The 142,865-nt window shown below is 43.1% G+C and overlaps 10 protein-coding genes and 1 pseudogene across 18 annotated transcripts in view; 6 read left to right on the top strand and 5 right to left on the bottom strand.

Annotated features, from left to right (window-relative positions):
- Positions 1-1,806, top strand: part of LOC121544879 — a 16,161-nt gene extending 14,355 nt beyond the window's left edge. For all 3 annotated transcript variants that reach the window (XM_041855098.2, XM_041855099.2, XM_041855100.2), the window contains one exon: positions 1-1,806. This exon is cut by the window's left edge and continues 116 nt beyond it. In XM_041855098.2, the coding sequence (XP_041711032.1) occupies positions 1-90 (90 nt within the window). In that variant the 3' untranslated portion in view covers positions 91-1,806.
- A 1,494-nt stretch (positions 1,807-3,300) lies between these two features.
- Positions 3,301-5,503, bottom strand: LOC121544878 (transmembrane protein 179). Its single transcript, XM_041855096.2, has 4 exons — positions 4,955-5,503; positions 3,990-4,127; positions 3,812-3,890; positions 3,301-3,641 (listed from the first exon to the last, which is right to left on the bottom strand). The coding sequence occupies exons 1-4, from the start codon at positions 5,254-5,256 to the stop codon at positions 3,459-3,461; spliced, it is 702 nt and encodes a 233-aa protein (XP_041711030.2). The 5' UTR covers positions 5,257-5,503; the 3' UTR covers positions 3,301-3,458.
- A 46,320-nt stretch (positions 5,504-51,823) lies between these two features.
- Positions 51,824-55,458, top strand: LOC121544875 (photoreceptor outer segment membrane glycoprotein 2-like). Of its 2 annotated transcripts, none has more exons than XM_041855095.1 (4): positions 51,824-51,968; positions 52,469-53,093; positions 53,264-53,510; positions 54,013-55,458. In XM_041855095.1, exons 2-4 carry the CDS (start codon positions 52,513-52,515, stop codon positions 54,277-54,279), a joined length of 1,095 nt encoding a protein of 364 aa, XP_041711029.1. In that variant the 5' UTR covers positions 51,824-51,968; positions 52,469-52,512; the 3' UTR covers positions 54,280-55,458. The 2 variants fall into 2 exon arrangements, with proteins under 2 accessions (XP_041711029.1, XP_041711028.1); XM_041855094.1 differs by having other exon boundaries at positions 52,418-53,093.
- Positions 55,459-57,238: 1,780 nt separating this feature from the next.
- LOC121544877 lies at positions 57,239-96,464 on the bottom strand (annotated as a pseudogene).
- Positions 96,465-96,773: 309 nt separating this feature from the next.
- On the top strand, positions 96,774-101,376 carry atxn3 (ataxin 3). Of its 4 annotated transcripts, none has more exons than XM_041855091.2 (11): positions 96,865-97,038; positions 97,427-97,591; positions 97,692-97,736; positions 98,340-98,425; positions 98,549-98,615; positions 98,733-98,820; positions 98,916-99,051; positions 99,219-99,388; positions 99,595-99,751; positions 99,878-99,933; positions 100,048-101,376. In XM_041855091.2, exons 1-11 carry the CDS (start codon positions 97,015-97,017, stop codon positions 100,098-100,100), a joined length of 1,047 nt encoding a protein of 348 aa, XP_041711025.1. In that variant the 5' UTR covers positions 96,865-97,014; the 3' UTR covers positions 100,101-101,376. The 4 variants fall into 4 exon arrangements, with proteins under 4 accessions (XP_041711026.1, XP_041711025.1, XP_041711024.1 ...); XM_041855090.2 differs by having other exon boundaries at positions 96,866-97,038; positions 99,219-99,403; XM_041855092.2 differs by lacking the exons at positions 99,878-99,933; positions 100,048-101,376 and having other exon boundaries at positions 96,774-97,038; positions 99,219-99,403; positions 99,595-99,755.
- A 193-nt stretch (positions 101,377-101,569) lies between these two features.
- On the top strand, positions 101,570-103,727 carry serpina10b (serpin peptidase inhibitor, clade A (alpha-1 antiproteinase, antitrypsin), member 10b). Its single transcript, XM_041855089.1, has 5 exons — positions 101,570-101,661; positions 101,940-102,583; positions 102,801-103,077; positions 103,179-103,326; positions 103,449-103,727. Exons 2-5 carry the CDS (start codon positions 101,989-101,991, stop codon positions 103,638-103,640), a joined length of 1,212 nt encoding a protein of 403 aa, XP_041711023.1. The 5' UTR covers positions 101,570-101,661; positions 101,940-101,988; the 3' UTR covers positions 103,641-103,727.
- Positions 103,728-103,814: 87 nt separating this feature from the next.
- On the top strand, positions 103,815-108,420 carry ddx24 (DEAD (Asp-Glu-Ala-Asp) box helicase 24). The gene is made up of 8 exons (XM_041855088.2): positions 103,815-104,105; positions 104,618-106,077; positions 106,234-106,387; positions 106,698-107,210; positions 107,360-107,435; positions 107,525-107,713; positions 107,836-107,965; positions 108,076-108,420. The coding sequence occupies exons 2-8, from the start codon at positions 104,622-104,624 to the stop codon at positions 108,306-108,308; spliced, it is 2,751 nt and encodes a 916-aa protein (XP_041711022.2). The 5' UTR covers positions 103,815-104,105; positions 104,618-104,621; the 3' UTR covers positions 108,309-108,420.
- Positions 108,421-109,841: 1,421 nt separating this feature from the next.
- Positions 109,842-112,043, bottom strand: LOC121544351 (ubiquitin thioesterase OTUB2-like). Of its 2 annotated transcripts, none has more exons than XM_041854281.1 (6): positions 111,752-112,043; positions 111,572-111,649; positions 111,108-111,226; positions 110,887-110,971; positions 110,557-110,748; positions 109,842-110,229 (listed from the first exon to the last, which is right to left on the bottom strand). In XM_041854281.1, exons 1-6 carry the CDS (start codon positions 111,752-111,754, stop codon positions 110,020-110,022), a joined length of 687 nt encoding a protein of 228 aa, XP_041710215.1. In that variant the 5' UTR covers positions 111,755-112,043; the 3' UTR covers positions 109,842-110,019. The 2 variants fall into 2 exon arrangements, with proteins under 2 accessions (XP_041710215.1, XP_041710214.1); XM_041854280.2 differs by having other exon boundaries at positions 111,959-112,022.
- A 317-nt stretch (positions 112,044-112,360) lies between these two features.
- Positions 112,361-121,043, bottom strand: si:ch1073-416d2.4 (coiled-coil domain-containing protein 42 homolog). Its single transcript, XM_041855085.1, has 9 exons — positions 120,750-121,043; positions 120,427-120,469; positions 120,143-120,319; positions 119,350-119,507; positions 119,174-119,256; positions 118,794-118,966; positions 113,265-113,375; positions 113,071-113,187; positions 112,361-112,871 (listed from the first exon to the last, which is right to left on the bottom strand). Exons 1-9 carry the CDS (start codon positions 120,848-120,850, stop codon positions 112,701-112,703), a joined length of 1,134 nt encoding a protein of 377 aa, XP_041711019.1. The 5' UTR covers positions 120,851-121,043; the 3' UTR covers positions 112,361-112,700.
- LOC121544869 (ankyrin repeat and SOCS box protein 2) lies at positions 118,887-127,211 on the top strand. Of its 2 annotated transcripts, none has more exons than XM_041855084.2 (9): positions 118,887-118,961; positions 123,164-123,389; positions 124,228-124,397; positions 124,536-124,691; positions 124,811-125,056; positions 125,253-125,424; positions 125,508-126,108; positions 126,228-126,381; positions 126,456-127,211. In XM_041855084.2, the coding sequence occupies exons 2-9, from the start codon at positions 123,256-123,258 to the stop codon at positions 126,617-126,619; spliced, it is 1,797 nt and encodes a 598-aa protein (XP_041711018.1). In that variant the 5' UTR covers positions 118,887-118,961; positions 123,164-123,255; the 3' UTR covers positions 126,620-127,211. The 2 variants fall into 2 exon arrangements, with proteins under 2 accessions (XP_041711018.1, XP_041711017.1); XM_041855083.2 differs by lacking the exon at positions 118,887-118,961 and adding an exon at positions 122,911-122,966.
- A 93-nt stretch (positions 127,212-127,304) lies between these two features.
- On the bottom strand, positions 127,305-129,239 carry LOC121544871 (protein FAM181A-like). The gene is made up of 2 exons (XM_041855087.2): positions 128,894-129,239; positions 127,305-128,680 (listed from the first exon to the last, which is right to left on the bottom strand). The coding sequence occupies exon 2, from the start codon at positions 128,598-128,600 to the stop codon at positions 127,767-127,769; it is 834 nt and encodes a 277-aa protein (XP_041711021.1). The 5' UTR covers positions 128,601-128,680; positions 128,894-129,239; the 3' UTR covers positions 127,305-127,766.
- Between the last annotated feature and the right edge of the window lie 13,626 nt (positions 129,240-142,865).

Below are 142,865 nucleotides of genomic sequence, written 5' to 3'. Positions count from 1 at the left end.
TGTGAGGAGCTGGAGGCCTCACTGGCTGTCTATCTGATACACATTAAACAGCTGCTGTGGGGCTGCTGGATCTGGCTAACCATGCAGTGACTGGGACCCACCAGAGGGGGAGACGTGGAGCACTGAATTCACTCTCCTCCTCATTATATGCCCCTTAAGGTGTCCTTACCCAGCCTGGTCCACAAGCACACCTCAGTCATACACACTGACTATCTATCTATGGTGTTGAGATGTGCACCCCTACTGCTACGGTCACACCCATATATGGAGAAATGTATAATCCCAGAGATACAGTATGTATCCTCCATGCCTGTACACTGTATGTACATAGGTGGTGGGTATGCTGTCATGTTTGTTTTGTCGATAAGACGTTTTGCACATCAGCAATGTTGACGCTCACTGGTTATGCTCACTTAATTGCTACAATAATTTACATTTTCCATTCTTGACGCAATCTATTGTATGTGAGTAAATGTTTCATGGAATGTAAAATCAATTGTATTTCTTTTATTACAATACTATGTCATTTTGTGTACTTAAAATATTACTACAGATATGAATGTGTATATACCGTATAGTAAGGACTATCACAATATTACGCCTTGATATTGAACATAATTGAATGTAGAAAATGTGAAAAACTGCTTTGAATTGGCAAAAAACACTCTTACTGTCTAAGATAAGGATTATGGATTGAGTCAAGCACAATGTGACCACCTTTTTAAAAAGGATAGCTGAAACAGACACAGGACTGCTTCAATTCACAGTGACAGGTTGAACTAGCAAATTGATTGACAAAGCCATCTTGCTTTTACAGCATAAATACTGCAGTCTGACCATTTTTAGGTCAGATCAATGCTGTGATCCCAGTTGGACAAAGACGACAACTTCAGCACAATAATATGAATGCTCTCTTTCCTGGGAATGTACTCAAATTCAATGACTGATTATGATTTTGACAGTGTACCTCTTGGTAAATGCTAAAATGCCACAAGTAATATCCTCTAAATGTTATTTATTTATTCTATACTGCATATCTGCATCTACTCAAATATCAAATACTTTTATTTTCTTTACAGTACATTTTGAAAGGGCTTTTGTTACATTTCTATTTGATTGATCCGATATTCAGGTTTGAATCTTCATGTCAAACGCTTTTAAAGCTGGGGATTATTTGGGGATTGAAACTAACTTTAAATTAGAGCAAATGTTTATGATACAAAGTAAATAAAAGGAATGTACATTAAATGTACGGTCCAATGGTCTACGGTAAGATGCAGCAACATTATGACACTAATTGAATCATCACTGTGGGACCTTCAGTAATTGGCACCATTCAAATATTGAAAATATTGAAATTGAGTCACTTCTTTAAATGGGTAAAGCTTTAAAGGGCAATGTGATGTTTATCATATACTGTACATGTCAATCTGAGCAATAAAACACAATACATTGTTTCCAATAATACATATTCTTTATACAGCTTTCAGGGAACACAACTATAGGAAAGAGTCAGTGTTGGAAAAATCTGAGCAATACGATGCAACCAATGTCTGAATGGAAGAGATACTGAGACTGAAGGTTTTCTCTGCACTCTCAAGGGGAACTACTGTCATTAGCAATACAAATACCTAGCAAGTAAACATGGCCTGTATCTGCACATTTTGGTTAGTAGCTGCATTTCACTGCTGACAATCTGTATGTGGTCACTTTGAAAGAAGTGCCTTTTAGAATGATTTCTTAGTTTATATCTTTTTTATTTAATTGAATTATTTTAAATAAAACTGTCATTGCATACCAAAGTCAGTGAGGGTGGTGACTAGCTTTTTATAGTTTAATATGCGTTTGGATTTGTTTGTGTGTGTGTGTGTGTGTGTGAGTGAGTGAGTGAGTGAGCATGTGTGCAATAAAATGATGATCCATCTTTCCACACTCACTGCAGGCTACATTTCCTCACGCACAACAACACAGAACTGGCCTTGGATAATGTGTCATCCCGTCTATGTTACAGATTTCTCACTCACTGTCAAAAAAAAAATTGCGTGAAGATTGTGTCAAATAAAAAAGGAGGGGCCAGCCTGAGCTTTTCTGATTATCAGGATGAACAGATAGACTGATTCAGCTACTTATGTGACTTTCAGGCATTTCATCCTGAGATCTGTTCCAGTCAGTTTAAGGAAAGTTCATTGACAAAGTTCTTACAAAGTACAGTTTTCCTTTTTGGAAAATAATGTTTGGTAATTGTAGATACTGTATAATAGACTGAAAATCACACATCATACTTTGTTGCTGCATGCATGCAAATAATTCACACATTACTTAAAGCCTATCATAAATGTATTAGATTGTTACTAAAAAATATATTGCCCAACACAAAAAAACTACAGCCTGCTCACACTGTCTACATACACACAGTACATGCAAAAAATGAAAACAAAGAAAATATGATTCAATTGAACCGTCCTTTAACCACCCTGTGTGAGTCATCATCTATGTGCAGCTAAATGGGAAATCATGGTCAAAATAAATCTCAATGCACCATCTCTATCGTCATTAAATGGCCTTGATTCTCTGAGCTCATTTACGCTCCAGCGTGTGCCTTGAAGGGGAAGACATGTCAGCAGTAACTCATTATCAAATATTAATATAGCAAGTGGACAAAATGGATTGAATCAGCTCCACAATACAGCCGGAACCTCTTTACACTACAGCGCTTTACTGTCAACAGCAGCGTTTTCAACGGGAAAATCAGGCAACATATATCTGAAGAGGAGTATGTCCAAGCAAGGCATAACCATGCACTCTAATCACAGTTAATGGATTTCATTTGATTATATATACACTGAGTGTACAAAACATTAAGAACACCTGCTCTTTCATGACATAGACTGACCAGGTGAATCAAGGTGAAAGCTATGATCCCTTATTGACTGATGTCACCTGTTAAATCCACTTCAATCAGTGTAGATGAAGGGGGGGATACAGGTTCAAGAAGGATTTTTAAGCCGTGAGACAATTGAGACATGGATTGTGTCTGTGTGCCATCCAGAGGGTGAATGGGCAAGACAAAATATTTAAGTATGGTTGTAGGTGCCAGGCGCACCGGTTTGTATCAAGAACTGCAACGCTAATGGGGTTTTCACGCTCAACAGTTTCCTGTGTGCATCAAGAATGGTCCACCATCCAAAGGACATCCAGCCAACTTAACACAACCATGGGAAGAATTGGAATTAACATGGGCCAGCATCCCTGTGGAACGCTTTCGACACCTTGTAGAGTCCATGCCCCGACAAATTGAGGCTGTTCTGAGGGCAAAGGGGGGTGCAACTCAATATTAGGAAGCTGTTCCTAATATGTTGTACACTCAGTGTAGATTGACAGGGGCTGGCTTATCTATTATGGCAGTTGGGGTAGGATAGGAGGATATGTGTCACTAATGTGCACGTGCCCTCTGGGTGTTAGATCATGCCACTCTTCAACTGGTTGGCATCGGAGCCCAGGCGGGACGAGTGTCCCAGCAGCAGCTCCTTCTCGTGGATAAGACTGTCCAGAAGGTCCTCCTGGCGGTAGTTGTGGTAGACCTTGAGGAAGGACATGACTGTGATGCCCAGCCACGTCAGCCACGCTGCCCACAGACCAAACTGCACAGCAGAGACGGGGGAGGGGGAATGTTTAACAGATATTACATAGCCTCACAGATTTCAACAAGAGCTAGGGGTTTCCAAGTTCATTGCACATTTTTTAATAAGTCCCCGGTACAGTCTAAGATATCAACACAGTGTATGACACTATACATACGTCTGACCCTTACCTGGGCAATGGCAAACTGGTCATAGAACGAGGAGTTGTCCAGTCCTAACTCCAGATCAGTGTCCTGCAGGTCCTCACAGCTGAGATACAAGACAAAGTTAGTTTAGGAAAAGAACTCTCCGGACTGTCCAAGAGCCATGTGAGACAGTGTGAGTTGAGGAAGGGGTCATGAGCCTCACCTGCTGGGCATGCTCCCCCCCTCTGTGATGGCGTCACACCACAGGTTGAAGCCCACACTGATGATGGTACTGGAGAGGAACACTGTGAACACCACCAAGGAGCTGATCACCAGATTCAGGAAGGCATTGAATAGGGAACTGCACTCACAGAGAGAGAGTGAAAGAGCAAGATAGAAAGCGAGAGAGAGAATGTAAGACACAGTTTCAATAATATAATTTTTCTGTCATTACCATCCCTGGCACACTTCCCTAGTGTATGTATTGGACTTGGTTAGATGATATCTGTGGAGATTGTGGTGTTTTTTAAGACTCTTGATCCAACCATCTTGTCAAATGCATGAGTGATACTGTAGGTTTTAATTTAACTGTGACTATGTTGCATTCTAATGGACAATATGACCAATATAAAGAGATTGGTGGTGTACCTGTATGCCAAGAATTCATTCATTCTTAGTTTTAGATACATGTTTTTTAAGTGGATGGATAGATTAACCTGTCCACCCTATGTCAGAAAAAAACAACGACAGACTAATGAAAACCTCTGCATTGCACAGTAGCAAAACTGTTTTATAAAGATTGCAGACGCCTAATCATTATATAAGGCCTATCCATAAATGCAGTTTCTGTGATTGCACCTCGGTTGAAAGGCAGAAAATGGCATTTCTTCCCTCGGCTGATTGAACATATTGATTATGGAGCGAAGCAGCGAAACATAAGGTTTTTGTTTTATGGGGCCTAGATCTGTAGACCTCAGAAAAAGCAAATGAATGAAAGGCTAACGGAATTGATTTTTGCTGTATTTAATCAAGCAGCATCACTGATCATTCGGGTGTGGAAGTGGATGGGCATGGGCTACTTGAATCACACCCCATCTCTTTTTCTCTATTTAAATCATTCAGATAGAAAAAACACGAAGAAAACATGCAAATGAAAACACAACAACCACAAGTGATTAGGACACTCACTCGTCGTGGCCTTTGAAAAGAAACAACAGCAGTCTCCATGACTGCACTGCGGACAGGATGAGAGATGCTATCCCGACAAAAGTGATGAAACTGCAGGAAGACTCCGGTCCCCACTCCTCAATGATAAAGCGCTGCTTTGAGACTGTAATGTTCTCATTCTGCCACATACCACGCGTGAAAAGCAAGCATTTTCCATGAAAATCCTCCGTGTTTTCGGAGAGAGCCACTACGGCAATAAAACCAAGCACAAACGCCAAAAAATAGAGGATGCATTGTCCGAAAATTAAATTATCGAGGGCCATTATCCCATCTCCTTTCTCTCACTGCGTTTGTTGCATCGGCGACTGCGCAGTAGAGACACTTGAGCGTGGACGCAGCATCAGCATCATTCCCGCTGGAGCTGCAGTCTTAATGGGCCCGATTCAGACAAAGCCTTGTTCCCATTAACCATAAGCACTCCTTTACATTGCAACGGATGTACATTGCAAAGGATGTCATTCATTTCAATGTGGACGTTGACAACGGAGTGGAATCGCAATGCCCCCTTGCCATTGAAGGCTCTGTTGCAAGACCACCACCGCATACTTACAATTTTTCAAAACTTTGTGTGGTCTTCAGTCCAGCCAGAGTCTGTAAAAAAAACAGGAAGTTAGCAAAACCACAGAAGAAGATAGAAATATGTGGTTTTTGGTAATGGCCTTATGGGATGGCTAGCAAGTTGTAAACAATTATCCATTCCTATAACTGAGTACTAGTAATGTTAAATAATGTTAATACACATTGGCTGTTAAGCCAATTCTATTATATGATTGTTGCCTCCCGTCTAAGTTTATTGTGATGGTAATTGTTTTTGATGATAACTATTAGGTGCGGGTCGCTAGCTACAGTGGTCTCTTCAACCTAGCCTAGCTTTTAGCTAGCTAGCTGCTCCGCAAACTAGCTTGACAATGCTATAAAGTTAGAGAAACACGTTTATTTTTTATTTATTTTTATTTAACCTATATTTAACCAGGTAAACCAGTTGAGAACAAGTTCTCATTTTAACTGCGACCTGGCCAAGATAAAGCAAAGCAGTGCGATAAAAACAACAACAACACAGAGTTACATATGGAATAAACAAAACGTACAGTCAATAACACAATAGAAAATCTATATACAGTGTGTGCAAATGTAGTAAGTTATGGAGGTAAGGCAATAAATAGGCCATAGTGCAAAATAATTACAATTTAGTATTAACACTGGAATGATAGATGTGCAGAAGATGATGTGCAAATAGAGATACTGGGGTGCAAATGAGCAAAATAAATAACAATGTAAATAACAATATGGGGATGAGGTAGTTGGGTGGGCTAATTACAGATGGGCTGTGTACAGGTACAGTGATCGGTAAGCTGCTCTGACAACTGATGCTTAAAGTTAGAGGGAGATAAGTGTCTCCAGCTTCAGAGATTTTTGCAGTTCGTTCCAGTAATTTGCAGCAGAGAACTGGAAGGAATGGCGGCTAAAGGAGGTGTTGGCTTTGGGGATGACCAGTGAGATATACCTGCTGGAACGCATACTACGGGTGGGAGTTGCTATGGTGACCAATGATCTAAGATAAGGCGGGGATTTGCCTAGAAGTGATTTATAGATGACCTGGACCAGTGGGTTTGGCAACGAATATGTAGTGAGGGCCAGCCAACGCGAGCTTACAGGTCACAATGGTGGGTAGTATATGGGGCTTTGGTGACAAAACGGATGGCACTGTGATAGACTACATCCAATTTGCTGAGTAGAGTGTTGGAAGCTATTTTGTAAATTACATCGCCGAAGTCAAGGATCGGTAGGATAGTCAGTTTTACGAGGACATGTTTAGCAGCATGAGTGAAGCAGGCTTTGTTGCGAAATAGGAAGCAGATTCTAGATTTAACATTGGATTGGAGATGCTTAATGTGAGTCTGGAAGGAGAGTTTACGGTCTAACCAGACACCTAGGTATTTGTAAGGTATAAGTTGAGGAAAAAGTAACTAAACAAAACATGTTTTATCACCTGAAACCATATGTTTCTCTTGTCTTGAATGAAAAGGTCATATTTTGCAATCTCCCAAAATAAATGTGATCTCTGATGAGAGGCTCTAGTGATCCTATGTTTAATGCTCCAAGGCATGCATAAAAATCGCTAAAGGCCTCTACAGAGAATATAGACTGGGCCGATTGCAGTGTTGCAATATAATTTTTTGTTACAAGAGGTGGCTCCTTGTAATACGCTCTGGCATTTGACACAGTTTTCTTCCACCTGGAGATTGAGACCAGTCACTTGGTTCCTTGACATGATCTATAGGCCATAGTGCATTTGCTAAATATTCTGACCCCTTGACTTTTTCCTCATTTTGTTACGTTACAGCCTTATTCAAAAATTGATTAAATTGTTTTTTTTCCCTCATCAATCTACACACAATACCCCATAATGTCAAAGCAAAAACATAATTTATTTAGGGGTATAATCTGGATCCAGACCGTTCTACAGGGGGAGCTGTGGGTTCTGTTTTAGACCTTCCTTTCTGACTTTATTTTTCTGTCTCTCACCCTCCTCTCTCTTTCGAGGCTCCGAGAGCCACACCTTGGCTGTATCTAGCCCTTCCACTCGCTCTCTCTCTCTTCTCCCTTTACACACCTTATGCATCTGTTTAAGCATGGATTAGAGTTTATCTGCGTCCAGACGTCCCTCAAAACCATACCTCTCCCTCCACCTGGTCACATAATGGAGGTTTCTCCTATCCCTGGACTTCATAAATCTTGTAATAATTCACTCAATAATTATTCTCCTTTGGACTTATTATTAGGTGCAACTTTTGAGCAAATATTATGATCAACTTTTGTAATTAACCATTTCAATTATTCAACCTGTAACCCAGAGTGTTTTAAGACCCCAGTTTCATGAAACGGATGGGACAACCATTCTTTCTCACGCAACCTATTTTAGTCCCTTTCTTTGGAATGTATTCTTAGATGTGACTTTTGAGCAAATATTAAGTCTCACACAAGATTATTGGTTAACACTATCGGCAACTTGGAGTTTGTACTTAGACAAATTACGGCCCCAATTTCATGACGTGGAGTTTGTACTTAGACTTTTTGATCTTACACCCGCCCCCCCCGTCTTATATTTATGTAGAATACTGGCACATTGGGTTTTCTCTAGATAAACGTCTAAAAACGGGCTACCGGGATGTCGATCCCTTTGTGGATTATTGACGGAACCTCACTACAGCAAATTTAAACTCCATAAATCCTTACTGCAGGTTACAGTTAAATTCCCCCAAAATCCAATGAATAAAGATTACTGACCTTATTTTTGCAGCTCAATTTTGGTTGGATATCGTCACCGTTTCTGTCGTTTCCAGGTTGTCACCGGCCTGTATTTGAACCCCCAATTTCAGAGGGCAGGACTTTGTCTATACGGATGTATCATCTGCCCGTGCACGGTTTTCGGTGTCCCCCGGAACGACAGAGGACGGGTATTGATATCCGGCTCGAAAGGACCAAGCTGTCACGAGAATTTTGTTATCTCAATGGTTGAAGTCAACTACTTCTTAAATCTCTGAATAATTCCCAAAAGGTTGTAAATCTCTTAGTTTAAATAAATTAAACAAAGACTCAATCCTGCAATGGTCAGCATATTTATTCATGAGAGCGCTCTGAAACAAAATGGTTGTACAATATATTTATACGCACACGTCAGAGGAAAAATCCCACCCCTCTTTAGGCGGCCTGTAGTTTTCCACTGGAAAACTGCTCTCCTGACCATCAGGTCACACACACACACACACACACACACACACACACACACACACACACACACACACACACACACACACACACACACAGACATACATGTTCTTATCATAGGCTGCATTCCTTAGTTATCGCCTCCTCACAATATCCTGCAAGCCTTTCACTCCCCTTTCCCTGTGTGTTTTGGGAACCAGTCTATACTCTTGCTGGGATATAAACACATTTGATGAATTCTCTAAGCTCTAGTCTACTAATTAGTCATACATTATTAGTTTAACTGAGGGTGTGACATTTTAGTAATATCTCACTCACACATTTCTTTATCAGAAACCCAAGAATCCACCCAAAAAGGTATTTTGTTTAGAAGCACTAATAACTAGTGACTACAGGCTATTGTGAAATAGTAGAACCTGCTGTAGCCAACTAGCTAGCCATGTGACCGCAACCAAAACATGACGTTCTATTTTTAGCTGATATGGGAATAAATATACAAGTAGCATATCAAACTGGGATGTTTTAGGTTACACCAGCAAGTATAAGAATATTTGCATAGGGCATATTTTTTGTGGGAAGCTAAAAAGGCTAGCTAGCTTGCTATGTTTTTAGCCAGGCTAAAGCCAGCTAGCCAGGCTGCCAGATAGCTACTGGCTGGCTACTACTAGCAAGGGAAGGTGATTCTTCCTTGTTGTTTACAAAATGAAAAGACAAAAATAAAATGTTGCTATCGCCCCCTTGTGAATGAGAATGGGACCGGCAAGGATATCATGTTACCAAAAGGTATCCGCTACTCCAAATTTCCCACTCCACCCACATGCACGCATGTAGATCAACTAGGTGGAGCTTGTAGTAACCGTAGGCAGTGTACTTCCAAGCAGTGTGCCTTTGCCTGTATCGCTTTATCAGAAGCACGTGATCAATGATGTCCGAAGCTTTGTTTCGTCAAACAGCCACCTGTATTGGTTGGTCATCACTAGTTGCCACAGCCACATTTTATCTTCTTAAAATGTGATTTTAAACCTAACCCTAACCCTAACCACACTGCTAACCGTATGCCTAACCCTAACCTTAAATTAAGACCAAAAGCAAATGTTTGCTTTCATGAATTTGTATGATATAGCCAATTTTGACTTTGTGTCTGTGGTAACTAGTGGAAACTGTATTGGTTTGGTAGAGACTAAAAGGCTGTGGGACGTCATCTATAACAATTTGGCTGCTCTAAATTATTTTGACCAGCTGGTGCCACTAGTGTACACTGTGTTGATCAAAGCCTCGAGTAATGAACCTATTTTCGACACAATTGGCAGGAAAACCTCAATGCTTCAGGAAGCTTTGTTTCTCCATCACTACAGTAGGCTCTCCTCCATCTGGTCTTGCGTTGTGAAACCCTATGCTCTCCGGCCAGTAGTGGAACAAGATTAGGAAATGTATGCCTTTCCTACACACGCCTTTCCCTTGCACGAGCTGAATACATTTCATTCAACCACTGAAAACACTCTGGCCAACAGATTATCTCATGGTTTTCATTCAATAGGGTTTTCAATACATTTATCTAAAGCCATCCTTTTAAATTTGGTGTACCTTCAATTGGAATTTTCTCGACAGACTCACTAGAATACAGTGGGGAAAAAAAGTATTTAGTCAGCCACCAATTGTGCAAGTTCTCCCACTTAAAAAGATGAGAGAGGCCTGTAATTTTCATCATAGGTACACGTCAACTATGACAGACAAATTGAGGAAAAAAAATCCAGAAAATCGCATTGTAGGATTTTTAATGAATTTATTTGCAAATTATGGTGGGAAATAAGTATTTGGTCACCTACAAACAAGCACGATTTCTGGCTCTCACAGACCTGTAACTTCTTCTTTAAGAGGCTCCTCTGTCCTCCACTCGTTACCTGTATTAATGGCACCTGTTTGAACTTGTTATCAGTATAAAAGACACCTGTCCACAACCTCAAACAGTCACACTCCAAACTCCACTATGGCCAAGACCAAAGAGCTGTCAAAGGACACCAGAAACAAAATTGTAGACCTGCACCAGGCTGGGAAGACTGAATCTGCAATAGGTAAGCAGCTTGGTTTGAAGAAATCAACTGTGGGAGCAATTATTAGGAAATGGAAGACATACAAGACCACTGATAATCTCCCTCGATCTGGGGCTCCACGCAAGATCTCACCCCGTGGGGTCAAAATGATCACAAGAACGGTGAGCAAAAATCCCAGAACCACACGGGGGGACCTAGTGAATGACCTGCAGAGAGCTGGGACCAAAGTAACAAAGCCTACCATCAGTAACACACTACGCCGCCAGGGACTCAAATCCTGCAGTGCCAGACGTGTCCCCTGCTTAAGCCAGTACATGTCCAGGCCCGTCTGAAGTTTGCTAGAGTGCATTTGGATGATCCAGAAGAGGATTGGGAGAATGTGATATGGTCAGATGAAACCAAAATATTACTTTTTGGTAAAAACTCAACTCGTCGTGTTTGGAGGATAAAGAATGCTGAGTTGCATCCAAAGAACACCATACCTACTGTGAAGCATGGGGGTGGAAACATCATGCTTTGGGGCTGTTTTTCTGCAAAGGGACCAGGACGACTGATCCGTGTAAAGGAAAGAATGAATGGGGCCATGTATCGTGAGATTTTGAGTGAAAACCTCCTTCCATCAGCAAGGGCATTGAAGATGAAATGTGGCTGGGTCTTTCAGCATGACAATGATCCCAAACACACCGCACGGGCAACGAAGGAGTGGCTTCGTAAGAAGCATTTCAAGGTCCTGGAGTGGCCTAGCCAGTCTCCAGATCTCAACCCCATAGAAAATCTTTGGAGGGAGTTGAAAGTCCGTGTTGCCCAGCGACAGCCCCAAAACATCACTACTCTAGAGGAGATCTGCATGGAGGAATGGGCCAAAATACCAGCAACAGTGTGTGAAAACCTTGTGAAGACTTACAGAAAACGTTTGACCTGTGTCATTGCCAACAAAGGGTATATAACAAAGTATTGAGAAACTTTTGTTATTGACCAAATACTTATTTTCCACAATAATTTGCAAATAAATTCATAAAAAATCCTACAATGTGATTTTCTGGATTATTTTTTCTCATTTTGTCTGTCATAGTTGACGTGTACCTATGATGAAAATTACAGGCCTCTCTCATCTTTTTAAGTGGGAGAACTTGCACAATTGGAGGCTGACTAAATACTTTTTTTCCCCACTGTATATGGAGAGAACGGCTCAGAATATTAGGGGTCGATGAAAGAAAGCTATGTATATACACGCATATTTGTCTCCTTTTCAGCACCAATTTGTAGATAAAAAAATACTCTGATCTTGTATGTTATTTAGATTTAGGAAAGTATTTATGAATAATAATTTTAAAAAACTGGTTTGGAGCAAGGGCGTAGGCATGGGTGGGCCTGAGTGGACACAGACCCACCCACTGGGGAGTCAGGCCCTGCCAGGCCCACCCAACCAGATTGAGCAAAAATAAAAAAGAATACATTATTATTTTAACAAATTCTGCAGGCCCACTCACCAACGAATTTCTGTCTACTCCCGTGGTTTGGAGAGCCTTTACACACAAAATATATTGGTGAATCAAAACGACTGTGGCCTGATTCATCCTGAAAGTTTCCAAATTCAATTGTTCAATCCATGAAATATTGGAAGGTGAGAAATGTGTACAATAGGGTTGAACAGTAGTCCTATAAATCTACCCTAATAATCCTGATTATCATGGAACTGTGATGACAACGGTCCAGTCGGAGTGAACCATGCGCCAGGCTCCAGGTTTAAACTGCTACTATATGGTCTGCGTTCTATAATGATTCAAATAGGCTATGTGTCCTAAATCAGTGGTTCCCAAACTGTGGGGCGTGCCCCCTATGGGAGGCGCGAGGGGTCCGGCTTTAAACTTAGTCCGGCTTTAAACTTACTCTTGAAAGTTGTAATAGTTTTTCACAAGGTGCAATTTCGAAATTGGGTAGTGCATAATCAGTTCCTCTTGTCATGTTAGTCATTACATACCTTAGAGAGCTACACTATAAATACAAAAGTATGTGGACACCACTTCAAATTAGTGGATTCGGCTATTTCAGCCACACTGTTGCTGACAGGTGTATAAAATCATGCACACAGCCATGCAATCTCTATAGACAAAAATTGGCAGTAGAATGGCCTTACTGAAGAGCTCATTGACTTTCAACGTGGCACCGTCATAGGATGCCACCTTTCCAACAAGTCAGTTTGTCAAATTTCTGCCCTGCTAGAGCTGCCACGGTCAACTGTAAGTGCTGTTATTGTGAAGTGGAAACGTCTAGGAGCAACAACAGCTCAGCTACGAAGTGGAAGGCCACAAAAGATCACAGAACCACCGAGTGCTGAAGCGCGTAGCGCATAAAAATCATCTGTCCTCGGTTGTAACACTCACTACCGAGTTCCAAACTGCCTCTGGAAGCTTCATGAAATTAGGTCACCATGCGCAATACCAAGCGTCGGCTGGAGTGGTGTAAAGCTCGCCGCCATTGGACTCTGGAGTGGCCTGCACAGAGCCCTGACCTTAACCCCATCGAACATCTTTGGGATGAATTGGAACGCCGACTGCGAGCCAGGCCTAATAGCCCAACATCAGTGCCCGACCTCACTAATGCTCTTGTGGCTGTTATAGCAGCAAAGGGGGGACCAACTTCATATTAATGCCCATGATTTTGGAATGAGCTGTTTGACAAGCAGGTGTCCACATACCTTTGGTCCTGTAGTGTATTTATAACTTGTCAGAAATGTCCAGATCAACTAGCCCATGTCAGCTAACATTTTTTTATTTAGGTTTTAAAGCCCATAGATGTTGTTGTAATTTTTTTGTCACTTAAATATCATATGAATACATGTTAGACATCGCAAAATGTATAGAATTGCAAGAAAATGTACTTTAAAACTGCAAAATGTTCTTTGCACCCCATGACAAAATGTGTAGCATTGCAGGAAATAAGCTTTAAACTTGCTAAATGTTCTCTACACCAACAAGAGGGGTGTGAACCGATTGTGTCATGAACAGTGCTTGTGCCCATAGAAATATACATTTTGCGTGCTCACGCTCACACATGATCAGCCAGCTTTAATATTGCAGATTGTGGCTTCTATCAATGTAATTGTCTGCATCAATTCTTTTGTAAATATACACTACCGGTCAAAAGTTTTAGAAGACCTACTCATTCAAGGGTAAAAAAAAAAAAAAAAGTACATTGTAGAATAATAGTGAAGACATCAAAACTATGAAATAACACATATGGAATCATGTAGTAAAGTAAAGTGGTAAACACTCTTGGCATTCTCTCAACCAGCTTCATGAGGTAGTCACCTGGAATGCATTTCAATTAACAGGTGTGCCTTGTTAAAAGTTAATTTATGGAATTTCTTTCCTTCTTAATGCGTTTGAGCCAATCAGTTGTGTTGTGACAAGGTGGGGGGGGTATACAGAAGATACAGTTGAAGTCGGAAGTTTACATACACTTAGGTTGGAGTCATTAAAACTAGTTTTTCAACCACTCCACAAATTTCTTGTTAACAAACTATAGTTTTGGCAAGTCGGTTAGGACATCTACTTTGTGCATGACACAAGTCATTATACCAACAATTGTTTACAGACAGATTATTTCACTTATAATTCACTGTATCACAATGCCAGTGGGTCAAAAGTTTACATACACTAAGTTGACGGTGCCTTTAAACAGCTTGGAAAATTCCAGAAAATGATGTCATGGCTTTAGAAGCTTCTGATAGGCTAATTGACATCATTTGAGTCAATTGGAGGTGTACCTGTGGATGTATTACCTTCAAACTCAGTGCCTCTTTGCTTGACATCATGGGGAAATCAAAAGAAATCAGCCAAGACCTCAGAAAGAAAATTGTAGACCTCCACAAGACTGGTTCATCCTTGGGAGCTATTTCCAAATGCCTGAAGGTACCACGTTCATCTGTACAAACAATAGTATGCAAGTATAAACACCATGGGACCATGCAGCCATCATACCACTCAGCAAAGGACATTGTGAAGATGCTGGAGGAAACGGGTACAAAATAATCTATATCCACAGTAAACCAAGTTCTATATCGACATAACCTGAAAGGCCGCTCGGCAAGGAAGAAGCCACTGCTCCAAAACCGCCATAAAAAAGACAGACTATGGTTTGCAACTGCACATGGGGACAAAGATCGTACTTTTTTGAGTAATGTCCTCTGGTCTGATGAAACAAAAATAGAACTGTTCGGCCATAATGACCATTGTTATGTTTGGAGGAAAAGGGGGGTGCTTGCAAGCCAAAGAACACCATCCCAAACGTGAAGAACGGGGGTGGCAGCATCATGCTGTGGGGGTGCTTTGCTGCAGGAGGGACTGGTGCACTTCACAAAATAGATGGCATCATGAGGAAGGACAATTATGTGGATATATTGAAGCAACATCTCAAGACATCAGTCAGGAAGTTAAAGCTTGGTCGCAAATGGGTCTTCCAAATGGACAATGACCCCAAGCATACTTCCAAAGTTGTGGCAAAATGGCTTAAGGACAACAAAGTCAAGGTATTGGAGTGGCCATCACAAAGCCCTGACCTCAATCCTATAGAACATTTGTGCAGAACTGAAAAAGCGTGTGCGAGCAAGGAGGCCTACAAACCTGACTCAGTTACACCAGCTCTGTCAGGAGGAATGGGCCAAAATTCACCCAACTTAATGTGGGAAGCTTGTGGAAGGCTACCCGAAACGTTTGACCTAAGTTAAACAATTTAAAGGCAATGCTACCAAATACTAATTGAGAGTATGTAAACTTCTGACCCACTGGGAATGTGATGAAAATAATGTGATGAAAGAAATAAAAGCTGAAATAAATCATTCTCTCTACTATTATTCTAACATTTCACATTCTTAAAATAAAGTGGTGATCCTAACTGACCTAAGACAGGGAATTCTTACTAGGATTAAATGTCAGGAATTGTGAAAAACTGAGTTTAAATGTATTTGGCTAAGGTGTATGTAAACTTCCGACTTCAACTGTATTTGGTAAAATACCAAGTCCATATTATGGCAAGAACAGCTCAAATAAGCAAAGAGAAACGACAGTCCATCATTACCTTAAGGCATGAAGGTCAGTCAATATGGAACATTTCAAGAACTTTGATGTGCAGTCGCTAAAACCATCAAGTGCTATGATGAAACTGGCTCTCATGAGGACCTCCACATGAATGGAAGACCCAGAGTTACCTCTGCTGCAGAGGATAAGTTCATTAGAGTTACCAGCCTCAGAAATTGCAGCCCAAATAAATGCCTCAGAGTTCATGTAACAGACACATCTCATTCTCAACAGCAACTGTTCAGGAGAAGACTGTGTGAATCAGGCCTTCATGGTCGAATCGCTGCAAAGAAACCACTACTAAAGGACACCAATAAGAAGAAGAGACTTGCTTGGGCCAAGAAACACGAGCAATGGACATTAGACCGGTGGAAATTTGTCCTTTGGTCTGGAGTCCAAATTGGAGATTTTTGGTTCCAACCGCCATGTCTTTGTGAGACGCAGTGTGGTGAACGGATGATCTCCGCATGTGTATTTCCCACCGTAAAGCATGGAGGAGGAGGTGTTATGGTGTGGGGTTGCTTTGCTGGTGACACTGTCTGTGATTTATTTCGAATTCAAGGCACACTTAACCAGCATGGCTACCACAGCATTCTGCAGCGATACGCCATCCCATCTGGTTTGGGCTTAGTGAGACTATCATTTGTTTATCAACAAGACAATGACCTATCACACCTCCAGGCTGTGTAAGGGCTATTTTACCAAGAAGGAGAGTGATGGAGTGCTGTATCAGATGACCTGGCCTCCACAATCCCCCGACCTCAACCAAATTGAGATTGTTTCGGATGAGTTGGACCGCAGAGTGAAGGAAAAGCAGCCAACAAGTGCTCAGCATATGTGGGAACTCCTTCAAGACTGTTGGAAAAGCATTCCAGGTGAAGCTGGTTGAGAGAATGCCAAGAGTGTGCAAAGCTGTCATCAAGGCAAAGGGTGGCTATTTGAAGAATCTCAAATATAAAATATATTTTAATTTGTTTAACACTTTTTTGGTTTCTACATGATTCCATATGTGTTATTTCAAAATGTAAGGAAACTAACATTAAAGTGACAGTTATAAATGTATGTGGGTATAACTGACGGTGGCTACCAATAGTGGCTAATATTTAACATGATACAAATTGTATAAAATACAGTGAAAAGTCTGGACATATAATTAAAACATTCTAGAAATCATAAATCAACTCGGCAGGTTTGGTGCTATACTATCATTTGCGCATTGCTACAGATGCCTTTGGCTTGGGTCTCCAAATGTCACCCCTGCAAGTTATAAGGCCAGCATTTCATAAACTTCCCTGTGGAAAAGGGGATATGTTGATATGCTTCAGTTTGCTGCCATATGACTGGTTTCACATTTGTCTCCAGCAATCATAAGGTAAAGTTGATCTAAAACAATTGTAATTTATATTTACAATCCCCTTATCCAAACGGTTTACTAATTTACCTAGCTCTTTTCAATAGCTCTTATCAATTTGTAAATTACAGTGCATGGAGAATGGTGTTATTTCTATCAAAAAAAGAAAGTAGATGTTGTTCCACTTGGAACCGACAGGTTGCTCGACCTTATTCATTGTTTCATCATGGGTAAAGGTGGTGGAATTATGAGGGAATTAAGTCAAAGTCAGAATAAGGATTATCTGTAGACACATCTCCGCCACACCTTCATTTATTAGATCAACACCCCAAACGAATAGCGGTTGAATAGCATGCTATTCTCATGCTTAAATTCAAGGTCAGAATACGCATACAGAGAAAAGTGCATACAAAAGGAATTATGTTCCATTTACGCGCGCTTAACTTGCGTCAGAATTCCCCCCAAGTAGCCTAAATTATCCCAAAAAAAGTTACCTACTCATCATTGATGTTAATTCACTTGATAATTATCGCTTTAATAATACTATTTTTTTCCATTGAAAGTAGGCCTAACCTACAAAAATGTAATATAAGGCCCTGTACAACTCAATTTGCATTAATTTGGCATGCATGGTTTCCTAGATGACTGGACCTCTAATAACATATTCAACCTAAGAAAGTGCCATTTGTCATGTGGTTTGGTTTGGTCACAGTAGCATTGCAGTCAAGGGAACAGTACATGCTGCACATTCACACTCATGTGCACCCACAAATGCATGCATGCACAGACACACACACACACATAAGAGTGATGGTTTCCTGATACGTGGTGACAGCTCTCAAGGAGGCGTAGGTAACTGTCAGACCCATTGGTCATGCTACAGTGAAGCCATCTGGTGTACAGTAAACCCAGGTACTTCTCCCTCCCCTTCGCTCCATCCCTCTCCTTCTCATCCACCCAGTCAGTTCCATGTCCCTGCCACAGACACTGCCCTCCAGTGGGCATGGTACCTGATAATCTGCCTGCTCTCTGGTCTTAACCACTGTCTTGCCTTTTCCTTCACTCCACAGAACATCAGGTAGGATGCCCATGAAACTACCCCCCAGCCTCAATTCGTTGTGGCATGGACTCTACAAGGTGACGAAAGCGTTCCACAGGCATGCTGGCCCATGTTGACTCTGATACTTCCCACAGTTGTGTTAAGTTGGCTGGATGTCCTTTGGGTGGTGGACTATTGTTGATACACATGGGAAGCTATTGAGCGTGAAAAACCCATCAGCGTTGCAGTTCCTGACAAACCGGTGCGCCTGCCTGGCACGTACTATACCCCGCATTTTTGTCTTGCCCATTCACCCTCTGAATGGCACACATACACAATCCATGTCTGAATTGTCTCAAGGCTTAAAAATCCTTCTTTAACCTGTCTCCTCCCCTTCATTTACACTGATTGAAGTGGATTTAACAAGTGACATCAATAAGGGATCATAGCATTCACCTGGATTCACCTGGTCAGTCTATGTCATGGAAAGAGCAATGTTTTGTACACTCAGTGTATATTTCCATATTATGGAAAGTAGCAGCAGTTGTATCTGTATCTGAGGTTATTTTATTTTATTGTGCTAAATATATTCAGTGGAATATTCTTTAGCAACCACCTAATGTATATTAATCTACACTGGAGGAAGGTTAAGGATGCTCGTTTTGAAGATGATGAGGACAGAGATTAAGTAGCAATAGAAAGTACATAATAGGGGTCAGAAAGAGGGCTCACATGGAGAAATGTTGCATTAGTAAGTATTCATCGCCAGAGCGTGCCTCCAGTCGCACACAGACAAATATTTATAAGAACGGTTTACAAACATCAGGCAGACATTTGTATCCATCATGTTTGGTTGGGCTTTTTAGTCTTGTCTGCGCTGCACATGATTTATGTGTCATTTTGTTGCAGTGCAGAGCCCAGCTTTCCACGATTGTTATCAGTTTTCAGTGTGAGTTATTGGATGAGTGTGGTCAGAAAATGGATTTCATTCCAAGACTGCGTGTCCTGATATGTTTTTGAGCATCATTATTTCCAGACAGGTTTTTGTCCCTTGAATATTTCCACTTTATTTGCGCTCATATCATGAATTACTATACAATGCTTTTTTTCTTTACGCTGTAAAATGTGGATTAAGATATTCTATTATATGAAAGGCTTTTTGGATTTCAAAAACATTAAACAGAGCAGACAATCCCAGTCATGATTGCTGAGGTGTAAACTAAAGCATCCAAAACACCAGCTGGCCCTGTGCCTCCGGCCCTTCCACCAACTGGGTATCAGAGTTGTCACACCTGGTGAGGTCATGCTGGGAGGCCCAACAACTCCAGAAGGTAACACACACGCAAACACACTAGCACACACACACCTCTCTGAATAATGCTGTGTGTGTGGGGGCCCTGATCGTGGACGGGAGACCCAAGGGAGACCCCAAGCAGAAGTGTGTCAAGCTGAAATGTGTGTTAAGTTATTCAACCCTCTCCACCTCCCAAATTGAGAGGGGGGAGGGATAATAACCTAAATGCAATCCCCGGGCACTGTGCAAATGTGAAGAGAAATGGGCAGCAGCAGTTAGCATTGGGAGGTCATCCATTTTTCATGAGTTGGAATAGCAGCAAGGCACACATCCTTTTTTAAAAAGGGGGAAAACTGACAACAGTTAGCTGACAACAGATATCATAGGACACCATTTGGTGCTTTTAGAAATAGTTATTCCAGAGTGTATCTTTATTCTTAGTCAGTCCAAATGACCTTGCATCTAGTCAGATCATTGAGACAATACATACAGTACGTGTCACAGAATCCACTGGGTTCAATAAGTAGGCTATTCAATCATTGAACCCTTATAAATAATTACTGAGAGATTGACTATTGATGAGCTGTTTCTGGTGTGTGTGGTAAAGAGGAGGGTGTGAAGAGATCAGACCAGCAGCCTATAGGAGGGGAAAGGTCGCCAAAGGAATCAGGACCTGTCACAACAAATCTGACCAGTCAGATGGTGAGGTGATGATGAGAGGTGACAGTAGAGGTTATGTGGTATAGCAGGGTCACTGGACCAGAGGCCATCCATGATATCCATGGTGATGATCACCACCGTGCTCAGATTGGAATATTTGTAGAGGTTAAAACACGTCATGTGTGTCATGACTTTCCCTCATGGGTTGAGGATCAAAGATGCCAGCTAGGGGCCAGTTTTATGACCGGTCGTAAATACCATGCAGACTTCCTCTTCCTTGCCATTAAGTATTGGGAGAAAGGACCACTTTGATAACACAGAGATTCTTCCCGCCAAAACTCCAACATCCAAAAGTGGATAATGAAACAATATTCATACTTCAAAGAATGTGGGAAATTAATATGTTGTGATGTCATTAAAGACGGTGGAACAACATAACTGTATCTCTGGGGGTGTACACTTCCTAGTTATGAGGTTTGCATCTAATTGTTGTATAAAATGAATGATTAAGTATAATAATACTTTTGTGAAGATAACAATGTGATTTTAGCATTCTAGATGAGATGATTGTTTACATATTGATTTGTTCTCAGTCAGTGGCCACGCCCAAATGAGCACAAACATGATGAAACGCCCCCTTTTCTACTCAGGTATAAAACCCTTCGTGACAAAATTCACCTCAGACCAGCAGACGTGAAGCTTGAGCTAAACGTTACAAAATGGTTTAAAACTACAACTCCATTACCAAAGGAAGACCAAGCAGATTACGGTATAAGCCGGATGTTGCAAATGGTTGAATTTCTACCAGACCAGGAAGCGTGAAGCTGAAGCTACATGTTACAAAATGGTTAGACCAGAAAGACCAGAAAACGTGAGACGTTAGTCCACACGTTTGAAATGGAGAAACTCTGAAACTCTCAACCTCTACACGAGGTGAAGAAGAAGACAATGCACTAGACCTTATCATCTCAGTCTGCAGCATGTATAGTCGTCTAGAGAACTTTCACTAAAGACACGAGTTGGGAAGGACAATCTCTCTCCGACAACTGCTGGTACATCTGAAGTATCTATTCTAACAGATCAACTCTACGAACTACAGGGTACGCTGAAGTATCCATTCTAACCACCACTACGACCAGAAACTCTACCAAGGACATTGGGATCTCTGGTGGGCAAACCAGAGTCCTACATCATCAACTCAACTATCGAGGACAGCTACACGTAAATACATGTTGCATTTCTAATCCGAATGAGCGGTTAGTGGGGTTTTAAGCATTTGTATTTCCGTGAGCGTAGTTTCCAAAGTAACCACGATAGTTTGAATCTCTGTCTCTCCCTTCCACTCTGACCCTCCTTCTACCCAAGCATTCATGCTATTGTTAGTCCAGTCCACTAGGGACCTGTTTTCATTGTATTACGTCATTAATCAATAACCTATGTGTATGTGTGTGTTTGTATTGTGTTAATATTTAGTTAGTTAGTATAGTATCTGAAGATTATGCCTTTGTTAAATGTTTTTCATGAAGAAATGGAATGTTGTTTATGGTAGTATCAAGAGGGAATGTTTTAGGTGTAATACCACATATCACCGACAGGAGGTGGGTTGTAGACAGGAAGTGTATTGTAAAACTGGCCAGAAGAGGGAGCCCATCTTGTTGCATTGGTTATAAATAGGGGTACACGAAGAAGATAGGACAGAGCAGACATTAGAATTGGAGGACACTGCTCTCCGGACCTCGCGAGTCTGTAATCTATGCTGTAACCTCGTGGTATGAATAAAAACTTCTAACACGATGCAGCATAACGGACTCTTTGTTGATGGCAATAATTGCCACCATTCATCATATACTACATAATGGCGAGCTTGCCAGGAGGGATGATGCAATCCTTCTTTGCTGCATTTGGAGTCGCCAGGCTAACTCAAGCTGACTTTGGTCTGGAGTCATGACCCGACTAGATACAGCTAAGTTGTTGGTTTTGTTACTGCTTATGTACACTGGAGGAGTGTACCCTTACGACCGTGTTTCGGGTGGCGTTGTTGCTGGTCGACTGGAGTCTGCTAAAATGTTATTTCATTGGTAACTATAGACAATGATAATTTAGAGTGATAAGTTTATATTTCATTGGTAACGGATGGCAATGAGGATTTAGAGCATACATTTATATTTCATTGGTAACTATGGGCAATGACAAATTTAGGAAAACGGTAGGAGACATTTATATTTCATTGGTAACTATGGACAATGATAAGGTTATATTTCATTGGTAACGGGTGACAATGGTTGGTTAATTTAGATATGCGCATTCTTTAGGGCACTGTACCATTTAAGACCTCCAGGGGGGCCATTTTAGATGTCGGGCCGGCAATCCGTTTACACGATAGAATGGGTGGACGGTGGGTTTCTTTTTTGTAAAGAGAGCTCGGATTCATGGGGTTTATCTGATTGTAATTATGATTTGACTCTCGTCCGACGGGGTGTTTGATTGGGTCTGATTTCTCGGTGTAATGGTCATTAGTCCCGGTAGCAAAAACGGTAGGATAAATATGTTTAAAATTGATAGGGCAGTGCAGGCTACTTAGGGCTGGGTAGGCCGCAGTTAGCTAGAGGCTAAGGCTAATGTCGGCTAAATGGGAGTGTGTTCCATGCTACATGGTACATCGTGGCTAAGGCTAAGGCTAATTGTGTTGTGTGCTACATGCTAACGTATCCTTAGAGATTCCATTGCGATGGATTAAAGTCTCTTAAATTTGTCTCTGTGTTTAAGTCAGGTTATATGTTTTGTGAGCGCTGTTAAATGTTGTTTGACTATAAGGGGAAAAGGGAAGTTACAGCTGGGCTGTTATTCTGTCTGTTTGGGGAGAGAGAATAGAAAATCTTCCTTCCACGGTGAGAAGGGATTTTTGAATGGTTGTGCGCATGCGTTTAATTTTTGCGATACTACCCTACAGAAAGGGGGAGTTTATGACACGAGATTAGGACACGTGTTGATTTTACGGGGCTAAAAACTACGAAATGAGGTTGGGCTAAGCCTACAAAACAAAATGGTGGCTTAAGGTCATAGGTCCCATTTGGCGTTACCCTGCAAGGGAAAATAGACAGAGGAGAAATTTTAGTACGATGATTCTAGTTTAAACTGCGATTGGTTAAAGATGAAACTTGTTTTGTAACCTATTGAATTTATAAATTAAATATATGTTGGCGAAGTATAATGAATTAAATTAAAGACGGATTAAAATAAAAATGTTTTTTGAGCGATCTATTTAATTCTGAGTTTAGTCTTAGAGTGAATAATGTAGAAACGAACGAATATTGAATGGTTGGAAATACTCAGTGATTGCAGTAACTGTTGAAATCTTGTCTGTTTCTATGTTTTTTTGAAATATGAGAGGAACATGGAACGAGAGGAGAGAGAGAGAGAAGGGGCTGACGTGTGCGTCACGTGACAAGGTGTGACGAGGCAGACGAGAGGATTAGATCAGGCTAGTACACAAAATCATCCTAACAAGATATGTGATGTTATGACGATTTTACATAGGCTTGGCAAATACTATTTCATTAAAAATGGCATTTTGGGAGCTCTGTGTATCACTGGGGTTTGATTACAGATGTGTTGGGAATCGAAGACTGACATTCTTCTGTAAATTTAAGATAATTAGAGCTGATAGAGCAAGGGGTTACAGGCTTTGTTTATGGGTATTTTAGTCTGAAGATGACTAACTTGCATTTACTTGCAGTTGATGGGTTGTGGTTAGATAGCCAACACTAATTGATAAATTGGTGATATAGGAATAAAAAATTGGTTTTAAATTATTCATAATTTTTAATTGAGTTTTTAATTGGTTTTTATTTTTAATTAAAGGGTTTTTGAATAAGGCATTTAATTGAATTTTTAATATTCATATTTGATTTTATTTGATTTTTTGGGAGGAAAAAAAAAAAAAAATCAAATTTTTTTTTTTTTTTGGGGGTTGTTAGGGTTATATTAATAATTTAAGGGGGGAAGCCTTAGGCTATACAGTCTAAAATAAGATAGTTCACAATAAAGGAATATGAAAGGGTTGATGTGTTAGGAGAAACTAATGGCAGAAGTTAGTACACCTTTCTCACATACGGATTCAGCAAAAAGACACCCACCTTATGAGAAGGAAGCTTTCAGTGATCATTTAGGAGGGTGATTATGGCATCAGAGATGAAGACGAATACAAGCAGAAACGACGATAAAGATGAATCCAAAACTCCAGAAGGAAGGAAAACCGAGATGTCTGGGAACTTAAAGAAGATGAGGATGATGAAGATGAGTGATGATGAAGAGGTTATGCATGGGTGGATATGACTCTGTGATCAGAAGGAAGTTGGCAAGAGAGAAACGAAGGAGACAAGAGATTCGAGTTCTGAGGAAGAAAGCGATGAAGATTTGGAGATTTAAGGGTGCTTTATGTTCAAGAGGATTTTATCCTACAATGACTGGCAAAGAAGAAATAGGAGATATAGACCGAGGCGTGTCAGGCCTGGAGGAAGAGACGACTTTGGGAGAGGTAAGGGAGCTAGAGGAACAGCTCGAGACGCTGAAGATACAGAAGAGACAAGGAGAAAACCTGCGGAGAACATTTTTAATCCCAAGAATTGGAGGAGAAGAAGAATACATTGAGGCAAAGATGCTGAAGAAAAGTAAGAAGATGATGGAAGACGATATTTGGAGGACAGAACTTAAAATATAAGCTTTTGAAGAATCCTGATATGTCAACAACAAAGAACAGGACGAAGAAACTCTGAGAAGTCAATCATACAACTGGTGGAGAAGAGAAGCTTGTGTGATGAAGAATCAGGGTGAACCAAATCAACAATCACTGTTACAGCTTCAACTGAACAATATCAAAGGCAATTATACCAGCCAAGGGGGGACCAGATGCTCCATATCGACCGCCAGTTTCTGGACAGACACAGAATTGGAGAGGGAGAAGAACAAAGAAGAAGGAGGAATATTTCAGCTACACTTTCAGCAACTTTCAGAAGATTGGTATAATTATGGACAGATTGGGTACTTTACCTGTTCATGCAACAAGTTAGGAGGAAGAACAGAGAACATTTTTAAGGAAGATACAGGGGCAATTCAAGATCACCTGTTAGTGTCTAGAGGAGATCCGGAAGGGGGGTGCATTGCTGAGAGCCTCGATTAGAGGAGAAGAGAAAATAGCTAACAGTTGAAACAACCGGCCATTAGAAGTGATAGTGAATAGGGGAAAAACTTATTTGGGTTTAGGCCTAAAGAGGTTAAACATCTCACTATGTAAAATTAATTAGGTTAGGATAGGGATTGGAAGTTGTAAAACAGTTTAATTACTCTTAAGGAATCAATTGAGCTCTGCTATAGAAGTCAAATAGGAATTAAAAGAGACAATATACCAATGACATTGTAGGAAGAGATGTATTGTTTAAATTGAAGTTTACAATAAGATGTACACTAGACGACTGGGTTTTTGGGAATCATTTGTTTAAAAAAAAAAAAGATAATATCATAGGAAGGATGATAATCTATTGTTCTGTCTATTAGACACTGTCTGGGAAAATAAAGTTAAAAGGGGTGACTGTTTATTCTGGGTGACATTCTTACACTAAGAGATTTCAGGCTAGGCTAAAAGGTGTTTAGTCGTTTTGCCAAGTCTGTGTGTAATGAGTCAGAAGCAGGTGGGGAACTTTCCCAATCACATATTCTACAAATTTGGTGGTAAGGGATTTTGTGAAAATCAGGGGAAAAGGTTTTAAATGTTATGAGAGAAAAGATTAGATTAAAATAAGTTAGGAGTAGATTAGGGTTGAAAGAACTCTGAGACAGTAAGCTAAGTTTCAAAGTTAGTAGTAAGACAGAGAGAGAACAGTGAGGAAGGACATTTTAAAGTTTAGTGGGAAGATAGGGTAGGAGTTTAGATCGGTTAGGAGCAGATGCATTGAGAAAGTATGTGTTGCTGAATGATAAGAGAAGATTGAGGGTGATTGAGTATCTATATTTACAGTTCCCAGCAGGGAGATCAAGGTAATTATGGGTGTATTTTGTGTAATCAAAAGTTTGAAAGTCAGGGATTTAGAGAAAGGACTGAGATTTGGGGAAAAAGTGACACTAGTGGTGATAGATGGAAGGACAAGCAAAGACAACTTTTATATTGGGGAAAAACTAGGAGTAACTAAGGACATTCACACTTCAGTCTATTATAACAACAGTGAGAAGCAAGTTAACTCTTTCAACATTGATAGGTATTAAAGTCATAAATATATCGCATTGGATTATAAGGGAACCAATACAGCACCAATTTTAGGGGGAAAATACTTATTAGGGTTTAGGATGGGGACGTTTCTCCCATATGGAGAGATAATTATGGAGAATAAGTATTGTTATCAGGACCAGGAGTAAAAGGAGGTATAGTTTAGAAGAGGGTTAGGAGTGACTGTTCACTTATGTTGCGTAATGTTACAGAGAAAGGTCAGGGAGAATATGTGTACTTATCTAGTGCAAGCATTAGAATTTGTTCGGTTAAGAATTATTGGTTAAAGGGCTATGTAATTCATAAAGTAACGCTTATAATGGAAGAGTTAAGGTTTGTAGCCTCCACAGTCACCAAAGGAGGTCAGGAAGAGTAGATTACAGTCACTCCAACAGTAGATAATACACAGAGGATAATGGGAACTTTTGCATTAGAAGTAATTAGGGTTGATACAGCAACTAAATCAACTACTTTAATGGTAACTTTGGAAGGTATTAATGATACGATGTAGGGAGTATGGCATCGACAACAACTGTTCTGAAATTAAAGGGGGTTAGCAAGAAGGACTCAGGGGTTTAGGTTACGGATGGAGAGTGCTGTCAATGATAGTACGTATAGGGTTAAAATAGGAGAACAGAGAGTAGTAGAGAGAATATAGATTCATCATGAAAGGACAGGATGAGATCTTTGATTTTGATGACAGAGGGGGGGGGGCATCTGATCAGTGCTGCTCGTTCCTCTGTTGTGAAAATTAGAGATAGATTAACTCATTCTGTAAGATCAGTGAGGAATCTTGAGGGTTGATGTCTGTTGGGGATGCCAGCCCAAGACGTGTTGGACGGTTGCGCAGCCTCTAGCGGGTCTGGGTCAGGGTTATGCTTTGTCATGACTGTGGTATCGGCAACAGTCATTGACAGATAAAATAATGTAGTTGTCAGAACAGTAGGGTTTAAGTGTTCTTGGGTAAAGGGAGTACCTTATGGGAATTGTTCAATGGGAAAGGAAAATCAGGTAACAACGGAACCCTGAAGTATTCAGGTGAAACAGTGAGGATAAAAGTTGTTGTGGTTCTAATAAAACATATGAGGTAAGGGGTATGTTTATGGGAATATCAGAGGGTGATGAGTATAGTATAACTTTGGATAAGTATGACTTTAAGGGTAGTAATGACAAATAATAGGTTATTTTTTTATATACCAGGTAGTAGAAAAGCAGGATTTTGATGGTTAAATGATTAGCTTTTGACTGACAATGTGACTATAGGAAGTTTAGAGATATTTGGTGGGTTTGTGATGATAGAGTACATTCTGACCCTATGGAGATTTGAGAGGATTTGGTTGCAAGATTAGTTAGGCCAGTAGGGGCAGTGATGGGTCAGATTTTAGTTTCAGCTTTGATAACACTGTGTGATGTTTGTACTGACTTTTGAGAAAGTTATGAGATTGAGATAGGTTGGAGAAGTGGTGCCTGGAGACAACACTCAGATGCCGGTGATGACTGTTCCTGATCTGGATAAAGATGGACAAGTGGAACTGATGGATAAATATCATTTTGGATTATTTGATGATTTTTCAAATTGTTTTTTCAATATTAGTATGATTTTTAGTATGATTTATGAATCAAAGGGGGGAATGGATAATGTGATTCATACATCATTTCATTGATATGTCATTTAAGGTTTAATTTGAAAATGTTGTTTTGCAAAGGATACTGTTTGGTCGTTTCTTTTCTTTTCATTCCAGAAGCATGTGGGGGAACATGGGAAGGGAGAATATGACTGGAGGAGATGAAATAAGGAGGGTGTGGCTGATTCCATCATCAACAAGTCCATTGGAGGAGGAGACTACGGAGGAGATGAAGTGTAGTGGTCTACATTCCAGTGTCTGCAATGAAATATAGACATATTTGATGTGTAATACATAATTGTGTCATATTCTTAGGTATTGATTTTAGTAGAATGATGTTTGATGTTATTGAATGCAGATGAGGATCTTAGATGCTTTTGTTTATTTCGATGGGGTTAGGGAAAGGACGGTTAGGCAGGGAGAGATTCCTTTTCAAGTCCTATGGGTTGACCAGCTTGAGAGTGGATGTTTCTGGATAGGATTTTGTTTGCAGGGGAAACATGTGTATTTAATGGCATCATAGTTTCAAATGTCTTTACATGATTTATGAGTTTATCTGGAGTACCGCGGTGGTTGCCTGGGGCAGAGGGACCGTGAGAGAATTTTACTGTCTTGATTGATGGATGGATTATGGCTGCCGGACAGTTTTTCGCTCTTACACTCCATAAAGATTTATTCATGATTCATAGTAATGTGTTCACACTTCATAAACAGTTTGTTCATAATTCATAGTAATGTGTTCACACTTCATAAACAGTTATTCATATGTCATAGAAAGGTATTTTACATTCTAGAGGAGAATGTTTTTGGGTTTAAGGTTAAAGATACTCAATAAGATAAGTTGTTACTAGTCATAATCCTATTCTGTTTGGTTTCGAGACGTTTAGTTCGTCTCGAAAGGGGGGAATATAGTATCTGAAGATTATGCCTTTGTTAAATGTTTTTCATGAAGAAATGGAATGTTGTTTATGGTAGTATCAAGAGGGAATGTTTTAGGTGTAATACCACATATCACCGACAGGAGGTGGGTTGTAGACAGGAAGTGTATTGTAAAACTGGCCAGAAGAGGGAGCCCATCTTGTTGCATTGGTTATAAATAGGGGTACACGAAGAAGATAGGACAGAGCAGACATTAGAATTGGAGGACACTGCTCTCCGGACCTCGCGAGTCTGTAATCTATGCTGTAACCTCGTGGTATGAATAAAAACTTCTAACACGATGCAGCATAACGGACTCTTTGTTGATGGCAATAATTGCCACCATTCATCATATACTACATAAGTAAATAAATAAGTAAGTGTATTGCTGATTCAACAATAATGTTAGGGTTCTTGCAGGTTCAAGGATTATGCAACGTTCAGAATGAGACTGATAAGAGGTAATTATTTAATAAGTGACTGTTATCGATATATAACATATATATCTTCTCAGAGTTTAATTCGGGAGATGGTAACTCATTAAACAACTTCTTCCATGGTGCCCCAAATTCCTAATGAGTTAATTGTTACATGTTTAGTTTAATCGAGTGACAATTAAACATAGTTAGTTGATTCGGTAAATAACAGTCATAAATATTACCAAATTGATTTGGTTCAACAAAGGAGACAATTCAAACATTTCCATATTAACCAAGATAAAGCAACGCTTCTCAGGTTAATTAAAGTTTAATTCCCAGATAGCCTATACAGTTATGATTAATCATTATCATTGATTAATCAATTCAATTTGCTTTTGTAAGCTCATTGGAACCAACCCCCACAGTACTGAACCAGTATTGACGGAAGTCCCGCCTTCACGGGAATCCCACGTGGCTTCAGCCTTAGGGATAACTGACCCTGGTGGTGAATGTACCCTCACATTTGAACTACTGATTACACTTATGATAATCCAGCCAATCTCAACTGATTGGATATCATTGTCTCATTCAATTTAATAAGTTAAATTGCCGAACATACCTTTTCAGGTTGATCATTTGGATAAGATCCACATTTATTTGGTTCAACAAAGGAGCCAATTTTTTACTTTTCCATATTAACCTAGATAAAGCAACACTTTCAGGTTAATTAAAGTTTAATTCCCAGATAGCCTATCCAGGTATGATTAATCATTATCATTGATTAATCAATTCAATTTGCTTTTGCAAATTAATTCACGTCCAACTCCCACATTACAAAAAAAAAAAAAAAAAATGTACTGATGCAGTATTGATGGTTCATAAACGTCTATAAATAGATTAAAATCGTTTTTGCAGCTTCCAACTACTCAAATCCCAAACTTTGATTATTATTTTATTTTTTAAATAAATAAATGTGCAAGCTATCAGAGTGGGTGGTCCCCACTCTCCCGCTAATTAGTGAACTCTCACCCATAAAAGGATTGATCGCTGACCTCAGCAGCGATACCAACCCTAACTATGCCATTAGCGGGAAAACAACAGAAATTGCGACAAACGCTCTCAAAAATCAACCATCGGGCGCAGGCCTTGTAAAGGTTATCTCCAGTTTAGCCCTGATGTCTTCCGAGCTGAGATTGGCATCGGTCCAATACCGCAGTGCACAGCAGAAGCACGAGCAAGAAACGGTAGACATGAAGGGACAGGTGGAGAGAACCGGGAAACTAATGACAAAATCAGAAAAGGGAAAACTGTTGCTAGCTGTGGAACTGCGTTTGAAAACGGAACAATTAAAAGTAATTGCAAAAATGTATGACGACGAAAGAGCACAAACTCTTCAACAAAATCGTCTTCTACAGGAACAAAATCGTCTTCTACAAGAACAACTTGATTTAGCAAAAACGAAATACGACGAAGTCCACACCAAACTAGATCAATCTGACGACTTATCTATAAACAGGAGTGCGCAATTTGATTACAATACATGCAGTTTTGATGAACATTACTCAAAGCAATAATGTTCTAGTCCAAATGCTGCACACCAAAGATGATCAGTTAATGAACACAATGACCAACTTGGATGACAAATTGGCGAAAATCATTGAAGTTACTGACCAAATGAATGATGTGAGAATTCAAGTGATGACGATGGAAATATTGATTTCTAAGCAAGCGGAGGAAATCTCATCACTGAATCTCGCGCTCCGTGCTCAAGCCCTCTACCTGCAAACCATGTCAGATAAGTATGAGGCCGAACGGAGCAAGTGCGACACTGACATATTTGAAATAAGTACTCTAAGCGCCCAAGTGGACTCTGCCATGCAGCAGAATACAACCCTTTGGTACCATCTGGAGGAATTCCTGAACAGTCACGCGCTACAGCGTGACTACCCAGTCAAGCAACCAAGCTCGCAACCGGAGCTCGGTACACAAAGGAGTGAAGACGACAGAAGGTTTCAGACTTTGCCTCTCGCAGATGTCCCTCAGTCTTCCCCTCTTGGCCATTCTGCACAGGGTAATATGGTGCCTCCTCGCCAACAAAGCCAAAGCTTCGCTTCTCCTCTTGGCCTTTCGGCCCACAATTCCCCACAAGATGAAGCCAACCCTCCCCGCGCACTTGGCACAGAACGCCTTGACAAACTCGTCAAAAACATCCACACCTTTGACCCTGTTCCAGGTAAGCCAAACGACACTGAGACGTTCCTAGTAGACATAGAGGACGCCTTTAATGGCTACCCGAATGCAACGGGTGCTGACAGGCTTTACTTGTTGAAGCAAACATCGAATAGACACGTGACAAGGTTCATTCATCTCCAACAGCAACACATGCAAAATGACTACGCTAAACTTGCCACAGCTTTGAAAATAGAATTCAGTGGTTCTGTGACTCGCAAACACGACAGCTCGCTGGCTAACACTGTCAAGCAAGCTCGGAATGAACACCCACAAGCTTACTTTCATAGGCTTCGTTCAGCTTACTTTGGCCTACTCACTGAAACAGGAATGGAAGAGCTGTTACCATTCAAACAAATATTTATTTCAAACATGTATCCCAACTTCATTACCTACTTGGGCCCTACAGCCCACGTTGGTTTGCCAATCTCAGAACTCAGAGAGCTTGCGAGCACAGCTTTTGAGGCATCAAAAGTGTGCAGTGCTAAGAGCCCTGACATCTCGATTTTGGAGTTTGAACAGGAGCACTGACTCCAGTTAGAGGGTGCATTATCAGGTATTGAAGCGTCAAGAGATGACGTACAACAACGGTTTCTACCACGAAACCACGATACCAATACCCAGCATGGTCTAAATAACTGTAAAGTACGTCGCCAGAGAAACGACTACCGCTACAATCGACCGGATCACTACGTTCCTGCACCCAATCCACCCAAAGTGTCAGAGCACAAGGGTAACAAGGGTGCAAAAGGGTTCAATGACGACCGAAGCATACGCCAATACTCGCTAAAAGCTCTGTTAAGAGAAATAAAGAAGTGGAAAGAATTTGATAAACAGCAAAAAGACAAGTCACTATGACTAGACATGGAATTGCGGGACAACAGGTCAGCCAGAATTAACACCCTTAGCAAGGACATTAACAATTAAATTACTCCCACTCTCACTCCAGACCCTATCCAGGGCCCGCTCGATCAAGACACAAGCCCACAAGCTTTGTCTATAGTCTCTGTTATAAATGTTGCAAAGAAAAAGGTCAAACACATCGCAAGAGCCAATTCCACTCAAAACCTAATAAGTCAATCTGTTTTTCACCATGAACAGAAATGATACATCACGTCATTGCGAACGACCACTCCACTTTGTGGGGAATATGACCACAAAAAGCGACTCAAAGAGCCCATACCTGGAAACAGTCCTGGAGGACTGCTTAACCTGTCATGCGCTAATTGATTCGGGCTCAACAATTTCGCTAATCTCTCAAACGTTGTTCAATGATCTCAAAAGGGCTTTGAACCCAGCTAAATGTTTGTTGAAAACGGAACAATGCGATATTTCACTTTGAGGTTTCACCCAGACAACCTCGCCTCTCACAATGCGACTCATGGTGAAACTACACTTCCAAGACGTATCGCTTGTTCACCCGGTGTATGTTACCAGCCTCGAAAGTGAACCCCTGCTACTCGGAGTAGACTTGACGGATCGGTTGATCCCACTGATGGATTGGAAGACCAAGCAAGTATGTTCACAGGCAACCGTGCCGTCTCCAATGACCCTACTGTCGTCTCCTACCGCTGACTGCGACACAGTCATCCACAAAGAGCATCTATCAAAAGAACCCCTTTCGAAAAATATGTCTCGAAACTTCTCTGTGCAGCATCTGACCCAAGGAGATATTACGATATCTCGTCACATTCAATCAGCAAACCTGATTGACCAGTCCTTTCATGATTTCAAACCAGCAGTCTCTGTGAATGAGCCACTTCCCTCCTCCTTGGAGTCATGCAATACTGTAGCTGAGATTAACTTCTCTTGTCCTACGGACACTTCTGCAAGCACTGCGGCCGTCTCAGGAATAAAAGCATCGACGTGCAGAGTGTTTTCCGCTTTGAGGGGGACTGAAACCCCTTACAATGAAACTAACGGCGTCAGCCCCACAACTGACCCGAATTCCCACTGGTGAAATACTGTGCCATATTGCAGAAAGATATCCTTGTCTCAGTTCGCAGGTACTGGAACAGTCGCCACACGCAGACGCTGTGGTGACTGACAGGCCATGACAGCCACTGAGCATTTTCAAACACAAACACCAGGAGATTTGGTTGAATGGTTACAGCCAATCTACTAACCATGCAGCTGCTGACAACTCGTACAAAGGGTCCGACCCAGACCCATGATGAGCCTCATCGAGGCCGGTGGGGGGGTCAAGACTACGAGCAACACTGTAAGAGACCGCCAGAGCAGGAAACAAATCTAGTTGTAAACTTCCCCATGAGAACAGAGAGGAGCGGACAAGCCCCTCGACAGGGATAACCTTAGAACACATCTGAGATATCACTGAGGTGTACCACACTGGTGGTTAAATAAGTTCAGTGGACTTTCCACTTCCAAAACAAATGGCAACGATAATCGTTCCTTGCCATGTGTAGTTCAACTACAGTGCAACTAGTAAAATGCTCTAATCAGGTATTCTGGTAGGATAGCATTTCAGAATACATCGGTAGGATAGCTGGTCCCCTTGAGTACCAGTAACAATACCAGCAACAGTCAGTCCAGCTACAATCAGTAAGAAGGTTAGAGATCTAACAAGTCAAATTGCTCTTGACAACAGCAACAGGGGAGTTAGTTGTCACTCAGATTGCAACACGTGGAAGGGAATCTCCCAAAACACTCTTCTGATGGTTAACACACATGCCACTAATAAATAGAACCCTCCATTCAGGAAGAAAGTTATTAGAAGTCATGAACCATGATCACACCACGTACGACTGGTTCAGTGCTTATACAGTACTTCCGTCGTGAGGTTAGCTCCTCCGTGGATAACATAGCTATGAAATAGACTCCTTCCTACCTATTGCCACTACAATTGTGTAAAACACATTGACTTGTAGTAAAACCACTACAGGTCCCCTTGGCATATAGCTTGAGGTCGGCACCGATTCTTACTGACCTCCAGTCATTGACATGGAAATTATCTGACGACGTCAGACTCGTTCTGAACAGGTTGCAGCCTACCAGGATACTTGGTTTTCTTTCCCTTGGCATGCGCGCTTGTGTAAGCATAAACGCACATGTACAACGGAACATTTAATGAGGATTTATGCTAGGATCACTTAAGGGTCCGAGCAACACACCAGCCTGGGTAAAGTTGAAAATGTACCCTGAGGCCTTTGATTCTACAGCTACCGACCTCACCAGTTTCTCCCCAGAAGTCCATAGGTCATCCCTGTAGACTGTCATGTATCATGTAGTTATCAACTTAGGATAGTGCCTAAGCAACACACCACTAAGTGGGAAAACCCTAGACATGACATTAGAGACAATGCCATGATAGAGTCATTTAGCCAAGACGTGGATGTATATATAGAATACAGTCCAATTAGATGATTAAGGTGAGGTAACTATATTTTGTGTCTCTTTTGTTTATGCTCTTATTCATTTTGTTTCATTTTCTCTGACACATTTTGTTTCATTTTCTCTGACACTTACGAAGTGATGCCATAAACAAGTTCCCCATACAACCATCAGTTAGTGCCACAGCGCCGCTCACTTGGGAAATAAATGTAATTATGTATTTCGTGAGTGTGTGTGTGTGCATTGTTAACATCTGCCTAAGTTACTTCCCAGATCTACCAGCCTGGACGACCAGATGACGGGTCCGGAACAGCGATGCCCAACCAGGACATCCCCTGGCCATTCTTGTGGTGGCATGCAGCTTGCAGAGATCCTCCCAAGGTAAATCACCAGAGGGGGACCGCAACGGCGATCCCCAACCAGGACATCCCCTGGCCATTCTTGTGGTGACCTGCAGCTTGCAGAGATCCTCCCAAGGTAAACCACCAGAGGGGGACCGCAACGATGATCAACAACCAGGACATCCCGGGGTCCTTTTTATGGTGGGTTGGAACTTGCATAATAATACCAAGATTGAACCACCAGAGGGGGACTGTCATAACTTGCCCTCATGGGTTGAGGATCAAAGATGCCGGCTAGGCAAAGGTTTGAAAACCCCTCTCCTGGGGGCCAGTTTTATGACCGGTTGTAAATACTGTGCAGACTTTCTCTTCCTTGCCATGAAGTATTGGGAGAAAGGACCCCTTTGTTAACACAGAGATTCTTCCCGCCAAAACTCCAACATCCAAAAGTGGATAATGAAACAATATTCATACTTCAAAGAATGTGGGAAATGGTCAGTGGCGAATTAAAGAACAATCATGTCAAATTCGTTACTATGTTGTGATGTCATTAAAGACGGTGGAACAACATAACTGTATCTCTGGGGGTGTACACTTCCCAGTTATGAGGTTTGCATCTAATTGTTGTATAAATTGAATGATTACATATAATAATACTTTTGTGAAGATAACAATGTGATTTTAGCATTCTAGATGAGATGATTGTTTACATATTGATTTGTTCTCAGTCAGTGGCCACGCCCAAATGAGCACAAACATGATGAAACGCCCCCTTTTCTACTCAGGTATAAAACCTAACCACCACTACGACCAGAAACTCTACCAAGGACATTGGGATCTCTGGTGGGCAAACCAGAGTCCTACATCATCAACTCAACTATCGAGGACAGCTACACATAAGTACATGTTTCATTTCTAATCCGAATGAGCGGTTAGTGGGGTTTTATGCATTTGTATTTCCGTGAGCGTAGTTTCCGAAGTAACCACGATACTTTGAATCTCTGTAGCACTATACAGTATTTTGACAATTTAGATCTTACACAGAGACACTGATTGTTCATCACTCTACAGTACTACAGTATAGATGGTTAATGTGTGTGATGTCATTATGCCCTCTTCACACATTTCCCCCTCTTCACCCTGGCTCCCTGTTGGCCCGCCACGCCCTGCTCCGCCCGCTGGTGGGGCAACTTCCCAGAACCCCTCTGACCCACCGGCTCCACTTTCTCTGCCAACAACAGAACAGCAGCAAACAGACACAATTAGGCCCTCATATCCTGAGTTGGGAAATGGAGTGGCGATGAAATATCCTGTGGCCATTAATCTTTCCCCAGGGGTTGAGGGTGACTGAAACCACAGGGCCAGGCACTGATTAAATGTTTCTAATAGAGGCCATTCATCTCCCTGTAAATCTCCTGCATGTGTCACCACCACACAACTAACTATCTTTATTCAGCCTGCCTCTCTCCATAGAGACATCAACATTTTAATAATGATGCACACAAGTTGATCAACAAGCTAAAATCTTACAGTAATGTCTTTGCATCTGCCTAGCAAAATGACAAAGATACTTTTCAATTGCTCATTTGTTGATGAACATCCCAACCTTGTTTCAGCATAACCAATCTGATCATGATGTCATAAAGGACATTAACATTCCAAATGTATGTTTTACATTAACGACCACATGTTAATGGTCATCCTGCACTCTGATTATCCATAGCTGCTGCTGTTTTAATGGAAGATGGTTCGATAATATGCTGCTTAGTATGACTTGTGTAGACACATTTGTCATCAATATCTTCCAATCTGCCAATTTATCAAACCCCAAACACTTTTGTTCTCTCTGTCTGCCACAGGTGGAGCCAGGGCCTAGATAGATTATCAGATCACCCACCAGACTGGAATACAGATTTGTGGCCATACAAAGAGGGAACATTTAATAAAACATGGAAAAAAACATCCAGGTACTAATATCTTTATAACATCAATATAAGCTGTTTTTTTGGTAATGTATTAGAAGTCAGTGTATTTTATGATGGGTACTAATTTAGCATTGTACAATATTAGCATTCAATATGCCAAAAAACATCAACCATTCACATAGACGGTCCATACACCATTCCCAAAGGTACTGTATAATCATCGTCTAGGTCATCATGAATTACATTTATGTAATAACATTTCACCTGCCAGGCTCCATATGGTTCACATGACTCCAACCAAACAATAAGATAATTACATCCCAATTAAACAATTACCAAATTCAATCTCAATTGAACAACTGCCTAATCGTATCAGTGTAGCAACATTACAGTACACATGCTGTACATCCACTGCTGACATCAAGATGTCTGTGAGACTGTGAGCTCCATCAACGCATTAGACAAAGAGATTTGACAGAGCCAAGAAAGCATTCTGCAACTTTTGTCAGAGTAACACAAAGTAAATGTAGAACCTGCAGCATCAAGGTGGTGAGGTTGACTTCAGTAGTTAAATCATGTAAGATTCTATTCATTACCAATTAAATGTAACATCTTTAAAAAACGTAAGCCAAAATATGATTTCACCATCTTTAAATGACATTACTGGTTCTGCATTAGGAAAGATGAGGAGGTTGTGACAGGGGCAAGGGAGGGGGGGAAGGGAAGGGAAGGGAAAGGATACATGCTGGGATGGGCACATTGGGGGTAGGTATGAGATCATTCAAATCAGAGACAAAATAAAAACCTCCAAGCTGGGACAACACTGCCCTCCATTGGCAAACCGGAGCACATTTCTCTCCATACTGACACCCTCCATGTAAGACCAGTGACCACATAGCAATAACCTGTACCTATTTGACCTCCCGCTTGTCTCCTCTCTGCTTGGTTGGAGACTCCTGGAAGCTGACCAGACTGTTGGAGTAGGGTCGCCCAGGAACGAGAGAGCCCCTCTTTTCTGTGGATGAATAAAAGTCATTTCCTGAGACACAAGAGGTAAGAAAATGGACCTAGAACAGATATCAGGGCCACCTCTTTTCTGAAACAAACTGAGCTTTAATTAAATGCCACATTTGGCCCCTGCTGTGTGTTAGTCTCTTAAGCCCTGGTCCCAGTGATGAGGCAGGGCATCAGTGTGGTGTGTGGGGCCGTGGTTCCCCCAGGCCACAGGAGGTTGGTAGCACCTTAATGGGTAATGGCTGGAGCGGAATTGGTGGAATGGTATCAAATACATCAAACACATGGTTTCTATGTGTTGATGCCATTCCATTTGCGCCGTTCCGGCCATTATTATGAGCCGTCCTCCCCTCAGCAGCCTTCACTGTCCCAGCCCAGCGGTGATCAGCAAGGCCCAGCAGAGCTCCATCTGCTCTGGGTATCACCAGTGGCAGATCCCTACCAGGGAGAGCAAGGGGTGGGGGTCATGGATGAGTAACTGTGACAAGGTTGAGAGTCCTGGTCTGACATTACAGTACACCACCTCCTCTCTGCACTTCATCCTTCATCACCCCCTGCCCCCCAGTACATGCACTTGAGTCCCACTCCGGGCACAGACTCCCCACTGAGTGACAGCAACAGGCCAGCAATGGCCACACACACACACACACAAGCACGCATTGCATGCACTCACGCGCACACACACACACACCCATGCACGTACACACACACACATTTACTCTGAAGAGAGGCACTCACTGTACAGTCTCTAGCCAGATGTGACAAACAACACAAGTTTCCTTCCTGGGCTGCTGCTGCTGCTGTTTCTAATGCTCCATCAATCTAATGTTCTAAAGGGCAACTCTCTTAATGTTCCCCGTCACAATGACAAAGGAAGAGGTTACTAGAGTCATTTATTCTTCAATATAAACTCATACACAAACACACACCATCTGTATTTATATCAATAAATAATTAGCATTTTTATATCGGCAAATCTGTGCAAAATTACGAACTATTAATTATTTGACCTTTGGTAGCTGTGACACTAAATGGGTTTTCTAAATGTAAGATATACTTGTGGGTTCCCAAGATATACTTACGGGCTCCCGAGTGGCGCAGCGGTCTAAGGCACTGCATCTCAGTGCTTGAGGCGTCACTACAGACCCCCTGGTTCGATTCCAGTCTGTATCACAACCGGCTGTGATTGGGAGTCCTATAGGGCGGCGCACAATTGGCCCAGCATCGTCTGGATTTGGCCGGTGTAGGCCGTCATTGTAAATAAGAATTTGTTCTTAACTGACTTGCCTAGTTAAATAAAGGTTAAATAAAAATGTTTTGATCCATTATAATATCATCATAAGATAAACTAAGATAAAATAGTGCACATGTGGAGTCTGAACTATGAAGCACACAAAATTATTGATTTGCATATAAACATACAGTAAAAAACAAACACACTACCTTTTGAGATGGTTTATACCTGCTCTATGGCAGGCAGTAGGCCACTGGATGACCTCCGGGTCTCCAGAGCTTGTTTCCACCAGCTGCCCAGCTTACAGTGCCCAGCCTATCCTCTGGGGTGCTCCTGAAGCATGCTGCCTCATCCTTGTGCGAGGCCTTCTCCCCTCCAGGTAACCTTTCTCTGGATGTCTCTGGGGCTGAGGAGGGGCTGAGCTGGGGGGTTGCGGCTGGGGCTGGGCTGGTCCTGCGGGACTCCAGGGATCTGTAGCTGTCTGGAGCGTACAGACCTTCGACGGGGGATGAGCAGGGAGGAGTCCTGGAGAGAGAAGGGCCTGATGTACCTCCCAGAGCCCCCACTGTCCTGTTCCCCCTCCAGGGTAGAGCCTCTCTCTGTATCTCAGCCACTGGGTCCTGCATTTCCCAGCTCCTCTATAGAACAGAACGTTTGGTGGAGCTAAGCGAGCAGGTCCTGGGTGGTCTCCGTGAGGGCACAGGATGTCAGGATCTCTGGTTGGTCAACTGCATCCTGGGAGTCCCGGAGAAACCCAGATGGCCATACTGTAGGTGGTCTGCATAGTATGTACAGTATGTAATTGGACAGTAGAGAGGTCTGTCACCTGTAAGGGCTCCAGCTCCAGGAAGCAGCGAGATGAGGCAGCAGCAGCCCCAGAGAAGGGGGAGCTCTGGGGGAGGAGGTTCTCTGATTTGTCCCCTCCAGGTATGACGCACCACACGTCAGTCACATTTAGTGAATGAATGATTTCCTCAGTCACTTCTTTGAAGTAGTCCATTTTATCTGGATTATCATGAACAACGGTAATTTAGTTGAAGGGCTAATTATTTAATTATCTCTCAGTCAAGTCATACAGTATATACAGCAGCTATTGTGAAAACACAGCCACAACACTGAGAGTGTAGTAACATTTGAAACACACCATAGTCAGGTGTCAGGAAGTTGTGACTCTCCACTTGGATCTCAGAAACAGAGGGCACTGATTGGTTGTCCTCATTACTATAGAACTGAGGATGGAGGTTTAGTCTGCTCAGACTATGCCTGACAAACAAATGATCACATAAAGAACATGTCCTGATCTTACTGTACTTTATAACACAATGCTGGCCACAAAAAATAGTGGAATAATGGACTAATCAGTCTGTTGAAATGATAAAGTAAACATAGCCATTGTGTAAATGTAAGGTTTGAGAGGGGTCACCTTCTGTCTAATGTTACATCTACAGGGGGAACGGCCTCCTCTTCCACAATGAAGACGTAGTCTCCTGGTATATCACAGGTCATGATCTCCTCCACTCCCTCTAATGGAAACATTACAAAAGAAACAAAAAAACACACACTTTCAAGAACTCAGATGACCAGAAAATGTTCTGTTGGGGTAATACTCAAAGAACTTTCTTTCAAAAAGAGCCGACAACTTAAATCTTGAGTATCAAACAGCTCCAGTTGGTGCGTCTGAACTCACACTCAGTGGAGAACACCAGCTCGTCCACATTCATGCTGTCTTTACTGAGGCTGTTGCTCAGTTGGTAGAGCATGGCGCTTGCAACGCCAGGGTTGTGAGTTCGATTCCCACGGGGGGCTAGTATGAAAAATGTATGCACTCACTAACTGTAAGTCGCTCTGGATAAGAGCATCTGCTAAATGACTACAATGTAAATGTACATGTAAATGTAAGGAGACAGGGTCTGTGGCGCCCTCTAGTGTCCAAGGCAGGTCAGGGCAGCCTGGGTGGAGTATGTCTGCTGGGGGGATGGGCTGTCATACCCTCCTCCATCACTAAGGAGGGAGGAGATCTGCTGCAGCATCACTGTGCTTCCATACACATATGGGACGCCCCATCTCAGAGGGGGCAGAGAGGAGGCAGAAGTGAAAGAGAACATCGATTCAGAGCTCTCCTTGGACTGGGATTGAGAGGAGAGGTGTGCCGGGGTCCGGTGTTTCTCCTGCATTGAGACAAAGAAATGCATATTTTAATAATCATCATTTCCCAAGTATTATTCCTCAGCACACTCACTCTCAGACAGAACCACCGTAATAAAGTACCTCAATAATAAGAGTACCTCAATAAAGTACCTCAGCAATAAGAGGCAGGTCATCATTAGGTGGCTCTGTGTCTCCCTGCTCTACCAGCCTGTCAGTCATCATATCCACTGGGGAGGTGCCAGGGAGGAGGTGCCTCAGGGCCTGAGTGGTCAGACTCAGCTTCCGACAGCTCCCTCTCCTCTCTTGGTACTCCCCTGGCCATGCCACCCCCTCACTGGGCCAGGGACAAGAAAAAAACAGGATATACCAACCACACAATGACATTGGGTATTGCTTGGGAACAACATTTGTGGGGTCATATTTTATTGACTGTACCTCACAGTTGGCTGGGGTTGTCTAAGTTCAATCATAGATTCCCTGAGGAGTCTGATCCAATCCTCTGGAGAGAGAGTGTTGCTGTTCTGAGACTGATTCTGCAGGGCAGAGAACGGACTAATTGGAACCCCTGCAATTCACAACATTTCAATGACTTTCAGAATACTTGATAGTGATGATGATATTTCTGAAATCAGTATCAGTCACAATCTGTACCTGGCTCTTTCACTGTCATAGGGATCCCTGTGGTCCTCCAACGCTGAGGAAGCCCCTCTACTCCACACTGACTCTCAGTCTCCTCCGACTGATTAGTACAATGGCCTACATCCTAATAAAGGTACAGTCTTTCAATAGAAAATTACTGACATAAACACACTGCATGTACTGTATATGCCTATATGTATTTACATGTCTATTATGATATGTGTTACAAAAGGGGTCACCTTCCATACTGCTTCCATGCAGCCTGAAGCCTCCACACATAGGCCAAGCCTCACATCCATTGAGGAAGTACCTGACCATGTCATCACTTCCTGTGTGACCTTTCTTTAGGAGGGCCCAGGCATCTGAGACATGGCTGAGGGGCAGAGAAAACTAGATTGAATATGAAAACCGTAAGCCATATAGAGAAACTGTATATGGTACAGTAGTCTATGCAGTATAGTATATCCTTGTGTATCTATACCTGTTCTGTAGGAGTACATCCACAGAGAGCTTAAGGTCGTGGGGGCTCTCTGTGGCTGGTCTGGTCCACTATAGATACTTCAGCGCCAAGTGGAGCTGCTTTCTCCTCAGCAGGCTGTGGATGATGCAGCGGTGCTGCCAGGAGAACCAGGGTGGTTCAGACCTGGGGCTCAGCAGCTGCTCCATTGAGCCCTACACAGATGTAATGACATACACTCTTAGAAAAAGAAGGTGCTATCTAGAACCTTAAAGGGTTCTTCGGCTGTCCCCATAGGAGAACCCTTTGAAGAAACCTTTTTGGTTCCAGGTAGAACCCTTTTGGGTTCCGTGTAGAACCCCTTCTACATGGAACCTGGAACCAAAAAGGGTTCTACTTCGAACCAAAAGGGTTTATTCTATGGGGACAGCCGAAGAACCCTTTGCGTGTAGCCATAGGACACTCTAACCCCCATTTTGGCTCTGTTGAACCATGCTAGAAGGCATGTATACTGAGTATACAAAACATTAAGAACACATGCTCTTTCCATGACAGACTGACCAGGTGAATCCAGGTGAAAGCTATGATCCCTTATTGATGTCACCTGTTAACTCCACTTCAATCAGCGTAGATGAAGGGGAGGAGACAGATTAAAGAAGGATTTTTAAGCTTTGAGACATGGATTGTGTATGTGTGCCATTCAGAGGCGCACCGGTTTGTGTCAAGAACTGCAACGCTGCTAGATTTTTCACGCTCATCAGTTTCTCGTGTGTATCAAGAATGGTCCACCACCCAAAGGACATCCAGTCAACTTGACACAACTGTGGGAAGCATTGGAGTCAACAGGGGCCAGCATCCCTGTGGAATACTTTCGACACCTTGTAAAGTCCATGCCCTGACGAATTGAGTCTGTTCTGAGGCCAAAAGGGGGGGTTCAACTCAATATTAGGAAGTGGCTCTTTCACTGTCATAGGGATGTTTTGTACACTCAATGTACACCAATGGACTAAATGGTACTGTGACACTGGTCACAGAGGTCAGAGTAACATACTGATAACTGTCCATGGTCGAGCAACCAGAAGGCCCGGATCTGCTGTGAGAAGCTGGGTGGGATGGTGAAGGCATGGCAAAAGGACTGCAGGAGGTCATTTTTGCACTGTAGAAAATTGGCCATGTCCAGGATGAAGTACATGAGCTGTGCACAGACTGTGTTAAGTGTAGTTTACATGATCAAGAATACTGTATATTAATTTCAGTTCACATGACAGTCATATTAACACAGTCATACCTTTGAGGACACTTTATGGATTCTCCATGGTTGGATACAATAGCCTGAACAGACATGTTGTCAATGCAAGGCACCAGAACCAGTTTCAGCAAAGCCTGCAGGTTAAGGGGCGGGTACCCCTGGTCGGTGCAGTCCTCAGAAGTCCATATGGGCCTGTGTTGTTTGTCCATCTGAGCCACCATACCCTGGATCAATGAATTCCACCTTTCCCTTCCCTCCTCCTCCAGACTAATCAAATAGAGGGAGAGGAAAAGGGAGATGTGGAGAATCGATCAAGAAAGAAAGATTAGGCAGTAAAGGAGGAAGACAGAAAGAGAGCGAGAGACAGACTGCCTATCAGTGATTTAAGAGTTACCCAGGAGTGTGGAGGCAAGCCCTGCGGTGGTTCTGGTCTATCTCTCTCCACATCTGAGAGATCCACTTTATTTCTTGAGCATCTGAGAGGAGGAGAGGAAGAGTCAGTGTATATGTAAATACTATAGACTAACCCTAATCCTAGACTGGTAATACATTGTACTTACAGCTAAAGCGCCAACCCTAACCGTATCAATAACCCTAACCCTAGCTATAACCCTAACCGTAACACTACAATACTACAACATACAACACTTGTTACACTGTACTTATAAGAATAGTTACACAGTAATAACAACTCTGTGATGTAAAGTGTGACCGGTTTGTAAAGTTTGACTGTGTGTGTAATATTAACGTATGCATCCTTACGAGGGTACTTGGGCAGGAGTCCGGTGATGCCCCACCATTGTACCAGCCGACCCAGCCAGATGTGCTGCTTCAGAGCTCTGCATTCCCGATTCCAGCAGTCCTGCCTCACTGCTGAGGAGCCACAGTCGACCCTGCAGACCACACATGGGATCCCCAAACCTACATACACACACACAAAGGAGAGACAGCCACCATTCAATCAGAAAACAGCTCTCTTTGTAGAAACGACAATTCCAATCCTCTTTTCACCATATGTCCCCATATTGTTACACCCGTCCCATATGTTAGAACTAGGTGTCTAGGTAAGCTCATTGTACTAAACAAACTAGCAAGTTGATATCATTTATACAACAATCTGATCATTGTGAGAGTCATGGTTGGAGTAGTACTGTACCATGCCTCCTCCCCCACTGGGCCAGAATCAGCAGGTTCCTCAGCCGCTGCAGCAGAAGGTGCACCCTGGTGAAGCAGCTGTGGTCCAGGAACATCCACAGGCCCTGGCAGCGGCTGAAGCCTGGAGACAGGGGAAGGGAGGGGAGGGGAGGGGAGGGGGCGACCCAGAGAGAGGTGACAGGAGAAGACCTCAGGAATACAGCCGTGAAAAGAGCTGGGATCAATAACCTTGGGGTCTGTTTGGGATGGCTGGTGCTGGTGTATATCTGCTTACATAGGGTGAGTAACTCCTTCTTTGAAACTTCAGCCATCGTCTGGACCCAGCTGCTAAAAGAAGCGAGGCTGTCCTCCACATCAGCATCTCCCACTGAGAGACAGACAGGTGAATGGAATGAGACAAATGAATGTCATGACATTATCAAATGCAGCATGAACTGACATGAAATGTAACTATTGATGATCATAGAAGAATTACAGTGTGTTGCAGTATCTAGCCATTCTAAAACACAGTAATTTAAGTGTGCTGCGTATTGTTTCATATTGCCAGTCCAGTGCTCTGACCTTCAGCTGAGAGGCTGTGTAGCCAGTGGAGGATGGCCCTCACGTTGTTGCTGGCCAAAGCCTGTGTCCACTGGTCCTGCTGTTATGTCCACTCACACCCTACAGTTGGAGGTCAACAGTGAATGTACCAAACACATACAGTAGGTCAATGTTGTAAAGGAGGACATGTTCTCAAATCCCTTTTCTGGTCAAATAAAAGTTCTGGATGAATAACTTTGTGTACGAATGCAATTAGCAGCTCCTGTTCAATGTACTGAGGCTGAAGTCATGCAGACAGTAATTTGCAGTCAATGGATTCTCTGTCGGGAGCGTTACTGAACATAATCCCTCATATCCATAGGTGGTTATAAACCTATTCCAAAGAAATGCGTTGAATACATCAACAATAAGTAATGTTGCTATATTGAACTACAAACCACAGGCATCAGAGGATAATTGGTACAGTTGAAGTCAGAAGTTTACATACACTTAGGTTGGAGTCATTAAAACTCATTTTTCAACCACTCCACACATTTCTTGTTAACAAACTATAGTTTTGGCAAGTCGGTTAGGACATCTACTTTGTGCATGACACTAGTAATTTTTCCAACAATTGTTTACAGACAGATTATTTCACTTATAATTCACTGTATCACAATTCCAGTGGGTCAGAAGTTTACATACACTAAGTTGACTGTGCCTTTAAACAGCTTGGAGAATTCCAGAAAATTATGTCATGGCTTTAGAAGCTTCTGATAGGCTAATTCACATAATTTGAGTCAATTGGAGGTGTACCTCTGGATGTATTGCAAGGCCTACCTTCAAACTCAGTGCCTCTTTGCTTGACATCATGTGAAAATCAAAGGAAATCAGCCAAGACCTCAGAAAAAAAATTGTAGACCTCCACAAGTCTGGTTCATCCTTGGGAGCAATTTCCAAATGCCTGTATGTACCACGTCCATCTGTACAAACAATAGTACGCAAGTGTAAACACCATGGGACCACGCAGCCGTCATACCGCACAGGAAGGAGACGCATTCTGTCTCCTAGAGATGAACGTACTTTGGTGCGAAAAGTGCAAATCAATCCCAGAACAACAGCAAAGGACCTTGTGAAGATGCTGGAGGAAACAGGTACAAAAGAATCTATATCCACAGTAAAAACGAGTCCTATATCGACATAACCTGAAAGGCCGCTTAGCAAGGAAGAAGCCACTGCTCCAAAACCGCCATAAAAAAGCCAGACTACGGTTTGCAACTGCACATGGGGACAAAGATCATACTTTTTGGAGAAATGTCCTCTGGTCTGATGAAAGAAAAAATAGAACTGTTTGGCCATAATGAACATCGTTATGTTTGGAGGAAAAAGGGGGTTGCTTGCAAGCCGAAGAACACCATCCCAACCGTGAAGCACGGGGGTGGCAGCATCATGCTGTGGGGGTGCTTTGCTGCAGGAGGGACTGGTGCACTTCACAAAATAGATGGCATCATGAGGAAGGAAAATGATGTGGATGTATTGAAGCAACATCTCAAGACATCAGTCAGGAAGTTAAAGCTTGGTCGCAAATGGGTCTTCCAAATGGACAATGACCCCAAGCATACTTCCAAAGTTGTGGCAAAATGGCTTAAGGACAACAAAGTCAAGGTATTGGAGTGGCCTTCACAAAGCCCTGACCTCAATCCTATAGAACATTTGTGGGCAGAACTGAAAAAGCGTGTGCGAGCAAGGAGGCCTACAAACCTGACTCAGTTACACCAGCTCTGTCAGGAGGAATGGGCCAAAATTCACCCAATTTATTGTGGGAAGCTTGTGGAAGGCTATCCGAAAACGTTTGACCCAAGTTAAACAATTTAAAGGCAATGCTACCAAATACTAATTGAGTGTATGTAAACTTCTGACCCACTGGGAATGTGATGAAATAAATAATAAATAAAAGCAGAAAACTCTCTACTATTATTCTGACATTACACATTCTTAAAATAAAGTGGTGATCCTAACTGACCTAAAACAGGGAATTTTTACTAGGATTAAATGTCAGAAACTGTGAAAAACTGAGTTTAAATGTATTTGGCTAAGGTGTATGTAAACTTCTGACTTCAACTGTATTTAGATCAAGTACAATACCGCATAACATGTATTTATACATCACTTTACAGAATTGAAGACCAATGTTATGGATATGGCTTTAAGAACGTAGTTAACTTGCAGTGCCGTAAAGCCTGAAGGGCTACTATTCATGCCTATGATATCCATGATCAGATCCAAGTACAACAGATACAGCGAAGTAATAGCCCATTTTACCACAGAACTAATATGTGATCAGAAGCTGTGGTCTCCAGCACTTACCTGCCACAGTATCCGGTGCTCCCTTTCCACTCAGGGATCAGGTCATCTCTCTCCCTGTGGATGTGCTGACTTGTCCAGTGTGTGTCCACAGTAGAACTCTCATCTTACACAAACTCCTTTGGGCCATGGTAATCTAGTAATCTTAATCTCACTCGAGATTGTCTGATTGGCTGTGTGGATGTGTATGGACGTGCCCGTGAGAGACAGAGAGGAAGAGAAAGTGACAGGAATAGGAGATAGTGTGTGAGGGGAGGGGAGGGGTAGGTGAAAGTGTTTTGTTGCAAATACAATTACACCATGAGGATAAAGAAGATAAGTTCCTTTCCTGAGGATGGCTCACCCCTCACAGTTTTGGGGGATTTCAACCTCCCTACGTCTACATTTGACTCATTTCTCTCTGCCTCCTTCTTTCCACTCCTCTCCTCTTTTGACCTCACCCTCTCACCGTCCCCCCCTACTCACAAGGCAGGCAATACGCTTGACCTCATCTTTACTAGATGCTGCTCTTCTACTAATCTCACTGCAACTCCCCTCCATGTCTCCGACCACTACTTTGTTTCCTTTTCTCTCTCGCTCTCCTCCAACACTACTCACTCTGCCCCTACACAGATGGTAATGCGCCGCCGCAACCTTCGCTCTCTCTCTCCACTACTCTCTCCTCTTCCATCCTATCATCTCTTCCCTCTGCTCAATCCTTCTCCCTCCAATCTCCTGATTCTGCCTCCTCAACCCTCCTCTCCTCCCTTTCTGCATCCTTTGACTCTCTGTGTCCCCTATCCTCCCGGCCGGCTCGGTCCTCCCCTCCAGCTCCGTGGCTTGATGACTCATTGCGAAGCTCACAGAACAGAGCTCCGGGCAGCGGAGCGGAAATGGAAGAAAACTAAACTCCCTGCCGACCTGGCATCTTTTCACTCCCTCCTCTCTACATTTTCTTCATCTGTTTCTGCTGCTAAGGCCACTTTCTACCACTCTAAATTCCAAGCATCTGCCTCTAACCCTAGGAAGCTCTTTGCCACATTCTCCTCCCTGCTGAATCCCCCCCTCCTCTCTCTCTGTGGATGACTTTGTCAACCACTTTGAAAAAAGAAGGTTGACGACATCCGATCCTCGTTTGTTAAGTCTAATGACACTGCTGGTCCTACTCACACTGCCCTACCCTATGCTTTGACTTCTTTCTCCCCTCTCTCTCCAGATAAAATCCTGCGACTTGTGACTGCAGGCCGCCCAACAACCTGCCCGCTTGACCCCATCCCCTCCTCTCTTCTCCAGACCATCTCCGGTGACCTTCTCCCCTACCTCACCTCGCTGATCAACTCATCCTTGACCGCTGGCTATGTCCCTTCCGTCTTCAAGAGAGCGAGAGTTGCACCCCTTCTCAAAAAACCAACACTCGATCCCACTGATGTCAACAACTACAGACCAGTATCCCTTCTTTCTTTTCTTTCCAAAACTATTGAGCGTGCCGTCTTTAGCCAACTCTCTTGCTATCTCTCTCAGAATGACCTTCTTGATCCAAACCAGTCAGGTTTCAGGACTGGTCATTCAACTGAGACTGCTCTTCTCTGTGTCACGGAGGCTCTCCGCACTGCTAAAGCTAACTCTCTCTCCTCTGCTCTTGTCCTTCTAGACCTGTCTGCTGCCTTTGATACTGTGAACCATCAGATCCTCCTCTCCACCCTCTCCGAGCTGGGCATCTCCGGCGCGGCTCACTCCTGGATTGCGTCCTACCTGACCAGTCGCTCCTACCAAGTGGCGTGGCGAGAAGCTGTCTCCGCACCACGTGCTCTCACCACTGGTGTCCCCCAGGGCTCAGTTCTAGGCCCTCTCCTATTCTCCCTATACACCAAGTCACTTGGCTCTGTCATATCCTCACATGGCCTCTCCTATCATTGCTACGCTGACGATACACAACTAATCTTCTCCTTTCCCCCTTCTGATAACCAGGTGGGCGAATCGCATCTCTGCATGTCTGGCAGACATATCAGTATGGATGACGGATCACCACCTCAAGCTGAACCCTGGCAAGACGGAGCTGCTCTTCCTCCCGGAGAAGGACTGCCCGTTCCATGATCTCGCCATCACGGTTGACAACTCCGTTGTGTCCTCCTCCCAGAGTGCGAAGAGCCTTGGCGTGACCCTGGACAACACCCTGTCGTTCTCCGCTAACATCAAGGCGGTGACCCGATCCTGCAGGTTCATGCTCTACAACATTCGGAGAGTACGACCCTGCCTTACACAGGAAGCGGCACAGGTCCTAATCCAGGCACTTGTCATCTCCCGTCTGGATTACTGCAACTCGCTGTTGGCTGGCCTCCCTGCCTGTGCCATTAAACCCCTACAACTCATCCAGAATGCCGCAGCCCGTCTGGTGTTCAACCTTCCCAAGTTCTCTCACGTCACCCCCCTCCTCCGCACACTCCACTGGCTTCCAGTTGAAGCTCGCATCCGTTACAAGACCATGGTGCTTGCCTATGGAGCAGTGAGGGGGAACGGCACCTCCGTACCTTCAGCCTCTGATCAGTCCCTACACCCAAACGAGGGCATTGCGTTCATCCACCTCTGGCCTGCTGGCTCCCTTCCTCTGCGGAAGTTCCCGCTCAGCCCAGTCAAAACTGTTCGCTGCTCTGGCACCCCAATGGTGGAACAAGCTCCCTCACGACGCCAGGACAGCGGAGTCACTCACCACCTTCCGGAGACATTTGAAACCCCACCTCTTTAAGGAATACCTGGGATAGGATAAAGTAATCCTTCTACCCCCAAAAAAAAAAAAAAAAAAAAAAAAAAAAATTTGTAAAGTGGTTATCCCACTGGCTATAGGGTGAATGCACCAATTTGTAAGTCGCTCTGGATAAGAGCGTCTGCTAAATGACGTAAATGTGCCCTTGAGCAAGGCACTTAACCCTAATTGCTCCTGTAAGTCGCTCTGGATAAGAGCGTCTGCTAAATGACTAAAATGTAAATGTAAAATGTAATTGTATTAAGGTATTTGGAGCTTTTGATTCTCAGTGTTAACTGTTTCTTGGCCCATTTACTTTCCCCCCTGAAGCATACATAGTGTCACCAAAGCACTAGAGGGTAGCACAATCTTTAGTCACTTGATCACATTAAGGCATATTATCAAACAATCTGACTCATTTTCAGTATTTTCTTATGAGTTTAATATTGTCCTCTTTGATATTGTGGGAATAACACTTGTCATCACAAACTGATTTAGCCTTGATGTGTTGCCTTACTTGGCCTCAACCTGTTTCAGGAATGGAGACTCACAGACCCAGAGGAGGGCTCACTGGACACAATACTAGAAGCACACACATACATACACACACTGCCCTGTAAACCCCAACTTTTCTTATGTTATTTTTTTTCATAATCTCTGCCACTATATGAGTTTACAAGTGACCTTGTTTCCCTTGCTTCAGTGAAGGCTCCGTTTAACAAAAATAATAGCAGAGCACTGTGTAGTGTAAATGGAATAGGCTATTAATATTTTAGTATTTGAGAAAATAAAAAAATATTTGTCCGTCCAGACACACACACACACACACACACACACACACACACAGACACACACACACACACACACACACACACACACACACACACACACACACACACACACACAGGACCCATGGCCAATACAACTCTTTGTGGTGCTGAAGTCAGTCAGATTTGTGCAGGTGGCAGAAGGTACATATAAATCCTATAGGCCTGATTAGAGGGGATTATTAGGAGGGTCAGGGGGCTTGGCCAGCGGACTCACTCTGATGCTGATGCAGGCGGGTGTCTGTCTACTCCTTCTGTGCCACTACGGCTTGCGTCTCTTCAGGCCAAGTCTTAGGATGTCTGTCAATGAAGAGCAAAACAAACCCCTAAACAGAGATGGGAGACAGATCAGATGGACACTGTGAATGCTGCTAAGAGAAGGTAGGTCCCACTGAATGCTGCTGTTCAGATCTTTTGGTCTATGGTCTTCAATGTAATGTGTTTTTGTTGAATTTTCTAGTCTAGTCTTTTAGTTTATTCCATTATATTTCTTCAGATTAAATGCTTAGCAAATTATTGTGGTAATGCACACTGTCTTGTGTTGATGGTTGGTTCAGCAGAGGTGACATAGTCCAGAGGTGTGCATTATCCAATTTGGTCATTTTTTATATTTGTGTAAAAGCTACTGTATGAGAAAATGTTCATGCAGTGATTCAGATCATATTCATTATTATGTTTGATCATACCTCATGGTGCAGGACTGCCAACACTTATAAATAGGAGACCCCTACTCAAGAAATTGATTATAATCACTGAACTAAGCTGCTTATGTGAGGGCATGTGGAAACCTCCCATCCACAACCCTGGCCCCTCCCTTTATCCCTCCATAGCCCCTTGTGCCTCTTACTCCTTCCCCTACCTCTATCCTCTCCCCTATCCAGCATCCTACCAGGATATTGGATAAAACTAATCAAACAAATCTAAGATGGCCGTGCTGAAAGTCAAATTCACCAAGACCAACAGGGACAAGCTTGCCCAGGTGCTGTGGATCCTCAACTGGGTTTCCGTGGTGACGGGGATGATTCTGTTTAGCCTGGGGCTCTTCCTAAAGGTGGAGATCAACAAGCGCTGGGAGCTTATGGCAGAGAGGGACCTCCACTACGTCCCCAACATGCTCATCGCCACAGGCCTCATCGCCTGTGGCATCAATTTCCTGGGCGGGAAGATCTGCTACGACTGTGCGGACACCACTAAGTTCCTGCGTTGGAAGCTACTGATGCTGCCCTACATCATCTGCACCTTCTTCTTCACCTTCTGCATCCTGGTGGGGGCTCTCATGTGCTACGGCATGCGCAGTGAGCTGGAGGAGGCTCTGGACCTGGGTCTGCAGGACGCCATGCGCTATTATAAGGACACGGACACACCAGGCCGCTGCTTCCTGAAGCGCACTGTGGACCTGCTGCAGATCCAGTTCCAGTGCTGCGGCAACTTCGGCTTCAGAGACTGGTTCCAGATCCAGTGGATCAGCAACCGCTACCTGGACATGTCCCGCAGGGAGGTTGTGGAGTAAGTACAGACTAGAATAGTAATACCCTACCTGCCAGATCAGACACAGAGCTGAGCTCTGGGCCCATGTATACTATGATCTTAGGGTTCTTGAATTTTTTAGGCTCTAGATGCCCCAAGTGATCAACCCTCTGTCTCGGTCTCTCCCTTTTCCCTCTCTACGTCTCCAGCCGGCTGAGGAGTAACGTGGAAGGGAAATACCTGATGGACGGGGTTCCCTTCAGCTGCTGTAACATTAACTCACCACGGCCCTGCATCCAGCACCAGATCACCAACAGCTCAGCCCACTTCAACTATGAATACCAGACAGAGGAGCTCAACTTGTGGAGGAAAGGCTGCCGCCAGGCCCTGCTGGAGTACTACACCCACATCATGCAGTCCATCGGCCTCACCTTCCTCATCATCTGGCTGTTTGAGGTAGGCATATGGGTGTCCTTACAAACAGACTGATGTGGTTTGAATAGAAGTAAGCATGGTGCCTGGGACTTTTATCTGACATACAACCACTCCCGTTATTTAGACTCAGCAAACCACTAATCATAAATAACTCAAGCTACATTGCAGTATTCTGTCTATGACACCTTGTCCTTGCAGGGAAGTGATCAGGGCTTCTGGTCTAACTCCCATGCCCTTTATCCTCCCTTAGCGTGATAATAGTATTGTTCATTCACTTTGCATGCTCCCTAATCCCACACTAAATCTCTTTTGTGACATTGGCTCCGGGTTATCCATGCTCAGCTTTGTGTGGACACACCCTTTGTCCTCTACTGGGTCACATGGAACTGTCCCAAAATACACATCCCAAACCTCAGCTACTTCTGGGACGCACATGTTTTACTCTGGTCCACTATAAATGATAAACAAAAGTTATATTACATAGTCTAGGGATTTCCTCAGTAATGTTTGTTTCCTGTTGTAGCTGTCGGTGCTGACGGGGGTGCGTTACCTCCAGACATCCCTGGAGAACGTGCTGAGACAGGGAGACCCAGACTCAGAGTCCGACGGCTGGCTCCTGGAGAACAGCTTTGTGGAGACAGCCAGATCCAACTTCAACATCATAAAGAGCTTGGGGAAGTGCAACCAGATTGACACAGCCAACAATGGCGACCCCAACATCGATGTCCCCTCCACAGCCTACTATGGACCAGACAACCTGCCCCCAAAACAGATACCTGTGGCCAGTTGACCCCTGCTCAGACACTTACCTTAAATAGTCCACTCCACAGAGCCCTCAAAAGGTGAGGGACCAGGCACAGTTTGTCTAAAGGACAGGAACTGCCCTTCAAGCAATAAAAGCTACATAAAAGCTTGCCTGAAAGAAACATGGAATTGTGGCGGCATAGGACTGAGCAATGTGGCAAACCGAGCAATGTTCGTGAAAGGGAGAACTGCCATTACAGGGGGGAGTTAGTGATATGACAGTATGCAAATGTGTTTGCAAAAGAGACATCCCATAGCAGATTGGTACAGAACACTATCATAATATATAACATGGAAATGTATAACAGAGATTGTTTAGCAAGAGCATACAAACAAAATCAATGTGTCATCAATTCTATGCCATCATCACCTTGTTACCTTCTTTTCATATACCCATAATCAAATTAATTTAAGAGTGAAAGCCAAACTGTGTTATTCTGCCTTCAACTTCATTGACAAGCGTCTACAGAACTGCATTTAGGTCAAACATATTATTCTCTCAATAGATCTAGAGACTTTTCAACTGAAATAGCACAGATATAAAATTGTCATTTTGCACATAAAACAAAGCAAACAGTCAGTCACTTCCCAACTTCCTAACTACATTGAATGTGCCTCAGCCTGAACGTAATGATAGGGACATTGGTCTAGATGAAAATATGCAGACCTTTTCCCACAGTAATGGGACAAGCTTGTAGAAAAACATGGCAATTAAATGTGTACTGAGTCTTGATAAAATACCTATATAGGCTTTTATAAATATTCACTCTAGTTTTCTACAGCTATAGACCAATGCAACTCAGCATGTCTTACTCACTGTTATAACCAAGCCTTCAAGAAATCTTACAAATATGACAACAGGGGAAGGATGCATGTGAGTTAGAGGCGTTTGTGGGATAGACAGATGGAAATCCTAAGGGAAAGAGTAAATATCAGCTTATAAATGCTAAATCATTTTGGAACTTATACAGTTATCAAGGTTTTGCTGATAGTTGCTCACTGGATTTGTTCAGTAGCAGATTGTTTCTCTCAAGAGTGTTAATGACTGGTAAGACACATTCTGTAGGAGAAATGTGTAGACCAAGCACACAAGTGTTGACACTTAAAATAAATATCACTGCTGCCATTTTTCTACTGTACTCAGAAATAAAACACCAAGTCTTTCTTTTCTTTCCATGAGATGTGATGAACTTGTACAATAAAGTAGTCCTATGCAGCAAGTTTGTATGCATATTAGTGAGTGACGACCAAGATTGAGATTTCTAAGCAATAGCAGAATTGTCCTAAGGACCCCCACTGCCTCTGATTACCCCTAATCTGTGTCCGAATGGGATTTCACATTTACATCTCACCTCCAATCGGTGGATACACACATCCTATTATAGGCAGACACACACAAGACTACTTAAGGCTCTCAGTCTAAACTACTGAGCACTACAGATACTAACAATCAACACAATATGCTATCTTGAATGAGGTATGAAAGAGGCAGCTACCTTATTTCAGTCTTTAAGCAAAACTATACAGGTTCTCTGTCAGCCTTGATTCGCTGTGGAATGAAACAGTGAGAGGAAAGTCATTTTAGCAAGTCTGATATATTATACAGCACAGGTGCTGAGCAACGATCAACAGTATTATAGCTGCAGTATAAATACTTCCAACAGTCAAGTGCTGCCAGGAAGAGTAGTTATTAGAGCTTAGTAGTAAAGTGCTCATTATACATTTAGGTAATTATTGTAGGAAACATGAGTTAAGGGCACTGAATAATAGGGAAATGGGATTTGATGTCAATGTGCAAGTCAATGACCTGACGGTGTTGATAAGACATAAGTACTTTTTTTTTGTGATCAACTCTCCTTTCAGACACTAAAGAGTAAGTGGAAACTGATGAACAATCACAGTATTTCTGTTCTTATTCCCAGTCAGACACAGAGGGCACAATAACTCATCTAGACAATAGTATCTTTATTCAGACAGCCTGGATATCATACAGCAATGCCAAGCAATGCAAATGCGGAAAAACAAAACCATACAGTATATGCACAAAACAACTTCATTTTCCTGAAAAGTTTGATGTACAAATATCAAGTGTATTATTATAGCGATGATTATTTTTCATGTATTCTCCCATAAAATATACATAATTGTCTTAAATACTAATGTAGTAGTGATGTGCTCTTATTTACTTGTTAGATTAGTCATGTGTACAGAATATATTTAGTGTTGCTGGTTTGAAGCTTTTTGTCCCAGTTAGCTACAGTATGATCTATTTGAATATCATTTTCACAGTTAAGACAGAAAAGCATCTAATGACTGTATCAGGTTGGCAAAATAGGGAATTTCAGCAAAGACTTAAGATATCTTCTGATGCCATGTATAGAAGACTTAATGTACATGAATTGAAAATGTTTTGTCATTATAATTCTAAAGTGCTTTTAGACATACATTGAATTGCTACTATATTTGATAATGTTTTCAGAGGCAAATTAAACAAGTATTATGTGCACCAAGAGCCAATGTTCAAAAGCATTCAGATTACAAGCAGCAATGTTCACAGTAAAATAGTGAACATTTGAACATGTTTAACCACATGCCCACCCTGTCCCCACAGGAGCACTTGGCCCCAACCCACCTGAGGAACATGCCCACTCCGGCCCCACAGGTGGCAGCGTGAGCGGTGCAGGCGCCCACCTTCTCCTCGTCCAGCTGGTTCTGACAGCAGGTGCTCTGGGAGCACAGGATGGTCCCACAGAACAGGCACAGGGTGGGGTGCTTCCTCTCATCATCTGTGGAGTTAGGACACCTGGACACGAGGGCAGAGAGAGAGAGAGGACTCAGTCTCCACTGGAACACACCAACTATCCCATCATTCAGTTTATGATAATCCAAGTCAGTGGTGTCTACTTACTGAAAGTGACTGGCTTGATTGAGGAGCGCGCTGTAATCCGCAGGAAGCTCAATTAACCGATTCCTTTTCCTGGGATACCTGCAATATTCATGTTATCAAAGATTCAGTAATTCATACTGGATAAAAGGGAAGAATGGAATAAAATCCCAAATATTTTCCATTCAGTGGCAAAGATATTTTGAGTTTACCTGATAGTCTGCATTTCCCCTTTTAGGGCTTTGGTTACAGCTGGGTGGCCTCACCATCTGAGAGACAGAGGCCATCAGTTAAATATCACATATAGTACAATTAGCTACCACACTAGAAATCTGATAATAAGAACATCAGTTAAAGATGTATAAATGCCCCATTCATTCCAATGTACTTTGGTTGTGACTAACAGGTTATTGGGATAACCTCTGTAATCAAGGAGAGACAGTTCCATGGTGCTCTTGGAAGAGCTGGAACACATTGGTGGGTAATGCCAGATAAATACACAGCGCCTCCACCTGGCCTTGAGAGGTAACTGCAGCAGAGACAGCATAAGTGGTTCAGTAAAACCCTCAAAGAAACATGTATTCAATCCCCATACACACCACAACAGTCAGAGCCCTGAGCTACCTACCTGTAGTACTGGAGAGCTCCTCTGGAGGGGGCACCCCTGTAACACAATTGAAGAAGAGGGCAGCGCAGCGCAGGAAGGGCGTGACCCCTCTCCTCATCCTGTCTGCCACAGAGCTCCCAGACACTTCTGACAGCCTGGACCTTCATCTTGGACAGGAGGTGGAACACAGATTTGCCATGCTCTGAGCCGATCTCTGAGAGAGTAGAGAAACAGAAAATGTCATATACCAAGACTCAATACAAAACCATCCAAGTGATCAATATTTGCAACCAAAAAGTAATATCTAGCACACTCACTGCGAGCCTTGAGGCTGAAGTCAAAGGTGACCCCCTCCACAGGGCTGGCTCCCAGCTGCGTCTTCTCCTCCAACAGCCCCTGACCTATAAGGTGCAGGGCCTGAGGGGAGCACACACTTTTACAGGTGGTTCATATAAAAAGGAGAGGAGGGGGACACACACACACAGAGCGACAGAGTGAGAGACAGAGTGAGAGACAGAGTGAGAGAGAGACACAGAGAGAGAGAGAGAGTGAGAGAGAGACACAGAGAGAGAGAAAGGTACCCTCTGGATCATGGCCTCTGTCCAGTAGGTGGCCCGGTCCTCCACAGCTCTCTGCAGGACTTGTCTGAGGATGTGGACGAGGATGTCACAGCAGAGCAGACGCACTATGCTGGAGAAGGCTGGGCAAAAAGGAGGGGGGACGGGGGGACGCAGGGCTGGGCATGGACAGAGACAGGGAGAGACCGTGTTGAATCATAAGTAAATAGGGAATCACCTACAGGGATTGGCTCATAATAACACTGTGTTCCATTCTTTTAAAGTACGATAATCAGTTCCATCTCACCTTTGTCACTGCCCTCCTGAGTTCTTCTCTTCTTCTGAGCATCTTCTGCCTGGAGCACAGAGAGGTGAGGTCACAAGCTTACACATTTGCAAATGCCAGCAGCCAAGGCAAAAAACTGCTTTGGAAAAACAAATATAATGTGTGTGTACAATCGTACCTTGCTATGCTGAGATTTAGAATAGTGAATTCTGACAGGCACTCCTTTTTCACTTCATACAAGCCGTGGCCTGACACACCTGGCTTCCTAAATAGGAGGATCAACAAGTCAGTGAAAAAGCTCCTCAAACTTAATTATCTTTTGAAAAAAATGTTATTATTTGTATCATTATGGTCAAGATGACCTTAGTGTTACACTTACTTGAAGGTGGCCACTTTTGGGATGACCGTTTCCAGGTCAGTTTCATGGATCTCCTACAAACAAACAAAGACAGTACATTGTTGCAGTATAAAAGGGTGGAAGGAGTGGTAACAGTATTGGTGCTTTAGAGGTGTAGTATAGGTCCACGTTCTCACGTTCTCCGGCAGGCCCTTGACCAGGCTGCTATGAGCCATGGGCTCGATGCACAGCAGATGGATCACTTCCCTCATCGTCACATCCTCTTTGGTCACCTGACTGATCCCTGGGACATCAAATCAAATCAAATTTTATTGGTCACATGCGCCGAATACAACAGGTGCAGACATTACAGTGAAATGCTTACTTACAGCCCTTAACCAACAGTGCATTTATTTTAAACAAAAAAAGTAAAAATAAAACAACAATAACAAAAAAAAGTGTTGAGAAAAAAAAGAGCAGAAGTAAAATAAAGTGACAGTAGGGAGGCTATATATACAGGGGGGTACCGTTGCAGAGTCAATGTGCGGGGCACCGGCTAGTTGAGGTAGTTGAGGTAATATGTACATGTGGGTAGAGTTAAAGTGACTATGCATAAATACTTAACAGAGTAGCAGCAGCGTAAAAAGGATGGGGTGGGGGGGCAGTGCAAATAGTCCGGGTAGCCATGATTAGCTGTTCAGGAGTCTTATGGCTTGGGGGTAGAAGCTGTTGAGAAGTCTTTTGGACCTAGACTTGGCACTCCGGTACCGCTTGCCGTGCGACATACCGCTCCCCTGGGGACATGACATACAGAATGAGACCCCCTCCTCTCGGTTAGAGGTGCGAGCCAGCAACCGGAGGATTGCCTGTTCAAATCCGAACTGGTGGGAAGTGAGCTATCAAATCCTAGATGCCATTGCCTGCCGTTGTTCCCTTGAGCAAGGCACTTAACCCCCACAACAACAGCTCCCCGGGCACGCAGTGCGGCAGCCTCCCGCATCTCTCCAAAACCTGTATATGTATGTGTGTCTTTCGGATGGGTTGGGTTTAAAGCAGAAGTCAAATTTCGGTTGGACCTTGTGTGCAATTGACTCAACATAATCGATAACTGCTATATCATCTAGCCAACGTGATGTCACTATACACAGTCAACTTACTAACTATACACTAGGAGTTCTCCAGCACGGGAGAGACATTTACTTTAGTAGAGATGTTGTTTAGAATGCAGCTTAGGGATGCACCAACAATGATGATGAGGTAGAACATCTCTTCTGTTAACCGATTCCACTGTTTCAGCAGTTCCTGTACAGAAGGATTGGTATTTTATTAACCATTTTACCTAAATGTAATAATTATTTATTTGAACCAATAGTCATTGGTCTCTCTTACTTGGTCTTTGCTTGAGTGGCTTCCATTGAACACATCAAAGAGCTCAAATCTTTGCAAGATCAGCATGATGAAGTGGCTGGGGTCCATTTTGGAAGCAGCAATCTGAAAAAAGTTTTGAGAGGAGACTTAAATCATGTATTGGTAGTCAGGAGACTCCATAGAATAAAAAGCAGGTGAGTGCAGGACAATGTTGCTGCTGTTAAACACTAACCTGTAGCACTAACCTGTAGTCCTCCTGAGTGGCGCAGTGGTCTAAGGCACTGCATCGCTGTGCCACTAGAGATCCTGGTTCGAATCCAGGCTCTGTCGCAGCTGGCCGGGAGACCCGTGGGGCGGCGCACAATTGGCCCAGCGTCGTCCAGGGTAGGGGAGGGAATGGCCGGCAGGGATGTAGCTCAGTTGGTAGAGCATGGCATTTGCAATGCCAGGGTTGTGGGTTCGATTCCAGTATAAAAAAAACATATATATAAATAAATATGTAAGTCGCTCTGGATAAGAGTGTCTGCTAAATGACTGTAATGTAAATGATGACATCCTTGTCAAACATCTCATCCCTGCATTTTACATCCTGATAATAGTACACCTGCAAATTACAAATAACCATACACTGAAACACTAACTGACATGACAGCGATCACAAAATGTGAAATCAATCCCTGAAAAGTTATGGGTTTAGCAACAGTTGACGCCACAAGCCCATCAAAACCATCCTGGCTGACGAGCGAGAGGCCGTTCCTGCGCCACATCTCAGCTGAGACCTGGGCAGCCAGCACCACACAGCACAGGGGGTGCTCCGCAAACCAGGTGAAGTCACAGCTCTCCTGTAACACAGACGGCCCAACAGCAGTTGGAAGAAGATAGTCTGCAGTGCACAAGCAAAACAACACAGCACATGCTGACTGACGATACGAAGCTGATTCTTACTGACTTACTACAGATCAAACACAAAAAACAGACTGAATGATTTAAAGTGAGTTTTCACTTGTCACAGATACTTACTGGATCCACATATTCGTGGAGGCGTTTGACTGCCCCTGTACTACACAGCTGTACATACAGGCCTAGAGAGCATAAGGAACAGGCTGACAGCATAAGCAACATGCATGCTGTTTCACCAACATAACACCATCTTAATTTCCACAACTACTGTCCCAACACATAGCGCAATGTCCAAATTGGACAGTATGGTTCTCCTTACCACCGAGCGCCGTGGAGATGGGCAGTTGTATGCTGACAGGCTCCTGGGACACCTTGTAGGGGCGTACATGGAGGATGTGTTTGCACATGTAGTAGTCTATGGACTCGCTGTGAAAGGGTTGGTTATTGCAGCGCATCAGCGCCCTGTGGCACTCCTTGAAGGAGGAGAACTGTCTCCTGAAGGCATGGGCAGATATCCCAGTCAAGTACATAGCAACATACACTTCCACATTTAGCCATTCAGCCCAGTCAAAGCTATTCGCTGCTCTGGCACCCCAATGGTGGAACAAGCTCCCCCACGACGCCAGGACAGCGGAGTCACTGACCACCTTCCGGAGACACTTGAAACCATACCTCTTTAAGGAATACCTGGAATAGTATAACAGTAATCCTTCTACCCCCCCATAAAGAAAATACATTTAAAAAAGGGTGGTTGTTCCACTGGCTATCCTAAGTTGAATGCACCAATTTGTAAGTCGCTCTGGATAAGAGCGTCTGCTAAATGACTTAAATGTAAAATTAGAGATTTTGAGGTTGTTGGGGATTTTTTTTTAAAGCATTGCGTGAGGACTTACATCAGATGAACACCAGTCATGGAACATGACAAGGATGTGTCGTAGCTGTCTCTGGATAGAAAACCCAGCCTCCCATTCAGGCTCGATCTCGATGTGCTGACCAAACTGCCTCTTCACCTCCTCCATACCCTACCAAAAAACATTGGGATATAACACATATCTGGTGATATTCCATGATGGAGGCAAAGACTGCAAGTCATTACAAAAGCCCTAATGCCAGACAGTTACCCCAGAGTGTAAAGCCACTGAGTAGAGATCTTTCCCTTTCAAGACTATTCAACACGTATCTAGATACAGTGCCTATAGAAAGTCTACACCCCCTTGAACCTTTTTCACATTTTGTTGCGTTACAAAGTGGGATTGAAAAATATATTTAATTTGGGTGGGGGTTTGGGGGGAGCGGGGTTTCACAAAATACTCCATAATGTCAAAGTGAAAAGAAAATGCTTTTTATTTTATTTGTTTTAATGAATAAAACATTTATAACTCAAATATAGTTGTTGAATAAGTATTCACCCCCTTTGTTTAGGCAAGCCTAAAATAGTTCAGAAGTCAAATTTGGCTTAACAAATCACACAAGTTAAATGGATTCACTCTGTGTGAAATAATAGGGGTTGACATGATTTTTGAATGACTACTCCTTCCTCTGTCCCCATACATACATCTGTAAGGTCCCTGAGCCAAGTACTGAGTTTCAATGACAGATTCAACTACAAAGACCAGGGAGCTTTTCAAAAGCCTCATAAAGAAGGGAAGTGACTGGTAGATGGGCATGGTCAAGTTAATAATTATGCTGTGGATGATGTATTAAACCACCCAGACACATCAATGATGCAGTTGTCCTTCTGAACTGAGCTGGAGGACAGGAAGGAAACTGCTTAGGGATGTCACCATGAGGCCACTGGTGTTTTAAAACAGCTACAGAGTTCAATGGCTGTGATGGAGAAAACTGAGGATGGATCAACAACATTGTAGTGACTCCACAATAATGACAGAAATTACTGAGTGAAAAGAAGAACAAAAATATACAGAATTAAAATATTCCAAAACATGCATATGTATGCAACAAAGTAATACTGCAAAAACACAGGGCAAGAAATACACTTTTTGGCCTAAATGCAAAGCCTTATGTTTGGGGAAAATCCACCACAACACATCACTGAGTAACTGCCTGCCTCCGTATTTTCAAGCATGGTGGTGGCTGCATCATGGTATGGGTATGCTTGACATCAGCAAACACTGGGGAGTTTTTCAGGATGAAAAGAAACGGGATGGAGCTAAGCACAGGCAAAATGTGAGGAAAACCTGCTTCAGTCTGCTTTACACCAGACACTGAGAGAGGAATTCACCTTTCAGCAGGACAATAACCTACAACACAAAGCCAAATCTTAGTGCTCAGTGCTTATTACTTTTTGAGGTCGGTTCAGTTTGTTTGATTATTTAAAAAATATATATATATATTTTGTTGTTTTGTTTTTTAAACATTAAAAGCACTATGCATTATATGGGTTGAATGCTGTAACACAGAATAAAACAATTAATAAATAAAAGTCCCACGATGGTAGTGACTGCCCATTACTGTTGATCACTTATATAACCATCATTTATTTACATTCCTTTACTTTAATAAAATATTACATTTGTTTTATATGACTATTATTTCATTCAAAGTTATCATTACATTTACATTTACATTTACGTCATTTAGCAGACGCTCTTATCCAGAACGACTTACAAATAGGTGCATTCACCTTATAGCCAGTGGGATAACCACTTTACAATGTTTTTTTTTGTTGTTTTTTTTAATTATTATAATATATATATTTTTTTGGGGTGGGTTGGAGAAAAGGGGGGGGGTGGGGGTAGAAGGATTACTTTATCCTATCCGCTGTCCTGGCGTCGTGAGGGAGCTTGTTCCACCATTGGGGTGCCAGAGCAGCGAACAGTTTTGACTGGGCTGAGCGGGAACTATGCTTCCACAGAGGTAGGGGAGCCAGCAGGCCAGAGGTGGATGAACGCAGTGCCCTCGTTTGGGTGTAGGGACTGATCAGAGCCTGAAGGTACGGAGGTGCCGTTCCCCTCACAGCTCCGTAGGCAAGCACCATGGTCTTGTAGCAGATGCGAGCTTCAACTGGAAGCCAGTGGAGTGTGCGGAGGAGCGGGGGTGACGTGAGAGAACTTGGGAAGGTTGAACACCAGACGGGCTGCGGCATTCTGGATGAGTTGTAGGGGTTTAATGGCACAGGCAGGGAGCCCAGCCAACAGCGAGTTGCAGTAATCCAGACGGGAGATGACAAGTGCCTGGATTAGGACCTGTGCCGCTTCCTGTGTAAGGCAGGGTCGTACTCTCCGAATGTTGTAGAGCATGAACCTACAGGATCGGGTCACCGCCTTGATGTTAGCGGAGAACGACAGGGTGTTGAGCCCAGTTGAGCTCTTCGCACTCTGGGAGGAGGACAACGGAGTTGTCAACCGTGATGGCGAGATCATGGAACGGGCAGTCCTTCCCCGGGAGGAAGAGCAGCTCCGTCTTGCCGAGGTTCAGCTTGAGGTGGTGATCCGTCATCCATACTGATATGTCTGCCAGACATGCAGAGATGCGATTCGCCACCTGGTTATCAGAAGGGGGAAAGGAGAAGATTAGTTGTGTGTCGTCAGCGTAGCAATGATAGGAGAGGCCATGTGAGGATATGACAGTGCCAAGTGACTTGGTGTATAGCGAGAATAGGAGAGGGCCTAGAACTGAGCCCTGGGGGACACCAGTGGTGAGAGCACGTGGTGCGGAGACAGCTTCTCGCCACGCCACTTGGTAGGAGCGACCGGTCAGGTAGGACGCAATCCAAGAGTGAGCCGCGCCAGAGATGCCCAGCTCGGAGAGGGTGGAGAGGAGGATCTGATGGTTCACAGTATCAAAGACAGCAGACAGGTCTAGAAGGACAAGAGCAGAGGAGAGAGAGTTAGCTTTAGCAGTGCGGAGAGCCTCCGTGACACAGAGAAGAGCAGTCTCAGTTGAATGACCAGTCTTGAAACCTGACTGGTTTGGATCAAGAAGGTCATTCTGAGAGAGATAGCAAGAGAGTTGGCTAAAGACGGCACGCTCAATAGTTTTGGAGAGAAAATAAAGAAGGGATACTGGTCTGTAGTTGTTGACATCAGAGGGATCGAGTGTTGGTTTTTTGAGAAGGGGTGCAACTCTCGCTCTCTTGAAGACGGAAGGGACATAGCCAGCGGTCAAGGATGAGTTGATCAGCGAGGTGAGGTAAGGGAGAAGGTCACCGGAGATGGTCTGGAGAAGAGAGGAGGGGATAGGGTCAAGCGGGCAGGTTGTTGGGCGGCCTGCCGTCACAAGTCGCAAGATTTTATCTGGAGAGAGAGGGGAGAAAGAAGTCAAAGCATAGGGTAGGGCAGTGTGAGCAGGACCAGCAGTGTCATTTGACTTAACAAACGAGGATCGGATGTCGTCAACCTTCTTTTCAAAATGGTTGACAAAGTCATCCACAGAGAGGGAGAAGAGGGGGGGCGGGGGGGATTCAGCAGGGAGGAGAATGTGGCAAAGAGCTTCCTAGGGTTAGAGGCGGATGCTTGGAATTTAGAGTGGTAGAAAGTGGCCTTAGCAGCAGAAACAGATGAAGAGAATGTAGAGAGGAGGGAGTGAAAAAATGCCAGGTCCGCAGGGAGTCTAGTTTTCTTCCATTTCCGCTCGGCTGCCCGGAGCCCTGTTCTGTGAGCTCGCAATGAGTCATCAAGCCATGGAGCTGGAGGGGAGGACCGAGCCGGCCGGTAGGATAGGGGACAAAGAGAGTCAAAGGATGCAGAAAGGGAGGAGAGGAGGGTTGAGGAGGCAGAATCAGGAGATTGGAGGGAGAAGGATTGAGCAGAGGGAAGAGATGATAGGATGGAAGAGGAGAGAGTAGCGGGAGAGAGAGAGCGAAGGTTGCGACGGCGCATTACCATCTGTGTAGGGGCAGAGTGAGTAGTGTTGGAGGAGAGGGAGAGAGAAAAGGATACAAAGTAGTGGTCGGAGACTTGGAGGGGAGTTGCAGTGAGATTAGTAGAAGAACAGCATCTAGTGAAGATGAGGTCAAGCGTATTGCCTGCCTTGTGAGTAGGGGGGGACGGTGAGAGGGTGAGGTCAAAAGAGGAGAGGAGTGGAAAGAAGGAGGCAGAGAGAAATGAGTCAAATGTAGACGTAGGGAGGTTGAAATCCCCCAGAACTGTGAGGGGTGAGCCATCCTCAGGAAAGGAACATCAAGGCGTCAAGCTCATTGATGAACTCTCCAAGGGAACCTGGAGGGCGATAGATGACAAGGATATTAAGCTTAAATGGGCTAGTGACTGTGACAGCATGGAATTCAAATGAGGAGATAGACAGATGGGTCAGGGGGAAAAATTGAGAATGTCCACTTGGGAGAGATGAGGATTCCTGTGCCACCACCCCGCTGACCAGATGCTCTCGGGGTATGCGAGAACACATGGTCAGACGAGGAGAGAGCAGCAGGAGTAGCAGTGTTTTCAGTGGTAATCCATGTTTCCGTCAGCGCCAAGAAGTCGAGGGACTGGAGGGTAGCATAGGCTGAGATGAACTCTGCCTTGTTGGCAGCAGAACGGCAGTTCCAGAGACTGCCTGAGACCTGGAACTCCACGTGGGTCGTGCGTGCAGGGACCACCAGGTTAGAGAGGCAGCAGCCACGCGGTGTGAGGTGTTTGTGTAGCCTGTGCGGAGAGGAGAGAACAGGGATAGGCAGAGGCATAGTTGACAGGCTGCAGCAGATGGCTACAATAATGCAGAGGAGATCGGAATGAAATGAACTAAACATCTGGGAAAGGAGAGTGCGGGGCCTCCCTCACCACAACTCCCAAATATAACTCTCCCAACTTCCACCTCAGAAACTATAATTGTTGTAAACTACAGTGGTTCAATGTTTTCTAGGAATAGACTAACTTAGTTTATTCAGCTAGCTAACTAGGTGCAGTATTATTCCGTGAAAAACGTCCGGGCACCTCGTCATAAGACGCCACAGCCAGCTAGCATGCCGGTCTCCAACAACACAGTTTAGCGCCAATACTCAGCCACAACAAACCACCAGTGTATCAACACGCAAGCAGATCGTTCGTGTCCGTGTCTAACGTTGTGGGTTAGTCCCGACAGCTTGAGCGAGTCCGTCGTCAACTTATTCAGCCAGTTAGTTAGCTAGGATAGTTAGCAAACTAGCTAGCCATTGCTTTCAGACAAAGAAGAACCCCTCCTTTCACGGCACGAACACAAAGAGAGCCAAACTAACGTTAACTAGTCACCCATGTCCCGAATTCCTTGAACGACTCGGGCTATCAATATGTAAAGAACAAAACACAAGTGTAGGTTATGACTTACCCCCTGAACGAAATGGAATTCAAATAATTGAACCAATGTTGGTCAATTAGTCCTTTAAAAAATTAAAAATATAGGAATTTCGGCTAATCGCTCAGCACTACCAAATCTACAGTGGAGTTGCTTACCCAGAAGACAGTGAATGCTCCTGAGTGGCCAAGTTACAGTTTTGCCACATTTTTGTCAAGACTTTAATATTCCTATCTAGCCATGATCCCCAACACCTTGACAGAGCTTGAAGAAGTTTGAAAATAATAAATGTGCAAATATTGCACAATACAGGTGTGCAAAGCTCTTATGAGATTTACCCAAGAAAACTCAAAGCTGTAAATGCTGCCAAAGGTGTTTTTCTAACATATATTGACTCAGGGTGGTGAATACTTATCTAATCAAGTTATATTAGTATTTTAATTCTTCTTCCACTTTGACAGAGTATTTTGTGTAGATCGTTGACAAAAAATGACAATTAAATTCATTTTAATCTCACTTTTAACAATAAAATGTGATGAAATCCAAGGGGGGTGTAGACTTTCTATAGGCACTGTACAGTGGGGAAAAAATGTATTTAGTCAGCCACCAATTGTGCAAGTTCTCCCACTTAAAAAGATGAGAGAGGCTTGTAATTTTCATCATAGGTACACGTCAACTATGACAGACAAATTGAGGGAAAAAAATCCAGAAAATCACATTGTAGGATTTTTTATGAATTTATTTGCAAATTATGGTGGAAAATTAGTATTTGGTCACCTACAAACAAGCAAGATTTCTGGCTCTCACAGAACTGTAACTTCTTCTTTAAGAGGCTCCTCTGTCCTCCACTCGTTACCTGTATTAATGGCACCTGTTTGAACTTGTTATCAGTATAAAAGACACCTGTCCACAACCTCAAACAGTCACACTCCAAACTCCACTATGGCCAAGACCAAAGAGCTGTCAAAGGACACCAGAAACAAAATTGTAGACCTGCACCAGGCTGGGAAGACTGAATCTGCAATAGGTAAGCAGCTTGGTTTGAAGAAATCAACTGTGGGATCAATTATTAGGAAATGGAAGACATACAAGACCACTGATAATCTCCCTCGATCTGGGGCTCCACGCAAGATCTCACCCCGTGGGGTCAAAATGATCACAAGAACGGTGAGCAAAAATCCCAGATCCACACAGGGGGACCTAGTGAATGACCTGCAGAGAGCTGGGACCAAAGTAACAAAGCCTACCATCAGTAACACACTACGCCGCCAGGGACTCAAATCCTGCAGTACAAGACGTGTCCCCCTGCTTGAGCCAGTACATGTCCAGGCCCGTCTGATGTTTGCTAGAGTGCATTTGGATGATCCAGAAGAGGATTGGGAGAATGTCATATGGTCAGATGAAACCAAAATAGAACTTTTTGGTAAAAACTCAACTCGTCGTGTTTGGAGGACAAAGAATGCTGAGTTGCATCCAAAGAACACCATTCCTACTGTGAATCATGGGGGTGGAAACATCATGCTTTGGGGCTGTTTTTCTGCAAAGGGACCAGGACGACTGATCCGTGTAAAGGAAAGGATGAATGGGGCCATGTATCGTGAGATTTTGAGTGAAAACCTCCTTCCATCAGCAAGGGCATTGAAGATGAAACGTGGCTGGGTCTTTCAGCATGACAATGATCCCAAACACACCGCCCGGGCAACGAAGGAGTGGCTTCGTAAGAAGCATTTCAAGGTCCTGGAGTGGCCTAGCCAGTCTCCAGATCTCAACCCCATAGAAAATCTTTGGAGGGAGTTGAAAGTCTGTGTTGCCCAGCGACAGCCCCAAAACATCACTGCTCTAGAGGAGATCTGCATGGAGGAATGGGCCAAAATACCAGCAACAGTGTGTGAAAACCTTGTGAAGACTTACAGAAAACATTTGACCTGTGTCATTGCCAACAAAGGGTATATAACAAAGTATTGAGTAACTTTTGTTATTTTTCCACCATAATTTGCAAATAAATTCATTAAAAATCCTACAATGTGATTTTCTGGAATTTTTTTCCTCATTTTGTCTGTCATAGTTGACGTGTACCTATGATGAAAATTACAGGCCTCTCTCATCTTTTTAAGTGGGAGAACTTGCACAATTGGTGGCTGACTAAATACTTTTTTCCCCCACTGTACATGGGCTCCGATACCATACAGAAACGCTACTTTTATTTTGAAACGTTTCGGTGCAATTCAGTTTGATTAGAGAACGAATGTTTGTAATGCGGTGATTCGTAACGTTTGAATCGATTTTCTGACCGATGCATGCTACATTTGGATCGGTTTGGGGTATGCCGACCGATGCACTTGTATGTTAAACATTTGAATCGGGGACCGATGCTCATTGGTGAATCGTTACATCCCTACGACTGAGTGTACCTGCATGCAGTTGAGGAGCCCCAGGAAGACACTGTACCCCTCCAGGAACTGGGTCCTTAGCTCCTCAGTCCACACCGAGGGCTTGCTGATCAGAATGTAACTGTGGAAGAAGGACACATTCATAATATAGCTGCAAGCAGCAATGAATGGGGTTCACAGGATGACAGAAAGGACAAGATCAGTTGTATAACAAAGCAAGCACTCTATCATGTAGGAACTATCATCCTTTATATGCAATCAGTGAAAGCATTACCATGTTTATGTTTCAATACCACAAGGATGACGCATGTGAAGTTTAGTCTAATGCTGTAAATTGGTAGTGTGGCCGACTTTGAATGCAGCAACTTATCATTCTCAAGTTCATTACAGCCTAATTCACTGAGTGTACAAAAAGTTAGGAACATGACAGACTGACCAGGTGAAAGCTATGACCTGTTAAATCCACTTAAATCAGTGTAGAAGAAGGAGAGGAGACAGGTTAAATAAGGATTTTTAAGCATTGAGAAAATCTAGACATCGATTGTGTATGTGTGCCATTCAGAGGGTGAATGGGCAAGACAAAATATTTAAGTGCCTTTGAACGGGGTATGGTAGTAGGTGCCAGGCGCACCGGTTTGAGTGTGTCAAGAACTGCAATGCCATTTGGATTTTCACACTCAACATTTTCCCGTGTGTATCAAGAATGCTCCACCACCCAAAGGACATCCAACCAACTTGACACAACTGTGGGAAGCATTGGACTCAACATGGGCCAGCATCCCTGTGGAAAACTTTCTACATCTTGTAAAGTCCATACCCCGACGAATTGAGACTGTTCTGGGGGGGAAAGGGGGTGCAACTCAATATTAGGAAGGTGTTCCTAATGTTTTGTACACTCAGTGTATACCAAATCTGGAGTTAATCTGATTTAATGTTCATGAGAAGATTTTGTAAGTATTTTTTTCATTAGCATATGTGCTAACATGCATATTTAGGTAAAGTCCGGCGATATTTAAATGCCGCAACAATTTTTTCTCAAAACCATTAGACTGATGTAATGAGTCTAAATACAAAATCTGGAGTGAATCTGACATATGGTTCTTGGGGAGAAGATGATTGCAGATGATTTTGGGCATTAGTGTTACATATGCAAATAATTAGTTGTTAATAGTTTCCTTGTTTTTTGAGATATCAACACCGATAGAATAATTCAGTGTGGCTCATCTTAGGGACGTCCATGACAGCGATGACAAGTTTCAAGTTGATAGGCCACTGTGGAGTGGATTTACAGTGGTATAAATGGGCACATAAAATCTCATTTTTAATTTGACAATAACTCAGACATCTTTTGACCAATCCCTTAGCTTTTCTCAAACTAAATTAAGACATGTACCATGGGCCTACATTTCAAATTGGTGTCATTAGGTCTTATGGTTCATGAGAAGAAGCGTTTGTGCTAATATGCATCTACTAGTATATTTTGGCCATCTTTGAACGCATCAACGTTATTTCCTCAAACTCTTTAGGGACTATTGTGATGAGACTAAAGACCAAATTAGGAGTGAATTGGACTTTTAGTCCATGAGAAGATTTTTTAAAATTATTTTAAGCATTAGCGATACATAGTCAAAGAAAGTGAATTGTTAATGGTTACCACATTTTTGAAGATATCAATGCCAATCTTAACATGTTTCATTGTGGTAATGTCTTTGATGACCCGAAAAAGTTAAGGCCAATGTGAAGTGGATTTACAAAGGATTTAAATGGACACGTAAAATCTATTCTCAGCTTTTCAGACTAAGTTAAGAGATGGACCATGGTCCAACATATAGAATTTGGTGTTATTTGCTTATGGTTCACGAGAAAACGTTTTTCAAAGGTTTTCCAAAATGTCCAAGATGGAAGAAAATCTATCCTGACGGACATTATGGGTCCTTGAGACAAATTTGTTCAGCATGAGGAAAGTCACCTACATACAAAAGTTTCAAGTCTCTACAGTCGTGGTCAAAAGTTTTGAGAATGACACAAGTATTGGTCTTCACAAAGTTCGCTGCTTCAGTGTTATGAGATATTTTTGTCAGATGTTACTATGGTATACTGAAGTATAATTACAAGCATTCCATAAGTGTCAAAGGCTTTTATTGACAATTACATTAAGTTTATGCAAAGAGTCAATATTTGCAGTGTTGACCCTTCTTTTTCAAGACCTCTGTAATCTGCCCTGGTATGCTGTCAATTAACTTCTGGGCCACATCCTGACTGATGGCAGCCCATTCTTGCATAATCAATGCTTGGAGTTTGTCAGAATTTGTGGGTTTTTGTTTGTCCACCTGCCTCTTGAGGATCGACCACAAGTTCTCAATGGGATTAAGGTCTGGGAAGTTTCCTGGCCATGGACCCAAAATGTCAATGTTTTGTTCCCAAGCCACTTAGTTATCACTTTTGCCTTATGGCAAGGTGCTCCATCATGCTGGAAAAAGGCATTGGTCGTCACCAAACTGTTCTTGGATGGTTGGGAGAAATTGCTCTCGGAGGATGTGTTGGTACCATTCTTTATTCATGGCTGTGTTCTTAGGCAAAATTGTGAGTGAGCCCACTCCCTTGGCTGAGAAGCAACCCCACACATGAATGGTCTCAGGATGCTTTACTGTTGGCATGACACAGGACTGATGGTAGCGCTCACCTTGTCTTCTCCGGACAAGGTGTTTTCCGGATGCCCCAAACAATCGGAAAGGGGATTCATCAGAGAAAATGACTTTACCCCAGTCCTCAGCAGTCCAATCCCTGTACCTTTTGCAGAATATCAGTCTGTCCCTGATGTTTTTCCTGGAGAGAAGTGGCTTCTTTGCTGCCCTTCTTGACACCAGGCCATCCTCCAAAAGTCTTCGCCTCACTGTGCGTGCAGATGCTCTCACACCTGCCTGCTGCCATTACTGAGCAAGCTCTGCACTGGTGGTGCCCCGATCCCGCAGCTGAATCAACTTTAGGAGACGGTCCTGGCGCTTGCTGGACTTTCTTGATGCCTTCTTCACAACAATTGAACCTCTCTCCTTGAAGTTCTTGATGATCCGATAAATGGTTGATTTAGGTGCAATCTTACTAGCAGCAATATCCTTGCCTGTGAAGCCATTTTTGTGCAAAGCAATGATGATGGCACGTGTTTCATCACAGGTAACCATGGTTAACAGAGGAAGAACAATGATTTCAAGCACCACCCTCCTTTTAAAGCTTCCAGTCTGTTATTCTAACTCAATCAGCATGACAGAGTGATCTCCAGCCTTGTCCTCATCAACACTCTCACCTGTGTTAACGAGAGAATCACTGACATGATGGCAGCTGGTCCTTTTGTGGCAGGGCTGAAATGCAGTGGAACTGTTTTTGGGGGATTAAGTTCATTTTCATGGTAAAGAGGGACTTTGCAATTAATTGCAATTCATCTGATCACTCTTCATGACATTCTGGAGTATATGCAAATTGCCATCATCAAAACTGAGGCAGCAGACTTTGTGAAAATTAGGATTTGTGTCATTCTCAAAACTTTTGACCACGACTGTAGGTGAAACGGGGCTGTGGATTTGAGGGTTTGAGTGAGACCGCTTATAACAGTGCCACCTATAAGCCAATCGGTGCCATTCTAGTTGACCAAGTTATTAATGACCTCTAGTATATGTGTGCCAAAAAAATAAAATAAAGGTTACCAAGCTGTGCTTGAGTTATTTGACCATGTCAAGAAGGGGAAGGAAATCTAAGCATAATAATAGGTTTGAACACGTAATTATAGATACGCCTCAGGCAGCTACAACAAGAGACATATCCCTAATGTCTGAGATGAGACTGAGTAGTATGTCACACCCACCTCAGGTTGTGGAAGATCACCTGGATCCGGAAGAACTTGTTTGAGTTGTATCCCTGGAAGTGGAAAGAATGGTTGGCATCCAGGTGCTCCCAGAGCAGCTCCATGATAGTGTCAACATTTTATTTTTTACATTTTTAGTCATTTAGCAGACGCTCTTATCCAGAGCGACTTACAGTTTAGTGAGTGCATACATTTTCATACTGCCCCCCCGTGGGAATCGAACCCACAACCCTGGCTATGCTCTACCAACTGAGCTACACGTGACAATCACCTTGATCACATTCCGTTCCTCAATCAGCTGCCTGGCCTGAACACAGAGAAGAGGATACAGTGGTGTAAGCTGAGCCTGGCTGACAAAGAAAAAACAATCTTCACATTACAATCGATCGCCATAGCTCTCACCAGAGTGGGTACGGTGAAGATCTGCACAGATAGAGCTGTGATGGATATGCTCCTCTCATGGTCATCAAGGATGAAGTCCTTCTGCAGTTGCTTGTAATGCTGAAAGACAGAGAGAGGGCAGCGGGGTGGGACATGTACAGTTAAGGTTAGCTACATAACTGTAATGTACATTTTGTGGATAAAAAAAAAAGCATCAGTGTACGTTTAACTTCTGACACACCTTGGTGAACTCCATGGCAAAGAGCCTCTTGTACTCAGTCTCCATCAGCAGGCTACAGAAGATCAACTCATGGATGATCTTACGGGCTGGATGAAAAAAGAGAATGGGTTTGAATGTGATGGACTGGAGGCAAAACAGGGGTGCATCTTAAAGCAGAGAAAGATTGATCCATGCTCCCAGGTCTACTTGCCTTTGTACAACCTGGCGTCGTGCAGCATGAGTCGGCAAATGAGGCTGGGCCGGTCCCCCTCTTAGCTGGGCTACAGAGCGACGTTGCAGAACACCTGCCTGAACCTCAATGAGTAGCCAATGATCTTCTGAAACCAGGTGCCCAGCCGCATGGCGAAGCTCTGGTGGGCCATGACCGCTGAGTGGAGGATCTCCACACGCAGGGGCTGCAGGGAAATGTGCTCCGAATGGGACTACAACACAGAGTACAGCAGGGGTTAGAGGTCAGGTGCTGCAGGTGAGTAGTAGAAGTTTGAATTCATAAAAGGCTATGATTTACCCGGATGAGGTCCTTGGCTTGTTGGCAAGACCGAAGCTTCCCTCGCTTCACTGCCCGGCGACCCTGCATTCAAAAGACAATTATACATTTCAAATGCACATAATAATAACAACCAGAGTTCCACACTGTTTTATTTGTAATTGTCCTATCTAGATGCCTGAATTGAAACTAATGAAGTGTGCCAGATGGCAGAGAATGCATGTAGACAGTACCTCTTTGTCGATGAGGGCTGTGTGAGTGTGTGCCTCACTTTGCTCACACTGAACCGAGCGTTGCAGGGTGTAGATCACGTGACCGTACGAGTGGTGCTCATCGTTGTACAGCACACAGTATTATGTGTCCTCCTTGCCAGGTCGCAGTTGTAAATGAGAACCTGTTCTCAACTGGCTTACCTGGTTAAATAAAGGTGAAATAAAAAAAAATAAAAAAATGAGAAATCACATTGAATGTCATTCTGGATTAAAAACTATAATGTAATATAGTTGGTTATCTATCATTAGTAGTACCTGGGCTGGAGCTCTGCAGCTAGCTCGTAGCTCTCCTCCTACACCAGCAAGTCCGTAACGTAGCACAGCAGAACCCGGAAGAGCTTCTGGGCACGCTCACGTAAACCAGGCTCCAACACACACTCATCCTACAGAGATTTTTTTTTTAAACATGCATTATCATTCACATATGGTAAGGTGCTGATCAGTGTTTCCTCTGCGTTCATTTAAGTGTGGCGCTGCGCCACGGCAGAATTATTGCCGCCACACCAAAATAAACATCCTATTTCTACCAAACATAGTTTCAATAAAGTTCTGTAAAGCACATTCGCTTTTCTTGGTAAACAGATAATCTGCCTGGGTTCAACATAGTTCTGAAGGTTATTTAGCTCTGTGAGCCTTCAGTGTGTTGGGACCTCAGGCTGTGTGCTCTAGTGAGAGGATAAACACCTTTAACCTGACCCTCCTCTCCAGGCAGATCTTGCAAGCGCCAGAGGCTGCTGTGCTGCAAGAGTGGCCCTCTTACAAGCAACATGTGCTAGTTGTAGCATTCAAAGTATGGTATGAGTGTGACAATCTTTTGAAGTAACTTTTTCCTGTTGAACTACCACTGTTGGCTCTTCTTTAATGTTGTACATCTTTCGTTTTTCATGTATTTCAGGGGATGGACCAGCTGACGGCAATGACAAAGCTGGCCTCACAGTTAGATGAGTGGGGGCAGTCTACCCCTGCCTTAGCCAGCAGGCAGCAATCGCACTGACTATACCAGTGTCTTCCGTTAATTGTGTGAGGGACTTCTCTGCAATGAAACAGGACCATTTAAATGTGAAAGTAGATTATCTTTGTCCCGCTCCCTTCTCTTATTATTATCTCTGTTATTGCAGGTCAAAACAGACTTGAGGAACAGACTGCAGGGAGAGCATCTAGCCGCCTGCATGCGGCTCTCCATCAACCCCCCCCTCCCCCCCATCAAGGAGCTCAATTACAGGAGGGCAATGGAAATCTTTCTCCAAAAGCCCAGAAGAATAAAGTGCTCTGACAAAGGCTATAAACTGTCAGAACTAGGTTTTTGGCAGAACCTGGAAAGAGATTTCCAACGCCCTCCTTTTGTGATGAACATGAATTAGTGGGCTCTAATTCATGTTCAGTCAAATGTTCCTCTTAATTTTGACAAGATAAACTTTTTTATTTCATAAAGAAAGTCTCTGCTGTGTTTCTTTAGATAGAGGGATGCAAACTAGTCACCTTTCGGCAAAATTCGCCGTTTTTTTGGGGGGGCTATGGATCAATAGTGGCTGTAAGCGAACAAGTGATGCACGTTTGTTGCAATACTGGCATTAGCGGGCGCTCTGGAAAGAGAGCAGAAAGGCAGTTTGCCAGTTACAGCAGCGCGTCAGAGGATAACAAAGAGGTAGGTGAGAAGCCTGACAACGGAGAAGTAACCGAAAAACAACTGGCATTTGGAAAGTTTGAGGTGAGGGAGCAAGTGTGGTGGAACAACAATTGTTAGCATTGTTAAGTATCTTGCAAGCTGGGTCGAATTATCCGTTAGCTAGTTAACTACTATCTATTAACTAATGTTTTCCCTCTACAGTATGTGGTTAATTTTCAGAATGAGACAATTAGGCGTTGCTTGTTAAACAAGTGGATTCAGGGATGAAGTGTAGCTGGAGCTGGGCCTGGTTTAAGCTGGATGCCACTATAGAGGTGAAAGGAACACCACACACTTTCCCTCTTTCTCACTTTATCAATATGGTGGATAAAAAGGGGTATGCCAGGTGTACTCTGCCTGAAAGAGATCAATTATGCCAACAAAGGGTCTCATGCTCTGCTGCTGGCACATTGTAGCATAGATATAGATATATATATATATAGCCTTGTGCACTTGATCGATGTCTACTATAGTGGTCACTATAATCGTAGCCACTATAACAGAGATAAAAATAGAATGCCTGTTTGTTTCATTATATTTCTACTTTAAGATGTTTTTTTTTTCTTCCCAAGTACAATATTTAGATGTGTTTATTTTTTATTTAACTAGGCAAGTCAGTTAAGAACAAATTCTTATTTACAATGACGGCCTACCCCGGACAACGCTGGGCCAATTGTGCGCAGCCCCATGGGACTCCCAATCACGGCGGGTTGTGATACAGGCTGGAATCGAACCAGGGTCTGTAGTGACCCCTGTAGCACTGAGATCCAGCACCTTAGACCGCTGTGCCACTCGTGTGTGTGGTCACAAGCGTTCTATTATAAAGGCTGTCATGCTAACTGCAATATTAATGTATTGTTTTTCTCTGGACTTGAGTGTCATTTTCAGTAAAGTCTAGGCAACAAATAACATTGGAGTTAGGTTCCCATTAACCACTTTTCATTTTACACACAGAGACTGATCATGTAGATCATATTCTTTGTTGTTTAATTAGTTAAAACCTACATTCTGGGTTGAAGGTTCACCTTCCAACAGGACAATGACCCTAAGCACACAGCCAAGACAACGCAGGAGTGGCTTCGGGACAAGTCTCTGAATGTCCCGTGTAGCTCAGTTGGTAGAGCATGGTGTTTGCAACGCCAGGGTTGTGGGTTCGATTCCCACGGGGGGCCAGTATGAAAATGTATGTACTAACTGTAAGTCGCTCTGGATAAGAGCGTCTGCTAAATTATGTAAATTAAAAAATGAGTGGCCCAGCCAGAGCCCGGACTTGAACCCGATCAAACATCTCTGGTAAGACCTGAAAATAGCTGTGCAGCGATGCTCCCCATCCAACTTGAGAGGATCTGCAGAGAAGAATGGGAGAAACTCCCCAAATACAGGTGTGCCAAGCTTGTAGCGTCATACCCAAGAAGACTCTAGGCTGTAATCGCTGCTTCAACAAAGTACTGAGTAAAGGGTCTGAATACCTATGTAAACGTTTTATATTTTTTAAATATAAATTTGCACACAAAAAAATAATTGTTTTTGCTTTGTCATTATGGGGTATTGTGTGTAGATTGATGAGGGGGGAAAAACTATTTTATAATAAGGCTGTAACATATCAATGTGGAATAAGTCAAGGGGTCTGAATACTTTCCTAATGCACTGTAACTGCTTTATAGTAGCTTCAAGGCTACATTAAGAACAAGGCAAAAATATTTTAACATATAAAACCACAATAAGCAGTGTACTGTTTATTCTAGACAACATGTCACACTACCATGTCAAAAAAGGGGATGGGATCTATCACTCATATTTTATTTGTCACTTGCTTCGTAAACAACGTGTGTAGACTAAGTGAAATGCTTACTTACGGGCCCTTGACAATGCAGAGAAAAAGAAATACAGAAATAATAGAAAAGTAAAACACGTAATAATAAAAGTAATAATAAATACACAATGAGTAATGATAACTTGGCTACCAGTACCGAGTCAATGTGCAGGGGCACGAGGTAATTGAGGTAGATATGTACATATAACTAGGAATAAAGTGACAGATAAACAGTAGCAGCAGTATGTGATGATTCAAAAAAAGCAGTCTTATGGCTCGTTGGGAGTAGAAGCTCTTCAGGGTCATTGCCGTGCGGTAGCAGAGAGAACAGTCTATGACTTGGGTGTCTGGAGACTTTGACAATTTTAAGTACCTTCCTTTGACCTCCTGGTATAGAGGTCCTGGATGGCAGGGAGCTCGGCCACAGTGATGTACTGGGCCGTACGCACTACCCTCTGTAGCGCCTTGCAGTCGGATGCCAAGCAGTTGCCATACCAAGCGGTGATGCAGCCAGTCAAGATTCTCTCTATGGCGCAGCTGTAAAACTTGAGAAATCTTTTCAGCCTCCTGAGGGGGAAGAGGCGTTGTTGTGCCCTCCTCACGACTGTGATGGTGTGTGTGGACCATGATAGATCCTTAGTGATTTGGACATCAAGGAACTTGAAGCTCTCAACCCACTCCACTACAGCCCTATCAATGTGAATGGGGGCTTGCTAGGTCCTCCATTTCCTGTTGTCCACGATCAGCTCCTTTGTCTTGCTGACGTTGAGGTTGTTGTCCTGGCACCACACTGCCAGGGCTTTGACCTCCACCCTATAGGCTGTCTCATCATCATCGGTGATCAGGCCTACTTACCACCATCGGCAAACTTAATGATGGTGTTGGAGTCGTGCGTGGCCATGCAGGCATGGGTGAACAGGGACTACAGGAGGGGACTAAACACACACCCCTGAGGGGCCCGCGTGTTGAGGGTCAGCATGGCGGATGTGTAATTGCCTACCCTCATCACCAGGGGGCAGCCCGTCAGGAAGTTCAGGATCCAGTTGCGGAGGGAGGTGTTTAGTACTAGGGTTCTTAGCTTATTGATGAGCTTGGAGGGCACTATGGTGTGGAACGCTGAGCTGTAGACAATGAACAGCATTCTCACGTAGGTGTTCCTCTTATCCAGTGGGAAACGACAATGTGGAGTGCAATTACATTAAGTTTATGCAAAGAGTCAATATTTGCAGTGTTGACCCTTCTTTTTCAAGACCTCTGCAATCCGCCCTGGCATGCTGTCAATTAACTTCTGGCATGCTGTCAATTAACTCCATTCTTGCATAATCAATGTTTGGAGTTTGTCAGAATTTGTGGGTTTTTGTTTGTCCACCTGCCTCTTGAGGATCGACCACAAGTTCTCAATGGGATTAAGGTCTGGGGAGTTTCCTGGCCATGGACCCAAAATGTCGATGTTTTGTTCCCCGAGCTACTTAGTTATCACTTTTGCCTTATGGCAAGGTGCTCCATCATGCTGGAAAAGGCATTGTTCTTCACCAAACTGTTCTTGGATGGTTGGGAGAAGTTGCTCTCGGAGGATGTGTTGGTACCATTCTTTATTCATGGGTGTGTTCTTAGGCGAAATTGTGAGTGAGCCCACTCCCTTGGCTGAGAAGCAACCCCACACATGAATGGTCTCAGGATGCTTTACTGTTGGCATGACACAGGACTGATGGTAGCGCTCACCTTATCTTCTCCGGAAAAACTTTTTTCCGGATGCCCCAATCGGAAAGGGGATTCATCAGAGAAAATTACTTTACTCCAGTCCTCAGCAGTCCAATCCCTGTACCTTTTGCAGAATATCAGTCTGTCCCTTATGTTTTTCCTGGAGAGAAGTGGCTTCCTCGCTGCCCTACTTGACACCAGGCCATCCTCCAAAAGTCTTCGCCTCACTGTGCGTGCAGATGCTCTCACACCTGCCTGCTGCCATTCCTGAGCAAGCTCTGCACTGGTGGTGCCCCGATCCCGCAGCTGAATCAACTTTAGGAGACTATCTTGGCCGCCCTAAAGCCTTCTTCACAACAATTGAACCTCTCTCCTTGAGGTTCTTGATGATCCGATAAATGGTTGATTTAGGTGCAATCTTACTAGCAGCAATATACTTGCCTGTGAAGCCCTTTTTGTGCAAAGCAATGATGACGGCACGTGTTTCCTTGCAGGTAACAATGGTTAACAGAGGAAGAACAATGATTTCAAGCACCACCCTCCTTTTAAAGCTTCCAGTCTGTTATTCTAACTCAATCAGCATGACAGAGTGATCTCCAGCCTTGTCCTCGTCAACACTCCCACCTGTGTTAACGAGAGAATCACTGACATGATGTCAGCTGGTCCTTTTGTGGCAGGGCTGAAATGCAGTGTAAATGTTTTTTGGGGATTAAGTTCATTTTCATGGCAAAGAGGGACTTGGCAATTAATTGCAATTCATCTGATCACTCTCCATAACATTCTGGAGTATATGCAAATTGCCATCATAAAAACTGAGGCAGCAGACTTTGTTAAAATTAATATTTGTGTCATTCTCAAAACTTTTGACCACGACTGTACAGAAGATAGCCCTATTTTGTAAAAGACCAAGTCCATATGATGGCAAGAACAGCTCAAATAAGCAAAGAGAAACAACAGTCCATCATTACTTTAAGACATGAAGGTCAGTAAAATACCGAACATTTCAAGAACTTTGAAAGTTTCTAAAAAGTGCATTCGCAAAAACCATGAAGCACTATGATGAAACTGGCTCTCATGAGGACCGCCACAGGAATGGAAGACTCAAGAGTTACCTCTGCTGCAGAGGATAAGTTAATTAGAGTTACCAGCCTCAGAAATTGCAGCCCAAATAAATACACTTGCTTGGGCCAAGAAACACGAGCAATGGACATTAGACCAGTGGAAATGTATCCTTTGGTCTGGAGTCCAAATTGGAAATATTTGGTTCCAACCGCCGTGTCCTTGTGAGACGCGGTGTGGGTGAACAGATGATCTCCGCATGTGTATTTCCCACCGTATAGCATGGAGGAGGAGGTGTTATGGTGTGGGGGTGCTTTGCTGGTGACACGGTCTGTGATTTAGTTAGAATTCAAGGCACACTTAACCAGCATGGCTACCACAGCATTCTGCAGCGATACGCAATCCCATCTGGTTTGGGTTTAGTGGGACAATCATTTGTTTTTGAACAGGACAATGACCCAACACACCTCCAGGCTGTGTAAGGGCTATTTTACCAAGATTGAGTGCTGCATCAGATGACCTGGCCTCCACAATCCCCCAACCTCAACCCAATTGAGATGGTTTGGGATGAGTCGGACCGCAGAGTGAAGGAAAAGCAGCCAACAATGCCTCAGCATACGTGGGAACTCCTTCAAGACTGTTGGAAAAGCATTACAGGTGAAGCTGGTTGAGAGAATGCCAAGAGTGTGCAAAGCTGTCATCAAGGCAAAGGGTGGCTATTTGAAGAATCTCAAATATAAAATATATTTTGATTTGTTTAACACTTTTTTGGTTACTACATGATTCCATATGTGTTAGTTCATATTTTGATGTCTTCACTATTATTCTACAATGTAGAAAATAGTCAAAATAAAGAAAAACCCTTGAATGAGTAGGTGTGTCCAAACTTTTGACTGGTACTGTATGTGTGACATTTGATTTGATTTAGAATGGACCATTATCATGCACCTGTATCAAAACAGGGGCAGCGGGGAAAAATACATGTCATCTATGCACTTAAACAGCGAATGGAGGACGCTTTTCCCCATGGTTTATTTTCATGCCAGCCAGGCTATACTCCTGTTGTAAATATTAGCAATGTGCTTAATATTAGGAAAGTTGAGAAATAAATATAGTAGGCCTAATTTGCATTGATGTCAGAGTGATTAGAGGGACAATAGAGTGCTGAGTCCCAGGCAGTTAGCAAGTTTGGTAGGCTACTAATGACCAGCAGCAGCTGCAGAGCTTGGAGAAGCCTATTTACCGTGACTACACAGTCATGTGGAATTTGACTGCCTTCATGACTCGTGACTGCCGGTGTGGCGGTAACTCATGTAATTGTGATATTTCAGTTTTTTCTTTCTTTTTTTTGTTGTTGAAATTAGCAGAAATTTCTACAAACCAGTTTTGCTTTGTCATTATGGGGTATTGTGTGTAGATTGACGAGGGGAAAAAACATTTTAATCAATTTTAGAATAAGGCTGTAACCTAACAAAATGTGGAAAAAGTCAAGGGGTCTGAATACTTTCCGAAGGCACTGTATACGCCTTTATCATTTCTGAGTCTCTGGGATTAGGGGCTGGTCCGGGGTGAGCAGTACGTCACACGCTCCCAACTCCTTTATGTAGAAATCTTCATCCAAATCGAGGTTAGTGATTGGTTTTCTGATGTCCAGAAGCTCTTTTCAGTCAAAGGAAACGATGGCGGAAACATTTTCTACAAAAAATGTTACGATAGCAGAATTGGTCAGGAGCCCATAAAACGGCTGCTATCCATTGCAACGCCATTCTCTGCTAGATATCCCCCGCCTGAGAGCTTCCTTGTTTGAAACCCAGACAGTGTTGCCATGTGATGTGTCACTGCTCATTCAAAACATGTTCAGATCCAGACAGTAAAACAAAAAGCAGCCTACAGGGCAGCGGCCAGCCTTCAATGGAGGCACCTGCTGTTTACAGAAAAACGCAATGAGCCACAGGGGCCTTTTGTGTTGGCTCACCGCTCCTGATCTTATCAGAGGAAGGCACAGTAATCTCACACTGGGTAAGTAAAGACAGACAACACCTGGGCTGGGCTTTATTCAAGACAGCAGGCCCCGGTTGCATAAAACATATTTTATTTCCCTTAAGGAATAATTTCCCGTTACCTAAGGGAATTGTTTAAGGGTGTTGCATAGAATCCTTCAAACCTTGTCCTTAGGTAAGGGCATACTTAAGGGGTTTTACAGTAGTTTGAAGGCATGTATGGTAGAAAGAGTCTCTGGTTACCATGGAGACATTTACATTACATTTTAGTCATTTAGCAGACGCTCTTATCCAGAGCGACTTACAGTTAGTCACATTATTATTATACTTTTATTTCTATTTTTTTTTTCATACCCCCTGTGGGAATCGAACCCACAACCCTGGCGTTGCAAACGCCATGCTCTATTAACTGAGCTACATCCCTGCCGGCCATTCCCTCCCCTACCCTGGACGACGCTGGGTAGGGGAGGGAATGGCGCCGCCCCATGGGTCTCCCGGTCGCGGCCGGCTACGACAGAGCCTGGATTCGAACCAGGATCTCTAGTGGCACAGCTAGCACTGCGATGCCTTAGACCACTGCGCCACTCGGGAGCGCCACTCGGGAGACACCATACAGTATTTGTGCAAACATGCTGACAGCATGGAAATCTTAACACTATGAGCATAAGTGCCTATTGCCTAAGCCTTGAAAACTACATCTTTATAATAGCCTACCACATAATGATGCTCTTCAGAGAGTTTGATGCCTATGGCTACTGTATATCCCACCATATAGTGAGTGATAGGGGCTCAGAAGTCTATTTAAATGATCTTGGTTGAAACTATATTAAATAAAATGAATACATACAGGACATATCTTCTTTGTAAGGACTCACCTTAAGATCTTGATGGATGAAGGGATTGTAGGCAGAGTCTGATAGTTAGCTATGTCTGCGTTATCTTCAATATTTAGTCTATGGCATAGTGTTATGGACAGGCTGGCTGGGATGGTCACATTGGTGGTCACCATATTGCCCTAAACAACTAGGTTACCCAGCACTTCCCTGTTGTCCTCATAGCCCAGTGATGAGCATGTTGGTCCTCGAGTTGCAACACATGGACCTGGAAGGAAGTTGACAGGATGAATGAATTCATCATAAAACTAAATATTCCTCTCAGTCATCAAACATAGAATTGAGAATTTCCATTTAAAATCCTACAGTCATGAAATAAGAAGGGAGAGATGATTAATGAAAGAGGTGGCATGCAAAATCAAAGGCAGCAAATGGTAAATCCTGGAACAAATGATGTACACATACAGTCATATAAGTTTTCCGCATGTGGAGATCCCAAAATATAACTTCTACATTCAAGACAGGATAAACAAATTGATTTAGAAGATAATAAAATGTTTATTTCAGTTACTTTTTTCTCAACTTGTTTCTATGAATTACCTTCTAGCCATGGATTACCTTTCATTGTTTAGCTAAGCAGCTAGCTAGTTATACACCTAGCTAACTGGTTGATGTTTTCCTTTTGCAACCAGGGCAGAGGAAAGCAACGTTCACCTCCACAAATGCTGTTTACATTGATATCCATACTGAATGAAGCACTTAAGGGACCTCATGGGCACCCTTAACTTTTTCACTTAACTTAAGGGGAAATTTTGCCTTAAAATATTTTGTGCGCCTAACTTAAAGTTAAGGAAACTTTAAGGGAAAAGATAAGGGGGAAATTGACCTACTGTAAGATGTTTTATGCAACCGGGCCCAGGTCCTAAGTAATCAGTACTAAACCACTTTTGTTGCATGACTGTTCCCTACACTGTTCAATGACTTGAATGCCCCTCCATTTAGGCCTATTCCTAATTGTTTGTTATTAAGTTTATCAGCAAAAGCCATTCCACGTTGATATGGAAACATTGTTAATTAATGATAATATTACATAAGTGGACCAAATGATATAATCACTAGACTGGCTTTTTCTCATCCCCTTATTTTCTATAAAGCCTCTCTGCAACCACCCTCCCTCTGCCTCTATCATTCCAGCTGTAATTTGTTTTGTGACGCAGGCTGCCCAAGCGTCACTTTCCCAGACACGTGCATTCTCCAACTCAAGACAGGAAAAGAAGCAAACTGAGGTCATCAACATGGAATGGAAAAGAAGATGCGGGTCGTGTTTGGAACAGCAGGGCCCAGTCTTCCAGGCCTCCCAATCCCCACAGTCACAGAAGCCCCCGCCTGACGAAGCATGCATCTGGAAAAATCATACAAACATCATTGAGGATCAGTGATGGACACGGACAGCAGGAGAGACTTAGATGTTATCAACATGTTATTACCACTTAAAACACTTATATTAACACTAAACCCTTCCAAAACAACAACATTTAAAGGAAAAATGGGAACCTACTTTATAACGATGGCCCTTATGCACACTGTCCTGGAAGCAGTCCATGCATAGTACGCATGTGGAATCTATTGCACAGTCCCTGCAATTAGGCCCAAGGGAGGTTAGATTCGTAATTTAATTACACACACACACACACACACATCAACAGTTGGCTCAAAGACATGCACACACACAGTCACACACTAAAACCTGATACAGAGACCACTTATTAACTATTAATTACAGCCAGTTAGGCTAAGTACTGTGGTGTTGTAGTGTGAGGTGATAAAAAGGTAAGCCTATTAGCTAATATTAGAACTGCATCTTTAGCGAATCATGCCTAAACTATTTTGATGTATTTACATACATCTTTGAAGTGCATTATTAATAGAGTTAAGAATAAAAACTAACCTTCAGAGCTTAAGGGCTAGATTCAATCAGACTGACATCCACATAGCGTTGTTTTGGCAGGCGGTATCGGAGGTGGAACTGTGTTAATGCAGTCAAATCCACAAGCGTCTCGACGCGTTACCATAGCAACGAAACAACACCAGACTATAATGCGACAAATCCCATGCAGCCACGTTATAAGTTCAAACATTCGAATTAGACTGATAGGCATAAATCCCCCCCATCCAAATTAAAAAGGAAAGGTTCACCCATTTTGAATGTTATATTGTTTTTGTGCATCGCTGAGTGATGTCCTATCGATTCCCTGGGTCATTTCATATTTTCACGTGTATTTGAGTCATTGCCGTTCAAGCAGGCAGAAATCCGGCCGGTATGACGTAGCACCGTAATAAAGTCGCTCTCACTACACTGGAAGTTAATAGGAATACGACTTTTAGATCATGAAAACGTCTATCATACATGTCAGATTTCAATACTGGCCGATGTCATAACTCGGGAGGATGTCTTCTCTCGAATGAGCCATTGATCATATTTTTGCAATATTCCTACCTTGAGAAATGTGTAATTTAGTACAGGGTGCATTGCATGGTGCCGTTGCCAGATATATTATAGAAAGGAGATTAGCAATTCAATTAATGAAGGAACGGAAAACGCACCACCCAGCAGACTGTCGACCAATCGCGTTGTGATGTTTCGTCACGCGGTTGCTAAGCTAATCGTCACGCAATCCCTTCTCAAAGTCAGTGTATATGTCGAGAAATGTGCCTATTTTCCTCGAAAGTGTATAATGTCACGATTCCAAAGCTTTACGATATTACAGATAGCAAGATAATTATCTCACAGCTAGGAAAAGATTTGTAATGTTGTACTTTTTGTTAACGAAATTGATAGTGCAGTTTCTTCAGGCGATTTTACAGCTAACGAGCTACTTTACATGCTGATAGTCTTTGGTATTATTATGTGTAGCTACGTTTGCTAGCTAGCCAGCCAGCCCCTAGAGAGCACTGCATTGTGGATTTTGTAGTCGACATGAGCTGCAACAGATTTTCACATGATTTTATAACACCAAAATGAAACGTTTGTTCACAAAAAATATTGTTCTCACATTTGTGTTATTTAGCATGGTAAATTAAAGGAATTAGTGATTTTGGGTGGATTTTTCCTTTAACATGAAAACATGCATTAGCCTAACATCAATGGTTTGACATTAGAGAGTCATTATTTCTAACATCAATAAAGCCTACACTTTCTAGCGCCGTTTTTGAGTGCCGTTTTGAAGGGAGTGGTTTTTGACACACAAGAGCAGCCGCTCACCGATATGTCAGCTCATACCGTAGTTACACCTCCAACACCGTCAAAACACCTACTATGCGGATGTCGGCCAACGTTGGTTAACACACGATCTGATTGAACCTAGGCCTAAAGCTAATCTGGTGGCTAAAAAGGTTGTCACCTTACAGTACGTTCTAGGGCCGGGACGAAACCAGTATTGCGATACTCGTTAGTATCGTGGTAAGGAAACAAAACACAAATCAGATTTAACTTTAGGAAAACAGCCTTAATGTTGGAAACAAACATCAATAGTGTCATCTAGAGTCACACATGTATTTTCCAAGCTATAGCACACAACATATTAAATACACAAGGTTTTTAAAGGACCAAAGAGTGTGGTCTGCTTAGTGTTTTCATTTTTGCCATATATTGCGACACTGGTATCGTCACAGCCCTAGTACGTTCATAAGGTCAACAGATTCTTCATATTTCTGTTTCTTGACATGCCATAACCTTACTGACTGAGTTGGTTCAGGAGTTATGAAACCTCTGTCTGATAAGCAGGTGTCTTAATGAGCATAGATGCATGACAATCAGTAGGCTGGTTCTGACCTGCAGGAGTAGACAGTCTCCCCCTCCTTGGAGGCACAGCCCTGCTGGAGCTTCTCCATGCCTGCCTGAGGGTCCTCCTCGAACAGGAAACATTCCAAGGGCTGGAGGAGACGGGTCTGCATCACCTCCTCCTCCTCCTGGGGGTTGGACTCCACCTACAGGCAGTAGATCTGTGGCACCTGCTCCACCACGTACCGGAGCATCTCTGCCCCGCTGTCCGCAGCATCCTGCCATCTCTTCAGGACATAGGGGGAGGGAGGAGAGCAACATCTGGGTTAGGTACAAACCACACAATCCTGACTCTTTCCACTTAAGGCAGCAAAACATTTAAATAAATAAATATTATTATACACACACACACATATACACACATATATATATATACATATATATATATATATATATATATATACACATATATATATATATTGTGACGTCACGAGAGGCTACACAGCTTTCAGCGGGATTGCTCAAGTAGTGCAAGGAGACAAGGTTCAAACAAAACAAGGATTTTATTATAGGTCTTGGGAAATTAACGAAAATATAACCAAATTCTGTTCTCTTGTGGCTCTTTAAGGATTAACAGTTCAGGGATGTCTCTTCCACATCCAAAATCATAATTCTCACTCGCTCAGATAACTTTTCCCCAGCCTTACTGTAGTCCACGTTGCAGCTAGTGGCCAACCCAGCAAAAAGTCCTTCCAAATGTCTCTCACGTATTTCCACAGGTGCATATATCCAAAGGTGAGTATTTCCCAAAGGTAAGTATCTCCAAATCCTTATATTCCTCATGGAAGTGGACGTGCAGCACTCTTGTCCTCCAGAGAGCCCAGGTTGGAGACTGTGTCTCTTCCCTTCCCAAACCTTCAGCTCATCAGCTCCTCATTTGTTTCAGCTGCGTGGGAAGATTGGCCATAGAGGGGTGGAGTTCCCGACCATACCAGCAGATGGAGCCATAGCTGTCTGAATTTGCAGCCACCTCAGGGGGATGTAACGTCCCTCCAGGACACAGCCTCTCGTGACATCACACATCCCCCTCCTCGGGACCGACGTCCTCGTCGGGGTAAAGGCAGCGAAGAAGGCATCACGCCGGGAGAGGGCGTCCGCATTGCCGTGGTGCTTGCCAGCCTGCTCTCTCTTCAACTCCTCCACCTCTAGGACCAGGGACTCAGCCTCCTGTTGTCTCTCCCTGAGTTTCTTACTGAACGCATCAGCCTTGGTTTTAGCAGAGTTTAGCTTCTGTTGAGCAGCTTTCAGTTCCTTCTCTCTCTCTGCCTCCGCATTCTTCATCTTGTTCTCCAACACCTTGTACTTCTCCTCTGCCTTCTTCTGGACCTCCTTACTACTGCGCAGGGTCTCCTCACACTCCTCGATGGTCCTGCGCAGCCTCTCCAGCTCCTCCTGTTGCTTATGGAAGGAGCTCTGTTGGAGTTTAGCCTGGAGGATATCTAACTCTTCTGTCTTCATGTCTAACTGTTGCTTTAACAAACGATACCTCTCAGCGGTCCCCTTCCAGACCAGACAGTTCTTTGTCCAGATTCTGTAGCTCCGTCTCTGTGTCGGTCTGGGCACCTGCCATCCCTATCAGAGCCCGGGCGGGAGTGAGTAATTCGGAGGATTGCACCGGAGCCTTCCCAGGATGAGTCTTGCCTCTCCGTTTCCGAGGTACTCGGGTTATCCTCTCCTGAGACTCTCTCCAGAGTGGGTAAAAGGCTGGGCAGTCTCGTCCAATTAGGACAGGGACGGGGAGGGAATCAACCACCCCCGCCGTCGTGTGTATGGTTCCCCGTGTGCTGGTCATTGTAAGTTCAGTAATGGGGTATTCTCTGGTGTCCCCATGGACACAGGAAACTGGGAGGACTTTCCCCGGGGTCAGACACGTTGGGCCCACCAAATCCTTACGCACCAGGGTGGCCCGGCTACCAGAATCCAGTAAGGCCTCCACATCATGGTGATTCACAGTTACCGGGCAGGTGGGGGGGTCGATCGGGGCCGCCATCTACGACTCCCAAGAGCGAGGCAAAACGGTGTGTGGGTGCTGAGCTGGAGGACTCCGCAGTGGGCATAGGTTCATCGGCTGGTTTCCCACACAGCCAGGAGATATGTCCCATCTCCCCACACCGGTAACACTGTCGAGTTTCCCCCTCCTGGTGTACTCTTCTTGGACCCGCCTGGTTTCTGGCTCCCCCTGGAGCCGGGATAAGTCCTGACGTGGCTGGGTTCGAGACCTTGGGGTCCTTTGGACGGGTTCTTCCCATTTGTGGTGGGGCCGCCCTCCTGGGGTCTTTTCGGGAAGCATTCAGCATCTCCGCTGTGGCCTGGTACTTTTCCACAGCTTCCACGGTCAGATCAGCCGTGGTCAAGGCCTGTTGACTGATGAACCGTTTTGCCTCATAAGGCAGGGCGCGTGAGGTAACGATCCACCACAACGGCCTCCACCACCGCCGCTGCTGTATTCCTCTGCGGATCCAGCCATTTCCTTGCGATTCGGACAAGTTCATGCATCTGCGCCCGAGGAGGTTGGTCTGGTTGGAAGGTCCAGCTGTGAAAGCGCTGGGCCATACCAAACTTTGTGAGTCCATATCTGCTGAGGATCTCAGACTTCAGGGCATCATAGTCAGTAACCTGGTCAGGGCCCAGGTCCCGGACAGCATTCAGCGATTCCCCGGTTAGAAAGGGGCTAACAGACCAACCCACTGTTGCTTGGGCCAGGCTTCCCTAGTGGCCGTGGCCTCAAATGCATGCAGGTATGCCTCAATGTCATCGGTAGCTCATTTCTTAGATATAAAGTCACTTGCCTTTATTGGGCGGGTATTTTGGACCACCCTCTGTCTCTGCAACTGCAATTCCTCTGCCTTCAGAAGGTTGGCTTTCTTTTGCTCCTCCAAGAGAGCCACGTTTGCTTGCATCTGGGCTTGCTGGCCAGCAACAAGGGCTTTCAATATGTCCTCCATTTCAGTCGGCGGGGAGCCTACGGCCAACTTGGAAAACTGGGTGATCAAACCTTCGGTATCCTCCTCTGACATGCACTATTAACGCTTGAGCGTGCCCGTATTCTCCACCATCTGTGACGTCACGAGAGGCTACACAGCTTTCAGCGGGATTGCTCAAGTAGTGCAAGGAGACAAGGTTCAAACAAAACAAGGATTTTATTATAGGTCTTGGGAAATTAACGAAAATATAACCAAATTCTGTTCTCTTGTGGCTCTTTAAGGATTAACAGTTCAGGGATGTCTCTTCCACATCCAAAATCATAATTCTCACTCGCTCAGATAACTTTTCCCCAGCCTTACTGTAGTCCACGTTGCAGCTAGTGGCCAACCCAGCAAAAAGTCCTTCCAAATGTCTCTCACGTATTTCCACAGGTGCATATATCCAAAGGTGAGTATTTCCCAAAGGTAAGTATCTCCAAATCCTTATATTCCTCATGGAAGTGGACGTGCAGCACTCTTGTCCTCCAGAGAGCCCAGGTTGGAGACTGTGTCTCTTCCCCTCCCAAACCTTCAGCTCATCAGCTCCTCATTTGTTTCAGCTGCGTGGGAAGATTGGCCATAGAGGGTGGAGTTCCCGACCATACCAGCAGATGGAGCCATAGCTGTCTGGGTTTGCAGCCACCTCAGGGGATGTAACGTCCCTCCAGGACACAGCCTCTCGTGACATCACATATATATATATATATATATATATATATATATATATATATATATATATATATATATATACACATACACACACACACACACACACACACACACACAGTACCAGTCAAAGGTTTGGACACACCTACTCATTTTTACTATTTTCTACATTGTAGAATAATAGTGAAAACATCAAAACTATGAAATTACACATATGGAATCATGTAATAACCTAAAAAAGTGTTAAATCAAAATATATCTTATATTTGAGACTCTTCAAATAGCCACCCTTTGCCTTGATGACAGCTTTGCACACTCTTGGCATTCTTTCAACCAGCTTCACCTGGAATACTTTTCCAACAGTCTTGAAGGAGTTCCCACATATGCTAAGCACTCATCCCAAACCATCTCAATTGGGTTGAGGTCGGGGGATTGTGGAGGCCAGGTCATCTGCTGATGCACTCCATCACTCTCCTTCTTGGTCAAATAGCCCTTACACAGCCTGGAGGTGTGTTGGGTCATTGTCCTGTTCAAAAACAAATGATAGTCCCACTAAGCCCAAACCAGATGGGATGGCGTATTGCTGCAGAATGCTGTGGTAGCCATGCTGGTTAAGTGTGCCTTGAATTCTAAATAAATCACAGACAGTGTCACCAGCAAAGCACCCCCACACCATAACACCTCCTCCTCCATGCTTTACGGTGGGAAATACACATGCGGAGATCATCCGTTCAACCACACCGCATCTCACAAAGACACGGCGGTTGGAACCAAATATTTCCAATTTGGACTCCAGACCAAACGACACATTTCCACCGGTCTAATGTCCATTGCTCGTGTTTCTTGTCCCAAGCAAGTCTCTTCTTCTTATTGGTGTCCTTTAGTAGTGGTTTCTTTGCAGCAATTCGACCATGAAGGCCTGATTCACACAGTCCCTTCTGAACAGTTGATGTTGAGATGTGTCTGTGACTTTAACTCTGTGAAGCATTTATTTGGGCTACAATTTCTGAGGCTGGTAACTCTAACGAACTTATCCTATGCAGCAGAGGTAACTCTGAGTCTTCCATTCCTGTGGTGGTCTTCATGAGAGCCAGTTTCATCATAGCGCTTGATGGTTTTTGCGACTGCACTTTAAGAAACTTTCAAAGTTCTTGAAATTGTTCATATTGACTGACCTTCATGTCTTAAAGTAATGATGGACTGTCGTTTCTCTTTGCTTATTTGAGCTGTTCTTGACATAAAAGACCTAGTCCATTTTACCAAATAGGGCTATCTTCTGTATACCCCCCTACCTTGTCACAACACAACTGATTGGCTCAAACGCATTAAGAAGGAAAGAAATTCCACAAATTAACTTTTAACAAGGCACACCTGTTAATTGAAATGCATTACAGGTGACCACCTCATGAAGCTGGGTGAGAGAATGCCAAGAGTGTGCAAAGCTGTCATCAAGGCAAAGGGTGTCTATTTGAAGAATCTCAAATATAAAATATATTTTGATATTTTTAACACTTCTTTGGTTACTACATGATTCCATGTGTCATTTCATAGTGTTGATGTCTTCACTATTATTATACAATGTAAAAAATAGTAAAAATAAAGAAAAACCCTTGAATGAGTAGGTGTCCAAACTTTTGAATGGTAGTGTGTGTGTGTGTGTGTGTGTGTATGTATATATATATATATATATATATATATATATATATACACATACATACATACATACACACACACACACACACATATTTATTTATTTATTACATACTGAGTGTACAAAACATTAAGGACAGCTGCCAATATTGAACTGCCTCAATTCGTCGGGGCAAGGTGTCGAAAGCATTCCACAGGGATGCTGGCCCATGTTGACTCCAAATGCTACCCACAGTTGTGTCAAGTTGGCTGGATGTCCTTTGGGTGGTGGACCATTCTTGATGCACACAGGAAACTGTTGAGCTTGAAAAACCCAGCAGCGTTGCAGTTCTTGACACAAACCAGTGTGCCTGGCACCTACTACCATACCTCGTTCAAAGACACTTAAATATTTTGTCTTGCCCATTCAGCCTCTTAATGGCACACATACACAATCCATGTCTCAATTGTCTCAAGGCTTTAAAATCCTTATTTAAACCCTCTCCTCCCCTTCATCTACACTGATTTAAGTGGATTTAGCAAGTGATATCAATAAGGGATCATAGTGTATTTCACGCTAACAGGCACACACACACACACCGGGAGACTCACGCTAGCTAAGTTACATTGGTGCAGAAGCAAACCTCGACATCATGCACCCAAAAACCACACTCAAGCAGATAACTATAACATTAGTTAACGTTAGCTAGCTAGCTACAGTAACACAGATCCTGACAACAAATATTCTCAATTGCTGTGTGACAACGTACCTAACTAGCAATAAGAACATCTTCACTAGCTAGCTGTGTGAACACAATTCAATTACCAGACATACATATATATATACACAAACGTATGTGGACACCCCTTCAAATGAGTGGATTAGGCTATTTCAGCCACATCCGTTGCTGACAGGTGTATAAAAATTGTGCACACAGCCATGCAACCTCCATAGACAAACATTGGCAGTAGACTGGCTTTACTTTCAACGTGGCATCGTCATAGGATGCCACCTTTCCAACAAGTCAGTTCGTCAAATTTCTGCCCTGCTAGAGCTGCCCCAGTCAACTGTAAGTGCTGTTATTGTGAAGTGGAAACCTCTAAGAGTAACAACAGTTCAGCCGCGAATTGTTAGGCCACACAAGCTCACAAAACGGGACCACCAAGTGCTGAAGCGCGTTGTGCATAAAAATGTCTGTCCTCGGTTGCAACAGTTACTACCGAGTTCCAAACTGCCTCTCGGAGCAATGTCAGCACAATAACTGTTCGTCTGGAGCTTCATGAAATGGATTTCCATGGCTGAGCAGCCGCACACAAGCCTAAGATCACCTTGCGCAGTGCCAAGCGTCGGCTGGACTGGTGTAAAGCTTGCCACCATTGGACTCCGGAGCAGTGAAACGCGTTCTCTGGAGTGATGAATCACGCATCACCATCTGGCAGTCCGACGGACAAATCTGGGTTTGGCGGATGCCAGGAGAACGCTACCTGCCCCAATGCATAGTGCAAACTGTAAAGGTTGGTGGAGGAGGAATAATGGTCTGGGGCTGTGTAATGATGTCATTTCATAGTATTGTGAGGACCGAGGTAGAGTTACGAGATAATTGGTTTGGGGCCATGAAGTCTACATTCCTTATGTCAAAGGAGATTAGTGATGTTTATGGTAGTATGATTGATGGAAAGGATATAATGACCTGGGGCAAAGGGTAATAACAACAGAGAAAGGGAGTGCCTATGATGGTTGCCAGATGTATGTGAAAGGAAGGATAACCAAGAGTATAAAGGAGTCGAGATTTGTGTGTAGGGGCAGTTCAAATGACAAAGGGCAGAGCTATGTCCGTTTGTTAGATGAACTCACGGCTCGTGATCCAATAAATACTTGGTATAAAATCTCCACAGAATGTCTAAGTAAATTCTTGCATCTTGAACTTCTCAATACCAGAAACTCATCATAACAGGCTGTTTTTCATGGCTAGGCCTCTTAGTTCCGGTGAAGGGAAATATTAACGCTACAGCATACAATGACATTCTAGACGATTCTGTGCTTCCAACTTTTTGGCAACAGTTCGGGAAAGGCCCTTTCCTGTTTCAGCATGATAATGACCCCGTGCACAAAGCGAGGTCCATACAGAAATGGTTTGTCGAGATTGGTGTGGAAGAACTTGACTGGCCTGCACAGAGCCCTGACCTCAACCCCATCGAACACCTTTGGGATGAATTGGAACGCAGACTGTGAGCCAGGCCTAATCGCCCAACATCAGTGCCCGACCTCACTAATGTTCTTGTGGCAGAATGGAAGCAAGTCCCCACAGAAATGTTCCAACATCTAGTGGAAAGCCTTCCTAGAAGAGTGGAGACTGTTATAGCAGCAAAGGGGGGGGACCAAATCCATATTAATGCCCATTATTTTGGAATGAGATGTTCGATGAGCAGGTGTCTAATAAAAAGCATGAGCTGGCGCACACCCAGAGAAAATGATTTAGTGTAGAGGTGCTGACTAACGGTGAATAAACTGTAAGCTATAAAACCAAAGAGTCGCACACTCCATATGTATAACCTCCCAGTAATGTATTGGGTAAAAACACACCAACGTTTCAGCATCACTGTGCCTTCTTCAGGGTGCAGGTGTCCACATACTTTTGGTCATGTAGCGTATCTTTACTAACTAGCTATCTAACGTGACGCCCACCAAAATAGTTATTGCAACATTAGTTAACTAGCAAATGTGGCCAGCAGTTAGCTAGCAAGCTAGCGAGGGGTGCGTAGAGCGCCCACCAAGTAAAACACCTTTCAAATATGAGTGTGAAACCATATCTTCAGTAAATTATGAAATGGAACGTGACAATTAAATACGCGTGTAATCCTTCATATATACAGTCATTGGTGTAATCTATACAAATTTCATTTAGAGCATAAATATACCATACCTTACTGAGGTCCTGTCCGTTTAACGTTCTTCCACCTTCCACCATATTCCATATGCCGTAAAACTGTTGTTGCCAGGGAGACGTTCTGGCTCTGGAGTTCTTTTTGGTCCTCGACCTGGCCAGAGATACTTTTGAGGAGATGGGAAACGCCATTGGAATCATATTAACGCCAATTGTGAACGTTGCCCATGTGTCATCTATGTGGTGCAGTTTGGGCGATTCTGGGACAAGGAGAGCACTCCTTCAAGGAGTGAATGGGAGTCAATTGGGTGCTAGCTCAAAAACCCAACATTAGCATGAATTTCGTGAACAAGAAGTACAACATTACAAATATTTCCCGAGATGTGAGATAATTAACTTATTTTCTGTAATATCGTATAGCATTAGAATCGTGACATTACATAATTTCGAGGAAAATAGGCAGGTTTATCGACTAATAACCTGACTCTGAGAAGGGGATTGCATGACGATTAGTTTAGCAACCGCGTGACGCAGTATGACAACGTGAACGCTATTGAAAGACAGTCTTTTGAATGGGGTCTTATCTCCATTCATTGCCTTTCTCTAATATCTCTGACCTCGCCTCAAACATTTTTATTTAAATAAATGCTAACTAGATATAATACACAGGTAGTATTAATTTATCTGATTTTACACTAAGACGTGTCTTGTTATATATATTCGTGTTACTTCATAGCTATCTGTATCGCAACAATCTATCTCGCTAGTGTAAACAATAACAAACGAATACTGAGAGCTGATTGGCTGTTCCGTCCTGAACACAGCATGGTCGAAGGTCAGAGTGTAATGTTTAGCAGTACATTTAAACATGGAGTCTATCTTTCATGAGAAAGTAAGCTTGTCTGTTTTCTTTCGATTATTAAGTTCACATAATGTGTATTCTGCTCGTTTTAAACTAGCTTGCTAGCTAAATTGCGCAAAAGTACATCTGAAGTAGCTGGAGGGATTTGCCTTATTACCAGACCGATTGCTATTGATAGCTAGCTAGCTGATAAGTTATATTTGTCCCAGTTTCTAGTTAACATATGTTGTCAAATGTGAAGATCGTGTAACCTACCTATATAACTAGCCAACTAACGTTACCGACTTTTAACTGGTAATAATGTGCGAATTATTTGTACGTTGTAGCTAGCTAACTAGCCAGCTAAGTAGCTGCTGTTGACACATTTTCTAGCAGTGCCTGGTACAAGTTTGATTTATGCATGTATTCTTATTTACAGCAAGAGGGCTCCCTGTGTGCTCAGCATTGTCTTAACAACCTTCTGCAAGGCGAGTATTTTACCCCCGTTGACCTATCGTCCATTGCCCATCAACTGGATGAGGAGGAAAGGATGAGGATGGCGGAGGGTGGTATGGGTAGTGAGGAGTACAGAACGTTTTTACAGGTAAGGGAGGGGTCTTGGACTTGTTATGATACATAATGCAGTTGTTTATTATTGGCTTTTAGAATGTGAGCTAATGCTCTTAATTTTTATGTATTTGCAGCAACCATCTGGTAACATGGATGACAGTGGTTTCTTTTCTATACAAGTGAGTAAGAAAGCCAACTCATGCATTATAAGTTGAAATATATGAAAAATGTATCTGATAAGTAATGTATCCTGATCCTTATGATAACACTATATAAAAAGAAAGTCGCAAACGGTTCTGCATTCAGTGCCTTCTTCAGGGTTACATAATGAATGCTTGAACCAGGGGTGTGGTGTTCAACGTTTAATTCAACGGAAACGGTACTGTACTGAACGACCAGTTGAAGAATTATGGTGGCCCAGAGGAAGATTGTGCATGGTGTTCTGCACGACGTTTTGCAATTTCAAATGGTTTCACACCCATATTGATCAAGCCACACCCATCAAATGGGAGCAAATGTACCACAAAGGCTGTTGAAGAACGGTGCCCACCGTTTTGGGGAAACGTGTTGTTCAGTACAAACTGTCACTCAACATAGCAAACGCTGAACCGAACTGAACGTACCCCAGGTTATGTAAATAAACAGTGGAATTAGTGCAACCAATGAACACATAATAATCATAATAATTGGGGTTGAGGGATGAAAAAGTAGAACTATAAAACAAATAAACAGCATATCAAGATTACCTCATGATAACACTATTCTGTGATTTTCTCCATCAGGTTATCAGCAATGCGTTATCAGTGTGGGGTTTGGAGCTGACCCTCTTCAACAGTCGAGAGTACCAGAGGCTTATGATAAACCCAATGTAAAAATCACACTGGATGTGATACAAATCTTCAAGTTCCTGCCTTGAAATTTTACTTACAAATGTATTGGATGGTCTATATCCTCTTGGCACATCAATTGAAATAATGTCCTCATGTTTCAGAAATGAAAAGGCATTTATATGCAACTACAAGGAGCACTGGTTTACAATACGAAAACTTGGGCAACAGGTATAAATTGTGATTTTAAAAAACTTGTATAATTTATATAATTTAATAATTTATATAACTTCAGCCGTCTGGGACAGATGATATAGCCTCTTGATTTAACCCTATATGTCATTGCAGTGGTTTAATTTGAATTCATTATTGACTGGACCAGAGCTGATATCAGACACATACTTAGCTCTCTTCCTTGCACAGTTACAACAAGAAGGTAAAACAACCTGACATATGTGATTTTGTTTAAATTTTTGTGCTGTTGATTTCTCAGATTTGCTAGTTGGTCAAAGAAGGCCTGTCTTTTTGCAGGGTATTCCATATTTGTGATCCGAGGAAATCTCCCAGAGTGTGAAGCAGAGCAGATACTGGGGATCATGAAGGTGCAGCAGCAAGAGAGACCAAAGCTGATTGGAGAGGACAAGGCTCAGTCGAGTAGTGGCATGGGGTAAGAGAGAAAGAGTAGGCCTACAGAGAGTAGGCTCCAGATCACAAATGACCACCATTCACCCATACTGTCAGATTGATGTAACATCTCGAACTTAAACATCTAGAGTCATTTGTATTTTCTAAGGGGAGAGAATGAACCCCCACAATGCTTTTCACCCTGAGCAGCAGATCATCAGGGCAGGGTAGTGTGCTGGAGACAGGCCCTGGCATGGAAGAGGGTGTGGTGGAAGAGGATGAGGAGGAGCTGAGGAAGGCCCTGGCCCTGAGTAGACAGGACATGGAGGTGGAAGATGAAGAGGCTGACCTTCGCAGGGCCATACAGCTCAGCATGCAGGGTAAGGCTGTATTGGGTAAGCAACAGTTAAAAATCACCCAGAATATCACACACTAAATCGATTCATGATACATTTCCTGATTTAGAACTGTATAAATGAACAGACTACTAACACAGTCATTATGCATTTTGCACCATGTGTGACAATATGATTTTTAAAAAAGTATCTTGACACTGATATCTGTCATTTTGTCTTTGTCTGCCTAGGGCCAGTAATGAGCGATAATTCAATGCCGAAAGGGGGGCTTATTGCCAAGACAACATCGTCAGACCAGGCACCAGGGAGTACTGCAGTAGGAACACCTCAGAGTGAGAAACTCTCAGCCGAGGAACTGCGAAGGAGGAGACAAGCCTACTTTGACAGGTGAGTGCTGTACCCTCTGGAATATTCTTCTGTTTGTGTCCATGTGTGCATGGCTGTGTGTGTGGTTATAAAAAATACCTAGACTGGGCAACGCTAACCTGTAAATCCACTCTGTTTACCATGTAGACAGTCCCAACAGCTGGCTAAGCCCACTTCACCTCAACAACCTACAGAAAGCACAGGTATGGGGGAAATGAGTACATACAGTAATATTTTGAGTACTACCCTTTGAATTGAGCTAATAGGTTGAGACTCAAACCCAAAAAGTGAATGCTCCCTTGTCTAATCTTTTCCAGGATCCGGGAAGATTGCCACAGAGGAGGATGCACAAGCCAAACGCAGCCAGTAAGGTGGAGGGAGGTCCAGCAGAAGCCTACGTTGACTACTACCTGCCTTGGCTGGTACCCCCATCACGGGGAAACCTCATCCCCTTCTCTAACCCTTCCAATGAGTGAACATTATTGCCGGCCAGAAGGTTTACACAGCTCTCTTGGCTAGTTCGCTGACAAGTTGTAGAGAAGAGAATAACAACAAAGAATAAAGTGCGAGTCTCATCTAACACAAGTGACGCTGAGGCCAGGAAGAGGGCCTCAAGTCTGTGACGGCCTTTCTACCACAGCGCCTTCTTTGTCTAATTTGTGTGTTGTTGTTTTTTATTCCTACGCTTGTAATTTACCTCTGGGAGGGGTCTTAATGGCGCCTACTGTGCCGAGGTGTGTTTGGTGGGGGGTAGATGGGCACAATGGTGAGGTGTGTTACAGACAGGAAACCAGGAATTACCTAGGATAATCCTCTAGCCTTCAGTATGGGAGTGCTACATGGGACCACTGGTTCGATTGAGGTAGAGGTTTGATAGAGACCATCATGTAGAGGTTTGATAGAGACCATCATAGTCTCTTACCTTCTCTTTCACTTGGGTCTTGTAAGAGGTCACCATTTCCCCCAAAAAACGAATTAAAGAATAGATTGGTATCCAGTAGTGAGGTGAATTCATTTTTAGCTGTATTAGTGCATAATGAAAAGAAACATGTTATATAAACAGCAATATGTTGTGTGGGTTATTTTAAAGGACTGATCCGACTTGCCACAGCTATTTTATTAAGCACCCAGGCCACCACCATGGTTCACAAACTGATTTGGTTTTTTGAAGATGTATAGATAAACACTTTTAATACAGTAATAAAGTGAACAATGTCATTTATAATTATTGTGTTTACATGGAATTTGCCAGTTCGGATGTGCCAATTCAAAGCATGTATTTCACGACACCCCCCCTAAAAAATGTTTTTGCCTCTACAGAAATAGAACTACAGTACAGTAATATCCCATGTAGAGTTTGAGATGTGCTCAAAGTTAACTTCTCAGCTAATTTCATGATTTCATTCTCTTCTTGATTCTTGAAAGTGTTCTTGTTTTATTAGAGAACAAAATTGTTACTACAGTTGTGATCCCGCAATGCTTTGTGTTTTTTATGATTGCATAATTTTCACTTCTTTACATTCTTCAATAGGCACTAAACAATCAGATGTTTGTTATACTCCACATCCCCATGTTATTACATCATTCTCATTCCTTTGCTGTATCTAAAACATTTCTTTCCAGGAATAAAATTATATTTGCTCTTACTGAAGTCTATGGAATCTTGCTTCATTGATCTATAACCATGGCTGAATTGTTTAATTAAATCCTTGTCCTAATTTGTTTGAGTTTAATCATTCCCACTTTTGAACGTGTATACTTTAATTGTTAGTACCAAATTCATTTTTAAATCAACCAAAATAACAGACTTTAACAGTTTGAGTAACCCTAGCCCATAGTTAATAGATAACCCTAAAGGCACACTTGCACTTTGTCTCCCCAAATAGTAAATGGAGGGTTTTGACATATCTTGCTGATACCCAAGCTGAAAGGTAGGTCTGTTATTGAGAAGTATATAACTATTTGTAATAATATATGTATATACAGTAGGTCTATTAGATAAGATACACAGTGTTGCTTTGTTGAAATGTGACAATCTTATTTGAGAGTTGTGATTTTGAAAACCCCTAAATAGCGAACAAAATTGGCTGACATTTCTTTTGAAATTACTCAATTGAAATTGTTTCTGTCTCAGTTTACTTTGTGTATGATTCCTGATACAATGCATTAGTAATTGATACCAAACCTATCTCTTGCAATTTGCCCATAGGACTTATAAGTACTATTGCAGGTTGGATCACATAAGTCACCAAAGAACTATGATGATGAAGGTGGAACTCCTTTTCCTCCTGACCTATGTCTGCACCCTCACCCCTGTCTACCAAACTCAAGAGCGGAGCCCCAACATCACAGACCTGACCTTCAAGAACATGGACTTTGCTATGAATCTCTACAGGAAGATTGCTGGTTACCATGATAATAACATATTTTTCTCACCCCTGAGCATATCCACAGCTTTTGCCACCCTCTCCATGGCAGCACAGGGTCCCACACGAGACCAGATACTGAAGGGGCTCAACCTGGCCCACCTAGATCGGGACAACCAGCCAGATATAATTCCAGAACTCTTCCAACAACTCCAAGGGAACATCACACAAGATGGATCATTGAAACTTGACCAGAGCACCGCCCTCTTCGTCCGGCTAACGTTTGAGGTAGAGAGAGACTACAGTGACCAGATCAAGAAATTCTTCAACGCTGACATCAAAAATGTTGACTTTGCAGATAGAAAAGCTAGCGTTGCCCTGATCAATGACTACATCATGAGAAAGACTGGTAACAAAGTCAAGGAGGTGGTCTCTAACTTGGATCCACTTACCAAACTCATGCTCATCAACACCATTTTTTTTCAGGGTGAGCAGCTATGTCATGAATTCTCTGATTTAAGCAGTTCTACCATATCACTTAAAAAACATTACATTTTACTAGTTAGTACGTTTAGTTTAGACTTGGGTCTACCATAATTGCATCCCATCAGTATATCTTATTCAAAGTTAAATTGCATTGCCTAAAATACCACATTAACACATTTTCTTCCCAATAAATATGCTTTGTCATATTTTGAATTTAGGTGAATGGCAGATGCCCTTCAACCCCAATCACACAGAAAATGAACGTTTCTTTATTGACAACTACAACATTGTCCAGGTGCCCATGATGTTTAGTATGGAGGATAAGTTCTACACAATGGATGACATTCCTCTGAACGCCAAGGTGCTGAAGCTACCATACCGGAAGGGCGTTTCAATGCTTATTCTGCTACCCAACAAAGGCCTGGATTATACCACAATAGATGACGAGATCACAGCTGAGAGATTCCTCAGCTGGATCAAAAACCTGAAAGAAATGTAGATAGAAAAGTCAAGTGTATTTTGTGATGAAACATTGCAAAATTGCATAGGTTTTGTAAGAGTTCCGTATTGTATGAAAGTTGTCTGTTTTTTCACAGGAAACTGGAAGTTCAACTGCCCAAATTCAAGATGGCGCAATCCTACGCCATGCACAACATCCTTCAAGATTTGGGTATATCCAGTATCTTCCATGACACCGCTAACCTCACTAGGTTGAGCAGAGACCCAGGCCTGAAGGTGTCAGAGGTCAGTTGGATTAACAGGCCTTAACCAATTTCCATCTGGATCAATTGAGAAATATACAATTAAATTACACACTGTGGATTAATAACAAATAACATATTATTGCAATGATAATGTGGTTACAGGTGTTGCACAAGGCAGTGATCGAGGTGGATGAGAGAGGCACCACTGCAGCCGCTGCCACAGAAGGCACCATAACTGGATACGCCTTACCCTCTTCTTTCATCGTCAACCGACCCTTCTTCTTTTTTATCTACCATGAGGTCACTAACAGCTTGCTGTTCATGGGCAGAGTGATTGACCCCACCAAAAACTGACTGTAATGAGTACCGTGCATTTGGTGTCTGGAGAGGTGTTGTACATGTAATATGTTCCATTTGTATGTATTAAAAGGTGAACAGATATTCAACTGGTTTGGTGATCTTCCTAATATAAAGACAGCAACCTGAACATATCAACCCTGCCTGAGTCCTTAAATTAAAGGCATGAATCACATATTATCTAAAAAATGACGCAAATATGACCAACATTAGAGTCCAATTAATGTTACAGTATAGATAACCTTTTCATAGATAATATGTAAGATCTGCTTTGTTAATGTCTTCATCACCTCAGACTCACATTCCAGCAACACTGCTCTCTGCTCAAACTAAATGGTTACTAATAAAGTTTTTCAAACCACGTGATCACAAGTGCCATGGCTGCGTCCTCGTGTCATACGTGAGTCCAATCAAGTCGTGTGATTAATTCTTATCAGAGGAAATTCCTGTAAACAGTCAAAGGTACTTTATATTTATTTGTCAATCTTTTTATGCAGCTATATTTCATGGAACTTTATTGAATATTAATCCATTTGTGGTGCGGAGTGTTTCATGTGGACAGCTATAAAGTAGCTAGCTACCATGCTGATGTTTTTCTATCTAATGTGTCAGACTGGCTAGCTAGGCTACACCTTTCAGTGAATTAGATAGTGAATAGTTCCCTTTATTCCATTTGTTTTAATCAGCTATAGCACGTACCAGTTAGAATACAGAAATCCAAGGGGTTTTATCTACCGATAGCTGCTAGCTACAACTGATGCGTTTGTTGTCATCATAGCTAACTAGTTTGCTTATGGCTAGCTACTTCAGCTACACGCTTTGGTATAAGGACACTTTTTATAACAATCTAGCTTGCTCCTTGTACTGTACTAAGATCAAAATATCCAATTGGAATACACAGAACTGTTCATTTTACTGTTGATCATGAATGTAGTCTTAATCATATTAACAATGGAACTGTTATCTATTCATAGGAAAATGAAGCCCAACGGGAGTCAGATGAAAAATATGCGCCCTTTCTCTAGGACGAAGTCAGCCAAACGGGGGATCCATGTGAAGGGCAGCTGGAAAGCAGTAGAACTGGACCCCAGTCTCTTCTCAGAAGAGGGCATGGGGGGACTGGTCTGTTTTGAGGAGCTGACAGACTACCGCCTAATAGACTCTGCCAAGGAAGAAGCTAAAGCAGAAGCTAAAGCAGACAAATATAAAAAGAAGAGAAAAGAAAGAAAAGAAAAGAAAAAAGCTAAGAAAAGAAAGGCTAGTGAGAGAGATAAGGATGGAGGGAAACAAAAGGAGGTATGTGAGGGAGGTAGTTACGAAAATGAAACGTCTGAAAAACCAGCTAGGAAGAAGAATAAAAAGAAAACAACCCAACAAAATGATCCAACCACACAGGATGACATTTCTGCGGACAGTAAAGTGAAAAGTGAGGAGGTGAGTGACAAAGTCCAAAACCTTAAAAATGGTTCAGAGAACATTGTGGTCAAGGAGGAAGAGGAGAAAGCCCCTGAAGAAACTGTCTTACAAGATGCTGTTATGTGTCCTGAGGATGCTCAGCCACAATCAAACAATACAAAGACTGATGGCAAAAAGAGGAAGAAAAGAAAGGTAGAAAAGCAGACAGTCCCAGAGTCACAGACAGAGTTACCCCCTCAAGGCAAAGTGTCTAAACTCTCCAAAAAGAAAGCAAAGAATTGGACCAACGCGGCACGCTCTGGTTCTGACCAAAACTCAGATGTGACAGCGTGGAAGGATCTGTTTGTCCCTGACCAAGTGTTGAAGGCACTGAGCAGTCTAGGGTTCGGATCACCCACGGCCATTCAAGCTCTGGCATTGCCACCTGCTATCAGAGACCATATGGACATTGTTGGGGCAGCCGAGACGGGTAGTGGTAAGACGCTGTCTTTCGGCATCCCCATGATCCATCATATCCTGGAGTGGAAGAAGGGAGCAGATGAAAGTGAGGGGGCGACAGATGGCCAGACTGAGCCAGGAACACAGGTGGAAAGCCTGTACCTGCCGACAGTGGAGGAATCTGTAGAGACTGAGACATGTATTTCCATTGACACCAGCAATGAGGTCACTGAGGAAACCACAGAGCAGGAAGATCCTCAAGAGCAGGGGAGTGAAGATGTAGCAGAGGAAGACAAAGATGCTGCTGATGACAAAGAAATAATTGAGGATGACGAAAAAACAATTGAGGAGGAGGAGAATGATGAAGAAATATATCAGGAGGACGAGGATGAGAGTGACTCTGAACAGATAGGGTGCGTCAAAGTCATTGAGAATATGGAGTTTGAATTTGACAACACAGCAGAAGAAGAGACTCTGAAAGTCAGTGAGAAACAGCCATTGTTAGGATTGGTTCTCTGCCCGACCAGGGAGCTGGCTGTACAGGTGAAACATCACATTGATGCTGTGGCTAAGTTTACTGGTGAGTGCTAAAGGCAGTGAGAAGCCACTGATTCATAAAAAAAATTGGGATTACCCTATTCATGAAGTAGGTGTGGGCTTTCAAGAATCAGATTTGAATGAGATTCCACAAACCTATTTAAATGAATAGATTGAACTGATTTGTTCCTGTGTACAGGTATAAAAACAGCGATTGTGGTCGGTGGAATGGCTCAGCAGAAACAGATCAGGATGCTGAAACGCAGACCTGAGATCATCATTGCCACTCCAGGACGCCTGTGGGAGATGATCAAAGAGAGGCATCCACATCTGGTGAACCTAAGGCAGCTAAGGTATATACATTTTTAAAAAGTGTAGTTTTATGACATTACATTACATGTAGGCCGTACTTGGCAACTAAAAGCTGAATTACGTACACAGCACATACAAGTAAACAAAAACAGTAAGAAATCAGGAAGTCAGGGTGTGAGCTGAAGCTATTTGTTTTGGTAGCGTCAATTTAATCAGTAGTGTGTTTAAATAGTTGGTATAATGCATGTTCAATGCAGATGTTTGTCCATATCTGGCCTGGAAAGTAACATTTTTGCTTCATACCAGTCATGATTGTAAAGCATCAGTAAAACATTTTTTTTTTCTTCATAGGTGCCTAGTCATTGACGAAGCAGACCGCATGGTGGAAAGAGGCCATTTTGCTGAGCTGGAAAGTCTGCTGGAGATGCTGAACACTGTCCAGTTCAACCCAAAGAGGCAGACATTTGTGTTCTCCGCCACCCTGACCATGGCCCACAGCTTGCCCACCCGTGTCCTACAGAAGAAGGGCAAGAAGGTGGACCAGAGGAGCAAGCTGGAGGTCCTTATGGAGAAAGTGGGGATCAGGTCCAAGCCTAAAGTCATTGATCTGACCCGGAAGGAGGCTACAGTCGAGACCCTGACTGAGAGACGGATACACTGTGAAAAGGAAGAGAAGGATTTCTTCCTGTACTACTTCTTGCTCCAGTATCCAGGCCGGACTATGGTGTTTGCCAACAGTATTGACTGCATCAAGCGGCTTAACTCTCTGCTGGTCATCTTGGACCGTACTCCACTGCCACTGCATGCCAACATGCACCAGAAGCAGCGCCTAAAGAACCTTGAGAGGTTCGCTGAGAGGGAGAGGTGAGGCGTAGAAAAAGTACATGGAAATGCTGCAGGCTAGTTATTATCCATATCGGTTTTGAGTTATGAATTGGATTAGCCTTGAGTGGGTCAGCAAATACATCTGTACCATAAACTATTTTAACTATAGTACACATTGATATTTACAGCTGTGTGCTCCTGACAACTGATGTGGCGGCAAGAGGGCTTGACATTCCAAATGTTCAACACGTCATTCATTACCAGGTATGCCTTTTGACACCTTTGGTGGCTTCCTGTCATACTTTGTCTCTAACAGTTATTCCTTAAATTAAGAACATTCTTGTGTGTCCCAGGTTCCAAGGACGTCAGAGACTTATGTCCACCGCAGTGGTAGGACAGCACGAGCCACCAAAGAGGGTCTCAGTTTGCTCCTGGTTGGGCCAGATGACATGATGAACTTCAAGAAAATCTACAGAGCTCTGGGAAAGGATGAGGAGGTTCCCATGTTTCCCATACAGAGCAAGTGCATGGCTGCCATCAAGGTAGGCACCTAGCCAGGCACCTGTATTTGATCACATGATGGTCAATCTGAGCTAGGAGCTGCACATATTTACTTATTTTTCATAATATGAAATATGGTACAATGTTTTGTCTGCCTTGACAGGAGCGAGTCAACATGGCCAGGAAGATAGAGAAGATTGAATTCCACAATAGCAGAGAGAAGCAGCACAACTCTTGGTTTAAGCAAGCAGCAGAAGCTCTGGAGGTGGATCTTGATGATGATGTTTTGCTTGGTAAGACTACATAATTAAATGAGTTATCTAGGAGTGGGAGGTTGCCTCATGAGAAACCCAGACATAAAAGGGACTTCCATCAATAGATCAGTGACATTTAGTTTTTTCAGGGGGGAGGAAGGATGAGGAAGACGACAGGCAGCAGCAGAAGATGGTGAAGGGCATGAAGAAGCACCTGAAACACCTGATTTCTCAGCCTGTATTCAAGAATGTGATGAAGACCAAGTACCCCACACAGATGGGTAAGCTCTCCCTGCCCAACATGCCCCTACATGGTTTGGAAACGGCCTTGACCAGTGTCTCCAATCAGAAGAAAATACAGAAACAAAAGAAGCAGCAGTAGAAGTGTTAAAAATGAGTGTCGTCTCAATTAGAATGTATGAGATTGAATTTTTATAAATTGAGATACAGTGCAATTATTGTAAAAAATTCACATAAAATGATTTTAAGAGATATCAGTTGTTGTTGTTTTTTTGTGGGGGGGGGGACATTCAAGAAAGTGGAGCGGAGTCTACCGCGTGAGTTTACTGTACAGTGCATTCGGAAAGTATTCAGAGCCCTTGACTTTTTCCACATTTTGTTATGTTACAGCCTCATTCTAAAATGGATTAAATTGGTTGTTTTCCTCATCAATCTACACACAATACCTCAATGATAAAGCAAAAACAGGTTTTTAGAAATGTTATCAAATTTATAAAAATATGAAATATTACATTGACATAAGTATTCAGACCCTTTACTCAGTACTTTGTTGAAGCACCTTTGGCAGCGATTACAGCCTCGAGTCTTCTTGGGTATGACGCTACAATCTTGGCACACCTGTATTTGGGGAGTTTCTCCCATTCTTCTCTGAAGACCCTCTCAAGCTCTGTCAGGTTGGATGGGGAGCGTCGCTACACAGCTATTTTCAGGTCTCTCTAGAGATGTTCGATCGGGTTCAAGTCCGGGCTCTGGCTGGGCCACTCAAGGACAATCAGAGACTTGTCCCGAAGCCACTCCTGCTCCGTTCATCTTTCCCTCAATCCTGACTAGTCTCCCTGCCACCACCATGCTTCACCGTAGGGATGGTGTCAGGTTTCCTCCAGACGTGACGCTTGGCATTCAGGCCAATGAGTTCAATCTTGGTTTCATCAGACCATAGAATATTGTTTTTCATGGTCTGAGAGTCCTTTAGCTGCCTTTTGGCAAACTCCAAGCGGGCTGTCATGTGCCTTTTACTGAAGAGTGGCTTCCGTCTGGCCACTCTACCATAAAGGCCTGATTGGTGGAGTGTTGCAGAGATGGTTGTCCTTCTGGAAGGTTTTCCCATCTCCATAGAGGAACTCTGGAGCTCTGTCAAAGTGACCATTGGGTTCTTGGTCACCTCCCTGACCATTGCCCTTTTCCCCCCGATTGCTCAGTTTGGCCGGGCGGCCAGCTCTAGGAAGAGTCTTGGTGTTTCCAAACGTCTTCCATTTAAGAATGATGGAGGCCACTGTGTTGCAGACATTTTTTGGTACCCTTCCCCAGATGTGTGCCTCAACACAATCCTGTCTTGGAGTTCTACGGACAATTCCTTTGACCTCGGCTTGGTTTTTGCTCTGCCATGCACTGTCATGTGGGACCTTATATAGACAGGTGTGTGCCTTTCCAAATCATGTCCAATCAATTGAGTTTACCACAGGTGGACTCCAATTAAGTTGTAGAAACATCTCAAGGATGATCAATGGAAACAGGATGCACCTGAGCTCAATTTTGAGTCCCATAGCAAAGCGTCAGAATAAATAAAGTATTTGTTTAGTTTTTTTTTTTAATACGTTTGCAAACATTTCTAAACCTGTTTTCGCTTTGTCATTATGGGTTATTGTATGTTGTATGTAGATTGAGACATTAATTTAATCCATTTTAGAATAAGGCTGTAATGTAACAATGTGGAAAAGGTCAAGGGGTCTGAATACTTTCCGAATGCTAAACAATGCTAAAAACAGTTTTGTTTGAGAAACTCTTCTTAATAATTTATTTTAACACTAAACTACCTGTAAACCTGAGATAAGTGGAGTCCTTTATCAGGCCCCTCAATGGCAATGATGTGGGTAGAGAATGTCATAGTGGGCTGTTTTGTAGAGGAGGTGTAGGGAGGGCTCGGTTCCCTCTGGAATGGTGTGGTGGGCCAGACGCTGTCCGTCTCCCCCCTCCACGGAAGCAATGTGGATGCTAACTCCTAAGGCCTCCGACAGAGCCAAGATATCTACGTGGTCACACTCCATTGCCATGGTTTCCACTTCCTGGATAAGTCAAGAATGGACATTATGTAAGTATCTACCCATGCAGAAACAGAATGCTGTGTGGTCAGTACAAATGTTGATTGGTTGATCAGTTACCAAAAATTGTGATGTCAATGAGTGGTCCCTATACACCCCATTTCCTTTCAATGTATTGCACCACCACTAGAGAGCAGCAAAACACTTTCAGACACTAGTTTTGAGTGGCGAGAAACTCCTTGAGACTAGGTCTGATTGTCTACAGAGAAAATCAGCAGCACCAGGCACACTTACATAGCATATTAAACAGGAGATGACATCAATATGGTATTGAGCGCAACTCATACTGACCTGAGTGCAGTAAACCTTGAGACTGGGTGCCTCCACAAAGTGGCTGAAGAAGTCGGCATGGTTTTGCAGGTAGGCTGAGGTGAGCAGCCTGAGGTATTGCACCATACTGTCAGAGGTAGTTTGCTCATTAAAGAGCTGGAGCAATGTGTCACCATGCTCATCAGCTTCACATTGTTCCAGAACACCTAAAAACTAAAAGATGAACTGTTCGATAACTAACCCTTGTAATTAATCAACAGGCTTCAATTACATGAGTCTGATGGTTATTATTGTGAAAATGCAATATTTGATTTTAGAAAATAGTACCAAGGTAGATAAATGTAAATTTACCATGTCGAGCAAGTCTTTGAAAGAGCTCTCATCAAAGCCTGCAGCCAATAACTCTCTGCCACTTTGTATCACTGTTTCTTTGAATCTGAGAAATAGAGAAATTATACATATTCCTCCATTATTTGGAAGTGGAAAAGCCACACACAGGCAAAGGCACATTTTGGAATCCAAAACATTCTACGAATGCACATGGCGAAGGCTATGCATAGGAAGGAATTTACCTTTGCAAAGCTCTGTCATTTTGTAACAATGATTCCAGATGTCCAAAGCATAGGGCTCTGTAAAAGCAATTGCCATCTCCCCTGATTTTTCGCATGTACTTATACTGGCTGCAAATGTCCTTCAAAACAGAAGAGAAGAGATGTCTGTGAATTTGACAAATTCAAAAACAGTAACAAGTAATTTAATTTCACCAGCCTGTCTTATGTTTTATTTAATACATCTGATTTGACTAACTAATTAGTCCATATAATTTATGGTAACACTTTCTTTTTTACAGTTTCCTGATTTAGTGTCATTTCATTACATTTGTTTCAGGATATCCAAGGAATATCTATCCAAAGAAGTCAGAGACCTCACAGCAGACAAGTAAAGCTTTATGTATGTAGGTAGCATCATTCACATGATGTTCTTTCTTGTCAGCCTTTTGCAATGGCTATCTAGCTATATGAATTGGCATTATTACCCGATACTTTGCAGCTTCCACCTCCAGCAGATATGTAGATATTTCTTCTCTACTTGAAACAAACTGTCGTCCGTCCGTCTGTGAAGAACAGTCATTTGCTAAATTAATATAAGTCTGTAAAAAGTAATGCTTTGTTAATTCCTACGTTCAAAATGTTTTGTTGCTAAAAGATAACATTACCATTCTTGAGGCGTCTCAAAGAGTGGTCAAATAATTTTCTGTCCACCTTCATAAAGGCTAGGTTAGCATGCTACTAAGATAAACATGGATAGCTAAGTAGAAACACAGATTTAAATGTTTCCACAAATTGTCCTCCTGTCTCGCAGGCTAATAAGCGCGTGGCAAAATACTTCTGTTGTACGCAACAAACAGTGGAATGAAATATACCATCGAAAGACATTCTAGAATTCTTTCATTTTCGAGCAACAGGAACAACAACAATGACCTAACAACAACCGGATATTTAGAACTGCCACGTGCTTTGTATTTAAAGGGACAGTACATTCACAGACAAAAGGGTTAGTTACCAGTATCTTTGGTACATTTATTATTTTTGTTACAGAGGAACCCCCCCCAGAAATATCCATAAGTGGGCCTAGATTTGTCTGTGTAGGCCTACTATGTACATTGTAGTATTTTCAAACTTCGGTGGATTAGGACCATCATATGAACTTCCCTCAACTTGGTAAATGTTTTTCTATTGAACTCAACAATCTTATTGTTTAAAAACAACAACCACAACCCATATTCAACTGTTTTTATTCATAATTTCAAAGAGATTTTGTCAGATGAACATTATAAAAACTATTTTAAAATAAATCAAGGAATAAAACAATGAATATTTGAATTCATCCTAACAATTTTCAATCATAAATCTTATATTAGGCTTTATGAGAAATTCATGTACAAATGAATTACAACCACAGCAATTTCCTTCATAAGCAACTTTAACTTCACCACAAAGAATGATACTATTGTAACACTATTACAACAACAAGTTGGAAGTACCTTATATTGCACTCACACCCTTTACTCTGTCCGTATGCATGTGCGTGCGTGCGTGCGTACACTTGCATGGTTGTATTCGTGTGTTTCTCCACAAACTCGTAAAAGGTCTATTCGGCATTGATCAACTAGACAGTCCACTCCTCCCACTGGTTTTGCTGGTGCTCTTCAGTTGTGTTTTACTGTTAATGTTTTTCAATGATCCTCTGTGCTCTGTGGCACTCGTCAATACAGAGCCTGAGTCTATCAGTCGTGTTGCTCTCATCACGATGTCTGCCCTCTCAAGAATGTATTCCTGTAAATATGGTAAGTAATAAAATGAATTTGTAGTTGCAATCTTGCTTGGGGAATTGATATGATTACACTATACAACATTTGGATTTCAGAAGAAATCCTGGATAATAAATTCTAAATAAACTAAGTATACTTTATAAATGAGAACAAATGGGAACTCATTCAAGGTAATTACTAATAACAATGCAATTAGACATTACCTTTACCATATCCATCATCGTCAGCATGTCTATCTCTTCCAGAGGCCCATAGTGGTGTAAGTAGCACTGCTCTGCAAGGTTCTTCACAGCTATCAGCAGGCTACCTACTTCCTCAACCTGACAAGAGAGGTGGAGGGGAGTTTATTATGGCGTTATTATTGGTTATTAATGTAAAATGGTGGCGGTGCTCAGACCTGGTCTCTGGACTGGCCTTGGTGCATCATCAGTTTCATCTCAGTCTGGTTGTTCTTCTCCTTGGCTCTGTCCCATTGGGTCTGCAGTTCAGACAGCTCCCTGTTCATCATCTGCCTCCGAGGGAGAGAAGAGAACACAGTCTATTTTATTTTTATTTATTTTATTTAACCTTTATTTAACCAGGTAAGCCAGTTGAGAACAAGTTCTCATTTACAACTGCGACCTGGCCAAGATAAAGCAAAGCAGTGCGATTAAAAACAACAACACAGAGTTACATATGGGGTAAACAAAACAAAGTCAAAAATAAAACAGAAAAAATATATATATACAGTGTGTGCGAATGTAGTAAATTATGGAGGTAAGGCAATAAATAGGCCATAGTGCAAAATAGTTACAATTTCGTATTAACACTGGAATGATAGATGTGCAAAAGATGATGTGCAAATAGAGATACTGGGGTGCAAATTAGCAAAATAAATAACAATATGGGGATGAGGTAGTTGGGTGGGCGAATTTCAGATTTTCAGTGTACTGGTGCAGTGATCGGTAAGCTGCTCTGACAACTGATGCTTAAAGTTAGTGAGGGAGATAAGAGTCTCCAGCTTCAGAGATTTTTGCAGTTCGTTCCAGTCATTGGCAGCAGAGAACTGGAAGGAATGGCGGCCAAAGGAGTTGTTGGCTTTGGGGATGACCAGTGAGATATACCTGCTGGAGCGCAGACTACGGGTGGGTGTTGCTATGGTGACCAGTGAGCTAAGATAAGGCAGGGATTTGCCTAGCAGTGATTTATAGATGACCTGGAGCCAGTGGGTTTGGCGACGAATATGTAGTGAGGGCCAGCCAACAAGAGCGTACAGGTCACAATGGTGAGTAGTATATTGGGCTTTGGTGACAAAACGGATGGCACTGTGATAGACTACATCCAATTTTCTGAGTAGAGTGTTGGAGGCTATTTTGTAAATGACATCGCCGAAGTCAAGGATCGGTAGGATAGTCAGTTTTACGAGGGCATGTTTGGCAGCATGAGTGAAGGAGGCTTTGTTGCGAAATAGGAAGCCGATTCTAGGTCTAACTTTTGATTGGAGATGCTTAATGTGAGTCTGGAAGGAGAGTTTACAGTCTAACCAGACACCTAGGTATTTGTAGTTGTCCACATACTCTAGGTCAGACCCGCAGAGAGTAGTGATTCTAGTCGGGTGGGCGGGTGCAAGCAGCGTTCGGTTGAAGAGCATGCATTTAGTTTTACTAGTGTTTAAGAGCAGTTGGAGGCTACGGAAGGAGTGTTGTATGGCGTTGAAGCTCTTTTGGAGGTTTGTTAACACAGTGTCCAATGAAGGGCCAGATGTATACAAAATGGTGTCGTCCGCATAGAGGTGGATCCGGGCGTCACCAGCAGCAAGAGCGACATCATTGATATACACAGAGAATAGAGTCGGTCTGAGAATTGAACCCTGTGGCACCCCCATAGAGACTGCCAGAGGTCCAGACAACAGGCCCTCCGATTTGACACATTGAACTCTATCTGAGAAGTAGTTGGTGAACCAGGCGAGGCAGTCATTTGAGAAACCAAGGCTATTTAGTCTGCCAATAAGAATGCGGTGGTTGACAGAGTCGAAAGCTTTGGCCAGGTAGATGAAGACGGCTGCGCAGTACTGTATTTTATCGATCGCGGTTATAATATCATTTAGGACCTTGAGGTCCTAAATGATGCACCCATGACCAGCTCGGAAACCGGATTGCATAGCGGAGAAGGTACGGTGGGATTCAAAATGGTCGGTGATCTGTTTGTTAACTTGGCTTTCAAATACTTTCGAAAGGCAGGGCAGGATTGATATAGGTCTGTAACAGTTTGGATCTAGAGTGTCACCCTCTTTGAAGAGGGGGATGACCGCAGCAGCTTTCCAATCTCTGGGGATCTCAGATGCTAGTAATAGGGGTTGCGACAATTTTGGTGGCTAATTTTAGAAAGAAAGGGTCCAGATTGTCTAGCCCAGCTGATTTGTAGGGGTCCAGATTTTTCAGCTCTTTCAGAACATCAGCTGTCTGAATTTGTGTGAAGGAGAAGCGGGGGGGGCATGGGCAAGTTGCAGCGGAGGGTGCAGAGCCGGTGGCCGGGGTAGTGGTAGCCAGGTGGAAAGCATGGCCAGCCGTAGCAAAATGCATGTTGAAATTCTTGATTATTATAGATGTATCGGTGGTGACAGTGTTTCCTAGCCTCAGTGCAGTGGGCAGTTGGGAGGAGGTGCTCTTATTCTCCATGGACTTTACAGTGTCCCAAAACCTTTTGGAGTTAGTGCTACAGGATGCAAAAATTCTGTTTGAAAAAGCTAGCCTTTGCTTTCCTTAACTGATTGTGTATATTGGTTCCTGACTTCCCTGAAAAGTTCCATACCGCGGGTGCTGTTCGATGCTAATGCAGTATGCCACAGGATGTTTTTGTGCTGGTCAAGGGCAGTCAAGTCTGAGGAGAACCAGGGGCTATATCTGTTCTTAGTTCTGAATTTTTTGAATGGGGCATGCTTATTTAAGATTGAGAGGAAAGCATTTTTAAAGAACAACCAGGCATCCTCTACTGACGGAATGAGGTCAATATCCATCCAGGATACCCGGGCCAGGTCAATTAGAAAGGCCTGCTCGCTAAAGTGTTTTAGGGAGCGTTTGACAGTGATGAGGGGTGGTCGTTTGACCACGGACCCATTACGGACGCAGGCAGTGATCGCTGAGATCCTGGTTGAAGACAGCGGAGTTGTATTTAGAGGGTCAATTTGTCAGGATAATATCTATGAGGGTGCCCATGTTTACAGATTTAGGGTTGTACCTGGTAGGTTCGTTGATCATTTGTGTGAGTTTGAGGGCATCTAGTTTAGATTGTAGGTTGGCCGGGGTGTTAAGCATATCCCTGTTTAGGTCACCAAGCAGTACGAACAAAGAAGATAGATGAGGGGCAATCATTTCCCATATGGTGTCCAGGGCACAGCTCGGGGCTGAGGGGGGTCTGTAGCAAGTGGCAACAGTGAGAGACTTATTTCTGGAAAGGTGGATTTTTAGAAGTAGAAGCTCAAACTGTTTGGGCACAGACCTGGATAAAGCTTACTACAAGCTCTACACAGACACAAATTATTATATATATATTTTTGTACTTTTAAAATTGTGCAAACATATACGGAAGTTGGATTATACATTTAAAATGCATATTTAGCAAAGTTCATAGCCAGGAACACAGGTTTTAAGAAAAATACATAAATTAAACAATGTCAGAGGCCTTATACATTATATACAAAACATTAAGAACACCTGCTCTTTCCATGACAGACTGACCAGGTGAATCCAGGTGAAAGCTATGATCCCTTATTGATGTCACTTGTTAAATCCACTTCAATCAGTGTAGATGAAGAGGAGACTGGTTAAAGAAGGATTTTTAAGCCTTGAGACATGGATTGTGTATGTTGCCATTCAGAGGGTGAATGGGAAAGACAAAAGATTGAAGTGCCTTTGAAGGGGTATGGTAGTAGGCGCCAGGCGCATTGGTTTGAGTCAAGAACTGCAACGCTGCTGGGTTTTTCACGCTCAATAGTTTCCCATGTGTATCAAGAATGGTCCACCACCCAAAGGACATCCAGCCAATTTGACACAACTGTGGGAAGCATTGGCGTCAACATGGGCCAGCATCCCTGTTGAACGCTTTCGACACCTTGTAGAGTCCATGCCCTGAGGAATTGAAGCTGTTCTGAGGGCAAAAGGGGGAGTGCAACTCAATATTACGCTTTGAACACACCGACTGCGTCATTGCACAAAATAGCATGCAGCATCATCTAGATACGTGTGCAACAAAAGTTCAACATTCACTTTCTGCTACCATATCTGTCAACAACGTATGCACCACATAGAACGCACTGCAACTGCCTCTGCAACACAATGCTGCAAGGAAAACGCAGCGTTCCATTGGAAATTAATGTACTTCTGGTGTACCAAAATGCAATTAAGCAGTCGGTGTGATCGAAGCGTTAGGCAGGCGTTCCTAATATTTGGTATACTCAGTATATAGTCAATTACAGTGCCTTCCGAAAGTATTCACACCCCTTGACTTTTTCCACATTTTGTTGTGTTACAGACTGAATTTTAAATGGATTAAATTTTGATTTTTTATCACATTTTAGAATTTTGGACTCTGGAGCAGTGGAAACGCGTTCTCTGGAGTGATGAATCACGCTTCACCATCTGGCAGTCCAACGGACGAATCTGGGTTTGGCAGATGCCAGGAGAATGCTACCTGCCCCAATGTATAGTGCCAACTGTAAAGTTTGGTGGAGGAGGAATAATGGTCTGGGGCTGTTTTTCATGGTTCGGGCCAGTTCCCTTAGTTCCAGTGAAGGGAAATCTTAATGCTACAGCATACAATTATATTATAGATGATTCTGTGCTTCCAACTTTGTGGCAACAGTTTGGGGAAGGCCCTTTCCTGTTTCAGCATGACAACGCCCCAGTGCACAAAGCGAGTTCCATACAGAAGTAGTTTGTCGAGATTGGTGTGGAATAACTTGACATGCCTGCACAGAGCCCTGACCTCAACCCCATCAAACACCTGATGAATTGGAACGCCGACTGAGTGCCAGGCCTAATTGCCCAACATCAGTGCCCGACCTCACTAATGCTCTTGTGGCTGAATAGAAGCAAGTCCCCGCAACAATGTTCCAACATCTAGTGGAAAGCCTTCCCAGAAGAGTGGAGGCTGTTATATCAGAAAAGGTGGGACCAACTCCATATTAATGCCCATGATTTTGGAATGAGATGTTCGACGAGCAGGTGTCCACATACCTTTGGTCATGTAGTGTACTTATATCTGAAAATTGAGACATGCCGTATCATTCTTTCCGCAGCCGTGGGGGAAGTGTTGTCGCTTGGGTCCTTGATCTGATCTATAGGCTATATAGGCTATTCATCAAAGTAGCCTATTTTGCATTGATTACCAAATACAGCATATAATCTCAGCGACTGTTCAATCTCTGTGATTTGCCCCAAACATAACCCTTTTATTCAGGACATAAAGTTAATTTATTTTTGCAGTTTTACTTTAGTGCCTTATTGCAAACAGGATGCATTTTTAGGAATATTTTTATTCTGTACAGGCTTCCTTCTTTTCACTCTGTCATCTGAGGGACTTTACAGATAATTGTATGTGTGGGGTACAGAGATGAGGTAGTCATTCAAGAATCATGTTAAACACTATTATAGTCCATGCAACTTAATATGTGGCTTGTTAAGCGAATATTTACTTCTGAATTTATTGAGGCTTGCCATAACAAAGGGATTGAATACTTATTGACTCAAGACATTTCAGCTTTTCATTTTTAATACATTTCCACTTTGACATTACGGGGTACTGTGTGTAGGCCAGTGACACAAAATCTCAATTTAATCAATGTTATATTCAGACTGTAACACAACAAACTGTGGAAAAAGTCAAGAGGTATGAATATTTTCTGAAAGTACTGTTCATGTATTTCTAAGCATGTATGTGTATGTCTGACCAGCTTGTTGGTGTTGTGCTCCTGCTTCAGGCTGTCCAGGCTACGCTGGCCCTGCTCCAGCTCCTCCACCAGCTGACCCAGGCGCTCCACCAGGTCCTGATGGGTGAGGGACAGGGTCTCATGGCGCCGGATGATGGGCATCACCAGGGAGTCTGCCCCATACTCCAGGTAATCTACATTCACAGCCAGGTTAAGAAACAAACTTCCTTATTGTATTGTACCTCACAACCAACACTATGTCATTTTATGTTTATTTGTTGGAGGCAAAAATACAATTTCTCAACATTTCGACCAAACAATAGTTTTCTAGATCCAGGTATTGATTCAACTAAGAGAATTAACTAAGAAAATATATTCAACTAAGAGAAACATGAACTTACTCTCCGGGAGGAAATCTAACATTTTCATCATGTAGTCTTCGTACATTTTATACATGGTCACCCTGTCCTTTAAATACTGCTGCCTGTAAGGATTGGGAAAAAATATATCAGGTGAAGTGTGACCAACAAGTATTTGGGCAAGAAGTTTCCCAATCCAAAATCCAGCTCCCATTCACCTGGCCTGCAGTTTTTCCAGCTGTTCAGTGAGCTCCTCTTTCTCGTTCTGCTTCAGATCGTTCTGCGTCCTCGCTACCTGGTACTTCTTCAGGGCCCGACGGCGCTTCACTTCATTGTCCTCAACAAACTTCTCAAATTTCTTAGCTCTGTCTTTAGTCTGGATGAAATCATAAACCCAAGGAAAAGAGTCAAGAGATGATGTACACATAAGCAGGTCACTACTGTATATATTGGTTCTATGTTAAACCTATACAGTATCTGTATCATTTCACCTGTCCATGGTATTGAAATGCCTTAGCTCATCGGGAATTGTGTATTATAAACTGGGTCGTTCGAGCCTTGAACGCTGAGTGGCGCAGCGGTCTAAGGTACTGCATCTCAGTGCTTAAGGCATCACTACAGACACCCTGGTTCGATTCCACAACCGGCCGTGATTGGGAGTCCCTTGGGCGGCGCACCATAGGCCCAGCGTCGTCCGGGTTTGGCCGGTGTAGGCCGTCCTTGTAAATAAGTATTTTTTTTTTTTTTTTTTTTTTTGGGGGATAAGAATTTGTTCTTAACTGACTTGTCTAGTATGACAAAACATTTATTTTTACTGCTCTAATTACATTGGTAACCAGTTTATAATAGCAATAAGGCACCTCGGGGGTTTGTGATATATGGCCAATATACCACGGATAAGGGCTGTGTCCTAGCACGCCGCGTTGCGTCGTGAATAAGAACAGCCCTTAGCCGTGGTATATTGGCCATATACCACACCCTCTCAGGCCTTATTGCTTAAATGTAACTTACCGCCTGCTGTTTTAGCTCTAGCTCTGCCCTCCTCTGTGCAAGGGCCTGCATGCGGCCTTTGAATTCCTGCCGTTTCTGTGTCAGCTGCCTATCCACTTCATCCACCTCCACCTGCTTCTTCAGGACAAGGGTTCTCTGTAATGTGTTCACTCCTGTCTCCAGGACTCTGCTAGCGGTCTACATGGGAAATCACTGGTCATAAGAATGATGCACATCAAATGTATCTACACCAAGACACTGGCCTATGTTTTGTGTTCAAATAAAATATAATTAGGACTACTTACCTCTGTTATAACCGGTATGTGATTGACATTTTCATATTCTTCTCTATGTCAGGGGAAATATATAATTCAAGCGTTTAATGGCAATGTAGTGCTGAAATTGGTAGTCCATTACAAACTAAACTTGAGCTGCATAATTGTGCAATATATTTAAAATGCAAATCATGATGCATCCAATTGTCATGGACCTACGATATGATTATTCGATTAAAATGTATCAAGACATAATGATTGTGGCCCAAAAGATTTGCAAAACAGAAGGTGAACAGATGTGCTATAATTATCGTTCATAATGCATAAAATTATAAATGTTGTTTGTAACATACCTAGTTTCCTCAAATTGCGTTACGAAAATGTTTTTCATTCTATTCTCCACTTTCAGCCTTAGACGAGGATCATCTTTATTTATACAAGGAAGAGTCTCCATATTTTTAGGCGTTGCAACTTTTATTTTATAAAATAGGTATGATCCTTGAGAGAGAAACAGAACTCCAATAATATTATAAAACGCAGCAGTTGTTGTGTTCCTGAAAGAATTGTTCCGTGCACACGAACAAGAGAGCAACAAAGGTCTTCCAGATTGGGTGTTCTCCTGAACTTGTGTTAAATGTTGCCGAGCAACCAGGGGGGAGGCGAGAGGGAATGCGAGCGGATTCGTTTCTCGGTTGTCATAGCAACTGCCCGGGAGGCATTCTATTTCACAGATGGAAAGCAAGTGAAAGGTACTCCACAAAAGGCAGTAGCCTTTATAAATTATTAAGACTGACATTGCAAACAGATCATAAACTTTGTCTCAATCTAAATAGAACAATTCTTACACATTTCATTTTAAATATATAGATATCTGCATGAATTGTCAGTAATTGTAAGGTATCCAGCCTACTTGATTGGCGCCAGCATTTTTCTTGATTCTGTATCGACTTCAGATAATTTTGCAGATGAGTAGGACTGGATCTAGTTCATCAACCTGGTCTCAGAGCATTTCGTATTATTCTGTATGTAAATCCGAGACTCCATTTAGTATGGTATGTTACATTTCGTATGGTGTGGATTAATTTGTGGATGTCCATCACCCATTTCGTATTATATGTTACGAATTTGCAAAACGTACAATATGTTACGAATTCTAGCTAGGTGGCTAACGTTAGCTAGCTGGCTAACGTTAGCTAGGCTAGGGGTTAAGGTTAGGGGAATGGTTAGCTAAAAGGGTTAGAGTTAGATTAGCTAACCTGCTAAGTAGTTGAAAAGTTGCTAATTACCTAAAATGCTAAAGTTGTCTGTGATGAGATTCAAACTCGCAACCTTTGGGTTGCTAGACGTTCGCATTATAAACCCACCCGACCAACCACCCTCCTTTCATTTTTGCTTTAAGTAACTATCTGTCATATATAACCATACTAAAGGTAACATATCATACTAATGATTTTAGTGTTTTGGGATTTATGTTTACTATGTTGTCTAGTCTGAGACCAGGCTGAGTTCATTTGACACCAAAAATGAAATATTTTATTTCAGCCAAGTCCGTAGGCTACAGTTTCAATTAAACAAAGTATCAAATTAATACCACTTTGGGTTGAAATGGGTAGTTTATAATCTGCACCTCAAACGTTTCCAACAGTGTCTAACTGTCAACAGCTGATTCGCTGCAATTTTCTGAAAATATAATTTAGCAAGTTGCTAAGCCTGTTTTAAGGAGATATGTTGATAAACCTGTTGTTCAGAAAGGCAGTAATAGTTACATGTCTTACAACTTAAAACCAGGATTTTCTCACTCTTCAGAAGTAAACATTATGCTGGTTACAGTGGTGGTGTCATGTTATAATATGTAATGGTATGACATTGGATCTTAACCAGACCAAGACACATTTACTTGACTGTCAAGACTTGACAGTTAGACAGGAAATAGCAATCAGTCCCAATGAACCCACAGCCTCAACCAGTGTTATTGTCTACTAACAGATATTGGAGATATGCTTTTGGGTGCTCTTGAGTAGGAATGCTATTCTGAGACTGTCAGATAGAGCTTTGGGAATTCAAAGATAGAGAAGTTCAGCATTTACTGCATAATATTTTATTATAGTTTATCTATAAATATGTTCTAGCCTTTGTCTGAAATCATTTTTTATATACTGGAGAAGGCTATTTACTTCCCCCAATAGATTTGAAAATTTCGTTTTTGTAGAGCTAATCTTGTTATTTCTGGATGTTGACTGTTTATTTTATTTTCACTGAGTGATTTATCTTATGTGTCACAAAAGTTTTACAGATGTTATCACCAGGGACTGTAATTCAAGCTGTTGTGTGTATGATTGTAATACTCCTTCATAACCTCTGCCATAGCCATGTAAGCCCTCAAGCCAGAGAGGCCTTTAATAATAGCAGCGGAATCAAGTGGAACCAAACAAAGCTAAACATGCCCTTAAAAGGCATCACCACTGCTGGGGCTGCTTGCTCCCTAGTCTGGCAGCACAGATAGCTGTTCTCTCTCGCAAAAGGAGTGCCTGGCTCTTAGGTTACTCCACATGCGGAAAACTTATATGACTGTATGTGTACATCATTTGTTCCAGGATTTACCATTTGCTGCCTTTGATTTTGCATGCCACCTCTTTCATTAATCATCTCTCCCTTCTTATTTCATGACTGCAGGATTTTAAATGGAAATTCTCAATTCTATGTTTGATGACTGAGAGGAATATTTAGTTTTATGATGAATTCATTCATCCTGTCAACTTCCTTCCAGGTCCATGTGTTGCAACTCGAGGACCAACATGCTCATCACTGGGCTATGAGGACAACAGGGAAGTGCTGGGTAACCTAGTTGTTTAGGGCAATATGGTGACCACCAATGTGACCATCCCAGCCAGCCTGTCCATAACACTATGCCATAGACTAAATATTGAAGATAACGCAGACATAGCTAACTATCAGACTCTGCCTACAATCCCTTCATCCATCAAGATCTTAAGGTGAGTCCTTACAAAGAAGATATGTCCTGTATGTATTCATTTTATTTAATATAGTTTCAACCAAGATAATTTAAATAAACTTCTGAGCCCCTATCACTCACTATATGGTGGGATATACAGTAGCCATAGGCATCAAACTCTCTGAAGAGCATCATTATGTGGTAGGCTATTATAAAGATGTAGTTTTCAAGGCTTAGGCAATAGGCACTTATGCTCATAGTGTTAAGATTTCCATGCTGTCAGCATGTTTGCACAAATACTGTATGGTGAAGAAGCCATCATTTCACTTTTTTACGAATGGAGTTGGGTTAATAATTTTGTTAAAATAACCATGGGCATTTTTTTACATTTAAAGTTATTGAAAATTCCATTCAAATTAATATAACACCTATTTGAAGTGTACCAAAATATAAAAACACCTGCCAGTTGGCAAATGTTATAATAAAAACTAACGGGGTGATGGAGAACAGATGCCCAAAGTATCCTGATGCAATTTGCCTGTTTCTTTGGGCGGATGATGCCTTCACATGTCAATATCTTCACATGTCAATATCGTCCTAAAATAATCTCAAAGCACCGCTGAACCCTGGCTATCCCTGTTTCAGTCTATAATTTTTTTATATTTTATATAATAAATTATAATATTTATTGATTTACAAGGACCATACATTATTGCCATTATATCTAAACTATGGAAAATAAAATCACGGATTTGCCTACTCTTTATTTAAAAATATGAACAACTAGATTTATGAGAGAACTCGGTATCATAAACCTGCATCTATTAACCTACATTCTGCATTCTCTTCAAGTCATTTGCCTTCCCTCTTCATTGTAGGGATGTAGATCCAATAGTGTTTGCCATCCAGAGAGGAGATGCTCAAGCTGTGAAAGAGCTGTCAGTGGCTGCACCACTCAGCCTGATGAAAGAGAACAAAGAAGGATGGATACCTTTGCATGAGGCTGCACATTGTGGCCAAGCTGAATGCATAAAGGCACTGCTGAAAGGTACACATTGAGAGCATCATTTTAACAGTCTTGAAATGCAAACCCTTGCCTATGTTAATGGCGCTAACTTAAATTGGGGTTGAATTATAGACTGGATGTTAAAGCATTTTGTTTATGTGTATATTATTTCCACTCCAGCCCAACCAGGATCAGTTGACAAGCGCACCCTCCAGGAACAGACTGCTCTAATCCTGTCAGTTTCCAGTCAGCGACTGTCCTGTGTGCAATGCCTTCTACAGGCAGGGGCAGACCCTGACATCAGCAGCAAGAACAAAGAGACTCCCCTATACAAAGGTACAGCTCCCCACGTGGCTATAACATGAGATAGTGGTTTTGAGGAATATGTAGGCCTATACTGAAGCATGGTGTCTTCTGCCAGTCTGTCTAACCCAATGTCCTTTGATGCCTTCCAGCGTGTGAGTGGGAGAACGTGGACATGGTGAGCCTCATCCTGTCATACGGTGCCACAGTGAACCAGAGGTGTAACCGGGGCTGGACAGCCCTCCACGAGGCAGTGTGCAGGGACAACGTAGAGATCTGTGAGATGCTAGTTAGGGCAGGAGCCACCATTAACCCTCCCAATACCTACAGCATCACAGCACTCATAGTAGCAGCCCAGCAAGGATGTGTAGAGGCCATGCGATACCTCATTAGGAAAGGTAGGTTACAGTGTGTGTAATGCTGTAACAGATGACATGGTTGGCCCTATAATACACCCCTGCTATATGGCTTTTTACTGTAATCACCTTATTCACACAGACAATGAAAACTCCTAATAATGAGGTGATACATTCATTCTTATTACAGTCATTCAGTTTTCTGCAAAGTCACTGACGGTGTGTTCTTTTTCCTCAGGTGCTGACATCAACATGCAGACGTGTGATGATGCTACAGCCCTGTATGAGGCCAGTAAAAATGGCCACAGGGAGATAGTGGAGCTGCTACTCTCTCACAACCCAGATGCCAACAAACCCACCAAGACAGGACTCCTACCTCTACACGTTGCTGCTCAGTATGGACACCATGAGTATGTACGAGTGCACTATATTCCTCCTGTCGTGTCTCTCTTGTATTACTCTTATGTACAGTACTAATGTCCCCTTGTTCCAGTATTGTGTCCCTGCTTGTCCCAGTCACCAGTCGGGCCAGAGTTCGCCACAGCGGGATCAGCCCCCTCCACCTGGCTGCAGAGCACAACCGGGACATGGTCACAGCCATACTGCTCAAGACAGGTGCCGATGTCAACGCCACACTATCCCACAATCGCTCCATGCAGTATTCGGATCACTGCGCCACAGCACTCTACTTTGCCATTTCCAATGGCAGCACTAAAACAGTAGAAATGTTACTGAAAGCTGGTGCTAATCTGAGCCTGGACCCAGTCAACCCTCTACTAGCAGCTGTAAGACGGGGTTGTACCAGGACTGTCTCTCTACTGCTGGAGCATGGGGCTGACGTTAACACCAGCATCCCAGCCTGTCCTACCACCTTCCCTGGTGCTATCATACTCTGTATGAATAACCTACCTCTTCTCAAGTGCCTTTTGGATAATGGCTGTGATGCATGGGCCTACTTCAGATGTGCTTATGGTTGCAGCCCACACCCAGCCCAGGACAGCATGGGCAGCATAGTCATCGACATCAACACTGTACTGCCCACCAATGACATGTCTCTTTTAACCTGCACAGGACCTGTTGCCAGTAAAGTACAGGTAAGGCAAAGTAGGCTCCTACTTTATTATTATTATTCTGGGACCTTGATAAATAGCCTTTTTTCTTCTTGGCATGATGCTCATTATCTTTTCTTTCTGTTCATTCTTATATCCCTTAGTTTTGTGAGTTGATCTCATCTCCATCTGTGCGTAACTGGGCAGGGCCCATCGTAGACTTACTGCTGGACTACGTTGGTAATGTTCAACTGTGTGCCAGACTCACCAAGCTCCTGGATGGACGGCAGGAATGGCCCAGCATCAAGACCAAGTCATGTGAGTACATCAATGAACACACACACACAAACAGGTGGGACAATCTAACACAGCGTCCCCTACTGTTTCCTCAGTGTCAGCCCGTCCACTGATGCACCTGTGCAGGCTAAGGATCCGTGAGCAGATGGGTGTGTCCAGACTCAGGTCTCTGGACAGCCTACCCCTCCCAGATAGACTGCTGCAGTACCTCAGCCTGACCAGACACAGCTTTGATGACTTCTGCCCTGATGGCAAATAAGGCTTGTCAGTGTTCCTGTGTGTTGTGCCTTATAGTATATTACCAGTTTACAGGATTATTTTTTACTGTATTTATGGGGTAGTGATGATTGGGGAGAATGTGTGTGTCGTGTGCACATAGAATGTGTGTGTTGTGTGCACATAGAGTGGAAGTGAGCTGCAGTTCTGAGTGGATGGCCTGACGAATGATGATAGATAAAGGCACAGCAGTTGATAGTCCCCTGAAGAAGTGCAGCAAAACTGAGCTCAAATGAACTCAAAGTAAGCTTTTAAAATACCTGTCATTCAGATGTTTAGGCCCAAGCGAACAAAGGGAGACAATCAATGTGATGTTGGGGGGCCAGTATGGAAAATGTATGCACTCACTAACTGTAAGTCGCTCTGGATAAGAGCTTCTGCTAAATGACTAAAATGTCATGTTTTATGAAGTGTACTTGCTTGGATGGAATTTACTTGTTGATATTCAGCACTGATTTTGTAATATGTTTTGAAAGTGTGTTTTCAACAGACCTAGTGTAATGAGTGTATATTATAGTCGAGTTGTTGTTGTAACATATTGTAAATGTCAGTGCCAAAATGTATGAATCCTGTAGGCTATTGAAAAAGGTGTTGGAACCAACTAAAAAAAATCTAAATATCTGTGTTTACCGTTTGTTGACAAACACCAGTGAACTACAAGTAATTTCGATCAATTCATTTTTAAACCAGTGTATTTAAGAAATATATACACCATGAGGTAATCAACACACCCGTATACCTCTCCTTTAGCATAGATTATCACAATTAATAAAAGAATGGACAACCTCGAATGTCACTCCATTCCTATATCAACACAAGTTCCCTTCCATTTTAAAAATTAGAAAGATGAAGTAGTCTACATTTTTCAGTTTGAGACGGTGCTATGATTTTATAATAAATTCCTATTAGACTTTATGGAACCCAAGTGGTAAAGGTGCAAGTATTCCAAGCAGAAATGTTTGGTCTGAAATTTGAAAGAAAAGTAAGTGCTTTGACTACCCTTTAAAAAAAGAGAAATGCCAAGTTTAAAATAAGAAATAACCGGCATAGCGAACTAAACAACTTAATATTTACATCTTCATTATTGCTTAGGCAATTATTAACCTATGTTTATACGTCCGTAATTGTGTTTAAATGAACCCAAACACACTGAAAATGGATGGCGGGACCGTGGGTTTAGTCGGTATGGGTTTGACCACGACATGCGTGTAGTTCTTATGTCGGTGTGCCATGTCCGGTGTTTCCGTTTCAGCCACTGTGGCTTTCCCCCAGAGTCCCACAGCCGATTGTGGAACAACTATGTGACTCTGGAAGACGTGGTGTCCGTGGTACTGAAACGGACAGCAACCGCACACATTGACGTTGTGAGAGGCCAAGTCCAGTTTGAGCGGTTCTTTCTCGACAGAGCCGCGTCGATTGGAGAGAAACAAGGTCGGTGTTGGTTCCTCGTGAGCTTTTTTTCTTTTTTCAACCTCGTTGATTCCTGTCACACCTTGGCTCTTTTTCCATCCATACTGCAAAGAGTCTACGTTGGTTTGGGCTAATCGGGGTTCCTCCCAAAATGATGCAGGGAGTTGACGTTTCCTCATGGGAACCTGATCTTGCTTACTGTTATCACTATCTACAGTTGGGTTCTGAGCCATCCTTGCGTTCTCCACGTCTTGCGCATCCGAACCCCCTTTTTCATTGATGCACGTCATGCTCGGGTGAATTGTCTCCAAGGAATACGCGCTGGACTTGTCCACCACGGCTTTGGCAATGCCAGACTCCGTGGACCTGTGTGTGTGGCATCTGGGCATCCGAGCGTATTTCTGAGAAAAACGCTTGAGCTGTTTCTGCAGGTATTTCCTGTGGTCCACAGAGCGCCTGCAAGGGGCTGATTTGTCCAGAGCCGCCTTGATGTCACTGGATGCCAAGTTTACAAAGTTCAGTAACGTTTTCACCTCACTGTCTGCACTTGCCATTTTACAGTGCAAATATTTTAATCCATAGGCCTACTACCAAAAAAGTCCATGCAAATTATATTATTCTTCATCTTTAAAATCTGAGAAAAAAATAAATGGCATCATAAGTTATAAGAAATGTAATAAAAATATTTAGAACTCAATATACTCACATTATTCGTTGTTCATGAGGAATACCACAATAATCACACAATTACGCATATGGCCTAATAAAACAGTAATTACACAATTACGCATAGCCTAACAACACGTAGGTTGCAAGTTATCCATTCATAACCACAAATACAACTTACCATGTCCCCTGTTGAGGATTCTCATTCCTGTCTCTCTCCCAGAAGCAGTCTGAGTGCTTCAACAAGTTGAATGAATATAAACTGCGTGTAGTGTTGGTGCTTTCCTTGAACCAATCAGCGACCTCAGTCCCCTCACAATGCACCCCAATCAGCCTCCAAGCCCCCGGTATTGAATTCTTTGCCATCGCAAATTGTTGTCACGGAGATCCTCCAAGAAAAGCAGCTAATAGATGCAATATTTCTGCCCGGTCTTCCGCGCGCTCATGGAACACCCTTACAATAGTTTATCCAAACTTCTAAATATGCTCCAAGAACTACCGTGCATGATTAGTCTGACATAGGCTGTTAATGGTATGGGCATGCTTCATCACTGTGAGACAATTTTAGTTTGGCTACTTTCAACTGTTGTGATCTAGACCCCCCCTTCCAGAGTGGTGTCAGATGTAGGATTTGGTGGGGAGGGGGATCTAAAGAGCACATATCCATGGAAAGGGGGCTTGAGCGCTCAAGAATCTTGTCTTTCTGTTTGCCCCCTCAATCGAGCAACACAAAAGCTGAATTACTCATTCAAACCTCGCGGGACAAAAGGAAAGGAGCTGGATAGCACTCCTGCATTTGTAGTCAAACATTTAGAGACTTAAATCGAGTCGTCATGAAGGAGAAAGAGTTAGACAAAGCCCATAGAATTGCCATCAGCAAACATTTTCCTGTGTCATATTAGTGGGTCTCCATGGCTCCTTCTGGCCCGCGGACAATAGCACAAGTTTGCACACTCGAATACTGTCACCCTGCCAACGGCAACAAGTGCCAAAAACAGGACAATCCCCGGGGAAAGCAAGGGCTCTGCGGGGAAGGTTGCAATAGAGGAGGAAAAGGGGACTTGTGAAATGCTAATTTAGGTCCATCCCCTCATTGAAGAAAAAAAGAGTACCTATCGTTCCATTGAACCACCATCTCTTGCATCAGTGTGGCATGAGATGTGAGGCAACAGTTTTTCTGGTAAGTAACCTACACCCCATGACTATAACCACAATACTGCTCTGCTGCCCTCAGCCCTGACTGCAGGGCATGTGATATTCATATTTACTGACTTCTCAGAGTCATATTAAAAGTGAATATATTTTAATGTTTGCACCTGCAATGCAATGGCTCTATAGGCATGTCATGTTTTATGACTAATACTATACTAACTTGTTATTTCTCTCAGGATATATAACCTCCATAATGTGTGAATCACATATACTGTATCTTGACTAGTCCTCTGCTCGGGCTGTTCACCCTTGGAGAGGCAACAGGACCCTACTGTCCCCCTCTCTTCTTCTTTGTTCACCTCTCTGTTCCTCTTAAAGGGCCAATTAACAATGGTGCACCCCTCCCCTGTCGCCCTACTCCTGTGCTTTTGAAGTGACTGAGAGCGAGAAAGAGGAAGTATAGTGGCACCAGTAAACAATAAATCCCACTATGTGTACCTGTCCTCATGCCATTTTGAGTAAGATGGATGGAAGAGAGGTTTGTCAGCCATTTCAGATTGTATGTTATGGGACACAGGCCAGGGTAGATTATAGAATAATAATGTGCTGAACCTCATCAGAAATATGACTGGAAAGGAAGCACTAATCAAATCAAAGTCAATCACTGTAAAACACTTTTGCTCTTATCCTTGTGTAATAACACTTATTACCGGTACTCTTGTAACTTTGTGTTGATGTTAGTAGACAGATCAGATTGTAAACACACACACACCACAATCACCGTCGTAACCACAACAACCTCCCTGGTTCTTGGTTGCCAATCGGTCACTGTGTTGACAGCACAATACTCCACTTTGCCCTCTGATCCCCAGCCAGCCCTGCTCTCTGGGCCTTACACCAGCCCCCTCATTAGCATACGGCACATCCACTTCACACACTCCAGCCTGATGTACTTCCACACTCCAGCATCACTAACAAACACTTTACATTATGACATTTGTACATGTAGTAATGCTGTAATTACTTTAGTATCAACATTGTATTCATTTGTTATTTATGTTAATGATATCATATCCTGACACATATTGTATGATATTACATGGTGTTTTTAGTATTTAATTCTCTAACCACTTAACCCCCAAACCACTTAACTCCCTAATTGTCATGTGTTGATGCACAAGTAATAATATGCAGTATTTGGGTAAATCACATTATTCTTACATTATCAACTCTGCCACTAGATGGCAATACACCTCTACAGTTTAGAATGCAGTAATGAGGACAAACAAGTCAGCGCTGTATAAAGCTTTGTTTAAAATAATAACACTGAGGGACCATATTTTGATGTTATTGAACATTATTAAATATCAGTAGTTACTTTGAAATTGATATAATTACTTAAGGGCAAACCCAGAAACTCATGAAACCATTTTAGTCTTTTTAGTTTATGTATCCTTTATATCATGTACAGGTTATCCCAATGGTTTAAAAAATCTATTTTACAAGAAAGACCTGTCACAAGATGGCAAGTCTTTAGTGGGTATGAGTACTTCATTCTATAGTCTACACTGTATACTACACTGTATGGTACTGTAATAAGGTAAACATAACCAATCTATCTTGATTAGCAAAAGACAGCAAGAGGGTCTTATCCTGAATTCTGTGTGATGTTTGTTCTGTGGTTGCTGGAATCAAATTGAGTCAGCAAGACAGGAAGTGGATGATGTAGAGCTTCTTTCTTGTCAGTTAATCAATGCAGGGATAGACTGGAGTAGAGGATGGAGGAGCAAAACCACTAAACCGCTCCCTCAGGAGAACTCAAACCATCTAGAGAAGACATGTGTATGCCAACACTTCAGACTTCAGACTCTGAAAAGGTATTTTTACTTTCGTGCCAATATTCATCAATGTGTAATCAGCTTTAATGCAATCCTCTCTGGACGTGCTCATTTGATAGCAGCAAAATACAGTTACATATACTGTAGGCTTTATAAAAGGCTAACATTTGAAAAATACAAATGTTTTGTTTCCCACAAGACAGAATGCATTGCATTGCTGCAGGATACTTGTTGACTGAATTGATCTTCATCAAAAATAACTTGGATAATTGGATTGGGTGCCGACAGCGTTCTTAAATGCCAGGTCTTGTCCAACTTATCTCATGACAGAAAGGGCTGCGAGCTCTGTAATTTATACTGCACTAGTCAGTAGATCCTTAAATGCCAACCCTCCCCTCTGGCCTCCTCCTTATAATGAGCAGATTGCTTGTCATATAGGCATATAACAACTGTGCTTTGACTTGATTAGATTTATATATACAGTGAGGGAACAAAGTATTTGATCCCCTGCTGATTTTGTACATTTGCCCACTGACAAAGACATGATCAATCTATAATTTTAATGGTAGGTTTATTTGAACAGTGAGAGACAGAATAACCACAAACAAATCCAGAAAAATGCATCTAAAAAATGTTATAAATTGATTTGCATTTTAATGAGGGAAATAAGTATTTGACCCCCTCTCAATCAGAAAGATTTCTGGCTCCCAGGTGTCTTTTATACAGGTAACGAGCTGAGATTAGGAGAACATTCTTAAAGGGAGTAATCCTAATCTCAGTTTGTTACCTGTATAAAAGACACCTGTCCACAGAAGCAATCAATCAATCAGATGTATATTGGTGCGATTATTCGCAAATGGAAGAAACACAAAATAACTGTCAATCTCCCTCGGCCTGGGGCTCCATGCAAGATCTCACATCGTGGAGTTGCAATGATCATGAAAACGGTGAGGAATCAGCCCAGAACTACACGGGAGGATCTTGTCAATGATCTCAAGGCAGCTGGGACCATAGTCACCAAGAAAACAATTGGTAACACACTACGCCGTGAAGGACTGAAATCCTGCAGCGCCCGCAATGTCCCCCTGCTCAAGAAAGCACGTATACATGCCCGTCTGAAGTTTGCCAATGAACATCTGAATGATTCAGAGGAGAACTGGGTGAAAGTGTTGTGGTCAGATGAGACCAAAATGGAGCTCTTTGGCATCAACTCAACTCGCCGTGTTTGGAGGAGGAGGAATGCTGCCTATGACCCCAAGAACACCATCCCCACCGTCAAACATGGAGGTGGAAAACATTATGCTTTGGGGATGTTTTTCTGCTAAGGGGACAGGACAACTTAACCGCATCAAAGGGACGATGGACGGGGCCATGTACCGTCAAATCTTGGGTGAGAACCTCCTTCCCTCAGCCAAGGCATAGAAAATGGGTTGTGGATGGGTATTCCAGCATGACAATGACCCAAAACACATGGCCAAGGCAACAAAGTAGTGGCTCAAGAAGAAGCACATTAAGGTCCTGGAGTGGCCTAGCCAGTCTCCAGACCTTAATCCCATAGAAAATCTGTGGAGGGAGCTGAAGGTTTGAGTTGCCAAACGTCATCCTCGAAACCTTAATGACTTGGAGAAGATCTGCAAAGAGGAGTGGGACAAAATCCCTCCTGAGATGTGTGCAAATCTGGTGGCCAACTACAAGAAACGTCTGACCTCTGTGATTGCCAACAAGTGTTTTGCCACCAAGTACTAAGTCATGTTTTGCAGAGGGGTCAAATACGTATTTCCCTCATTAAAATGCAAATCAATTTATAAAAAATTTTGACATGCGTTTTTCTGGATTTTGTTGTTGTTATTCTGTCTCTCACTGTTCAAATAAACCTACCATTAAAATGATAGACTGATCATTTCTTTGTCAGTGGGCAAACGTACAAAATCAGCAGGGGATCAAATACTTTTTTCCCTCACTGTATATATGTATATATATATGTGTATGTATATATATTTATATGTATATTTGTGTGTGTGTGTGTGTATATATATTGTGATGTCACGAGAGGCTACACAGCTTTCAGCGGGATTGCTCAAGTAGTGCAAGGAGACAAGGTTCAAACAAAACAAGGATTTTATTATAGGTCTTGGGAAATTAACGAAAATATAACCAAATTCTGTTCTCTTGTGGCTCTTTAAGGGTTAACAGTTCAGGGATGTCTCTTCCACATCCAAAATCATAATTCTCACTCGCTCAGATAACTTTTCCCCAGCCTTACTGTAGTCCACGTTGCAGCTAGTGGCCAACCCAGCAAAAAGTCCTTCCAAAAATCTCTCACGTATTTCCACAGGTGCATATATCCAAAGGTGAGTATTTCCCAAAGGTAAGTATCTTCAAATCCTTATATTCCTCATGGAAGTGGACGTGCAGCACTCTTGTTCTCCAGAGAGCCCAGGTTGGAGACTGTGTCTCTTCCCTTCCCAAACCTTCAGCTCATCAGCCCCTCATTTGTTTCAGCTGCGTGGGAAGATTGGCCATAGAGGGGTGGAGTTCCCGACCATACCAGCAGATGGAGCCATAGCTGTCTGGGTTTGCAGCCACCTCAGGGGGATGTAACGTCCCTCCAGGACACAGCCTCTCGTGACATCACACATCCCCCTCCTCGGGACCGACGTCTCGTCGGGTAAAGGCAGCGAAGAAGGCATCACGCCGGGAGAGGGCGTCCGCATTGCCGTGGTGCTTGCCAGACTGCTCTCTCTTCAACTCCTCCAACTCTAGGACCAGGGACTCAGCCTCCTGTTGTCTCTCCTTGAGTTTCTTACTGAACGCATCAGCCTTGGTTTTAGCAGAGTTTAGCTTCTGTTGAGCAGCTTTCAGTTCCTTCTCTCTCTCTGCCTCCGCATTCTTCATCTTGTTCTCCAACACCTTGTACTTCTCCTCTGCCTTCTTCTGGACCTCCTTACTACTGCGCAGGGTCTCCTCACACTCCTCGATGGTCCTGCGCAGCCTCTCCAGCTCCTCCTGTTGCTTAGGGAAGGAGCTCTGTTGGAGTTTAGCCTGGAGGATATCTAACTCTTCTGTCTTCATGTCTAACTGTTGCTTTAACAAACGATACCTCTCAGCGGTCCCCTTCAGACCAGACAGTTCTTTGTCCAGATTCTGTAGCTCCGTCTCTGTGTCGGTCTGGGCACCTGCCATCCCTATCAGAGCCCGGGCGGGAGTGAGTAACTCGGAGGATTGCACCGGAGCCTTCCCAGGATGAGTCTTGCCTCTCCATTTCCGAGGTACTCGGGTTAACCTCTCCTGAGACTCTCTCCAGAGTGGGTAAAAGGCTGGGCAGTCTCGTCCAATTAGGACAGGGACGGGGAGGGAATCAACCACCCCCGCCGTCGTGTGTATGGTTCCCCGCGTGCTGGTCATTGTAAGTTCAGTAATGGGGTATTCTCTGGTGTCCCCATGGACACAGGAAACTGGGAGGACTTTCCCCGGGGTCAGACACGTTGGGCCCACCAAATCCTTACGCACCAGGGTGGCCCGGCTACCAGAATCCAGTAAGGCCTCCACATCATGGTGATTCACAGTTACCGGGCAGGTGGGGGGTCGATCTGGGCCGCCATCTACGACTCCCAAGAGCGAGGCAAAACGGTGTGTGGGTGCTGAGCTGGAGGACTCGCAGTGGGCATAGGTTCATCGGCTGGTTTCCCACACTGCCAGGAGATATGTCCCATCTCCCCACACCGGTAACACTGTCGAGTTTCCCCCTCCTGGTGTACTCTTCTTGGACCCGCCTGGTTTCTGGCTCCCCCTGGAGCCGGGATAAGTCCTGACGTGGCTGGGTTCGAGACCTTGGGGTCCTTTGGACGGGTTCTTCCCATTTGTGGTGGGGGCCGCCCTCCTGGGGTCTTTTCGGGAAGCATTCAGCATCTCCGCTGTGGCCTGGTACTTTTCCACAGCTTCCACGGTCAGATCAGCCGTGGTCAAGGCCTGTTGACTGATGAACCGTTTTGCCTCATAAGGCAGGGCGCGTAGGTAACGATCCACCACAACGGCCTCCACCACCGCCGCTGCTGTATTCCTCTGCGGATCCAGCCATTTCCTTGCGATTCGGACAAGTTCATGCATCTGCGCCCGAGGAGGTTGGTCTGGTTGGAAGGTCCAGCTGTGAAAGCGCTGGGCCATACCAAACTTTGTGAGTCCATATCTGCTGAGGATCTCAGACTTCAGGGCATCATAGTCAGTAACCTGGTCAGGGGCCCAGGTCCCGGACAGCATTCAGCGATTCCCCGGTTAGAAAGGGGCTAACAGACCAACCCACTGTTGCTTGGGCCAGGCTTCCCTAGTGGCCGTGGCCTCAAATGCATGCAGGTATGCCTCAATGTCATCGGTAGCTCCCATCTTAGATATAAAGTCACTTGCCTTTATTGGGCGGGTATTTTGGACCACCCTCTGTCTCTGCAACTGCAATTCCTCTGCCTTCAGAAGGTTGGCTTTCTTTTGCTCCTCCAAGAGAGCCATGTTTGCTTGCATCTGGGCTTGCTGGCCAGCAACAAGGGCTTTCAATATGTCCTCCATTTCAGTCGGGCGGGGAGCCTACGGCCAACTTGGAAAACTGGGTGATCAAACCTTCGGTATCCTCCTCTGACATGCACTATTAACGCTTGAGCGTGCCCGTATTCTCCACCATCTGTGACGTCACGAGAGGCTACACAGCTTTCAGCGGGATTGCTCAAGTAGTGCAAGGAGACAAGGTTCAAACAAAACAAGGATTTTATTATAGGTCTTGGGAAATTAACGAAAATATTACCAAATTCTGTTCTCTTGTGGCTCTTTAAGGGTTAACAGTTCAGGGATGTCTCTTCCACATCCAAAATCATAATTCTCACTCGCTCAGATAACTTTTCCCCAGCCTTACTGTAGTCCACGTTGCAGCTAGTGGCCAACCCAGCAAAAAGTCCTTCCAAAAATCTCTCACGTATTTCCACAGGTGCATATATCCAAAGGTGAGTATTTCCCAAAGGTAAGTATCTCCAAATCCTTATATTCCTCATGGAAGTGGACGTGCAGCACTCTTGTTCTCCAGAGAGCCCAGGTTGGAGACTGTGTCTCTTCCCTTCCCAAACCTTCAGCTCATCAGCCCCTCATTTGTTTCAGCTGCGTGGGAAGATTGGCCATAGAGGGGTGGAGTTCCCGACCATACCAGCAGATGGAGCCATAGCTGTCTGGGTTTGCAGCCACCTCAGGGGGATGTAACGTCCCTCCAGGACACAGCCTCTCGTGACATCACAATATATATATGTGTGTGTGTGTGTGTGTGTGTGTGTATATACAGTGGGGGAAAAAAGTATTTAGTCAGCCACTGTTACGAACCCCGTGGCTTTAAACGTCTAGGGTGGATGGAGAAGAGACCCGTAACATAAATCATGCAAATTAGAATCGTGACATGGAACAGGGAGAACAAAAACTACACGACAACCATAAACTACCGTCAAACATAAAATGTTTATTTGTGAACACACGGTAAAGGTTTGGGAAAAAGGGCTGAGCAGGACACAAGAAATGAAACAATAGTGTAAAACACCCCTAAACTGATCTTGCCTGCCTCAAGAACCGCTAAACTACTGCTAATCATACCAAAATACAGTGGGTGGTCCGCTCAGGTCTAACTAGTGTTTATAGACAGTTTTCTTTCTACGGGTAATGTATGCCCAAGGGCAGCTTGCTTAACTTCCCCTTTTCCCAGAAACACACAAAGTTAACAAACAGAGTAACCAGCAAATTAGTGAGTACACAAAACACCACAGTATCCATACTCACATACGGAAAATAGTCTTCTAACAACAAACACAACTGACCGGCTTTTAAACAATGGGATGTGTGATTGAAAAACCAGAAACAGGTGGTGCAATGCAGAGGAATGTCCACTGATTGGTCCACCTCAGCAATCAGCAGACACCCCAACGACCACCAATCAGGAACATACAGGACACCTGTGATTAGGGCAGAAGGAGAGGAAAAACACAAAAAGACACAGGATACCTGTATCCGTAACACTCCCACCCTTAAAAGAGCAAACCACAATGGTTTGCGACACACGTACCATCAAACACACACAAAATTCAAAAGATCAACAGCATCCTGACGGGATAACAAACAAAACAAAAAAACCTAGTTCTTTAAACACGAGACAAAGCATCTGCCAACGCATTATCCGACCCCTTTTTGTGGCGGATCTCCAAATTATAATTTTGCACTACAAGTGCCCAACGCATAAGGCGTTGGTTCTGGTTGTACATCCGGTGGAGAAAAACTAAGGGGTTATGGTCAGTATACACTATCACTGGTAATGCACTGGAACCAACATAAACTTCAAAGTACTGCAGAGCTAACAACAAAGCTAGAGCTTCTTGTTCAATGGTGGAATAGTTTGTCTGACATTTGTTAAATTTCCGTGAAAAATAACAGACAGGATGGTCCACTCCACTCTGGTCCGGCTGCAGTAGAACAGCACCAGCACCTCTGGCACTTGCATCTACCTCCAGTTTAAACGGTCGTTTAAAATCTGGCGCAGCAAGAACAGGAGTTCTACATAAGAGTGCTTTAGCAGTGTTGAAAGCAGTACGACAATCTTCAGACCATACAAATTTTCTCGCCGGACTGAGCAAATCCGTTAATGGAGCAACTACCGCAGAGAAATTTTTACAGAAACTACGGTAGTAGCCAACCATCCCTAAAAAGCGGCGTAGCTCTCTTCTGGTGGTAGGTGCGGGAAATGCATTTATAGCTGAGACCTTGGCATCTACAGGGCGCACCTGACCATGGCCGACCTGTTTACCGAGATAAGTAACAGTGGCCTTCCCAAACTCGCACTTTGCTAAGTTCAGGGTTAGAGAAGCGGCTGCTAGACGTTCACACACTACCCTTAGAGTGTTAACATGATCAGACCACTCAGTTGAATAAATTACCAGATCATCAAGGTAAGCCAGTGGCGGCTCCTGAAAAAATTCTCAGGAGGGGCAATTTTTCTGATGATTTAGGTGACCTACACACATTTAAAAAAAGATATGTCCAGCAACAACATGAAGACAGGGGCAGCATATAAGTCAATACCAGAAGCATTTATTGACTGATCTCAAAAGTGTTGGCTTACCAGGGTTGGTGGAGCCCTCAGTTTCATCTTTGCCTCGGCAAAGCTAACTCAAACACTCCGCAAAACTTCACACACTGGATTAGCCGGCTGAGGATGTGGCGGTTCTTGCTAATGTCGTAGTAAATATATTTGTTATAGTGAATATGGAATATGATATGTTGAGTAAAATGTTGTGCTAAGATCTATTTAGGTCAGGAGCTGGTTATAAGTTCTGTTCCTATCCAATAACAATGGACAAAAGGGTCCTATCTTGTCAGCCTTGTCAGCAGGTGGCCAAGGACAACACCCACGCCATAGGCCTCTCAGTTCTTCCAACTCACGAGTTCTTGCTCTGAGGACACACACACACACAAACACACACACACACACATCATCACTGTTAAACACACACACACACACACACACACACACACACATCATCACTGTTAAACACACACACACACACACACACACAAAAATCCCCTCTCTTAGGCTGAACATTTGAAGACAGAGAACCCGACTCAGAGCCAATGCAACAGTGACAGTAGCCTGGAGGGGACCTCGCCCAACTCATCAGGACCAATCAGAAGATCAGAACTACTAGATTCAACCTACTTCATTTATTGCATAAAATGTCTGCACACAATGTTTCGGGGCTCTCTTCAGATAATAATAATAATAATAATAAATATGCCATTTAGCAGACGCTTTTATCCAAAGCGACTTACAGTCATGCGTGCATACATTTTTGTGTATGGGTGGTCCCGGGGATCGAACCCACTACCTTGGCGTTACAAGCACCATGCTCTACCAGCTGAGCTACAGAAAGTGGATACTCATGGATGCGCATCGCAATTGTAAAATGTCAACACAATTGGAGACACCACGTCATTTTCGGAGACATGTTATTGACAGTAAACTATTGTAGATGCGACTGCTAACTAAATAAAACATTTTAGCTGGCTAGCTAATCATCTTAGCTAAATGTGGGGCAAACAATTCAGTTATTTACCGTTAATTTGAGGGATTGGGGTGAAAGAAATCGAGTTACACAGTGATACTTTACGATATACTGTATTGACAATATCGCAATATTTTAGCGCTAGTTGGCTGTACCTGCACCAAAACACCATTATTGTTCCTTCATAGCTTGTTCTCAATCTTTTCACATTGGGAGCCAATTTGTTTTCAGCACTTTTATTTCCATGACTGATCAAAACTCGTTCTCATGGCTTTCTGATCCCTCTGCAACAGACATATGGTGCGCAATAAAATCACAGTATCGAATCGCAATACGTATAGAATCATGAGACTCGCAATGCTGATGCATATATCTTATCGTGAGGTTCCTGGCAATTCCCAGCCCAAGTTCATTTGCCACAACAAATCTCTTCGCTAGCAAACGCGATGTCTTCTCCAAAACGGCAATGTGTCTCCAGCAATGTTTACTTTTTTTGACGTTCTATGGCATCTCCACTTTCCAAGCATATATGACCACATGTAATATTTTGGTAAGTGATGCAAATAGTGAACTATGTAGGGCCAGGATGTAAAATATATGTAGCTGCAGCAATTTCTCTTATCTGATATGGTAAGTAATGGGGCTTAATTTATAGCTCCCTAAGAGTTTGACGAACGGGTCCGTGAACGCGATTCCAGATATCTTTACCTCTGAATAAACTGCCTTTATTATACCATATCCACCCTGTCCAAAGTCTCTACTTGGTCTCAGTTCTCCAGTAAACTTGTGATTATCAACACTAACCTCATCGTTGTGGCGGCGGACAGCTAGCCTGTATCCCTCATCCAGTTGAGTGAGTGGCAATGTCTTTTTTCGTTCAGTACCAATTTTTGGAAAATCCTCGGGTGTAGGACTTTCCGCCTTTAGTAGAAACCTGTTGAATTATTAAATTTGGTCTGGGAGGTCCTAATTGTTTCGTTGCCAATTTATCTTCATTTGTTCGCCGACAAAAAGGAACTTCTTTCAAACAATCCGCTCTTTTCTCAGTTACGTTCATGGTTACGTAACGTATGACGAAAGCGTAAGTGCAAGCCCACAGACACCCATTGAGATTGTATTGAAGGCTCTGAAATTTGAAAAAAATAGATTTTACATGGGAGTCTATGACAGACTTCTGGGCGATTTTCAACCTGACTGAAATCGCCCCAAAAGGGGGGGGAGCCATTTGAAGCACGACTTTAGCCTGATTCGACATTTAGTGGCAGTGTGGCACTGTGGCAGATCAGACGTATAGATTACAACACTGATAACTACTGTTGCCGTGATATAATTGATTAGAAAAAAAATCCCTTCCTTTTCCCGTTTGGCAGTGCGTCGCCCATATCGCCCTATTGAACAGGCCGCCCCTGAGGTAAGCACTACAATTAGGAACTCCAGCCAATACTGTGTTAACCAAGCGTTGGAAAGTGGCTGGTGCGTTCCGCATCCCAAATGCCATGACAGCATATTGTAGAAAGTGATCTGGGGTCACAAAGGCAGAGATGTCAGAGGCACGTGAGGTTAACGGCACCTGCCAGTAACCTTTTAGAAGATCTAGTTTGGTTACATAAGTAGCAGCACCAACAGTATCAATACAGTCATCCAGTCTGGGTAACGGAAACGAGTCGGGCACTGTGACAGCATTTACCTTCCGATAGTCCGTACATAGTCTGGATGTCCCATCAGGTTTAGGAACCAGAATACACGGAGAACTCCAAGGACTTGAACTTGGCATAGCCAGGTTATTCTCTAGCAAATAACCGACCTCATCCCTCATTATCTTTCTTTTAGAGACGTTGACACGATAAGCATGTTGCTTGATAGGTGCAGCGTTTCCAACATTAATGTCATGTTCTAACACATTTGTGCATGTAATAGTCTCACAATATCATCTGACTGTCCGTCCGTTAAATGAATCAGGCTTGACGGGAGAGACAGCAGCATCTCTGAATTGGGCAATCTAGCACACTGCTGCTGAGTATTGCGCAACTCCAAACCATCTCCGTCCACATCATTAACATGACCTCCCACTACAGCCGTAGCAGCAATAGAGACAGCCGACTCGGCCAGTTTCTCTGGACTGTCTATCTGAGTGACGGGTCTGGTGTGGTATGTTTTCAACATGTTAACGTGGCACACACGAGATTGGCATTTTCTATCAGGAGTCTGTATCACGTAGTCAGTTTCACTTAGTTTCTTTTCAATTACATAAGGACCAGAGAAACGTGCTGACAATGACGCTCCTGGCACCGGCAACAATACAAGAACTTGGTCACCTGGCTGCAGTGAACGAGAAACAGCCTGGGTGTCATAGTGCCGTTTCATCCGTCTCTGTGAGGAAGACAGCGCTTCCTTTGCTAGAGCACAGGCACCATGTAGGCGCTCACGAAAGCGACTAACGTAGTCCAACACATTTTCTTTCACACACAACTCTTGTGATAAAAACTGATCCTTAAGGACTTTCATAGGTCCTCTCATGGTGTGTCCAAACACCAGTTCAGCTGGGCTGAACCCTAAGGATTCCTGTACTGTCTCACGGACAGCAAACAAAACTAGAGGAACTCCCTCATCCCAATCCTTCTCAGATTCCAAGCAATATTTACGGAGCATAGACTTCAGTGTCTGATGCCAACGTTCAAGCGCACCCTGAGACTCTGGGTGATATGCGCTTGACACATGGTGTGTAACTGACAAGGATTTTAACACTTGTTTGAAAGGTTTAGAAAGGAAATTCGTACCCTGATCAGTTTGTATCACCTTAGGTAACCCAAAAGTTGAGAAGAATTTGATCAACGCTTTACTCACCACCGGAGCAGTAATCCTTCGCAGAGGAATGGCCTCTGGGTACCTGGTGGCCACACACATAATCGTCAACATAAACTGGTTACCAGATTTTGTTTTTGGTAATGGTCCAACACAATCAACCATCACATGTTCGAATGGTTCACCTAGGGCAGGTATGGGACAAAGAGGCGCGGGAGGAATAACCTGGTTCGGTTTCCCACTTACTTGACAGGTGTGGCAAGTCCGACAGAACTGAGCCACATCTTGT

This window comes from Coregonus clupeaformis, chromosome 29, assembly GCF_020615455.1.
Source record: "Coregonus clupeaformis isolate EN_2021a chromosome 29, ASM2061545v1, whole genome shotgun sequence".
Taxonomy (NCBI): domain Eukaryota; kingdom Metazoa; phylum Chordata; class Actinopteri; order Salmoniformes; family Salmonidae; genus Coregonus; species Coregonus clupeaformis.
The sequence above is the reverse complement of the archived record's forward strand: the minus strand, read 5'-3'. Positions and strand labels throughout refer to the sequence as shown.

Bases quoted from the DNA above. Each gene is read 5' to 3' on its own strand.
- LOC121544878 (XM_041855096.2), bottom strand. From the start codon at position 5,256: ATGGCCCTCGATAATTTAATTTTCGGACAATGCATCCTCTATTTTTTG. The intron at 4,128-4,954 runs GTGAGTGTCCTA...CTGTGAGTGCAG, and splicing joins CTTTTCAAAGGCCACGACGA to TTCCCTATTCAATGCCTTCC. The intron at 3,891-3,989 runs GTGAGGCTCATG...CTTGTATCTCAG, and splicing joins GGGGGGAGCATGCCCAGCAG to CTGTGAGGACCTGCAGGACA.
- LOC121544875 (XM_041855095.1), top strand. From the start codon at position 52,513: ATGGCCGTGCTGAAAGTCAAATTCACCAAGACCAACAGGGACAAGCTT. The intron at 53,094-53,263 runs GTAAGTACAGAC...CTACGTCTCCAG, and splicing joins TCCCGCAGGGAGGTTGTGGA to CCGGCTGAGGAGTAACGTGG. The intron at 53,511-54,012 runs GTAGGCATATGG...TTCCTGTTGTAG, and splicing joins TCATCATCTGGCTGTTTGAG to CTGTCGGTGCTGACGGGGGT.
- atxn3 (XM_041855090.2), top strand. From the start codon at position 97,015: ATGGAGTCTATCTTTCATGAGAAA. The intron at 99,052-99,218 runs GTAAGAGAGAAA...CACCCTGAGCAG, and splicing joins CAGTCGAGTAGTGGCATGGG to CAGATCATCAGGGCAGGGTA. The intron at 99,934-100,047 runs GTATGGGGGAAA...AATCTTTTCCAG, and splicing joins ACAACCTACAGAAAGCACAG to GATCCGGGAAGATTGCCACA.
- serpina10b (XM_041855089.1), top strand. From the start codon at position 101,989: ATGATGATGAAGGTGGAACTCCTTTTCCTCCTGACCTATGTCTGCACC. The intron at 102,584-102,800 runs GTGAGCAGCTAT...TTTTGAATTTAG, and splicing joins CAACACCATTTTTTTTCAGG to GTGAATGGCAGATGCCCTTC. The intron at 103,327-103,448 runs GTCAGTTGGATT...ATGTGGTTACAG, and splicing joins CAGGCCTGAAGGTGTCAGAG to GTGTTGCACAAGGCAGTGAT.
- ddx24 (XM_041855088.2), top strand. From the start codon at position 104,622: ATGAAGCCCAACGGGAGTCAGATGAAAAATATGCGCCCTTTCTCTAGG. The intron at 106,388-106,697 runs GTATATACATTT...TTTTCTTCATAG, and splicing joins GTGAACCTAAGGCAGCTAAG to GTGCCTAGTCATTGACGAAG. The intron at 107,966-108,075 runs GTAAGACTACAT...TAGTTTTTTCAG, and splicing joins TGATGATGATGTTTTGCTTG to GGGGGAGGAAGGATGAGGAA.
- LOC121544351 (XM_041854281.1), bottom strand. The intron at 110,749-110,886 runs GTAAATTTACAT...TTCATCTTTTAG, and splicing joins TCAAAGACTTGCTCGACATG to TTTTTAGGTGTTCTGGAACA. The intron at 110,230-110,556 runs GTCAGTATGAGT...TGACTTATCCAG, and splicing joins TCAAGGTTTACTGCACTCAG to GAAGTGGAAACCATGGCAAT.
- si:ch1073-416d2.4 (XM_041855085.1), bottom strand. From the start codon at position 120,850: ATGGAGACTCTTCCTTGTATAAATAAAGATGATCCTCGTCTAAGGCTG. The intron at 119,257-119,349 runs GTGAATGGGAGC...CAATCCTTACAG, and splicing joins CTGGAAAAACTGCAGGCCAG to GCAGCAGTATTTAAAGGACA. The intron at 113,376-118,793 runs GTCAGACATACA...CCTCGGAGGCAG, and splicing joins AGCACAACACCAACAAGCTG to ATGATGAACAGGGAGCTGTC.
- LOC121544869 (XM_041855084.2), top strand. From the start codon at position 123,256: ATGGTGACCACCAATGTGACCATCCCAGCCAGCCTGTCCATAACACTA. The intron at 123,390-124,227 runs GTGAGTCCTTAC...TCTTCATTGTAG, and splicing joins TCATCCATCAAGATCTTAAG to GGATGTAGATCCAATAGTGT. The intron at 125,057-125,252 runs GTAGGTTACAGT...CTTTTTCCTCAG, and splicing joins GCGATACCTCATTAGGAAAG to GTGCTGACATCAACATGCAG.
- LOC121544871 (XM_041855087.2), bottom strand. From the start codon at position 128,600: ATGGCAAGTGCAGACAGTGAGGTGAAAACGTTACTGAACTTTGTAAAC.